We start from the raw sequence: 144,179 nt of genomic DNA, 5'->3' as shown, positions 1-144,179 counted from the left end.
CAGAATGTTTTTCCTAGAGCTATCTCATGCATACTGAAGTTCTTAGCTTCAGTTCAGAAGCGTATTTTGCTAAAGAATTCACATAAGCAAAAATTAAGCTCTAGGACCTGATCCTATAAATCTCATCAGTCAAAGGGAAGCATAAAAGCATAAAAGTTATGCTGCTGTGGAGATGAAAGCCAGATACTACATAGCAGGTCAAAGGCCAGACAAGACAGGCCAGATGCAGAAGAAAGTAAGTTCAGCTTCATAATCACATTTGTGGCGTTATGTTTTGAGGGTTTTTTTTTTTTAATACTATGTATATAAAATGCACTCAGAGTGCACCCTTTCCAGAAACTCAAACAGAGATTTATGTGTTTCAGCCGCTACTGATCTAGTGTGACTGGACCATTGTGAAATAAAAATGTTCAGGGTAATCCAACTGAACGCAATTTGTGTAACAAAAAAAAAAAATTAAAGTAATGTTTACATCTGAAAAAGTTTGCATAGTCAAGACTACTTGACCTGTTGTTAAACTTTATGCTTCAGTGCTTTGCTGGGAAACACTGTCAGCTTTTTAGGCTGAAAGGCTCGAGGTCAGACTGGAAAGCTCCTAACCCTTCTCTGATTTCCATGGGGAAGAGCAGAGCTGAGGATCAGACTTCAAGGTACAGGAATGCAAACACTTGGGACTGTGCACAGCTCAGAGGGCTGACTGAGCCTGCCTCACAGGGCTCTGTGCTTGGCACACGCTGGTTTGTGTGGCTCCATGCAGCACTGAATACTGCAACCCCTCCAGCAGTGTGATAACCAACCTGGGGAGAGCATGTTGAGCGATGTACCCACTTTCTGCACTGAGGTTTGGGGTTCACTTTGCAAGGCATCACGAGCTTTTGGCTTTCAAAGAATGATGTTCAGCAGAAGCTACTCCTTGATGAAAGGAGAAGGTCCCGAATATCTCCAGCCACTAGAAAGTTGGGAGGAATCTGCTTCAGGTAAGTGCTGGTGTGCAATGAAGGGGAACCAAGCAGTAGGAATATAGCATGCTGCTTCGTAATAATGCTGATTTTGCAGATGTATCTGCCAGAAATATCTGCTGTGCCTGGCTGGGTGTGCTCACGCCTGGCAGACGCGCATGCGTATGTCGCAATAATCAGAAGGAAATGTTACTCAGCTCCGTTTTCCTGAGGGTCCGTGGCACAGAGGTATCCATGCTGTCCCACGGAGAGAGGCTTCGACAGAGACAGCAAGGTACAGATGTGCTGTTGGGAGTTCACAAGGAGTTCTCACAGGCCAGTTGTACTTTATTTTTGAAGGTCTTACTGCACCTGGGGCACCTTTCCCGTGTGGAGCAGGGGTTCAACAGGCTCGTCCAACCTGTCGGGCACAAGGTTGATGCCCCCAGCTCCCAAGGGTGGTAGCTGGGCAGCCTGCCAGGGAGGTGGCACATGCCGGGCTGTGACAGCTTTCCCGGGGTTGCTGCTGAGCAAGGAGGGTCAGAGACCCAGGAAGTTGGGGATTTCATGGCTTGGCTTTAAGGTCTGTTGGAGTTAGTCGTACCGTAAGCCATGTTTATATTTCATTAATTCGTCTTTCCTCCTTGTGTGAGAGAAAAGGTAGCATGAGGTTGCTTTTTATGTTTAAAATTCCCTCTGTATCAAGTTATTCCTGTAGAGATATAAAAAAATTTACAGATGCACAAGATCCGATAGAGAAATCTTCAGCAAAAGGTGAAGGATACTACCTGTCCTGCCAGCAAAGTATTTCTGTCTGCTTTTTAAGTGTTTCACCTCCATTTATTTCTAGTTGGGGTTAGTTGGTGAGTGGAAAATCCCTGCAAGGAGCAGAAAGTGGAAAGTGAAAGCAAGGCATAACTGGACATTTTTGAAGGCTCATGTGATTAGGGCGGACTGGGAGCCCTGGATCTTGGCAGGGGAGCCAGCAGGGGTTAGCATCTGCCTGTGGAGTGGGGATAGAGTGAAGAGGGGGGGAGGCAGCAGTGGAGAAAAGCTGCTTGGAAATATCATCCCACCCCACTTGCTTACTTTCCTCTCCATTTCCTCCATCCCCCTCAAATCTCACACTTCAAATCCACAAACTTCAAATTCTTCAGCCAGTGCTAGCAGCAGCAGCATTGTGCTGTGCAGAGGGGAGAAAAGGGACGGCCACATCCAAAGAACCCTCCTGCTGGATCTCTTGAATCTCCTGCAGTGGGACTGATCTCCTACAATGGTTGAGAAGACGAGTTTGGAGCATTTTCTAGGAACAGACCTGGCTGCTGTTACTGAGCAGAAAGAGCGACCGTGGTCTGAAGGCAGCACTGGAACAAGTGACATCTGCAAAGGAGACTTGAGTCTTTCCTCGCTCTTTCTTCCGGCAGTCCAGGTACTGCCAAGCCTTTATTGTGTGGACCTTTGCACTGTAAATAGCTCTGTGAGGGAGCTCCTCCTATAACCATTTCCTCTCATTAGTCTGCTCCAAATACCCATGATCCCTGCCAAAGTATGAAGGACGTCAGAGCCGGATACAGGATCATTTCCAGTTTCTGTTTCCGTATTGTGTTCAAATTCTTCAGGCAGCTCAGAGCAGACCCTTGCCACAGACCCTTGCAAGCTCCACGGCTGGCAGGGGGCAGCTCTCAGCTATGGGTACGTGATCCAGGATAGTTAATGTTGCAGGGACAGTGAATTGGTGAAAAAAGTGTCTGGATCCAAAACTGGGACATTGAATGGAGGCTGAAGCACAGCAGCAAGCAAAGTAAAATCCTCCAAATTGGAATTATCGGTAGCTACCTGTTTCAGCTTCTTCTCTTTGTAGGTGCTGTGTCTCTAGGGTAGAGTGCAGAGCAGAGACTTTGCTGGTAAGTAATGATATCCCCCGCTCCAAGGAATTTGACCTTGTCTGGCTGTCAGACACCCAGCTAGCTCTCACTCCTCATCCTCAAAAGGACAGGAGAGAGAAAATAAGATGGAAAAGTTCATGAATTGAGATAAAGACAAGAAGATCACTCCCCATCTTCTCAGATTCAACTTCACTCCTTCGTTCCTGACTTTTCTACCTCCCCTTGCCCCTAACCCCCCCCCCCCCCACAATACAGCAGGGAAGGGAAATAGATGTTGTCCTCGGTAACTCAGTGAGAGTTGCCCTCTGCATCTCAATCATGCTCAAAAATTTCCCATGCTCCAGAATGGTTCGTTTCCCATGGGCTGCAGTCCTTCAGGATAAACCTGCTCTAGCAAGGGTTCCTCTCCATGGACTGCAGCTTCCTTGAGGGCCTGCCCATGTGCTGCATCATGGGGTTCTCCATGGGCTGCAGTGTGGATATCTGTTCCACCATGGTTGCGGGGAGACAGCCTGCCTCACCATGACCTTCTCTAAGGGCTGCAACGGAATCTCTCCTCCAGCACCTGGACCATCTCTTCCCCTCCTCCTTCACTGACCAGGGAGTCTACAGGGTTGTTTCTCTCACATTTTTCCTTACTCCTCACTGCTCAGCAGCTTTCTCAGAGGCACCACCAGCTTGGCTGATGAGCTCAGCTGTGTCCTGCAGTGGGTCTGTTGAGCTGGCTGTGTCCGGCATGGGGCACCCCAGGGGCTCTGCTCACAGGGGCCATCCCTTCAGCCCACCACTGCCAGGACCTGAGCACCTGCACCTGGTACAGTACCTGTGAGCAGCAGTTTTGTTTTCCTGAACACTGAAGGAGGGATAATGCTATCAGTGCCTTCTGAAAGCACTCTGACTTCTGCAGCTGATCACACGCTGCTCAGAAGCCAAATCTTATTCCTATTAGCCAGGTGGCATCACTGGCCTTCATGCAACAAGCTGAGTTTATTGTGTCAAGTGTATTTCCTTACAATGTGTACTTTAGAAAGATATATTTTAGAGAAAAAGAGTGACACAGGTCCAAGACAGAGAGGTCAGGGTTGTTTCTGTGGTGCTTACCTTGCCACTGTCATGGGTTTACTTGTTCTAAGAAAACCAAATGGGAATTTTTCTTTGCCCTGCTGCATGTGGGGGAAGGATATTGAATGGGGAGGACAACTCTCTGCCTTGGGTGATTATCTACACAAAGGAGCTGGCAGAACTACATTCCAGGCTAATGGCCCTTCCAAATCTGCAAGGAGGGGGAAGGAGTATTTTCTGCTCCTCTCCTTATAAACATGGAACATTTCACTTTTTGCCTTAAGGGAGGCAAGGGGTGTGTGTTGGAAAAGCTTTGAGGCCGTTTTTCTCTCAACCTGGTCATCTGGCTGCTCTCCTTGACTTGCCTGCGCGCTGCCCCTGCCTCCAGCCCGAATCTGCTCAGAATTCATCGGAGAGTTTGTGCTCGTTGGCGAAACGGAGGAGTCCCAGCAGCCAGCCACAGACAAAGTGAGTTTCGTGGGAAAGAAACCGCCCTTCTTTCCCCTTTTCCCCTTCCCCTCCTCGGTGGGGGGAGATGTCCATCTCGGCTCCTCCCATGATCCGGGGCCCCACGCCGTGGCCGCCAGAGCCCAACAGTGCCCCCTCCCAACCACCACAGAGCAACTGCAGGCTCTGCTCCTCCAGTGATCCAACAGCGCTCCTGCCAACCGGGATTAGGTTTGCGCTAGGGGACAGAGAAGTATCAGACTGTTTCCTTTTTGAAGGGGACTTTTGGGTACAGGATGTTGTTTTTGTGTTCTGTTACTGTTTTTTGCCAATATACATATATCCTTTAATAAAGGGTTGTTATTTCTTCCTTTTTCCGTGCTTCCTCGGTTGGAGCCTCTTAATTTCGGATTTACAATTGCTGAGAGAGAGGAGTTTGGTCTACCTCATAACTCGTCCTCCTTAGCAAAACACTCCAGTCTCTTTAAACTGAGACAGCCACATAAATGTATAAACAGCAGTACCTTGGTTCTGGGGCAAACCTGCACTTCCCAGCTGAAGGGGGTCTCCTTTTTCGAGAAGTGATTAGATTTCTGATCAGACCAGGGATATTGTATACTTTGACAGCTTTGGAAGATCCTACTTGAATCTGGATTTCTCTTTCAATGTAGGGCAGAGCAAGCAGCCAAGCACTGATCAGCTCTTCTGCACCTGTGTTTTCTCTGGATTCATCTGTCTGCTCCTGAAATGGAGTACTCCTGGTATTGGCTTGATGATTCTGAGCAGTGGATTGAGTATGGGAAAGAGGTGAGATCCATCTGCTGTTGATGCCAAAAGCTTTTGTTAAACCATCTTTGGACAGTTATTTAGGGCATGTTGTTCTACAGCTGGTGAGTTCTACACGCACTGCTGGGTGCCCTTGCAGTGCTGCTCCGATGCTCGGGTGGAATTGTCTTATTAATTGTCCCTCAAAGCAGGACTGGAACTTTGTGAAAGCTTTCAAAGGACTGGCTTTGAAAGCGTGTGCATTTTCCAGAGTTGACAGACATCTTTTGGCTGAAGCTGACCACACAGGCTGAAGGCTGCTTTGTTGCTGTTGTTACAAGCAGCTGTTCTCTGTGGGGTACCCCTCTGTCACTGCAGAACAAAATGCTTTAAACCTTAGGGACTTACTTCAGAGCAGCATCACATGATAGGGGCCTGGGGAAACACTGGTACTTCCCCACAGTGACTCCTAAACCAAAGAGTAGTTTCTAACAGGTATAATTTCTTTGTTCTTTCTACAGCATCCAGATCACTGCTCTGCTAGCATAACATCTGAATTTCTGGAGAATGAATATTTAGCTGACAAGAAAGCTGTTATTTTTTTCTCGGCTGGTTCTCAGCACTATAAGATAAACTTTGCAGGTGAAGTATATCCTCGTTTTAAGTCTGTTACACAGTGCAGCTGGCTCGAAGGTATTTTCTTCCATAAAGAGCTTTCACCCTATGTCTGCATCTCTTTGAACAGCTCTTTTTCCTCCTGCAAATGTTCTCCAATGCTACAGAGCTTGAGCAGTATGTACATTTCTCTGCAGTTCTGAGATGCCTTGCTCAAGCTTCTACACTTGGGCATCTGTCGTCAAAAAAGCATCTCTGACAATATTGTGTATTCAGAAGGGTCGAGAGTAAATGCTTCATGGCACCTGGCTTGTCCATTTGGGTTTATACAACCAAAGAGAAGGAACGAGAAACCAGAAAAAAAACCCAAACAAAAGACTTAAAGTCAAATGGTGAAGAAGTGAGACCGTAGTGGACATCTTGCAAGCTAATTATGGGGAGAGAAAGCACAGAGTGCAGCTAATGAAAATTTAGGGCTGGTTGCACAGAGAGAGAAACGGGAAAATGAGAAATGCTTTTCTGTTTCTAATTTATTTACCCATCTTAAAACTCCTGTTAGCTTTCCAAACTTTAAATCTATTTCCTGGCATGAATCAAAAGTGGTGTTTAAAGGAGGAAACAATGGATAATTAGCCATGTCACACAGCGTGTGCTCTGTGATATTGTTACAGGACCAAGAAGAGAGGGCAGACTTTCCTCTTAGCACCACATAACAACCCCATGCTGCCAGGAAAGCCAGGTTTATGGCCCCCATTGTATTGAAAACTCTTCCCTGCTGCAGGCCTGCCATCAGACCTAGTTTTCTCTGGCTGACAGCCTGGGTGCAAATACATATGCAGGTGCAGTTGGTGATTGGTTGCCTTTGAGTTTCACAACATGTGCTTGCTGATCTCCAAGTAGGAGCAGTGCAAGTGGGAACGGTAATGAAGTCTGGACTGGGGTGGGTGGGATAGAGAGAGCACCGCAATGCAATATTCAGGGCTACCTCCTCTTTTATTTTTACTTAACATAAAAGAGTGTGTCCCTGGACAATGAATTATCTAATTTTTGAGTTATTGTGTTTTTCTTTGAAGACATGGTCCAAACAAATTTGGTCTTTAAAACACAAAGAAAGGTTATTCGACTGCCAAAACATCTGTTACCTGAAGGTGGACAAGACAGAAGGTAATATACATTCATTATTTAACAATGTCTCTATAGGACAGCACCTTTCTGCTAAGAAGTTCCTCCTGCCTGTCTAAAATGCAATTTTAGATTTCTTAAATTCATTTTTTAGATGCCTCGTTTAATGGTAAATTTTGTGGCTACAGTATTTGTAAATTATGCAACACTTCTGTGAAGCACTCTGGAGAGATGTTTGGTGGCAGTGTCTGGCAGCTGTGAGAGACCACTAGAGTGGATTTGTTCTCTCTGTGAGAGGCAAGGCTGCATAAGGCTGACCCAACAGTGCCAGGAATTTTTATTCCTTGATTTATACCTCAAAGCTAATAAATAAACTGTGCAGAGATTAGGAGCAAGAGACTGCCAATCCCAAGAGCTATGGAGCATATGGATACCATTCCCTAGAAAGCTGAGGATATATTAAAACACAAATTCAGGCAAATCCCCCTAAATTAGATGAACTAGAGGCACTTACTTGAGATGCCCTATCTCATGGCTTTTTTTTGAAGGAAGTTCAGCTTAACAGAATTGGAGCACATCTGCTGTAAAGGTCAGTTGTGCTACTGATTTATTTTAAAAAGAGCTACCTTTGCTTCAGAAACTCACCGATAGAAAGTGCATATGAAACTGAGGGTTCAATTTAAGGGCTAGTTCAACCAAAGGGGGGTTAATTCAAAAAAAATCCAAACCAAACCAAACTAAACTGTAGATCCTGAATGGATGATGATGCTCCTATTGCCTGGGTTAAAACCTGGGTGCCAGGAGGGCATAGTGCTGGAAGTTGTTGAGCACTGACTGGTGCAGTAGTCCCTGTAGGGCACAGCTGTGCATCCACAGGCTCCAGGCTGGCTTGGTCCTGGGGACGGGTACCACTGGCCACCCATCTGGCCAGTGAATCAGAGAAGAGTGGCCACATGGAAGGAGAGGGCTCATGCTCTGGTTTCCTTGAGATGTTCAGGTAGCACACGTGGAGGGCTGTCTGGAGCAGTTGGATAAACCAGCGAGCTAGGAACGTGTTACTTCTCATTTGAAGCTCTTCTACCTGCCAAGGGATGCATCAGTGCCGTGAGGATGTGTGTGGAAATCTAAACCAGGGAAAGGGATAATAGTTATGAGAAAAGTAAAACAAAAATAAAAATCCAGGGATACCTGAAGGCTGCTGTAGAGCCCATGGTTGGATTCTTCAGAAGAGGGTTTTGGTTAGAAGTATCGACTGAATTGCTCCTCTTTCTCTTCTGCAGCCAGAACATGACTCTGTCTTGTTCTGTCTATCCTCCACAATGGGACCAGTCTGCACTACCTGACATTGGGTTCAAGGTAGGTCTTTCCAGCTCTCCAGTGGGTAGGATGAACTGTGTCCTGTACTGATTTTCCTGAGAACATGAGTCAAGGCAGTTGAGATGTTCCCAGCTTTTAAACGTGTCTTATAAAAATAAGCAACTATGATGTGAAACAAGACTGACAGTTTCACAGTCAGAATAGATGTGTGTTTCCTGGGAAGCTCTCTGAGAAACCCCTACAATACCATGCAGGATAAGAAAGGCACTTTTGGCCATTACTGGTCTGACCTGTCCTTTGCACTGTCCCAAGGCACCTCGTCCTCTGATAAACTGGAGGAATTGCATCTTAAGGGGGTATTGTAGTATCTCCCCTGTTGATTTGAGGCAAAATGTTATTTGCTGTGGTAAAACTACAGCTTAGCCCTGTAGGGAAGGAGCTAGGGTGTCAGATTAAGGTGAAACTTTCCACTCTTCTCCAGCCTTAATACTGCTGTGCATTTCAACTTTAGGTTACTCTGAACTCAAAATAATCTGGATGTGGAGGTGTGTCCACCAAAGGAAGCTCACATGGGATTGCATTGATTTCCCTCAGTTAGTGTCTGTGCTTCCTCATGGGGAGAGGATGGTTAACAGGAAAAACAGAAGGAGCTTGTGATTTTTATGTAGATGTGAGGAGGTTGATGAGTCCTTTGGGAGGACTGGGAGTTGTTACTGTCAGTAATACCCTATTTTTGGTGTTTTTAAAATTTTCAGTTGATACAGCTCAGCTTTGATTCCCACGAATATGGAAAAATCAAGAGGCTGTTTGAAAAGACGATGAAAGATTACTGCATCAACCAACTTCAGAGGATCCAGAACCCAACACTTTGGGAACTTTTTCAGTGGTTTGTATCTATTTTTTTTCATTTTCTTTATGGTATCAGAAGACCAGCATTTCCTAATCTATTGTCCTCCCTAGCCTACCTGGAGTTGCCAAATCCAGTGGCCCAGCAGAGGTGAGGCTACCATGTATCTGTGTGCCCAGGTCTGGTTGGTAGTGAGGTTCAGCACATGCTCCCAGTAGGTGCATGTGCATACACAGAAAACATATCAATACAAACAGAGAAACCAACACAGGCAGCACAGCACTTGGGCAATCATAAACAGCACCAATGGCCTCACTGCGTTCCCTTCCTCTGGCTGAATGGAAATGAGTGTCAAAATGAATGTCAATACAAAAGCCTGTTAATGCAACACATATACATTGATGGATCCCTCTAGGAGCTGGTCTTAGCATACCCATCTTCTGGCCCCTGGGTCCTCTTGTCTCCAGTTATGTTTTGCATAGACACATACACATGCAAATGGGTCTTGGTAGATTTCATGGTGTCTTCAGCGATTGGCCTGGACCTCCCAGTCCCACTCATAGGCAAGCTCAGACCTTCTGGTCTCTCCAGCATCTGGCCTAGACTTATGACTGCTCCAAAACCTGACTCCTGGGCCAGCTCCCCTCCTTACTGGCTGTCCAGCCTTACACTGGCTGGTGATCACACACTGGCACACGTGCCCTCGTTTGCTGTAGTTGCTGGGGCTGTAGATATATGGCTCCTGTGACCCAAGATCCTACTCCAGTTGCCACACTCAGACCCCCACGCATGTGCATGCCCACAGACTGGAGACTCCATCACCAAGGTAAGAGTTAGAAATTGGAGTTTAATGAGAAGATAGGGCAGACTGTACTGATCAGGCACTGGATGTGGCCAGACCAGCCTACTAACCAGGCAGTGACCTGTTTTTACACAACCAACCCTTTTTACCCCCTTATCCATCTATTTTCCTGTTTATCTTTCTCAGGCCATCCTGATCTCACCCTTCTCCCACCTACAGTTCCTCTGTTAAACATGGCATTGTAAGTCCTGTGCAATCCCTGAGTGCATTTTCCCTCTGTCCCATAACAAGTCCCATACTCTCATGGGCAGTACCCTCTTTATGTCTGTGAGCTGCTCTGGGCCTGTTCCATTGTTCACGGTGCCAGGTGTCTCCCTGATCCCTGGGGCTGAGGCTCCCCTGAGGCAGCCCTGGGAGGAGACAGGGGCTCCTCTCTGTGATTGGGGTTGCCTTTGCGTTCTTTTGTGTGTGTAGAAATGAGCCTTTTATCACATAACCTAATGGGGGGTGATGTGATTCTTACTAGTGTTATTCAAAAATTGAATTCTTTTCCTTCATCATAACTGAGTTCTGGTATTTCAAGTTTATTCCTTTGGTTTTAGTTTCTTCCACACAGGAGTTTAAAAAAAAAAAGGGAGGGACTTTTTTTGTGATAAAGGTGGGGCAGAGATTATACAATCTTCACCGTGGGTTCATACAGCTCAGTTTTATAATCATATTTATGCATTCAGGATTTATATAACATGGGAACTGACCAATTTCCAGTCAAGAGATGTTTGTCTCTTTACTCTCTCATGTGGTATGAAGTTGTGGGTGACACAGTCCATAGCGATGCTGAGAACTTTTTGTTTTGCTGGCACGAGCCAGCTGTGCAGCAGGGTACCAACAGAAGTGCAAAGCAGGCAGTAACCCCACTGAGAGTGGTTGGTGTCACTGTTCCTCCATGACCCAAAAGTAGGAGGAGTTGAGTTGGGAAGTTGTCCTCATGTGAACCAGGATAACAAGTCATTCTTTTTTTTCTTTTTTTTTTTTTGGTCTCTAGGCAAAAAGAGAAGATGAAGAAGGTCAATAAATCAAAAAGGGTGGATGAGCGGCTCCTATTCCATGGGACAAATCCATCCCACGTGTCTGCCATCTGTGAGCAGAACTTTGACTGGAGGCTCTGTGGGACTCATGGGACAATGTATGGAAAAGGTACAAGTGCAGAAGTGTGGGTGTAGGGGCTGTAGCAGCACGGACTGCAGACCCTGTCCAGGCTGGTATGTGGGTGTGATGTGACTGACTGCCCCTGACCCCTGCACTCCTGCCATTAGGGCACTCTCCCCTGCCTCCATCTGCATTGCTGCAGACAGCATCCGCAGCAATCCCATTCCAGGAGGGACCAAAACCACCTCTCTTTGCTTCAGGTACCTGCTGTTCTGCAAAGCTCTTGGGCAGGTGGGACTGGGAGGTTGATGGCAAAATATGACTAGAGTTTGTTGATGCTTTAAAATAAGCCAACGTGTGTTGCCATCTTGGCAAGAATGTGTGTAGGGCTACCTGGAGTTGTTGAATCGCTGGCTGCCAAAGTGCTGACCGCAGATGCTTGATCCTCAGCTGCTGTATTGTCTTACCTATGCCTTTTTCTGGTCCTTAGGAAGCTACTTTGCCCGAGATGCCAGCTATTCTCACCAGTACTGTTCCGCTCGCAGTGGTCGCTACACCATGTTTGTAGCTCAAGTTCTTGTTGGAGACTTTGTTCAGGGAAATGCTGAATACTGTCGCCCTCCAGCCCGAGCCAGCAATTCAAACAGACTTTATGACAGCTGTGTGGATGACCTGATAGACCCTTCCATCTTTGTCATCTTTGAGAAGCAACAAATTTACCCTGCCTATATCTTGGAGTACAGCATTGAGACCCAGTGTGTGGTCCTGTAATGAATGGTGGAATCTCCTTTGAATTCACGCTGAATAAATTACTCTTTATTAATTTTTTTTTTAATCTTTGTTCAACTTTAGTAGTAGCTTTGGAACACTTCATAATGTGGTTAACAAATATCATTCCCCTGATGGTTTGGGGGGATAGTTTTTTTGTTAGGGGCTATTCTTTTTCCAGCAGAAGGCGCTAAACTTCAGCATTCACTCTAGCCTGGAACGGGGATGAGCTTGCCTTGCATACCCTGATGCAGTGACACCTACTGCTGCTGAAAGCAGCACCACTGAGTGTACAATTGACTGATACGATCACTTAGGGTTGATTCCTGCCTATGACGGTACTGATGTGCCAAAGGGAGACTGGGCAAGGAATGTGGAAGAAGGATAAGTGAAAGTAGCTACATCATGGTGCACAAGAGAGGAATCATGGCCTATCTTCTCATCAAATGGTAGGAAGCTCCTGAATTCCGGAGGCTTTGCAATTAATGCTGGCAAAGAACTTTGTTTTGTTTCCTGGTCTCATTGCTGACATCTCTTCTCACCTTGTTCTGCTATGTCAAGTTCTACCGCCTCTGTGACATCCTGTCCTTCCTCTGTCCCCACTGAGTTTAGGTCAAGAAAAGCATATTGCAGCTGCTGAAGTTAAATCCCCACCATGCCATGACACCAACAGTGAGGAAGTCTGTGGTGAGCTGAATAAATGGCACACAGCAGTGTCCCACCAGGGCTGCAAAGCCACTGCCTGCAGCAGTGAGCAGTGAGACAAAGAGTCTGTGTGATGGTGGCCACTGGCATGGCCACCTCCTTTCCACCCTGCAGGCTGAAGCTGGTGATGGCTATTTTGTGTTGCCCTGCTGCTGCCTGGCACTCCTCCCAGTGATTGAGAGGTTTCCCAGTGGTGTGTGCTCCAACTGGGATGGATGTGGGGGAAGCTTGAATTGTGGTCATAGTACTTGAAACTTGGTGGATGGTGGGATAACATTTAGGATGACCAATAGCATGGGAACAAAAATTTGTGGTTTATTTTAAAACAGTCTTGATATATAAGCTGTTATAATTCATCAAAGGAGTCACAAGTGGTTCAGCTGTGCATGCCATATATGGAAGGAACCAAGAGGAGGGATATGTGTAAGGTCTCATCAGTTTTCCTAAAGCCTGTTGTTTTCAGGCACAACTAGTGCCCTTAGAAAATGTCAGAAAGACAGCTGAGTGCAATGAGTCCCTGGGCTGCCCTAATTCATGCACTTCCATGTCCCACTGCTTTTGTAGGAACCTAAAGGTTGTTCTTTTGCAAATTAATGATCTAATCTTGTCAGACACAGGTGAGCAGAGAACTTTCCATGCAGTCAGGAAGTAAAAATGAAAGTCACTTATATGGACTTTTTCCCTGAATATAAGACATTTTTTATTTAAAAAAAATAAGAAAAGCACATACCAGCTGCCACACACCTTTCTCAATAAGGAAAGTGGTGAACAGCTAGTTGCTCTCCTGTACTATCAATACTACTGCATTGGAAAACTGCCGTGATTTTGTAGAGCTGTTTGCCGTGGATTTGTCAGTTGTCCTAGATCTGCATCCTGTGCCTTGCCTGAACATGAACCTGAGCATTACTTATACAAACAATAACAGAAAGTCTGGTTTAAGATGATAATTTTATAGCTAGCTGGGATTACATGGAGATCTTTGTTTTACAGACTTGCTGCCTGGCTGTGGCACTCCGTGGTGCTGTGCATGGGCAGTCTTCACCCCTTGCTGCCTCTGAGTTGCAGGCTTGCAAGGACGAGAAGGGACTGAATAGTGACCGTTTTCAGCTGTCACCTTTATTTGGTCCTTGCAACATTGCATAGTTTTTCTCCATGGCTTCATCAGCTTATGGGGGGTTGCATGTGCAGCCTTTGAGCAGGACAAGGGCACGGAGATGGAGGGTTTTGGGAAGAGTTTTATTATTAAAGAATTATGAAAGCTTTTAGGGAAAATGCTCTGTGTATTGATGCCTTTGTACAAACCATCTTCTCCCATTCTTCTCCTCCATGCCAGAAGAAACCATCCATCAGGTGGGAAAAAGTTGTTTCCAGCAAGATGGGCTTCAGAGTATGATTGCCAAACTTGTTGGGGGCAGGAGAAAGTAAGGGAGAGCCTGCTGAGAAGCAGGCCAGCCACTGAAAAAGGGGGGAGTGTTGATCTGAGAAAGAAGAAACCAGACAGAGAACAGAGAACACGTGCAAACGTGCACAGTTTGGAAGAAAATGAGATTTTCCAGTAAGTCAAAACTATTTCTGACTGCAGTGAGAGTTTCTTGCAGCCTCCAGCTGCTTCCAGAATTAGGTGCTGGGTGTTATATTCAGAAGGTCAGACAGGGCCTGGTGTGAGCAGCTGTAACAGTGTGCTGGTGTGGGACTGCTATGGGCTCTGCAGGTGCTGCAGTACTGGATCTGACATGGAAGCTGTCCTTGAGGAGCCCATGCTCTTTCACAGTCACTCTCTGCAACACTCCCTTTGTCTCCCAAAGCAGCAGTCCTGCCTCCAGTGACAGGGAGAGTGGATGGGGAGGAGCAGATGCAGGGCATTCACCTGCTTGAAAACTGACCTAGTCAAAACCACCACAAAACACAAACCCAAAATACGGTGTTTGGCATGAGCAGTTTCCAGTTCTGCTTGTGTTGACACCAATAAGGAAGCGGGGCATGTTGCAGCATGAGTTTTGACTGGCATAAGATGAAATTGAACCTCTAGCCCAGCAGATTTGGGAGTCTAAAGCTAAAAGACTTGGGAATATTTCAGTTAGTGAGGCACTGAGAGCAGAAACTGCTAGTAAAAGTGAAAAGCAACTTTATCTGTGAATACTTCTTCATGGGAGTTTTGTTCAGTATTGTAAATTTGCTAAAACTTCTTCCCAACCTGAACCTCCTGCTACCTCTGGAGTGCCTGGGTGCCTTTGAGGTACTGAGCAGAAAGCATTCCTCACCAACCTTTTAGATGAGAATGCTTGCAAATCGTCATCTACATATGGAATAGTTGCCAGGCACTAAGTGTTGATCTGTGGACTTCTCATTCATTGTTTTTTTCCCTGAAAAAAATTGGAGATCTCTCTTCCCTTTGTTGAGAACAGGTTAACTCAGATACATGGCACTGACAGTTTCAGAGTCACCAAGACGGTGATGGAAAAAAGTCTGGCCTGAGGAATTCCGTGAGTAGCCAAACTGATTTCTATGGGGTTTGCTGCTTCTCCAGTCAGCCAGACCAGCACTGGATGGGCAGGTGTTGAGGTGGGCTTGTCCTGCAACAGCAGACTCTCTTTGTGATCTCTGAGAGACAGCTGCGGGCACCGGCAGCTTTTCCAGAAATTTCATTAGCAATTGCTTTTCAGGAACCAGCAACAATTCAGAAGGATCAATTGCTTTTTGTAACCGTATAAATAATGCATTTCTTCTATGTACTCAGATGTGTACTGTCTTTGTCTCTGCCTGCAAAGCTGTTAGCTCAAGTGATCTTTTCATCATAATGTATTTCTAATTGATTTTCTTGTGGTGCTCTTAGAGCTTCACAGCATCCCTAGCTTTAACACAGTTGATTACGTATTCATGCAAGTGTTCTAGGCTTTCTATTAAATAACACCTCAGCAAGTTTTCAGGCTTTCTTTTAATTTACTGGTGCCTAGTTTGACTTTCCAGCATTTGTAAGAAACCTTTTTAACAATTTTGAGAGAATTTATTACAGAATGGCTAAACTGCAGAAACCCAACGCTTGATTGAACATGCTGAATGAGATGTTATTTTCCAAAACACTTAAACTTTTAAAAATCAACCTGAGCCCCATAACCTGGCACAACCACTGTATGGGTACCAGGTGAAGAAAACACACATATTGTTCTTGGCATGACATGGTCAACAATTGCATTATTTAACAAGGCTGTTTCTAGTTCGAGGGAATAATTATCCCGAATCACTGTGTAGCTGTGGTAATGATGGGGGCTGAGGGTTTGGGAAAGGGCTTTAGGGGCCTGCAGGAGACAGATCTGTAGGAATCAGACTTACGTCTCAAGGAACAACTTTTTCTATTTGTTCCTGTTCTCTTGCAGTCCTGTTTCTTTTGATGAAGCCTGTTGTCTGGCATGTTGAGTGCTAGGCGCTATTTCCCAGAGCAACTCAAACTGTCTTTACAGAGTTACTTTTACATCTCGCTTACAAATAGGAGCAATAGGGAAGGCTGACCTGGTTCTTATCCATCTGTTCTTAATAAGCTTAGATTTTCCTTCCAGATGGTTTGCAGCAATATCAGAGGGCCTATTAATTGGTGTGCCAGTGCTCAACTTATGAATACTTGAGAAGTATCTACACACGATATCCCCACCACTGGAGGAAGCTCTGTCTTTACCCATCCCCAAAGAGAAGCTTTATTTCAATGTGTGTTCTCTGAATAATTTTTCTTTGTCTGTATCTTCAGCTTTGGTCTCCTTAACTCAACATGATTTTCTCTTTACTAAGTCCAAAGGAGATATTGGAAGTCCTACTGGTCTCCGCTTTAACACTTTGTTTTCACTCTTGCTTCTTGCAGGCTTTTTCTGACTGCATTTTGCAGATAGCCCCTTCCACCTTCCCATTGGTTTTTCTTTTGAAAATTCTTGTAAGTTTATGGGGATTTTTACTATGCTCTGCAGATCCATCTCAAGCTGTGATCCATTTTTCTGTCCATTTTTCTGAAGGCCAGCTGACCTTTATTTTGCCTCTCAGCTCAAGCAGGTTCTTCTAAGAGTCTTTTTCCATATTCTTTTTCCTCTTTTATCCTCACACAATCTGACCTCATTTTAGCAATTACACCACCTCTGTCTTCACATAACTTGACTGAATGTCCTCATATCTATCATAATGTCTTTTAAAAAAAACAACTCCCTTTTTGTTTTGCTTTATGGTGTTTTTTGTTTGTTGGTTTGGCTTATTTGTTGTTTTGTTTTTTTTCTTTTTCACTGAGCAAATCAAATTCTTTACTAACAGAATTCCCTCTCTTCGTTTCTTTAGTCAGAGATGTGATTAGTTTCACTGCATGAAACTGTAGGCTGCTAACTAACTAAACTTTGTGACAGTGCTACCAAAAATACATTTCTCCCATCAGGGCCTCCTCCAGCTGCTGCTATTTCTGTATAGTCTGAGTAACTCCATGATGTGTCCCGCTCACCGGATTTTCTTTTCTTTCCCAGATTGACTTTTGGATTGTTTTTCTTTCCCCCTCCCCCTCAACTTTTAGTTCTGCTTGCTCCAGTTAACATGTGGCACCTAGGCACTTTCCTGAGCTGAAATGTGATTAACAAGACTTACAAGTAATGCAAAAGCTTCATTACATATCTGGGAAAACAATTTGCAGGACTCCTGTCTATCCAAATGTTATAATGACATAAAAATTAACATAACCCTCTAATGCCTGTGAATTCAAGATCATTGTGGAAGTTGTTGTTCTCCAAGGGAAGCAGCTCCTTGCAGTGAGTAGTACAAGGGCCATGGACTCGGTAGCCAGGGGATCTAGTTCCACATCTGCAGAGGTTTTGTTGGGGAACCCAGGCAAATTCAGAAGTATTGACTTCTACAGGTGAAACATAGATAACAGCCAAATAATACTATTGTTATCTAAACAGGATCAGGCATCTGCTCAGTGTATATGGGCTGGCATACTCAGAGGGCAGAAAATTCCATGCCTGGGTTTGAGCACAGGCAAAAAGAAAATCCAAACCTTTTAGGATTTTTTTTCTTCCCTGAGGATTTGGAAACTGGACAACTTTCTGGGCTGTGAAATGATGACAACAGCCCAGGAATTCCTGCAGAGTTTGGGTTTCCCTGTCAAGATTACTGTTAAGCAACCTGCCAGAAGCTGACAATCTTTTTCTTCCTCTCTTTCCGTGTGCTGGCCTCCCCGTTGGGATGCCATTTGTTTTGCTCCTTGCATATCTCTTGCCTTGCCTCAATGTCTCACCAGGGTGCACGTACATTTTGATGTATTCAGCAGCCTCTCATAATTTTACTTGTATCACTCAGGACCATAAGAGGTTGAGGTCTGAATGTTTATCATTTTGACCAAACCAGAGCCTTTCAAAATTGCTTTAATTTATTTTAATTTTTTTTTAATACTGTGTGTGCATCTGTGAGGAGAGTGCTATTTTCTTTTGGAAATCCTAACAACTTCAGCAGAGTTGCCAGAAAGCTATCCCACAGGCTGATGAGGACCATTTTGAGAGTGGTGGTGATGTTCTCCAATCCTGTGTGAAAGGAGGAGAAGGCAGCAAGCACCACAGACTGCAGAGATGGATGGGACTTTGGGAATACACCACCCTACCGGCCCTCAACCATGCATTCTCTGATGAGGAGGCAGCAGTGTCCAGCAAACAGCTTCTGGTGGGAGGTGGGGTTTGGCTGGGGTGCACTGGGAAACTCCCAAGTCATAGGCCATTACCCCCGGCTAGCAGATAAAATGCTGTTCTGCAGGCCCTTTAAGCCAAAACTTTTTTGTTTTTCTGATGAATAATTCATCTTTTTCTAGTCTCCAAACCACTGTGCTGCTCCTTTAACCTCTACACAGGCAAAGAAGACAATTCAGGCTGACCAGAAAGGCAGTCTCCAGTTTCAAGACGTGTGTTCAGAGTCATTGCGATAGACCCTGAAAATGGAAATGACACAGGATAGAAGGGAGAAACAAACTAAGGGTACCCCAAAGAGAAGGTGACCCGAACTTCCACGCGTTGCTGCCGACGCCGACGGAGAAGGTGTCCCGGACGCGCTGCCAGGCAGCCCGGTTCCTGTCCCTAGGTGGCAGTGCCAGCCTGGCCTCGGGAGCCTGCGGGAGCCCAGGAGGAGCCAGTCCTGCTCTGGACTCCTCGGGCTGGGGCACGGCGTGGGGATGGTGGGAGAGATACGGGGGTCGTGGTGCGTGTGGGGCTGAGCGGGAGCGGGGGGGCACCGCACACGTCCAGCGCTGACCGTCAGCAGCCGCAGGATCTCCTGGGTCCTGTTCCTCGCGGGCGTCTGCACCACAGCCCGGTCAGTGCCCCCTCCCCAAAAAGTCACGGTTTAATCACGACTGCTCAGTACTACGTGCGGATTAGTGCAGGGTGGGACGCACCGCAGGCAGAGTTGGAGGAGGATGTAAGAGGCAGAGCACGCCGAAGGGTAGCTTTTGGGAAGTGCAAATGCTTTGGGGACTGCCAGAAACTCATCTGCCTCATTCATTCCCCGTGCTTATCAGTCTGCACTATCTGTCCGTCACTGACAGGATGGAAAGCTGCCGGTATCGGCTGGATGGGCACATGTGGATGATTCAATATGGGAAGCAGGTGAGCATCTCCCTTCTCATGCCAGCACCCCATGCCAGTCACTCCCTTCCTGCTCTTCTTACCCCAAAGTGTAGGAAAGACTGTAGCGTAGCAGGACAAGAGGTACATGAGAGCCCATACCCATCACTGGCTTACAGAGGCACCCAAAAACATCATGAGCTCAAGGAAGACCTGTAGCAATACTTTCCCAAAATACTTTCCCTGCCTCCAGTATTTTTTGGCTTGGGAATCTCCTGCATCGGAGTTTGTATCTATATATGTAATAATCCCGGATACATTCTTCTTTCAGTAATTATTCCATCGTTTTTTAAATTCATATAAAATTTTAGCTTCCACAATATCTTGTGGCAAACATTCTTGCAGCTAAATGGGATATTTTTTGATCGAGACTCTCCTTTACCTTGCTTTGAACTTAGCACTTGCTAGCTTTGTTTAATAAAAGGGATGCAAATATTCTCCCAGTGTTTTCTTCATCACCTTGCATATTTTTGTCATTTTTTTCTGATTTTCCTCAACGCTACCAGGGAACTCAGCTCTGAAAAGAGGCTGCCTTTAGAGATGGCTTTAGAGAGTTCTCTATATGTGAGAAGGGCTCACTTTCTGCAAACTTCTGCTGAAAAACAAATTCCAGAAAACCACCTGCTTTTCCCACCAAAGCCCCTGGGAGACATCTCCATCTATAAGCTGACTTGGAAACAATTCCAGAGCCTGAAATCACAGCTCCTTCTTCTGGGTAGCCTCTATTTCACCCTTTCAGGACAGTCAGAGGAGAGTGAAGGGCTTTTGGGAGCAAGGAGGGTGGCACAGTGCAAGGATGGTGAAGGGAGGTGACAGTCATAAGTGCTCAGACTGCACTGCAGCCACCAGCAGTCCTTGGTGGGGGACACAGAGAGAAGAGGTGGACACAAGAGAGCCCCTCCAATCTGCCGTGGTGCAGGAACTGGTAAAGGGGATGTAGTGATAGGACAAGGGGTGATGGCTTTGAAGTGAAAGAGGATACATTTAAATTAGGTATTAGGAAGAAATTCTTTAGTGGTGAGGGTGGTGAGGCACTGGAACAAGTTGCCCAGAGAAATTGTGGATGCCTCATGCCTGTGTTCAAGGCCATATTGAACAGAGCTTTCAGCAATCTGGTCTAGTTGAAGGTGTCCCTGCCCATGGCAGGTTGTTGAAATTAGATGATCTTTAAAGTCCCTTCCAACCCAAACCATTCTGTGATTTCATGATTCCATGAAAGACATCGGAGAGACCCTGATGTAGCTCAGAGATGAGTCCATGACCCGACTGGTTTAAATCACTGGCTTTTCCCCATAACTTGTATAGATGCTAAATCCAACCTGTCTGTGATACCACTGTGGCTCAAAGCCAATTGCTAACAAATATTTCTCTCCCTTGTCCAGAACAAGGTGCTACCCCTGTAACTTCTGCAGGTGCGGAGCCGTGGTTTCAGATTCATCTGTGCACTTCTGAATTTCAAGTTGGTTCACTGAAATATGTGAGAGATATCAAAGGTAAGAAAATCTGTGTGCTTACCTCTTGACATACTAACAGGGGAACTAACTGTCATGCAGCTTCTTTTGCAAAATGCCATTGAAAATCCCTTTCTGCTTGAATGTGAAAGCAATGAGGGAATATTTCATGGAGTACAAGCAACCCGTCAGCACAGGAAGAAGGGGAAGGAAGTGAAACGTAAAATAAAATGTAAGCAGTTTTTGCAAACTAATCAAAACAGGTGGCTGTGGTCTGAATAGAGACTTTTTAAGGTAGTGTCTGTGTCTCCCTGATATTACAGCATGCTGAGCTAAGGTTGTAAATATGGGAACCTCCTTTATGTATTTATAACTAGGAAATCAAGGGCTGAAATAAAGATACAAGTATGTTGAAGGGAATGATAGTGGTTAAGTCATCATAGATATGATGTCCCTCTTGTGCACACACAGAGTAGGTGGTTGTTGTGTACATTGTAATTTGACTTTTTATATGTATTCAGTTTACACTGCCACACAGTGAGCATGACGTGCTGATATCTCTGCTTTCCCTTGGCTGTGATTGTGCCATGCAGCTAAACCTTTTCCAAGCAGAAAAAAAAAAACAACAAAAAAACCAAACCAAAAAAACCCCCACAAACTGGTGTGACTATTGCCTTGGGAGGGAGGAACAGGGAAGCAAAAAGGTCAGGGGCATAATAGCTTAAACCAACTGTGGACTGTATTTGAGTTTCTATGGTATATATACTTCCTATGCAGAGCTTAAAAAGAAATGTGTACAGTGATGGTTGCTCATGATATATCACATTTGAAGGAGGCTGTAAGCTGTGGAAGGCAGCCTTGATTAAAATATTAAAAAGTGTTTATGTCATGCCTAGAGCAGGTAGTGTGCATCACCATATAGGATCTTCCAAAACTACTCCAAGGGAGCAAGAAGTTGGTATGATGTCCCTTTCTTATGTCTGGGGCTGGAAAAAGAGTGTGGCTTCTCTGGTGGCTTTCTTCAGCAGCTGAAAAAAGAGAGAAGTTTGTTCAATGTCTCTGCAGGGCAAGTGAGCTGTAAGCTGACCAGGAAATCAGTGCTCAGACCGTGCCCAAGCACTACCTGGGTAGTTTCTTCTGAGTTTTATCTTCTCATAGCTCTGCTCCATTACTGTGTTCTGATGAGTGTGTGGAGCTCTTATCCTTATGTCTTCCCCAGCAATAAAGCTGAGCCTGAGTCATCCAACATAATCTCGACGCATCACTGCATGGGAGCTGGTGATTCTGGCGCTCACCAGAGGGGCTGCCAGGCTCCTGAGGCCTCTGCAGGCAGCACACTGGGCTTCCCCAGCCTCTGAAGCATCATCCTCTGCTGAGCTGCTGGTGGGTGGGCAGAGCCAGCTGCCAGGTTGTGGGGAGAGGCAGGAATTATCCTGAGCATCTCCAGCAAGTAGAAAAAAGCGCCTGGGATGGGGGTTGAAGTACAAGGCACTATGTCACATCAGTGGAAAACAGAAAAGATGTAGTGCAAGGCAGAGTCTAGATCCCTGGAAAAGGACTACATGTTTCAGAGAGGCCTGTTTTTGTGATAGAGATCACACCACTATAAGTGGATCAAAATATTTGCTGGGTATCACCACCTGGAGTGAGGCACAGTTAAAAGAATGTCCACAAACCTCCACAAAACTTTCACAGGCAGCACTTCAAGTGCCTGTGTGTTTTCCCTCTGCTATCATCACAGGTTCTGAGGGGAGAAGGTCTCTTCTTTCAACACCACAAGAGGAGCTAAAGCTGGTTGGAAGCCCCGTCAGCAACCCTCAAAGACTCAATGACTTTGGAGACAGATTCTGTGTGAAAGGAAGAAAACATGAAGCTGGGATAATCAGCTCCTCAGTCAGTCACTACAGCATGAAAAGACTGCACAGATCCCTCCTTACTGATGGCAGAAGACCTGAAGCAGAAACACTGGGAAGCAGAGGAGGGGCAGGGTGTAGGAGCAGCACAAGCACTGTGTTGCACAATGACATCTGCTCTCTTTGGCAGCATTCCCAGAGAGCAAAAACCTCCTTTCTCATTCATAGTGCATTTATTTGTATTCTCTTTCAAAAAATGGTCCAGAGACATCTGAATCCTCAAACTGATAAAAATCTGCAGAATTTCTAGTGCTGCAATGAGTAGCAGTAGGAAACAGGACAAGGAAAGATATGGGATGTTATGCTAATTGTTTTCCTAACTGTGGAAATAATGTCTGTTTATTGACTCCTCTCCTGCTTCAGAATGACTCATTTATCTGCTGATGTAGACTTGGTGCAGGTAGGTTGGGCAGTGGGTTTGACAGCGTTAACAGGCTGTCATTGTGACAGGCGTGCTGGAAGGGGAGTGCACTGAGGAGAGATCCTCGTGGCCTGGAGACTGCCAGGGCAGCTTTCCACTTTCTGCTGAACAAAAGTTACATGGCTGGGGGTGTTCAAAGAAGTCTGATGGAGATGGAAAAACTCCACTGTAATGGAATTTATATTATCGTGTTTTATGTTCTTCTATTAAGGCTGATACTGGTGACAAGGTGAAATAGCAGGTCCAACTGAGGGATGCATAGTCATAGAACCTGGAGAAAACATAATTTTAGTTTGCCACACAGCCTGCTAGTGAGCTGGGAAAATCAGGGAATAAGGCTGACATCCTGGTTTTTTGGATGCTGTATTCTGGAGCAGGAGGAAGAGTGGGACTGGAAGAGCAGAGACATCAGTTCAGGGAAATTTGTGCAGTGTTGTTGGAACAGGGATGGGTAGAGTCTTATAGCAGTCAAGAGAAATAAAAGAGAAGAAAATGAATTGATCAGAAGAGGTCAATATGGCCTGCTGGTGGTAAGGAGAGGTAATGCAGAGATCATGCCTGTAGAGCTGTTGGCACTTACTTTAGGCAGGTCTAGGATATGATATTATTAGGCATGTTTATAAGCATGTAGCCAAGCAAGGAAGGAAAAGGTAAAAGGCTTGGTTGAAAGCCTAGTGTGATGCATCTTGCTGTAAAGCATCACTGTGACATACATGGACATTCTCTACTTGTAGCTTACATTAGTAAGAGAGAACAATTTATACAGAATATAAAGACAGAAGGTTTTCTGAGGCAGTCCCTGAAATATGACCAGGAGACTCTCTCGTGGAAATCCCTTGAGTTTGTTAATCTTGGTCAAACTTGTTTCAAACAGTCAATCAGATGTTGTTCACATACAACATTTCCTTCGGACTGGGGCCGTTCAGCACTGCCTGAAATACGATATGAGGTAAATATCTGTTCACACCTGCTCACTTCTTTGGGAAAAGTTGTAGTCTGTAACAGCTTGCATCAAATAATCTAAAATACATACCTGAGTCCAAGAACTAGTTTTGTTAGCTTGCAAATGCATCACTCCAAAATGTACAGCAACAAGAGAGACAAGGATGGTAGTTTAGAAGAGCTTTGTAGGGGACACAGTTTTGTCCATTTACACCATAGCACTGTATATTTAAATGGCCAGTGCACAGAAATGTTGGTTTATCAACTGTGCTTTTGGTTTGACCTAAATGACAGCTGATAATCTGATCTGGACATTGAGCCTCAGTGCTCACTATTCATGGGACTGTTTCTCCTTTAAAACACTGTCACGCTCTGGAATTTCAAATCAAAGCATGACCATCATCTCATTTAGTACTGCTATAATAAGGTTTAGGTCTTGTGTGTTTTTGAAACATCAGGCAGCGTGATTATAAATAAAGTTGCTTTGATGACTCACTACAGTAACACCAGGGCTTGTCTATAAAGATGAGTCAGAGTGTCAGAAAGTTAAGTGTGCACTTGATATAGAAAAACAATTTCACCTTCTCTTTTCCAACTGGGCACCTGTTCTGAACTCCCAGTGTCTTTGCACAGCTTTGCTTCAACTTGTTTAGGACTGCAGTGTGCTCTGGGCAGAAAAAATGTGCTCCATAGATTGCAATACCTCCTTTCCATTATGGACAAGCTCTCAGAGTAGGAGTTTAGAGCCCACTGGGACAAGAGTGAGAGAGAGAAAAGGAGCATTAACAGGGGAGAGAGGGCTCTGAAAAATCCTAGGCCACGATTGCACCCCTGGTGGGTGTTGGCTAGGCCCTCTGGGAGTGACCAGGGAGGTGTGACTGAAAGTGCTGTAACACATTTGTTTGTGTTGCGTTAACATTTTTCCAGCTAGTAGCAAATAGAGGGAAATTAAAAACCAGTAAAGGATTACAGCATCCTCAGGCTCTGGAGGACTCAGAGCCCAATGCTTTGGCAATTTTTCCAGTTGTTTGTGTCCACTTTACTTCATTCCCCCCGTGGCAGCGGAGCCATTCAGATAATGGCTGGGCCCCCCTCCCATTCTCGCAGCATGTGGGCGGTTCCCCCTTGGCAAAAGGCAAACCCTCTTCCATGTAGCCCCATATCCCAGGCACATTCCTCGGGAATGGACCAATCTGATCCTCTGATTTATGATGGAAAAATAACCAAATCAAAAAATGGGAGGGGAGATGACAAAAAGTTTGGGGCCTGTGGAATTAGACCCGGGTTTATAGAAAATTTATGTTTTTATTAGGAAAATCCAGCAGCTGAAGAGGTTTTTTTGTTATGATGATGGCTTTTATAAACCTGGGGTTTATATTCAGGGTGCATTCAAATTCTGTTTTGTAAGCCTGGCTTTACATAAGCCATTTTAAAAACTGTCAGATTCTATGACATTTTTAAGGAAAAAAACAGCAAACCCAGGCATTATAAGTTCAAGTTGTACATACCCTCCCTGTTGGTAGAACAACATGATTTGGAGAAATGTTTTCTTTACTGTTTGGCTTCTTGCAACTGCAATGTTCTCATTCAAAATGGAGAAGGCCAGAGTTTTATTTGTTTTTGAGAAATCTGAGAGGTTGATTAACCACAGCTGGAGGAGTGGGTGGACTGTTTCCCCAGGACATGGGAGACCTACATTTAATCCTATACTTGAACTGAATCTGAAGCTCCCTGTTTTGGGTACCTACCCCCTATCATTTCACAATTGGAGACAGGATAGGGTCACTTGAGCCCAAGTGTAGCAACCAGAGGTGCCAGTCCAGCTCTGAATTTTCCAAGGGAAAAACAGCACCAAAACTGAATGTTCCTGGAAAAAAAAAAGTGTGGTTCCAGTTGGCATGAGCATTTTCTGCAAATTCAGAAAAAACATTCAGTCAAAACTCTGGTGGATTGGCTCTTTGTTTTGTAGGTGTAATGTGTAGTTTTACACATTTTCTTGTGTCAAACTTGGCCATGACCGAACAGAGCATGAGAAAGTAGTAGACAGGTTTGATTTAAAGTGATAAGATAGACATAAGTGGTTAAATGAATTTTACCCCTCTGATAGAGAGTGGAACTGAAAATGTTTCAATACATCTAAGCAGGTGACTGCTTCAGTTCTTGTCTAAGAACAGATATACTGAATTTGTAGAAAATGTGGTCTGCTTGCTGGCCAGTGTCTTATCAGAAAAACTGTGGTCTGAGACCGAAGTTTAGAGTGCTATTTCTATTTAGACTTAGAGGTTAGGGCTGCAGAGGAGCATGAAAGAGCAATCTTTGGCCTATGGCCTATTGTCTTTATCCCTGTATGAGATGTCACTGTCAGCTTTTTGCTATATATCAGAAACTCAGTTTTCTTCTTTTAATTCTCTTCTTCCCCATTGAGACAATCTTGTATTTCTGAAATAGTTCCTGTTATGTTAGCAAAGTTTCTTTTAAATATATCTGAAGCACAGTGGAATTTTTTGGTTTTGTGAAGACACGGGGATTCCTCTTAGCTGCAGCTCCAAATTCCCTTGTTGCGTCTGCTGGTTTTGCAGGGAAGAAGGTCTAAGACATTTTCCTTAGAGTGGAGGTCAGGCAAAGAAAAAGCCGGAGTTGGGAAGACCACTTGTCACACATTAATTATCTTGGCCTTTCTGGTAGTGATATGAACAGGAAAAAAGAAAACTCTTGTTGGAGCCAGCTAAGGATTAAGCCACCCCTTCAGACATGCCATCAGTTCCAGCCATCTAGCTCAGTGTCAGGCCATGGTCTACTGAGATCAGATCTAGCACCACAGAAGAAAGAGACTGTTTTTCTTATTCCCCAAATACACCCTTTTTCTCTGTTAAGGGATTTTTCAAAGGCGATGCTGAACAGAGAGTGGCTGTGGGCACTGGCACACCTGCCTTCTTCTCATGACATACAGGAAACCACCACCAACCAGCTGACTTCTGGTGGAAGGTTTAACCTGACAAGTGAGAGGGGAAGGCTTGAGTCAATGTGTGCAACATGCATGTGTTTCATCACACACTGAGATATGGGTTGTATGGCCACACCATTTTTTTTGTTCCATGTACCATGTTATTTTGGATCTGGTGGAAAATTGGGTGGAGAAGGCAGCCAACCCATAAAGATAAGTGCTTGTGCATGGGTGTATATGCATATGCTAATCCTCTGATATGTTTTCCTGCAGGTAGAAAGAGCATATGGAAAAGAGAAGCCCAGGGCAGGAAATCAATGAGCAACTCCTGTTCCACTGTATGAATCCATCTCATATACCTGTTGTCTGTTAGCAGAATTTTGGCTGGAGGTTCTGTGAGACTCATGGGAGTGTATGGAAAATGTGTAAGGGTGTGGGCTGGACCTACATCAAAATTCTTGGGGGGTTTCAAGAATGCAGAGAAAATGCTGTGCTTTCTACTGTGTGGGTCTGATCCTAGCTCTTTGGACCTTTCACAACCAGTAAAGCAACAAAAGTCAGTGGTGAAAGCTGCTAGATCAGCCCCATCTGTTGATGGCTTAAAACAAACTCAAGCAGAAACACCTGGCAAGGATACATTTGGAGCTACCTGGATAAGAAAGAAAAGAAGGTGCTTGTTGAGGAGTTGGCTGCCAAAGTGCAGATAGCAGATTGTTGTTACTTTGGTTTATGCATTTTTTTACCCATGGCTTTTTCTGGTCCCTAGGAAGCTGCTTTGCCAGAGATGCCACTTATTCTCATCAATACCATCCACTCAGCACAGACCACCACAGCATGTTTGTCACTGAAGTTCTTGTTGGAGATTTTGTTTCAGGGAAACCACGAGTACTGTTGCTCTCCAACTAGACCTGGGATTTCAAACAGACTTTTGAACAGCTGTGTAGATAATGAAAAAATATCCTTTCATCTTTGTCATCTTTGAGAAACACCAGATTTACCTGGCATATATCTTGGAGGATACACATTCATTCTGATGAAGATGATGTTGGCGGTAGCAATATCTTGCCTGGAAACAACACTTTAAGGCTTGACTTTTTTGAGCTCTGTGTTGCATGTAAAAATCTCATGTCTGACATTCAGCTATACTGCAGCTGTTTCACTTACAGGAATGAAACTACAAGTACAGTAACTTGAGGAATGGCTGGGTCCTCCAAGAGTTGTTTTCCTCCCAAACTGGCTGGTAGCAGTTAAATCTTAATAAATAATATAAGCATAACAACATGGTGATGATTTGGGTACAAGTGCAATATAGATTTAAATGTGAATTGTGGTTAATTTCTAAAACTAATTGCTTCCATGTAAAGTATGGTACATAAGTAGATGTTTTTTAGGTCATGGGGAAATGAATACAGAAAATGGGGAAAATTGAGTATAAAAAGCATGTTTGAGGGGTGACTCTCTAGAGTTGTTTTTCCACAGAAAGAAGATCATCAGTGTCTTGTCAGTGTAAGAAAAGTAGACAATAGACTCTGAGCTGTTTTTGTCCTGTGGTTTGGCTGCTTTAAATTTTGTGGCAAGAAAAGGCTTTTAGATCATATCCTAAAGGACTGTTACATCATGTTCCCTAATTTCTCTGCTGGTCCCATTTGGTTATCTTGCAATAAGAATCATAAGGACTCCAATTCAGATGGAAAAAAAAAAAGGTTATTCCTGGATAACAAAGAGGCAAATGACTCATTGGTCTTCCTCAGTCTGTCTTGGCCACTGACTGTGTGCTGAAGCCAGAGCGATGGGACCCATCTCCATCTCTTCTGCAAGAGCGGGGAGATGCCTCAGGCTATACTGCAGTCCAGTCATACCACAAATCAAAACAACAGTAATTTCCTGCTCTTCTAGAAAGAGTAAAGTTGTTATTTTGAGCTGCCTGTGCCCTCCTGAACTGCAGGATGGGCTGGGATCTCGCTTTAAGCTTATGCAACCTTCCTATACTGTAAGATTATGTAACCTTCCTCCCAAAACTCGAAGTAGGAGTATGAAACCTTCCTTGGATTACACCAGGATATCGTAGTTGACTTTTCGTAGGTGTTGCCACACAGGTGTGCAGCAGCCTGCTGTGTGCTTGGCCCTCCCATGCTGTGGGCAGCTCTGGCGTGTTTGGATGTTAAACTGGATCGGGGAGGGGGGAGCAGAGTGGTGGTGCCTTTGCAGAGAGCTGTTGCTCAGTTTTTGCTTATGGTGAGGGAAGAGTAAGTAATGTAGAAATGAGGAGACAGCAAGCTCTCCTGTGCTTGCCTGAGGATTGGTTATGGACCAGCTGGAAGCAGCTCCCTTGAGTTCTGCCCTGGTGCCTGCCCTTACACTCAGCTGTCCTCCATGTGCAGCCCTGGCCCCTGTGGGTCTCGAAACACTTCAGCAGACCCATAAAGGGGCCAAGGGTGCAGGGCACCATGGCTACTTTCTGTCACATTCTCTCTTCTGGGGATGTTGTCTCCCGCTCTTGCCCAGAGCTGAGTTTGGGATCATAATGTTAGAAACACCTGAGTGCTGGCGGCCCCATCCTGGCTGTCCACTTGGAAACACCGTGAGGAGTTCTGCAGCCTCTGCCAGTGGGACACCCTGGGAATGTAGGATGATGATGTTAGAAAACATCCTGGGAACCCCCTAACTAATGCTGGAGATGGAGTTTGCTTTATTCCCTGATCACTGCCAGGACTTCTCACCCTGTTTTTCTGTGTCAAGTCGACCTGTCCCACTGGTGACACTCTATCTCAGACCAGAGCTTCCCTGGGCTTACCTCAAGAGAAGCAGGGATATTGCAGCTTCCAAAGTTAGATCTCCACCATGCCATGACACCAACAGTGAGGAAGTCTGTGGTGAGCTGAATAATGGCACATGACAGCATCCCATTGGGGCTGTAGAGCCAGTGGCTGCAGCAGTGAGGGGTGAGGTAAAGGGGGTTTGTGAGGGGTAGCCACTGGCACAGCCACCCCCTTCCCACCCTGCAGACTGAATCTGGCAGTGATTATTTGGAACTACCCTGTTGCTGCCTGGCACTTCTCTTGATGATTGAGAAGTTTTCCAGTGATGTGTGTTCTGACTGGGATGGATGAGAGATTGTTCTGAACTTTCAGCTTATTTAATATTTTCTGTAGGAAATCTCCAAAGTAAATTAGCCCCTGGACTGAACCTTTGCATTTGATTTAGTTCTACTGTCTTATCTTTTTGAGGGGTGTTGGGGGATTTGATCAGAAACTGAAGGTTTTCCTTAAGCAAACTAGAGCTCACCAGGAGCATTTTGGACAGAGGATGTGGGTCTCATTTATCACAGTTAAGCACAGGGCTTTTGAAAGCAGAAGGTAAAAGTACATTGGAAGGGGTGATATTTACTATACAATAACTCCAGTTGGTGATAAGGCTGTTCTTTTAACTGTCTCTCCAATAAACAGCATACCAAATCTAAATCTGTTCTTGCTCTAACCCACCTGTCTTGCTTGGTGGTGTTGGGCTTTGCTGGGAATGTAGGTGCTTTGCACTGCACGTTAATCAAATCTTGTATTCCTAATCCTGAAGTGTTCCTGTCTGTATGGATAGCAAACATTTCTATGCGTGACAGTCTGAGGACCCCATTTTACTGATTCTCTAGTTTCTGAATAAGGGCTGGAGGTGCAGATATGTGGGTGTCTGAGATGGACTCTTGCCATTACTGGGTACAAATATTTTATCTGCAATGCAGAATACCCCCAAGGGTTTTTAGTTAACTGCTTCCTGTGAATGACTGCACACACACACAGGAGTCTGCTGCTATGTTTTTTATGGAAGTCACATTTCAGACTCCCAGTTTAACAAAAACACCCTGCATTGACAGGCTTGTAACAGAGCAAACACTGTTAGTTAAATCACATGCTTGCTTCCTTCCTGCTCTGTTGTTAAACCTTGTAACTCAAAATCCAGTCATCTCATTTCAGGCTTTTCTGAAAGTGAGGAGGGAGATGAGTATACTTTAATTTTGCCAAATGCTATTGCATAAAGCATTTTGTGCTTTTCAATGTTTGAAGACTTCTTTGCTAATGAAGTGCTGGAAAGCTGAATGTAATATCTTGCAGTTTTGCTGTGCATCTTCCTCACTCTCCAGAAAGCTTTCATGCAAGGGGTACCACAGCACTGGAGGATACTGTCCCTCCACGTGGTCAAATCTGAAAGGGACTATTAAAAATGTATTGTTATATTTTGATTCAATAATTGTGTGATAAAGTTAAATAGTGACTTCTGTTCATTGAGGTGCAGGAGGAAGTGAAAGAGATGGACTTTGACTGGTACTGGGGAATACCTGCTGACCACGGATGGCACAGCTGGTTCCAATGTATTTACTGGAAGAGGGTTTGGTGTCTGACAAGTAGATAAGACGTTGTCTAACCACCTGGAAAGCCCCATGTAGCTTAAAATGATTACTTATTTACCTTGCCCACAAATAAACTCACTGTGTCACTATAATAGAGAGGTGACTGTGATAAATGTAACTATTTTCACTTTGTGGGATTTATAACCCTCATGGGAAATCATTACTTCTTGTTCCTGCAGGCCTAGATAAGTTTTCTGCAAGTCTAGATAAGGTTAATAGAAAATGCTCCAGTTTAGTATTAGGGCGTCATATAATTGTGTCACTTTTCTGGCACTAAGTATAGTTTGGGAGTTCAAAAAATACTTTAAAACAATTAAAATTTCCTTTAAAATAGTTCTGAGTAAAATAATAATAATAAAAGTAAAAATTGTACTTAAGGACCCAGAAAGCAAGGCAGAAAGAGAAATAAAACCAGTGGTCTTCCTGTGGATTTCAGAATTCCCTTTGCACTCTTTAAATTGTCTTTTTTTTTTTTTTTGAAAACACGTCTCAAGCCCAAAACCACACAATCAACAACTCCCCAGTCATCTTTTATAGTGAGGTGGCAGCCAGAGCAGGGTTAAGGTAGTTTAATGTTATCCCTTTCTAATTTAATTACTGTTTATTTTTAAATACTCTGTTGCTTAAAACAGAATTGCAGCTCCAGTCCATATTTTTCTCTCGGAGGGAGTTAACTTTTCAGGGTAAAATTAAGCTCCACTGCTTAAAAAAAATTAAGTTTTTATTTGAGTACTTCATATTACAACAGGAAGGAGCAACACTAAACCCCTCAAACCTCTGCCCTCTCAAAATTGCTAGCAGGTTAGAAAGCTGACTCAAATGTTGGGTTTCACCCAGAAAGCTGACTCAGGTGGAATCACCTGGCTGTAGGTCAAAGCCTTTGCCAGGATGCCACCTGCATGAACAGTACCAATTAGATGTTAGATCTTGTGTGAATTACTCAACTTCTCATTTGCTGTCTTTAAAATGTAGGTGTTGAGATGGCTATCACTGATACCGCTGGTGTGGAAAGATCTTTGAATATAAAGGCTAGATCTGCAAAACTGAAGTTTACAGCAGCAAATTTTAGATCTTCAACAACCCTCCCTAATTTTCAGAAAAACAGAAATCAAGTTTTTTAAATCCTAAGTTGAATAGTAAAGAGAAAGTTTTCTCAAACCAGCCAGAAACATTTATTTGTTCCTTGACACTTATTTACATCAGGTCCTCTCCAGACGATCTTGGAGACAGAGCTAGTAAATGCGAGCTGTACTCTGAGGTCTGAGGTGCATCAAACACGTTCATTAATATGTCATTGTGGCTGTTTTATACAAATTTGCTTTGCCATCAAATGACTGTTTCTCAAGTAGACATACTGTAATACAAGGACAAAACACTGCCTATTTCTCAGAAGGTGCCAGGTCTGTAAAGACAAGCACCTCAGATAAGTTAAGCAAGACAATCTAAATGTCAATATTTAGACTCTAGAAAATGTATCTCCATCAAATACGCCAGACTCCTTCAGAATATTGAATACACCAGAGCAATATTGCTCTGATCTGCACCTCTCAGTCTCTACTGTTGGTCAGGTTGGTTCATTGTTCAGAAATCTTTGAATATTCCATGAAGCAGAGGCTGAGATTCAACAGACCATCGCACAGGAAGGAGTACACTGTCTATATAAACCTCAAATACTTATAATATTTTATGGAGATATATTTTCTAGAGTCTAAATATTGACATTTAGATTATCTTGCTTAACTTAGAATAATATCTAATAAAATCTAATCATGCATAGTTTTCTTTGCTATGTACATAGTTTTCTTTCTTGTCTCACTGGTTCCAGTAAGCCTTTCTGTCCTTGTGTGAACATTCTCTGTACCCTGTTTCTTTCTTGCACAGGTTGTTGTCTTTACACAACTTTTACTACTCCATAGTTATTATCAGAAGAAAAGGGAAGGATATTTAAACACATGCTAAAAAAGTGCTGTGTTTTTTTTTTTCAAATGTCATTTGAACATATTGAAAAAATACAGCAATTTACTAAATTAACTATGAATTAATTAAAAACAATTTTTATTTGAATAAATTCTGGAACTTTAGTTTCAGAGTAGCATACATAAGTACATAAACATGTGAAATTCTTCAGCCCTGACCAGACAAAATACCTTCTGGCTGAAGAAATGGATCATTCAATTTTCAATTTCTTTCTCCATTCTTCTTATCAAGCATTTAACAACATGCAGACCTAAATAAATGACATAGACAAACATCTGTCCTTAAATAGCAACAATTCCACCTGTTCAATAAAATTGTTTTTCTTCCACCACACTGGACCTTGAGTTCACAACGCAAGGGCTGGGCGAGCAGATGACAGCACATAGAAAGATCCCCATTTATTGAGACTGGGGATTACCATCTGGTTTTCTCCTTCTGCTACAAATTGAGTCTTAATAGTAGAGGGGGATGGGTGGGTGTGTGCTCAAAACACAGAAAGAACACAACATCATTTCTCTACCTGAGTAGATCTTGCAACTATTTCTTAATTAGTATTTTAAAATACTCAATCCCTTTTAGGACGATGTATTTGCCTCTTAATTGCTCTTGTTTTGTAAAGTTGCGTGAGAACCAGTTCTGTGTCTTAGATCACACTCATCTGGATCTTATTTCCTAATGTTTCTGAGAAACAAATTAGTGAGTGCCTCCTTACTGAATGAATTAATGAGGATTCCCAGTTCATTATACAGTTATTGAGGTAATAGCTATGTTTGCTTTGGGTTTCTTAGTGTGGGCAAGGCTCCCAAAAGTGATACTACTGATCTGAGGAGTTCTGTGTGCCATTACAGTGATGCTCCTGCCACTTCACTTGCTATTTGTTTCAGCTTCTTAGCAGCTGTAACAATGGTCCATCAGATCCCAGGTATCTCGGAAGGATTTTGAAAACTCAGTAGTTTGTACCTGCTGGCCATACCAGAAACACTTTAGTACCTACTGGCCTTTCTAGGCCTTTAGAAATAAACAAAACGTTATCTTTGAGTTTCAAAAAGCTTAGCCTGTAGTGCACCTGTTCTATCTTTCAGAGGCATGTTTTGAATTTTAGCGTGTCAGCACAGTGCTATTCCTTTTATTTTAGCTCCTCTCTAATCTCTAGAATCGGGTACTTTCTTACCTCTCTCCCTCCTTGCCTCTCTTTCTTCCACTCACCATGTTTTTATTTTTTCTGTTTCCTGGCCCTTAAAAATATTAATTTTATTAGATTAATTCTAAAACTTTGTATACAGTGATAGGTACTCTTGAACAAACATATATAGATAAGCACACACTCAGTGTGAATGTTAGTATATGTTAATACAAACTTTTTTGCAAATGAAAACTGAGCATTTTTTATTTGCAGCTTTATTAGTCAAAAATACATTTGCTGTACACTGTTAGGGCTTTACATTTCTGTGAATGAACCTGAGATTACACGAGGACTTAGAATAAATCTTGCGATAAGGGCATAAGACAAAACAAAGAGGGTAACTTATGTTACTTATGTTTTAAATGTTACACGTTTAAAAGGAAAGCTCCCATCTGCAGGGGTCAGTCATCCATTAGCCTCTACTCAGATCCCCCTCCTAGGAAGCATGCCCAAAGTGCTTTCTGATGGATCACAGTGCTGTTCTCTCTGGCTGCAGGGAAGCAACTCCTCAGGCTTGGGGGCTGTTTTAATGAAACAGCTGAGGAGGGCAGGCAGAAAACACCTTCCACAGTTCTTCCTTCTCTAGAAGTCCTCTGCCACCTCCCTCCCCAGCCTCCCTGCAGCCATGGGTTTGCATCCTGGAAGCAGGAGAAGAGAGTACAGCAAGGGCCTGTCCTGTTGCAGTGTGTTTCACAGGAAAAGAAGAATGAGACAGACAACAATAATTGCAAAATATCCATGCTCTAAAATCAGGCAAACTGCCAGAGAGCTCTTATGAAAAAAAAAAAAAAAAGAAGCTAGAAATTCAACTCTCCCATGTAAACAGCTTCCTTTCAAAGTCAGAGTCCGGGGCATACAGGCACACATTCATATAAAGCTAGTCTTTTCTGCTGTTCCCCAGCAGTCTTTAGACATCAAATATGTACCACCCACCCAGTGTCAGTGTCAGCATTGTTTCTGTCAGCAGTGTCATAGTCTCTACCAAATAATGCAATTGGGCACTGTGATAGATCTGTTTGTTTTGAGTAATTAATTAATCTTCCCAGGGTCTGTCTTCCCATGCAGGAGGAAAGGAATTGTTATCAGAAGGTAGTGCCTGCCAGAACACAGGGCACCCTCTGACAAGCAGGACCTCGGCCCCACCAAACATCCCCACGCCCTCAGAACAGAAAACTCAATGTTCTGTATTCTTAAGGCTTGGAACAAGCAAATATTTCATCACAAGCTGTACATTTCTAAATTGATCTGTCTTGCACAACATCACTATGCATTCAGGCAGCTCACTCTAATTACCACTTTACAACATTTTGCATCTGCTTCTGTTAAATCACTGAAGTTCCTAGTATGTTTTCTTGAGTTGTTTTATTTTTAAACAAATTGTTTTTGTGACTGGCTGTCAACAACTGCACTGTTCATTTTACGCAGTTTGAATACACTAATTTTCTGCAGTGTGTCCTGATACTGCAGCTCAGCTTCAAACCTGAACCCACAGAATTCTTTTGATGGGCTGTTGATTAGGTTTGTGGGTCATCCCTAATTTCAGTTTTTTCCCCCAGACTCATAGAATTTGCTCTTGAATAAAAAATAATACAATTTATGCCCTGACAGAAGTATAACAATGGTTAGTGGGTCTTTTACAAGGTTTTCCCAGTGTGCCAAGGAGATCTCCAGCCTCAGCCAGAAGCAGGCTGGTGCATGTGGGTGAGATGTTTCACTCTTTGGAGTTAGCTGGTGTCACCCACCGCATCAAGGTGGGGGCCGGTCTTTTCTTCCAGGTAACAAACAACAGGACAAGAGCAAATGACCTTAACTTGCACCAGGGAAGGTTTAAATGGGATATCGGAAAAAATTTCTTCACTGAAAGGGTTGTCAAGCACTGGAACAGGCTGCCCAGGGAAGTGGTGGGGTGACCATCCCTGGAGGTATTTACAAGATATGCAGATGTGGCACTTAGGGACATGGTTTAATGGTGGACTTGGCAGTGCTGGGTTCATGGTTGGATTCAGTGATCTTAGAGATCCTTTCCAACCTTAATGATTCTATTGTAGATTCCATCCCATTTGGAGTAAAATAATGAAAGCTCAAAGAAAACACAGAATAAAAGTACGATACTTTAAAAAGTGGTATTGTAAGTTTATTTTTATAGTTCTAAATTAAATGCCTTTTCTATTACATATTTCAATCATTTTTAAAAATAAGTATCCAATGAAAAAACTGTCTAATATATCTCTGAAGAAATATCTGTTGAAAACAGTCTACTGCAAAGTTTCTGATGTTCATGTTCATAGATATCATCCTGGTTTCTTTCTTTCTGTGGTTCATCAGTGCATGTTGTTAAGTGTGAATTTGTTAAATTTAGTGGGTTCTTTCCTCTCTAGATTGTACCAATAGTAATTTCAGATGGCACTACATTGCCACAAACTTGGGCAGACTGGCATCCATTAACGGTGACATGCTGGGACTGGTTGAGGTGCTCAAATTGATGAGGACACCTGTATGGTCCTCCATTCTACTATTGGTGTTTAAGAACATTCAAGTCAACAATTAAGCAATTAGATACATGTCAGTATTTGCTTAGTCTTATCTTCCTGAAAAAAAATACCTAGGCAGTATCAGTTTGGACAAAACTCAGATATTAAATACTCCAAGTGAAAAAGTTGGAAATTTGTATATTTATTTATGCTGACATTCTCTCATGTTGTTCTGTGTGACAGTGTTATTGCTGACAGCAACAGCAGTTGTTCATCAGCAGCCAGCATCGTTACTGTGCTCTAAGCAGTAAGGCATAAGCAAACCACCAGTGATATATATTGCATTTAATAATTTTCAGCTGCAAGCAGGACTCAGACACCTTGATTTTAAGGTTTAGCTTTGGTAAAGTATTATTTTGAGACTGCTAAACAATAAAGTCATAAGTTGTCATATCGTGGTGGGATTCCACACTTTTCATGACTAGGTGGGTGACAAAGATTGCCCTGTCCCTGACAGGTGGTGTGTCCGGAAGGCTGCGATGGTGCGTGTCCCTTGGGCAGAGAGGGTTAAGCCATGGAGACTGCCACTTTAAACAAAGGCTTGATTCATGTCTTTTCTTCCTTGAAGGGAATGAGAGAAAGAAACGTAAGTAAAATACAGCAAAAGCTGTTGTGAAACAAACCCGTTGCTGTTCTCTGAAAAACAAGTATGTGAGGATTCATTTTTAGAGGCGCGCTGAAGCAGCGGGACACCAGGGGGTGGCCGCAGCCACTCTTCCTCCAGGGGCTGTCACTGCCTTGCCAATGCCAAGGACTAAAATTGTCCGGCTTCTTAGAAGAGGACGTGGTCCTGACTGTGTGCCACAAAAAATGTCTGCTGTGCAAAACCACAAGCTATTTCCCACTCCAAAGCAAAATCTTTAATAGTAGCTGTTCTTGCAGTAATTGGTGGATGACTGCTGTGCAAAGAGGACTCCTTTCTGTCAGCATATCGAGGCTTGCAGGGTCTGGGGGGTGTCTGCAATCTCAGACAGGTGTTTGTCTGTGAAAATGAACATTTATTTCATGGCCAACTGAAAGGTCAGTTTTCATCCAACAATTAAAAAGTCAAAAAAGCAAACGCATCTATGGAAAACAGCTGATAATAAGTTTCTGTGGCTCATAGCAGTGTTGACAAATTTTACCACAGACAATGAGTTTTTTGATTCTGGCAGCACTCCTTGACCATCAAGAAAGTAGCTATTACTGAAATTTTTGGCGTTGATTTATTAAGGGATTTTTATTTAGAATTTGGACATTCAGAAGCGTGGGACTGCACTTCTTGAAACTGGAGTGTATTGCTCTTACCTGCCTACATGGTTGTAAATACATGCATCTTAGCATACAGCTCCAACAGTTTCTTGCAACTGCACCAAAATGTGCTTCTAAATGAAAGTCTGGAAGTAATAATTAAAAATTTCAAATAGCCCTAGGTAAGATCATGAAAAATAATTTGGAACATAGAGAGCTGTGCACTTTATGTTTCATTGTATATACATATGCATGTATATATATATAGATATGTATCATTGAAAGCTGCTAAATGAAATCACACTTCATTAGGCAAGTTCTGTAGGAACACGGAGGAATATATGTCTTCATATTTTGAAAAAATGTGTTTATGATACTGCTACATCACAACTTTTAAAATTGCTTTTATTCTGAAACACATAAACTTTAAATGAGACTTTTCAAAACAGGATTCAACCTTTTCAATCCAATTGCAACATGTTTTATTTGAATACACATACTGAAACACAAAATGATGACAATAATTATTCCTGGAATGTATTAAAAAGTTGATCCGTATGCATAAATTGAATTATGGCTCTGGCAAAGGTGCAATATAAGCAAACAGACATAGTATAAACACTTAATACTCCTCTAGCATCTACTGCCAAGGTCCTCTAATGATTTTAAATCAGTTCAGACTGTTGCTGTGAGATAGCCTGCCTGTACTCGATTACATATGCACAAAAATAAGAAGATTAAAGAAAATGTCAAGAGGACAAAAGGGATTTCTTGAAAAAGTTAGTGAGGAAGGGCCAGGAGCAAACTTAGTGAAGATGGCACCAGCTGCAGTTTCAAGGACTGACTGTTCAAATTCCTTGAGCAACGCGGAGAAACCATAGGGGAACCCAGCTGCCAAGAAGTCTAAAGGCATTTCAACAGCACATTTGTGAGGAGTAATTTTGCAAAGACTTATAAACTGACCACACTAGGCAGGTTTTCCTGGGATTAGCAAAAGACATGGTCTTGCCATGAAAACTGCTGCTCTGCCAGACCTGATGTTCTGCTACAAAGCATAGTTTTCCTCATGGAATAGATGTTATAATGTTCCTTGGATATTAATGTTGTTAAATAACAACAATAACCACAAGGAAACAGCTCTCCAACATGGAAAGTTTCAATATTTGCACAGAACAAAGCTAGCTGCAGTGGAAATCAAGGTGTTAGAATGGCAGGGATGAAGCAACCCAGTAGTAGTCAGTGTCGTGTCCTCCACCCACTGCAGGGACATATCAGTGTGTATGTTTTGTTGCTATGCCAGCTACAAGTCAGTGCTGAAAACTCACTGCTCACCTACAACTGTGTGCTTCTAGTAAGTAAAGACAATTAAAAAAACTAATGGAAAGTTCTGTCATAAAGTGGGGTCACTTCTTTGACCCAGATGAATGCCATGGGGGTAGATGCATTCAAGACTGGGAGACACATCCATCTTGCAGTAATAAGGAACCACCAAAGCCAGTGAGAATAGCCTGGACTGCCAAAGCCTCCTTGCCCCTGTCAAAAAATTGTGTCATTTAAATGAATGTTGATCTTGTCGCAGGACTCAAGGACTTGATCAAAAAAAAGGGAGATTCCCCCAGACATTGAATTTAAATAACATGATGGTCAGTTTGTGAAGAACAAGACAAATGACCTAATACAAGTTTTTACCTTCAGTCTGTAGGAGGTTTACTCAGAACGCTGGCAGCAAATGTAGGATGCACTGTGATGTTCCTGACCTGGGGAAGAGGCTTCAGTTACATTTTTCCTATGTCTTTGGAGTCTTTCTCTCTAGGACATCCTCCACAAACCATGTCCAGAGTGCCAACTGCATGAAGAAGAAGAGGGATACTTGGAAACCATATACAGATGGACTGAACCAATGACGAAAAAGGGGAGAGAAAGGATAGACAGCCTGTAGGTGATAGAGTATGTGTTCTAAAAATCCAGACTGCCTTAAGCTAAAGTAAACAAAGCAAGCTGGGGAAAGTTACAATGGTTTAGATTTTCTAAGTGCAAAGATTTTTATTTTATTTTGAAACTATTTTCCCTTAAGGAATGTCCTTTCATTTTAATTTGCAAAAGGCTGACAACTCATTCTATGAAAACTGTTCCCTTTTGCTGGAAAGAATTAATCTTTTTTTTTTTTTTTGGCTAATCCAAAACGTTATTTTCCCCTCTCATATTCATCACCCACCTTTCAGTATAACTTCCTCACCATTTCAGTCCAATACTTGATGGGTATTTAGAACAAAATTTCTCAAATGGACAGATTTTCTCATAGTTGTTCTCTTAGTATTTTTGCCAAATAACCTGATCTGATCTGACATAGCAGTTTGTGTGCTTCAGGAATATAACTTTCTCAAGTGCTCAGATAACATGAAATGAAAACGGCGTCTAACTCAAGCTGCTCAGTGCCAAAACACAGTGCTGGAGGGAGAATAGGCAACTCATCGAGACCTATCCCCCTGTGCTATTAAGCTGTAGATGTTCAGTCTTGGTAGAGCATGCACAAAGCTCAAAAAGCTTCCCAAGGCCCTCAAGAAAACCTGGAGGTCTGTGGTAAAAGACCCAGCAACTTTCTATGTTATTTGATGAGAACAGGAGAGAGTGAGGGCACCCCGACCAGGACAGTTGAGTCCCTGTTGGGCAGAGCAAGAGGCAGAGACTGTGAAGGGCAGTAAGAGAAGATTTGGTTTAGACTTAGGTAAAATGCTTTGTACCAATAAAGACAATTCAACCCTGCTACAGTGAGGATCCCATTCAGTAAAATCCTTAAGAATATCTGTCAAAATGGTATAGTTGCTTCATCTGGAATTGGATGTTCTTCCGTGGTCCTGTCCAGATTCTTCTCTGCGTTTTTTCTGTAGTTAACAAAACATTATTAGCTTTTTTTTTCCTCTCCTGCTATGATTTGTCTACAGTATTTCTGAAACAATTTTCCACTATTTCCTCTGAAAAAGCATTCCCTGAATGTTTAAACTCTAAGCCTCTAACTGGAGGAATAAAATAACAGCTGGAACATCTCCTGAGATTGCATCCACAGGAACAGGAAACCCTTAGAAGTTACAGGGACCCTGGGCATCTCCTGAAACTATGGCTTTCAAAAAGTTTAGCTGGATCATACCTTCACACCTCATCTCTGTAACCATCCCAAATTAGCTTGGGGGCCACTTAGCCCGTTTCTGGGAGCACATCTGTCCTAGCCATGCTCAAACCTGTCCCACTATCCACAAACAGATTCTCCAAAATCTTGCATTGATTAGCAATTCTCATAAAGGTGGAAACTCTCTGTGATGCTTGATCCAGGAGTGTGTGTTTGCTGATGGGCATAAGGCCAGTGTATGGGGGCCCATGAGTGCCAGTGGCACAGAAGGGACTCTAAGAGGGTGTAGACATCCACGTGGTGCTGGAGGTCGGTGCAGGCAGAGCACAGACATCAGCTGCAGCCCAGAGAGAGGCCTTACAGTGTTTTGCTCTTCTGACACTAGCAAACTGAATCACTGAGGTGAAGTCTGAGATCCATTTGTGTATTTTTCTGGGAACAGGAAGAGGAGCAAGTAAATAAGACTGGATGTGTTATGGCTAGCTGTCTTTTGTCCTGTTTGATCACTTGAAAAGACAAATAACTGCTTACTTTAGGCTATTAGGCATGTTTGTTACACATAAAGATTCATGGACTTTCTTATGCTTTTTTTTTTTAAACTTGCTAGAATTATACTGAGTATTAATTAAAATTCTGTGACTGCTTGAATGAAAAAAGGGTTAGTATCAAAGCACTAGTTCTCTACACCATGCTAATATAATGCTTCCTTATAGTAAATGAAAACACACACTCACAGAAGAGAAATGTAGATAAATAAAGTGATAATCAATGGCAGATTTAAATATAGATACATGCATAAAGAAATAAAATCTCACAACTTTATTATAATTTATTGTCAAAGCAAAAATATTGCCAGAGGAGCAGTTTTTCATAGGAGGGAAAAATACTGTAGAGCTGTAACAACATATCATCAACCTTTACACCTTGTTCAGAAGAGGAAAATTTTATTAGATTACAAAAGGCCAAGTAATTTTATTCCATTAATAACTAGAAATGCAGAAAACAACAACTCACTGTGGGCAAATCCTGAGAACTGACTCATCTCAGAACTTGTTCAGAGAAACGATCTGAACTAATTTATTCACAGAAGGTTCATATTGAACATTGCACTCAGTAACTAGCAAAATACATTTTTAAATTATGATCACTTATGGCGTAGAAAAAGGAAACAGTTGCAAAAAGTAAAAAAAAAAAAAAGAGGTCATTTTGCACATAAATATCTTTTGTGCATCTCTCTGTCAGGACCTTTCAGCAAGGGGCAACTTGGTGGGGCAACTGATCCCAGCAGGCATGCAATCTTCGGGAAATTAGACCAGATGGGTGGAAAGTCCCATCTTAGTGCATCATAGTAGTTACAAATAGGCAAGAACAATTGCTTGTAGGATCCTGGGAGTGCTCTTTGGGTTTCCTGCTATAAACAAGAGGCGGTTAAAGACAAGCCATCTTTAAGCTTCATGATGAACTGAAGCACTGAACTGGGTTGCCCAGAAGGCTGCAAGAGTTCTCTGGCAGAGGCTGTCGAGATTTGTCTAAACCACGTAACCTGAAAAAGAGCTGTGGAAGCACAGGTTCAGCAGAGCTCCTGAAACCTCATGCAAGGATACTTCCCCTAAAAATGTCAAGGAGAGCAAACATTTTAAAGTCAAAAAAGGGTGTAAACCAAGGTCTTCTGTGCTCTTGCTTAATGCTCTGCTCTGTTTATTGACAGGAGAAGTGAGTTGGCTAAAAGGTGGTGGAAATTCCTTTTGTTCTTCTCACTGAGTTTCTGAAAGACCAAATACTTATTCTCTGGATTTTCAGAGGGAAAACCTTCGTGTTCTTCTTGAGAAGCAAGGTACATTGGAAATGGGAGCCTTCCTACAACTGGGACATTAGTGTTTAATTCACTCTGGAAATAGACTGAGGCTTACATGCCTCTGAACTTTATTCTGACACCCATACCCCTACAGGATCCCTCAGGTCCTGCTGCCCACCAAAGCCAAGAGAACCTTAGATTCACAAATCCTGTGGGACCAAAAGTCAGTGATGCAGTGTTTAGCACTACAGCATCCAAGGCCCTCACCCTGCAAATTGAGATAGTAACTGATCTTCTTCCACCTACTGCTCTCCTACAGTGGGTAGGATGGCTCATAAGATCATAGCTGAATGGCCCTGTGCAGAGCACAGATTTATGCCATGGACCCACATGTAGGAGAAATATAGAGTGTTAAAAGTTATTTATCTCAAGCTTCTCTTTATGCCTTTTCTTACCTGCCTGCTTTAATTTTCAAGATTTACAAAGACATCTCAGCCCCAGAGGTGGGGGGATGTGTGTGAGGTGTGCCTGTACTGTCCAATACTTATGGGCATGAATTCACCCACTGTCTCCTGGTTCTATGGGGGCACATCCAGGCTGCTGACCAGGCAATGGGGCTGACAAGGCTCATGAGCATGAGCTGCCCCCACCTGCATGAGAAGCAGAGCTGTGCTCAAGTTGCTTTCCTGCAAAGCTGCCTGGTGAGACAGTCGATGACCAAGACATGCTCACTGCTGTAGGCTTTGGCTTCCTTGACTCAGGAAATACAGGAAAGTCAAAGGGGGAGGGAGTTACTTCACCTTAATGCCTGCAAAGACAGTGATTAATTTATTTATTCTTCTATGATCACCCTAGCCAGATGACTAAGGCAGATCTGCAGACTGATGACCTAGAAAGAGTAGAGATAAATTTCATATGTAGGGAAAAGAAAAAATAAGTTAAAAGCCATATGCAGACTGTTTCTTTCCCAAGTTCAGTGGTTTTACCTCTCAGCCCAAGCTCTGGCCAACACCAGGAATATAGCACAGAGACTTGCTCAGGGGCTTTTTTTTTTTTTCCTACCTCTTCCCCCTCTCAGGGTGAGGTAATTGAGGTTATCTACACCTGTGACTTCTGAAATTAGCAGTGCATAAGCTCATTACAGCTTCTGGGTCTCTCAGGTGGGAGTGTTAGGGTGGCCTGTTTTTTTTTTCTTGCTGAAGTTCAAGTTGCTGAGATGGAGGTTGCTGGTTTTACTGCACCTTTTCTTTCCCTCAGGTAAGGCATTTGTCTTTGCAGTGGCATGGAAAGAATGGAAGAGTGTGTAAGTCTGCTTTGGTAGCTGAGGCTGCTGAGCTCCTGCTGGGGAGGCAGGAACCTGTGAGGTGGCTGCAGTGACTTCTGAGGAACTGAAGATAGGCTGGAGGGCTGTAGGGGGAAAAGTGTTTCTTGTTGTAGCTTCAGGCCTATTTGTGAAAAAACTTTCTGTGAACAGAAAGCATCAAGCTACAAAGCAAAGTGGGTTGAAACAATCTACTGTAGACTAACTGGTTAAACTGTGACTAATATCAACCCGGTGCTAAGCTAATGCAAATGACTTTAGTATTTTGTTCGATTTTTTTATTGATTTTTGACTGCAGTGATATTCCATGGGAGGCTCTCTGTGGTGCAACTGTTGTGTTTGGGCTGTTGGGCTGCTCTCAGCCTGTGATTCCTTGGTGCCAGTGAAGTGTCATACATAGGGCTCTAGCACACAGGTTCTCTGGGTGCCTATGGAACCTGATGTGCCTCATCCCAGCACCTGCTTGTGGAAACGTGTCAGGACTCTGCAGAGGGCAGGATTTCTGGTCTGCCTGTGTGTGCATACCCATGAGAGGCTGCAATCGTAAATACACTCAACCTCCTGGCTGAAAAGATCCAAATAGCTTTTCTAGCTTTTTATCAAATGCGTCTTGAAAGTATTAAGCCCCAAGCAACATGTGACCCTAGCACTAGACAAATCTCTTTAGAGTCCTCAGTCATATAATCCTGTGTGCAGCATGCAGCGTAAGGTGGGAAAGTTCTCCTCTTCCCGTCACATCCATTTCCAGATAGCTAGGTAGTATCTAACACGGAGGTATTGGGTGTTCAAACCGCAACACCCTTGTTTGACTCTTTAGTGACTGTAGCCATGAATTCACAAAAGTGGCCCTGCATAGTTAAAAAGTCACATCATGACCAATCTTATGCTCTTTAATTTCCTCATATTTTTTTTTGAGGAATATTTCCTAAAATATGTGACTGTTTCCTCATTCCTGTACCATGATATAGGCTGTAAATGTAGAGGCTAATGCCTCTATATTGTTTGCAATAGGAGAATATTGGCTTCTCTTCCTACCACACTAAACAAGCTAGTCTTCATAATCCATCATCTGGCTTCCTTGGCTAACCCACCACAATCTTTACTCCTTTCCAGTCTTGATTCTGCCAGAGACTGTGTTCTGTGGGGTACCTTAGGCCTTTATTCCACACAAAGTTCATAAACCTTACAGGGTCAAAATTACTGAAAGGCATATAACATGGTTTCCTCATGCTTTCTCTCTTCTAATTAGTTTTGGTTTGTAACTCTCATGGTCTTGCACAGCCTATCCACATTTACACCATAAATGCTACAGAAAAGACATACTTTACACCCAATACTTTATTTAAATGCTGAGTTTTACCAGAGCTGGGAAATAGCTTAGGTGAGTGACCTTTCCCTGGAGATGGGTCACATCAGGGCCTCTTTCCTCAATGAACAGGAGAAATCCAGAAGAATGAAGACAAGTGTCTGAGCAATCTTTGCAGGGAGTGACAGTGGAAATCAGTGCTAAGCAGTCAAGTTTGATTGAATTAGTTGTTCATGCATGTGGCAAAGTGAAAGTTTGGAGAGCAGAGAACAAGAATGGATGTATTTAGCTGTAAAAAGGATCAAGGAATAAGGTTTGGAGGAGGCAAAGGTAATCACACGAGGTCAATCACTAATGCCTGTGGAGTGCTGGAGCAATTTGGTGAGAAAGAGGTGCAAATCAATGTCTTAATTCAATTGTATCTGCAGTATCTCTGTGAAGCCTGCTGGGGTATGTGTTTGGTCAAGGGATGCTGTAGGGCTTGCTCTTACTATAGTAATAAATCCTAGAAATGCAGTGAAACTCACATTTACACATATTGTGATGGAAGGGGTATTCACATCATCCTTTCCAAGATGGAGAATCCTCTCTGATAATATAACTGGTGTTGTGTCCAAAAGAAAGAGCAAAGAGAGCAATTTGCATAGTACGAGGAGGGAAGGTTTTGATCCCTGTTCTGTAGAAGTGTTTTCCTGTCACCAGTGACCACAGCGAGGTCTGGACTGCAAGTACATTAAGTTTCTCAGCTACCAAGTACTTCCCCCTTTCACCCCAATGGGTCTATTATGCAAAGTTGAAAGGTTCAGTGGGGTGGATGGAGCCAGATGTCTTCCAGAAGACTGTATTGCTTGGTAACTGGATAAGGTGAGACATGCAGGTTTAAACCCCATAAACATTTGAACTTAACTTGTTGCATCACTTGGTGGTGCTCTAACTGCCAAGGAAAGGGAGCTATAATGTCCCCCACCCTCCAACCATGCTCTCCGAGAGTGTTTTTATGGCCTCAAAGTCTTGTACACCCAGAGACCAGTTCTGGGAACTCAGGAGCTTAAGCCAGGACAGATGTAGATTGCCAAGAAACTTCATGACTGCTGGTGTGCTCTAAATGCCACAAATAGAAAAAAATTAGTAGAAATCCTAAATCATGTGGATATTTCTAATGTCACCTCCTACATTCCTGCTTTGTTGTTTCTTCTACTCTATACTGGGAGGACTGTACCTCACAGAGGACCAGAGAGGTAGCATTGGCTTGTTGAATGTGGGTGTGGATTTCTGATCCATGATTTAGAAGAACCCTTTTGAATGTTGGAGATTTCTCTTTGAAGTTTATCAAGCACAGATCAATATAGTCAATGAAATGCAAAGGTGATCCCCTTATCATCCTGTAGAAAAGCCATGCAGGACTGCAGTCCCACCACCGTGGAAAAGCAGGGATTAAGTGTGCAAAATATGCTGCCAAACAGCTGGTTTGGGCTATTCTGGACTGTCTGTGTCCACCAGTGCTGAATATGTGGGATGATGGGGTCACCTTGCTGGGAAACCTCCTTATTTCACACATGGGTGACTCTGGGTGCCACCCTGTAGATGGAAGCTGAGCCACAGTGGCATGAGGAGCAAGTAGTTTTCCTAAGAGATCACAGAGTTCTCTTGGCAACCTTTCCCCAGCATCTGTCCTGGCTTGGGAGAGAAATGTTGATCAGGCTAACCGGGGGAACAGAACACTTGGAATGTTTCCTTGCACTGAGGGCATGTGGCCTGTGTTTTGTTCATCTGTTCCTTGTGTCAGCAGAGTCGGTCCTGATTTGTATGTGCTGAAATGTTAGCAGGATCCTTCCCAGAGTCCTCAGCACCATGCACTTGCAGGGACTTTTCCTTGTCATGAGTGAGGTTGCTCTGAGACATGTTCTAGGTCATTATGAGCTCCCATTTAGCCTTTAATTGAGTGTGCATTTGTTCTAGTGCAGCATTTTGCCTTTGCTATGTTCAATGACCTTGGATTGATCTGAGACCTCCATTCAGGTAGCTCTGCAGTGTACAGAGCAGAAACTGAGCAGCTTGATCCAGTGGTGCCCCTCTGTGTCCATGTGTAAGTGTTTATACACACATGCATCCTCTTTCTTTGCAGCTCCTTCTCTCCTTCTTTTTCCATTTGGTTCTGCTTTGCATTTTATTTGCAATGTGTTGTCCTGCTGTGAGTATTGCTCATACATGTTGAGTTAGGGTTCCCTGAGGAGTCTGACTGGCATTGGAAAATTAACTTTTTTTCGGGTTTTGCACTCTCAAAGCCCTTTCTTATAAGCTAGAGGTTTTGCTCTGGGGTAGTAGGATGTTGGGAAGAGCTGAAATATGGCATTGCTGAGAATCAATTAATGTAAAAACTGCACTAGTTCCTGACTGTGTGCTGATTGCTCCACCCCCAAAGGCAAATGTGTTTGCAGTTTAGGTCACAAGTGAAATAAGCATGTTCAATCTCATTCTAACATGTCACTCTCTTACAGACTTTCTTCTCCACCTCAGTGCTTACCTCTAGACTTGTGAATTGTGTCTTGTTGAGAGCTGTGCAAAATACGTTTTGAAACAGCAGATTCCTCCCTTCCCCTCCCCAAGGAAAATAAGGAAATTGTCTTGCAAATATCAAACCAGTTTATTTCAAAGTGTTTCAGTTTGGCAGATGGCAACAAGGAGACTGACGCTACTCGCAATAGAAAGGGGGTGTCTCATCTTAAATCTACAAATTGAACTTCTACAAAACAGATCTGAGTTTGTCCTCAGTGCTCACTGTAGAGATCTAAGAAATGTCTTGTGTATCCCAGGGACGTGATTTATTTTCCTCTTAGAGTCCCTACAATACTGGCTTTGCTTCCACACTTAAATGATTCACACTTTAAATTGAAGAAACAACTCTGGTTCTCGTTGTGAGATGATCTTAATTAGTTAAGGAAAGTAGCAGCCTCTCTGCTGTCAAATACCTTTGCACATCCCAAGGATACAGTAATGGTTAAATATCCTGCCAGTCTAGAGGTGAGTAGCTTTCAGACTTTATTGGATTCAAGAAAGGAATTAAGCGAAGAAGCCTCATCAGGTGAGGACCCTGCTGTGTGTAACCGCAGGCACTGCCTTTCGTGGACACCTATCTCTCCGAATACAAAACTCACTTTCTGTCCTCGTTATCATTACACTTTGACCAGGAGAAAAGATCTCATTTTGAAAGCAGAACACCCAGCAATTTGGCATCCAGGCCTGAATGGCAGGCAATGGATGAAAACTATAGGAGGCACTGTCTTCCTTTCCCCTGTGTTCTGTTCTGTCTACCCAAGATTGCATCCTAATTCTAGCTGATAGCTTGATATGGCCACTCCCCCTTTCCTCCGCAGGACACATTATACACTCTTGTAAAACCTCTTTGGTAGCTTTGTGGTACAAAAATATGTGACATAAATCCAAAGGGCATTCTTTAATGTAAGGCTGTAAAACGTATACAGTGCCTATCCCATTTTGCCTCTTATTATTTTCCTTAGTCCTCTTGTGGGCACCTGAACAGTATTAGGGAAAATTGAATGCATGTCCCTTCTGAGACAGGGTCCGGTTCCAGATACGTAGCCTTGTGGAAGACGAAGCTCTGCCTCCCTGTGGGGAAACAAATTCAGCTAACCACAAAGTGCAGGGTGGGAGTGATGTCAGCCTACACACCATAACTGTGTGGCAGTGCTTTCTTGTTGCTTCACTGACTGAACATGAGCGTGCACATGTCCAAGGAAAGGCCTGGGTGCTGCAGCTTCAAAGCACTGTGCTCTGCCCTGAGCTTGTGTAACAACAGGGAATGCCAGGTAAGCCCATGCTCTAACAAACAGCTGTGGCAACTGCTTTGCTGCTGTGGATGTGTGCGTGTCACCTGGTTTTCTGACTAGACCAGAGCAGCTGCTGGGCTACTAAAAGGATCTAAAACACTGCATCACTTCTTGTTCTCTTCGCTGAAAATTCACTTGTGCATAGCTGAAGCAAACATCTTTGGTCTGGATTTCACTTCATTTTCCAGCTATGGGAAGAGGCACAAATGATGGTTTACTTACTGTAGAAGTGAGTAGGTTTTCCCAGTGCCCAGTTGTCCTTGGATCTATTGTCGTGTGTGAGGGCTATCACAGCACCTGACCCTTCCAGCTGGAGTAGGGTTCTATGTGGCCATTCTAAGTGACGTGTTTCATACCAGGCAGCGAGTCCAGTAGGACTCTGAAATATGCTAGATGGAAGCAGATTTTACATGGGGCCATGGTCTGGGGTTTCTCTCTCTTTATGCAGCTGCTGGTGGAATGGGTTTCCCAGTTTCCCATTTGCAGGCCTGTTTATTTCCCCTGTCTAAACATTTTCTTTGCAGGGCAAGTTGGAGAACAATGGGGAGAAATGGTCTGAAACTGAGCAAAGCTGGGGGAGAAGTAGGCTATACATCTGAAGCAGTCTCATAACTGATGGAAGCATTTGCCTCTGGGAAGAGGTTGAATCTTTTTTCATCAGATAGAAATGAGGCAATGCAATGGAGGAGGAGAAGGATTCTATTAAAATTAGAGCGGGGAGGAATTTGGTGGTATGACCTGGGCTGGAAGAACTCTTACAATTTGTCCTGCCTTGTTTAATCAGTATAGATTGAAGATTTGATTATATGGTATTTCCTGTTAGAGGGGTTTCAGCATATCATCTTCCTTACTCACACTTACAAGGTCACCTGATTTATCAGAATCTCACGTGCTGCCTAACCTCTGGGAGAGGGCTGTCTGGAAAGAGCAGTGAGCTGTGAAGGGGCTGGTGTGAGCATTTAAGCTGAGCATTAGTTGACATTTGCAGTTGTAGACAGCAAGAGCTTTGCCAAACCTGGCCTGAACGTGGGCTGTGACTGGAGACTTGCACCTGGTCAAGTTACAGTGCAAAAATTTGTACAGTGCTACTGTTAAGCAGTTGAGCCCTGTGAGCTCTATTTAAGGCTTGTACTTATGAAGCAACTGGAATAACACATTAGGTATGGTGGTAACTGCTCCTCTCTGGCACTTGAATTTAGACTTGGATTGTTCAGACTTTTGACCAGGACGTCAGCTGTTCACAAAGGGGCAAAGCATGGCTTTTTATAGTGGTTCTGAGCCCCTCTGGGAGCAGAGCTCCACCTGACCTTAGGATTGTCCTTAGATCTACACCAGCAGATCTGTAATGTGTCTTCTTCCTCCTCAGCTATATCTCCCCCTCTTTTTTTTATATTTTCCCCTCTGGTCTAAGTGGGTAATGGAATAAAATGGGAATTGTCGTTGGGTAACCTCCAGCAACCAAAATGTTCCTTTTTTGGCATAGTTTTAGGGATTTACAAATGCTATGTGAAGGCCACCCCTGTTGAAGGAGCCAAACTTCTCTAGTGGTGCCCACTGAACTCATCCAGGGATGCATTTACACTAGACCCATTTGGGAGCCTTTCCTGTTTCTCCTGTGAAATGGTCATCCCTGTCCTTCTTTGTCTTGGTTCTGAGGAGCACACCATGACCAAACAGAAGTGTCTCCATGAACTGTACACTCTGGTATTTTCCTGTTTCAGTCAGGGATAATAAATAGCAATGGTAATAAATAAAAACAGATGCTATAGACTGAAGTTTATGTATGACACATTTTCCAATGGCAGTACTCACGTTCTAGTACATGAAGTACTCTCTCTCTCTCTGTGTATGTTTTAGTTTCTACTCCAATATCCCTCCAATGTACCCCTACTATGGCAGGAAACTGGGGTGCTTGGACACAGGAGGGAGGGAAAGTAGCCTTCTGGAGATGTGGGTATAGGCTGATGCACCTATAGGCTGCAAAACCTGTTGAGCAGTGGTCTAAAAAACAAATTCATGCTGAAGGAGTCAGTCTTGCTTACTCTGGTGTCCATCCTTCTGCCTCCATGTTTCAGAGAGCTGAGGACAGATTGAAGGAAATGTCCAGGTTTCAGCCTGGCTGTCTCTGTCTGACTTGTACCCATTTCTTGGACCTGCCAGTGTTCTGCTGTCTCCAGCATGGTAGAAAATTGTATTTTTTAGATAACATTTTCTCTTTCTTTGAAAATTGAGCTTCTTAATTCAGTATTGTCTTGGTCAGGATTTTATACAAAAGTCTATGTGAACTTTGAAGTGAATAGAAATTTTATTGGGTTAATATCAATTTGTGGAGCAGGAAAGAATTTTAAGGGATTTTTAATCTTGAGATGAGGATCTCACTAGTGCTAGCTCCAGGTTGCATATGCGATGCTGTGCAATACCATCCTTGAATAGCAAGTACAGTGTAAAATAAGTGTCATACACTTTTCCTGTGTTTCACTGAGGCCCTCATCTGACAAGTGTGTGTGGGGGGGAATTTGAACGTGCTTACAATGCTTTATAATGCTTTATTTACACGTGGAGCCAGCTGGGGTGTTCCTATGGAATGACGCTCATATATGCAGCTGAAGAATACTCTGGTTAGAGTGAAATGGGCTTCACTGCATGAAGCAGTGTACATGCCTATCTAATATCAATAAGCATATGTTCATATATACCAAATTCAGTTAGTTGCTCACTCTTGACTTTCTGTCACTTTAGCTGTACAAGAAAATGATGTTGGGTTGGACCAGGTTACCCCACTGCGGTCTCTTCCAACATTATCCATTCTGTGATTCTGATTCTCCTTCACACCAAGTGAAATGGAATGTCTTGTTTCAAATTGAGTGAAGAATGTGCTATTCAGTGAAAATGATTTGGCTTGAACTAATTAACCTGTTTTTGAGAAATCTTCAGTTTTACCAGCTGTCAGTTTTGAAGCTTCAGTTTTCAGAGTTAAAGCCTCCTAAGCCAAAACCAGAAATTCAGTGGATTAAATAAATAGATTTGGCCTTCACTAGCAATAAGAGACTGACAAGACAAGAAGTAGTAAATGTCATGTATTTAATGCTTATTTGAATAGTCTCACATGAAGTCAAAGCACCAAAAGTTGAAGCTTTCTCAGCGAAGCCTAACACCACTGACTGTCCAGACCCACCTTGTTTTCAGTATTCATCGTTGAAGGGATACTCTGGATGGTCACGCCACCTGTGGACAGGTCAGATTGAACAAGTGAGTTCCTTGGGTGAAGCAGGATATCACATCACTGATGCAGTTGTCCTATGCCTAACAAACCTCTTCCTTGCAATATATCTGTGACCTTCATGGAAGGCTCTTCTACTTATTCAGAAGCTGCCTGCTCTGGATAATCATCCCTGTAGAGTTGGAAGCAAACCTCCGCATTTAAGGAGGTGACAATGAAGCACCATTTTTTGGGCCTACCTTAGGGAGAGATGGGGGAAAAAACAACAAGAGTTTGGATGTCAGGTATTGTCATTATTTAACTCAAGTTGATAAAGTGTTTTAGGAAAGGGGGATGGCTTCACTATGTGTGCATTGTGGAAGGCAAAGACTTCTTTGTTCAGATGTCTAGAAAGACCCCTAGAAATAAGGGATAAGTGTGTACGTGTGAAGCAGAGGTCGAAACATCAGACTGTACTAGTTTGTCTTATTCCCTGAGCAGGTCTGGGTCTTGATGGTGCTTTCTACAAGTGACTGCCATATCCAGACTAGGTCTGGCTGTCCTCTAGCTCAGTCTACATGTAGATGCTCTGCCAGGTTAATAGCATCAGTGGCAGGGAATTTACAAAGAGGCTTTGGGGTGACCCAGTTCAGGAGACAAAGGGATGTTCATGGCTGCATATGACCGATGGTAGAGATGTTTCAGGCTTCACTTTAGAAACTACATGCTCAGGGAAGATGCACAATCCAAGATATTATTAAAGGCAAGAAGAAAATTCCCAAGGTCAACTTTTGGTGAAAAAATAACACTGCAAATGGGCAAACGCCCATTATTGGCAGACTTGAGAGAGGTAGTTGTTTTCTGTTGTGGGTTTTCTTATTTGTTTGAGAAGGTGATGCTAAGTCACAAGCCCTGGCTTGTCAAACACTTTCCATTAGCAAAATGAAAAATTTCTAAAGAGCATTCTCAGGTGTACCATGGCAGCTGGCTGCCTTGCCTTACAGCAGAGCACAACAAATACTGGCATTTATCCCAGCTGTGAATCGCTCCACTCTGGGAAGGATACATTTCACAACATTGAAGGTAACTAATTAGAAGGCATCAAACATTTTGAATTTGTTGTGTCAAAACATTTCATTCCAATATTCAGCCAAGCTCAAGTGTTAACGCATGAACAGATTGATTTGGTTGAAAAAAAACCAAAACAAAAAAAAACAAGCCACAACACTTAGGCTTGTTTGACTTCAGTATAATTTGATGATGTCTGAGTTGCCAGTGTCATAATCTCTACTTTCCATCTATGGAGGATGCTTGCTAATCAGATCTCACATGCTCAATAGTCTGAATCCTTTAAGTGAAAAGTATTCACTTGGAGGAGTCAGTGCAGCTTGGAATAACTGGAAAGGAAGAACAACTGTAACAGAGAATTGGGAGCACAAGATAAATCAAGTTAGATTAATGTAAAACTTGCCCTGCACAATACTTGTAGATTTCTCCAAATGGAGAAGAAAGAATTTCAGATTAAGATTTCCTGAATAGTCATATTTTTACAAAACTTCAATTTTCTTCTCATTTACTTAACTTGCTAGTTCATTCCACTGATTGCAATATCCTGTTTGTATGGGCTTGCTCATGCCATCAGAACAACAGATTTGCACATGGTACCCATATGATATTTGATAATTGGAAGAGCCAGAGAAAAGCTGGATTTTTCCATTCTTGCTGGCATTTGCATCACAGCAGTCATAGGTTTTGCACAAAGTTGACGAATTGAAAGTCTTTCTGTAACAGGGTTTGACTTTTTCAGATGCATATTGCTGGATGAAATAAGAAATGTCTTTAGACTGGTAACTTATCTGTTGCAATGTCAATTCCAGACACTCCAGTGTGACAACACAGGGTAGGCATACATATATATATATATATATATATATATATACACACATATATATATATATATATAGCTGCTCCTTACATGGCAACATCACTTTTCCGATAAGGTTTTTTTCATAGAGAAGATCAGACTGTACTGAAGCATTTTCCTCAAACATGGCACTCCTGTGAAAACTACAGCTGCCAATGTGCATCCTTTTCCTTATCCTCGGTGGCCTCCTGTGACCAAATTTAGTCTAATAAAGCAAAGCATTTAGTTTAGTAGTTTTTTGGATTGTTGGCTTAGAAAGTTGTTCTTCTGTGGGCATTTGCATCCTTTCCTGGAAAAGACTCTTGCATTTGCACCAAGATTACATTTCGTGTATATAATCACTAAAAGTTTAAATGATATTACAACTCAATTTAGGTATGTAAAAGCAAAAATTATTTTGAATACTAAAACACACATAAGAAACTCCTAGGCCATTTGTGAGGAGCCTTCTGGAACTAACTACTGCTAATTGATGGAAGGCTATTTTAAGTTTTAAGAAACTAAAGCTTCAGAGCACCTGAGCTTAAATGTGAAAGATTAACTCCATTATGATGCTTTTAACTTAGTGCATATTTTCCATCAGTCATGCAGCACAATAAGTGGTTTATTTGTTTCTTTGCAACATTTCCTCCTATCTTTTGAGCAATGGTCAACGTTTTAGAGTGCTATTGATGCTGTTATCCTGCTTTTCATTATTTTTGGTGCTTGAGCATGCTACAGTTTGGCAGGACACAGATAATCCAAGGTAACAAGAGAAATGCATGGAAATGAATCTCTAGCATTTGGCTACATATTGAGTGCCTTGAAAAGGGGAAAACAAGTTTGACCATAAACTGTAGGTGCTCTTGAGCTGAAGGAAAAACAAACTGCCTCATCCTCTGGAAGAGGGGATGCTGGGTCAGTCTGAGCCTTCTGGGATAATGCAGCCTTCAGGTGAAGCAAAACTACATTGGGTGGTAAGCTTTAGATGACCAGCAGCAAGAGATCAAGCCTTGTTAGTTCTCAGAGGAGATGGTTAGAAGTGGTTTAGTAGTCAAATGAGCTGTGTGTTTTTCTGTTTTCCTTAGAAGGTGGTACAACTCCCCATGACAACAAGGGAAATAGATTGCTGTAGAAGATAGCATCAGAGGAAAGGACAAAACAAAGTTTCTGACCACTTGTGGTCACCCAGATGTATCATCTTTTATAAGGAAGTGAGAAGGAGCAGAGCTCTCCCCGAATTAGCCCTGTTGTTTCATGTAGCAGTGTTCTTGATTCTTAGCCTCCTCTGTGGTAATTTAGGACAGGTTGCCTCTTGAAACACTAAGTTTGCAATCCATGAGGCCTTGTACTTGAACAGTAAAGTGGCTTGCAGAGCACTGGAAGTGAGGGTAAGACACAGCGGGGAAAGACAAGAAAGTGCCCTTATTTGAATTTCAGCTTAAATATCCACGCTGCTAGACAGGGATGATGATACACCTTATCACTGCCTGAAACTGTCATGACCACATGTAGCAGAAAGAGCTTAAGGAAATAGGGTAGGGATGGAATAGCCAGATACAGTCACTTTCTACTAGGTGGGCTTTTGGCACCTGAGCTGTAAGGAAGTATTTTACACTTCTTTTTGCAGTGGGTCCAGGAGCATATTCAGACTGCATTAAAGACCTCCCATACTTAAGCCTTACCTTTATTTTAAAGTTGTTTATACAAAAGTTAATATTAAAAGGAAGCTTTTTTTTTTTTAAATCCTCTGAAAAAACAGGAATGTTCTGTGAGGATCTAGAATTCCTCCTGTACTTACATTAACAGTTCCACGTAACGAACGTTTTTGTTCAGGGCTTCAATTTCTTTCATCTCTTTCTCAGTGAGGGAGAAGTCAAAGATCTAATGGAAGGAGATGTTTGGAATGAGTTCACGTTTCTTGTCATAATCAACCTTCACATGTTCCAGATTTCAAAAGTACAATCCGTCCTTCTCCCTGTACCTCTCCCACAAATCCACGCATTGGTTGCATTTATAGTAAAGTCTCGAGGACATGAATAAGCCCAGTCACATTTGCCTACACTCTTTTGCAAGAAGGGGAAGATAGTCTGGCAATGCTGAGCCACCAGCTTTGAAAGCAGTATGTTGCCAGGGAAAGTAGGGAGTAGTGTGGGTACTGAGTGCTGCAGGGGACACAAGAACAAATTCTTCATCTTTTTTGGATGTGGTGGGTTGTGAATCTTTCTGTCACACTTGTATGCAGCAATCCTTCCCTAACAAAGCTGTCCCATACCTGAAGACTGGTCAGAACAATCAGTCATTCCTAAGTACCTGCTACCTTGGACTACTGACGTACTGAATTAATTCATCTTGCTTGTGCTGCTCACTGCAGCAACTGGTGCTCTGGGATACATCACCAGCTGGAATTTTAGGTACTCCAGAGAGTTAAAAGACACCAAAAGTTCCTCTCTGCTTTGCTCTGTTATTGTCATATCATGTTATCTTTAAGTGAAGGGGACAAAAAGCATCAAATGTGGCAAAGCTTGATATTGGTTGTCTTGTGTACATCTACAGAAAGAAATGGAAAAATCGCCTTCTATAGGGGCAAAGCCAATGTAAGTGAATTCATCCATGTACCACTGGAGCATGAATTTACCTGAAAATTCTCTCTGATGCGTTGTGGATTGAAACTTTTTGGGATGACCACCACCCCTCGCTGGACATTGAAACGCAAAGCAACCTGTGCAGCAGTCTTGTTGTACTTTTTGCCAATGGCATTCAGCACAGGATCCTTCAGTAAAGGAGGGGAGGACACATTTACCCTGGAAGAAATTGGGGAAGAAAAAGAAACCAAAAAATCCCTCATCTTTAATATAAAATCATAGAGGCATCTACTTCTTTGTGAACAGAACACTGCACCTTTTGACAAGTAGTGTGAAAGATGAGAGAAAAGCTTTGCCACTTAGGTTGGCGGGCTGTCAAAGGCAACTTCCTATGTGACGTCCTAACGTTGACTTAGTTTCTACTTCCTCACCTAAGCCTCACACGTTCCCAGTTACAAACACTTGCTTTCTGTTAGAGGAGACCTAAGGCAACCTCCTATACAGACACCTGGCATTCTTTGATGACAGCATGCAGCAGGAGTGTGGCAAGTTTACATTCACAACTGTAATATTTAGACACTGAAGTTCAAAACTACTTTGTAAAAATGGGGACAAAGGTATTTTACACAGAGACCCAGCAGTGGAGAACTATATTATTCTTTTCCTGGATATTGTCCTTCTGTTAGAAAGTAACATGGAGACTTACCATGATTCATCCCTTGAGGTTCCCAATGGGCTGTACCCAACAATAACAATGTCATGTTGTCTGCAAAATTCTAAGAGTTTGGGTTGGGTGAAGTAGGGGTGGCATTCGACCTACAGGAGTAACAGAGAAAGAACAATTATCAACAGAACCAGATATAGAAGCAGATGGTATCTCAATATTTGTAGAGCTACAGACCAGCTGATGCTTTCAGGAAAGGATATGTGTAAGTTAGGGAAACTTAATCTGTGGTTACTGTTCTAATTGTACATTGCTGGGTGATGGATTTTTTTCTTTTTTTTGTGGACAGCAGATCAACATCTGTGACTATAATTTGGCTGCAGGGAACTCCCATTGCCTCCCAGTGAAAAGGTGGAAATAAGTGGGGGTGATGGAGGTGAGAGAAGCTCACTAGAATAAACAGACTGAGAAGGCAGTCCATCTCATGTGGGTCAGTTCTCTGTTTCTCTGCCTCTGGCATTCAGGATGACTAATCTGACGTTGTTTTTAGGGAAGTGTTGGCACAAGCTGTCCCAGATAGAAAGGTGAGGGGGGCATACGCAAAAGATGAGATTATGACCTTGTTGTGAGCTCTACCCTCCCACATTGCAAATACGGTTCCCTTACAGGCAGGGGTTTTCTGGCTGTGATCTCAGATTCTGGGAGAAGGATGTCTACAAGGTGACAGAGCAACCACTGTTTGCAGGGCAGTCTGAAGCTATCTGGCACATCTATGCTTGCTGGCTAGCTGCCCTAAGCTGGGCTTAATCTTTTGCCCAGTTTCCCTCGACCCCAGGAAGCAGCAGCAATGCTCAGTGCAGTCTTAGGGCACGCCAGAAACAGCAATTGCATTTTGCACCCGCTAGGCATGTTAATACCAGTGAAGGGTGCTGGAATTTCCTCCTCTCACAGGCTGCCTTTCCCGCCAGGACAAATACAGAAATGAAGGCTGTGGCCAGCCTCCCTGCCCTGCTCCATGGCAATTCCAGCCCTCCAGGTCAGGCACTGAGAATGGGAATTTGGTCCTGGTTGGTTGCTGGCCCTTCCTCTGATACTGCTAATGTGGATATTTGTTTGTGCCAGATGAGTCAGAAGAGCTTCCCAGTGATTTCTAGGAAATGCAGTGACCTGCCAAATGCTAGAGCCAAAGGTATTGGGCATTCAGATGGGTCGCTGCCACTTATCGCCTTCTCAGAGCCCTACTGCTGTAATTTAACTCAGACGTGCCTGTCATCTTCATGGGCTTGCTCAGCTCGGGTCGGTCACTTAATGGGGTCTCCTGTAATTGATTTTTTTCTCTAACTCTTAAGAATGTCTTATAGGAAAGGCAAAAGAGAGCAAGTGCAGAAAGTTTAGGAGTCGATTCTAATGGCTTTTAAATTTGAGAAGCTTAGAGTAACTCAGGGTCCCTGATAATGTTGGATTGTTGTCAGCTGAGGTAGACACGGCTTCATTGAGGAATGGTTAGCTCTGATTGGTTTATTGTGGGAATTTTTGGATGTGAAGTAAGGTACATGGCAAAGATTTAAGATCTGCATTGACTCAGTGTTCAACCTTGTTACGGAGCTTTGGCACAGAGGCACCGGTTTTATAGTCCTGGAGCAGAAACTGAGGAAAGCGATTGCTCCGGCACATTCAAATATAGATCTTTAGCCTAGATAGGAAGAGTGATATTTTCCAGCTAGAAATGGAAGTGTGACAGTTTGGAGGGCAGTGTCTGTGGCAAAGTATACATCACCTTTCTGTACATGGCGGCTTAGGCTATGTGTGTGCCTCTGCATTCCCTAAAGGGTAGTGGCACTGTAGCAGGCACTGCTCTTGGCTTGCAGTCTTACCTGGTTGCTGACAGGTTTGTACTTAAGTCCTGGCTTGTTCATGATCATCTCCAGTTGCCTGCGGTTGAAATTGGATACTCCAATAGACTTTGCCAAACCTGCATCCTTACATGCCTCCATAGCCTGCAAAGAAAGCAAAGACAAGAGGAGCCCCACATGTTGACTTGATTTTTCGTAGCACGCATTTTAGAGAGAGATGGAGGATAGGCCATTCTTGAGACTGCAGAAAACCCTTTGCTGCAGCAGAAGTAACAGCTCTATTAGCATGAGGGCTGGCGTTGTCCAGGCAGCCCAAACTCCTGTGGCAACATCCAACACTACTGTGTTGATCTGCTTTCTAGACCAAATCTTAATGTTTTATACCTCCTGTGAGGATAGAATCTGTCTGGAGATCAGAAAGATTAACCCGAGATATAGATACTTTAATGCCAGGCATGTGCTTTCAAAGAGTTTTGCTTAATTTATGCTGCTTTAGCAGTGCCTCAAAGCTGGAGAAGGAAGAGTGAACAAAACATATTGCTTTCCTGATAAGTCCTTTTGATTGCAATACTCTTTTTCATACGAAGTGCCTATCTGGTGAAATCCCCTAAATATCTGGCAAGGCAAATTACAAAACCTTAACAGAAAACATTAGTACAGTATAAAGTAGAAAAAAAAAAAAGAAGGGTTGGGGGAGGGAGGCATTCTAGGTATTTTGCATTTAGACAAATCCTAGTAGCTGAGAAACCCTTATGAATACTGGATATGAGTAGGTGCCATGGTCTTCATTGGCTTCATCTGCTGGGTTGTTAAAGAAAAAGGGGGTCCTTTCATATGGTCTTCCCATTTGCTCCCAGAAACTCTGCACACAAACAATTTAGTGACTGTTTGAGGCAGAGCAGACCCCACCGTGCAGCTGGATGCCCCTCCTACTGGTTTTGTTATTCCTTTCTGTCTCACAGGAGCTGAAAGCAGGGAGGTAAGAGGCACTGTGTGTTTGATGACCTCCAGTTGGCCTCATATGCTTTATATCACTTGGTGACAAGTCAGCAAATATAGTCATCTGGAGCCATTTTTGCCTGCTAGCACCATACTGAGAGAGTGAAATTATCTGGATTCAGTTGAGCCATTTTTATTTAGATTGATGTTGCTATTTGCAGGCACTCACCACCACCTTTTTTTCTCCAGGCTTGTTAGCTGAAGAGAGTGGCCTGCTATAGCATAACCATTACAATAAGCACCAGCTCAAAGATAAAAACGTAACAGTGCTGTGAGAGCTGCTGCTTTCAACATTTGAGCAACCAGCCTGTGAAAAAGAGAGGGATGAACTGCATCAGTCAAAGACAAGAGTAACATAAGCAGCTAACTTGAAAGTCCCTGTTCCCCCTGAAACTCAGTCTGGATGGCTCAGCTGCCAAGGGAAAGCTCGGTCCCACTCCAGGCCTTCTCCCACTGAACTTTCACTCAGAGTTTCACCATTCTCCATCTCTTTCTGCTGTACCTTGAGTAGAGCTAAAATGGCTCGTGACTATCCAGATCTAGACAGTACAAGCTGAAGTGGACCATTTAGTAGCACCTATTACTTAGTGTGAACTGGGCTGAATTAGCGATGATTTTTCATTGGACCTGTTGCAGAAGGAGATCTGAAGAGCTCTGGCTATGAACTAAAGAACGTCCATGTTCTTGAGAGACAGAAATGCAAGGAGATTGCTAATCATGCTTTCTGCCTCACCCAAAATCCTGAGACCAAGTGACAGCAGGCTTAAGGAAACATTTGCCTACAGGTCTAGAACACATCACAAACAAATTTAGGATGCAATCTTTCAGGCAAATGCTACTTCCCTCCAAGTTTTCTAACTAGAAAAATCTTGTGTTCCCATCTGATAAGTAAATTTAGAAGTGAGTGAACTTGTTCTAATGGCAAGTGATGGCAAGGTCTTGGGCTTTGGTGGGTTTTTTTGAGAAGGGAAGGGGTTGGTTCTTTGGGTTTTGTTTTGTTTTGTTTTTTTTTTTCTTTTTTGGTTTGAGTTTTTTTTTATGTTGAGCTTCAGGGTAAATTCTGTTTTTTCTTGAAGGTGAAAAGTTTTTGTTTTTTTTAAGAGGATCCAGTCTTTTCTTATGGCTCCAACTTTCTTCTTCTATAAAGATCTGATAAAGGGGAAGGATTGGTAAAAACCTAATGATAAAAGCCTCAAGAAACGAATGTAGAGTGCACTCTATGAAAGAAGGAATGTGAATGTTGGATTTTTCAACAATGTTCTGTTTTGTTATAAAAGTAATTAAGTGATAGAAAGAAGCAGCATCCTTAGGGACAGAAGTCAAATTCATACATAGGAGCTAATAGAATCTGATCCATTTGCCCTGGCAGTATGCTTCAACTATGTTTATGAAAACCACAGGTAAAATTGAGAATGAGGATCTGGGTTTTAAAGCATATATGGATGGATGTTGTGTTTGCTTACCTCCCAAGTGGCACATAAGTCTGTCTCATGGTAGATAAATTTTCCATTTTCATCTTTTGGGTAGAGTGCATCTCCAGGCTGAAAAGTAAACCCACACTTCTGTGCTTTAAAGAAAACTTTTTCACCCCTAAGTGCAAAGATTTTTCCACAGACTCTCTTTCTACTAGCAAACAACAGCAACAAAAAATATTGAAAAGCTTTCTGAAACACCCTGAGTTCAACAGGTCATTCATGCTGGGCTTACCACATCCTTGACTGGTGGATTACCCTTGGACACACTCCTGAACTGTCACATGAGCATACACTCAGCAGTTCCCGAATGGCCTTGTTTTTCAGTAAACTTTTGACCTTTATGTTGGGGCATCCAGAGGACTAGTCTCCTTCCAAAGGGCTGGGTTAGAGTACCAACTTGTATTCTCTTCTACTTCCCTCTTTTCTTCCTAGCCCTTCCCCTGATCCTACTTGTGTCCTAGGCACTGAGAAAGAGTGTCAGCTCAGTCCAGTTCCCAACAGCTGGATGGACCAAGAGCTACTAGGAGTAAAGGGTTACATGCATAGCTAACCTCTTAAGTGCATTATCCCCTTTTTTGGGGCACTAGAAACTCTTTCTTCTGATCTCTATACCCTATAGATTTCAGAGATGAGTTATGAGCTGTTACCTCATGAGCACAGCTTTCTCTTATTTGCTGGTCATTTCACTGCTGTTACAGGCAATGCATTAACACCTCTCTCCCTATTGTCTGATCACAATTTCACTCTTTTTTTTTTAACAACAACTCTTCACTGATGTTTGACATCTGATCTGACGTCAAACCGCTACATTTCAAAGGGCTGGGTACAAGATGTTGACATGGTAACTCCTTGGGAACATGCAGCTGTGACTAATGTGATCAGTAACTGGCACCTCCCAATTCAGTCAAGTTCAAATTCAAGGCATTTAATGGGAAAAGTGAGCATAAGGAAAACACAGACTCGGATTTCAGAGGGCCAAGGTCTAAGTTACAGGCATAAGGCTCTATCTTCCAAATGTGCTTGTTTTCCCAGAATTCAACAAAGACAACTTGTTGCTTTTGTTGCTGTGTCTTGCTAGAAAAAGGAATATCTTGACTAGAAGGAAGTAGGTGGCTGTTGGGTACCTTTTTTTTCTATTAGAAGGCAAAATTTGCCATCATAACGTGAGGTGGAGAAGCCCTTTTTACACCTCCCCCTGCCCCCCACCATGGTATTTTGGAACAAACCATTCATCCCCATGATACCCCTGCACATTCTCCAAGGACTGCAAGTTCAACATACGGAAACTGTACTTCTTAAAGTTCAGGGGATGAATCTGAATTCAGGACCATTTTACTCTGTTCCACTTCTAATTAATTCATTTTTATTTAACATTTTTTATAGTAGTCAATAGACAGCAACTACATTAGCTAATTTATCATCCTCTTATTTTTCTCTATCACTTGGGTTCTAACAAATGAACCAAGTCAGGATGAGTGGTGCTTGAAGATGAACTTCTCTTGACTGAGATAAGTGGTGTCAACTATTGTGAATTTCTAGGGGGATCAATAGGTCTTCCTACAGCCATAGAACTGTGCAAGGTTCTGAAGTACAGTTGCCTCTGCTCAATGGTCTCCAGGCAATACTTTCTCTGCCAAGCTACCTTTTTATTCAAGGGAATTCCTGAATGGAAGGACTGTCTGTAGATAGACAAAGTGCTGAGAGAAAGACAGTGATTTAACAGTGACAGGGTGGTGGTTATGGGGTCTTTGAAAAGGTCTTTCAGAAGTTGGTCACCTTTCTTAGCTCTGGGTTCTCATGAACTACACCATACCAGTCATTTCCACTAATGTTGTCTTCTCTTGCAGTTCTCTTGGAGGTAGCCTCACATTTTACACTGAATGTAAGGTGGCTTCCTAAGATGCTGCCCCATGAGCACTGAAGTAAGTGTGGCAACACTGTACAGTCACTACCACTATGCAGGGATCACATCTTATCATGTCATGTTCAAAGTCTGGAGGCACTCCAAAAGATACCAGACAACCTACTTGCCTATTTAAAACACAGCAGTTTTAACCACCGAGAGGAAAAGCCCTGCTCCCATTATAAAAATTTTCTCACCAACACAGATGCAGGAAGACAGGTCTGCACATCCCATTGCTTTCATAAAATGGTCTTTGACAAGCAGGCTTTCTCAAGAGAGCAATTTCAACAACTTGTGAATGCCTATTCTATAAGCAGAAGGCAATAAGTAGTCAAATAGTGAGGCCACTGGTCTCTCTTGGGTTATTCTTTCAAAATGACAAGATATTTAGATGAGACTTTTTCAGCGTAAGGCTAAAATATCTGCTTTTCTGCCAGATCATGGAATAATTCAGCTGGGAGGGATTTGCAGATCATTTAATGCACAGGTATCTGCTTACTAATAAATCAGTCATCTGAGTAGAGTCTCCTTACAAAATCTGCTAGTGGGTATGGGCTCCCCAAGCAGAGGGCACGTGGTGGCCAGCAGGAGCCCTGTTCCTGCTGGCCATCTACCTTGCTTGATTAGAGGGGCTGAACAGCACTGTTGGGGTCTAAAGGCAGTAAGGACAAAAAGTCCTAAATGGGGAATCTACGTGAGGAAAAAATACAGGGAGGTGCAGGCTAATGTTGGTAGGTCAGTGAACAGTGTCACCCCAGGCACTGGCAATTCTTGAGCCACTGAAAAAACGCTGGCATGGTGGGGCTTTCCTTCTCTGAGTGGTGCTCTCTGAAACCAGATTGCTCTTACTCTGCCTGAAAGTCCCTATGACAACTTGCACCAGTGGCTGGGCTCTGCAGGGGCATGTTTCTTACTGTTTTCAGAGCAGGATTGTAAATTCTGTCTCAAGTACTTCACTGGTTCCAAGCAGAGACTGCTTTTGCTAGAAGGCTTTGGGAGAGACAGGAAAGCACCAATGTTTGCAGACTAGAGGAGAGCAGGAGTTTCTTAGCATCACACCTGCATACTCCTCACCAAAGGCAAGCATCACACCCAGGATGGGTGTATTTGTGAGAGAGGGAGCAAAGGAAGGAAACCTGCCACCATTGTAAAAGGATTGGTTTTTTTCTTTTTGTATTTGACACAAAAAAATGTATATTTTTCAGACAGAAAGTGACTTCTTTTTTTCTCTCCTCTCATGGGGGACATGAATGAATCTCTAGGTCTGCTACTTCTTTAACAATTCAAGACTGTTGATACAAGCCTCAGGGAGTCAGATGTACATTACTTTAAAGCCAGCTGTCTATATCTTTATATTGTGAGACAATGACCTTCACTATGTGGGAGAATGAACTACTAGAGAATACAAACACAGGCAAAAGGAAACAGGAAATTGCTAGTGGTGGGAAATTTTAAAAAATGTACCCAAAAGGATTCCATACGTGTGACTGTATAAATAAAATTTTAATATTAGAGTCTGGTTACTCCTATACAGGTCTTAATAGGGTATGGCTTCCTCAGGGGAAAAAGTACTGCAGATCTAAGGTGATAGCCTCGTTGATAAATTTCCTCCTATCTGATACTTCTGGTAGTTTGGAGTCTGTAGCAAAATATGATTTTAATAATCAGAGAACTACCTTCCTTGCAAAAAGAGGCCAGTTTAAAGCTTAAACATCTCTCAGAAACAATTAGCCAGCTAATTGCCTGACCTTATTCTCTCTAAGAAGAGGGATTTAATTGGTTCAAAACCACTTAAATGTTTTGAATATCATACTTCTCGTTTCAGTATTATTTCGTTTGCCTTTATATCATGTAGTTGTAGAGGAAAATTGTAAAGCAAGTTACAAAGAGCTGTGAAACCAGAGAGTTTGTGGATTTACAAGAGCTGGTTGCAAGGCAAGAGGCACAAAACTCTGATGTGAGCTCCTTGCCTCCAAAGGTTTTACCTACAAGTTGCCCATAGCCAGCAGTATGAAGCAATATCAGACTTTAATTTTTGAGAGTGAGAGATGGACAACCCATATTTGGGACCAACTTGGTCTAGTGAAGCTGTCCGAGAGGAGCACTGCAGTTACAGAGATTAAGATCATAATATGATTTGCCCAGTGGCTTTAATTTGGGACAGAGTAAAGAAACCAACTTGGTGGGTTTTTTTCCCCTTTCCTGCTCCAAACTTTGCCCCTTGTGTATTGCTGCTTTGTATAACTTCTTTCCCTCCAGTGACTCGCTCCTCATGGCTGAGAGAGGATTCGGACACATACACTGTTCCAGCTACAGTATTTCTTCAGCATAGGAAGTGATCTAATCCCAGTTAGGAGACCTGTCCTTCCACTAGAAAGACTCTATGCAACAGCTGTCATTTACTGTTCTCACACCACCTATGAGCCTCTCTTTGTGTGGGTAGTGCCCAGAAATACATGGATGCAGTATACACGAAACATTATCTGGTCAAAGTGCTATTGTCAACATAGGCTGGAAGCTGCAAGGAACATGTGAGATGGAGACCCTGGCAGGAGCCAAGTTCATGCACTTTTTTTCAAGCAATTTTTCTTTTTACCTTGAAAGCCATTGGCAGCTCAATAATGTAGAGGTCAACGTAGTCCAGCTGCAGGATCTTCAGTGTCTTCTCCAATGTTGGACGCACTAGCTCTGGTGGGTGGCAGGTGTTCCACAGCTGCAGAGGCAAGCACAGGCTCTTTTCTGGGTGCCAGCAGGAACAATGAGCCAGCTGAAGCCCCCCAACACACACTCAATCCTTTACTGCTCAATCCCTCTTGTCCTCCTGACAGAGCCCGTTATTCACAGTGCGAAGACATTGTGGTTTACATCACTGCAAGACAAAGGTGAGGGGCCATACCCTGTCCTCTGTCAGAGCCAGGTGCAGAGGTCAAGACAGGAATTCTTGCCCAGGACTCATGTAGAGTTGACTCAGTAAAGCCATTACATATTTGTTTATTACAACACAAGTTCTTCTGAGCTTAGTATATTACAAACTCTTGCTCAATGAAGGAAGAATCCTTTTGTTTTCCAAGCACATGCTTTCACTAGAAAACTTAGTTCCCACAAGGAATCTGTGGTCAGTTTTATGCTTGAAGGCAGAAGTTCAGATCACGTGAGCTAGCTATTGAACAGCCAAGCATCCAGCACAAAGAGAATCTCTTGGTTCTCTCCTGTGGTTTTGGAGCCCGAGTGACTGCCTGACCTAGTGAAGTTTTTGTTTACTCCCCAGTCCTCACCAAAAGATGTATTTGTGTTTAGTCCTTGCAATGCAGGTGTGACTAGTTAGAGCAGTCTAAACCTCTTTAATCCTACTGCTTCCTTTTTTGGGTTATGGATTGTGCTTAGTTGGTTACTGTTCAGTACTACCTCTAACTGAACTCTGCTGATGCAAATCTCTTGCAAGAGTAAAACCATAGCATGGTGATTAGTAACCAAGAGCCCTCTGTAAACTGATTGTTGCAGTCAAATTCCGCAAAACTCAAAATTAACACACAATAGAAGGTTTAAAGTGCCATTTGAATGCACAAAATAAGATGGACTATTTTAATTTCTTTTTTTTTTTCAACGCACAAAACTGATATGTGGAGTCATGTTGAAGTTTTTGTCACTTTCGTTTGCTGGAACAACCTGCTGTTTGGTGGTGTGGTCATTGTCTAGTCAGTTCAGCCTCCAAATCTGGCAGCCACTGAATGCCAAGTTATAGAATGAATTTGTTCCTAAGACACAAAACACTTGAATTGCCATTTTTGGGAGAAGATGTTGATTATAGGTCCCAAAGGGTATAGCCTGGGTAAGTTTTAAGGTATTTAAGATGCTTGGCTTTGTTTTGTTTTGTTTTGTTTTGTTTTGTTTCCAACTGAGTTATAGTTATTCCCTGGGAAAACCACCTGCTAGTTCTGCCAGCAGAGGCAAGAACACATTATCTTGAAGTTAAGTTGTACTGAAAGCAGCACATCTGACCCTGCCCGAAGCTGACAAACCAGAACAAGGTTTGGCACCTGGGAAGTCATACTAGGCCTTCCCCCCCACCCCTTCTGCAAGGTGTGAAGAGTTTACAGTCAGTAGACAGTGGAAAGAGGCTGAGGTGTACTACAGTAATGGGACCGAGGTCCTGTTCTCAAGTTTTAAGTTGTGCCACTGGATTTCCTGAAAGATTTTGGTCTATGTGTTTTTTAAGCATTTTACATGTAAAATGAGCTTAACTTGTATTTAAGTAAGGAATTGTACACCCTTCATGTTCAGTTTGTTTTGTTACTGTGGTTTAGAAATTTTATAACTTGAGGTATATGCTAGTTTAGAAGCGGTTTTTCCGAGTGCCCTTTCTAGCTCAGTGCTATTGAGCTCAGCACTTGCCAGTGAATATACTTCCCTTTAAAAAACTGCAGAGTTCTAAAGAAACAGCCTTTAAAAACAGCAAACATTTGTACTATGTCAGTACATCGATGCCATGGAAACTTGAGAGTTTCATAACTGTTTTCATGATTTGTACAAGTTATTGTATTATCTACCTAAGTAGAACCCGTGTAGATGTTAGAGCAGTAGTCAAAGCTGCCAGCTGGCTTGGGCATTTTAGGACACCATATTTCCTGGAAATGTTACTTCTAGTTTAATGAAAGAAATATCCTGGGATGAAAGAGGAGACCAGAAAGGTCTTGCTGTATAAGCCAAGTGAGATGCTGGCAGTTGATATAAAACCTCTAAAATTTCTGGATGCTGAGCTGCTCTGCCTGATCAGCCAGCCAGAAGTGAGAGCCAAGTGCAAGTGCTGATGATTTCAACTGGCAGATGCAGCCCGATCACACCAGGTCGCTGTTCCAGTAACACTGCCACTCAGCGGGGCTGCTCTTGTTAGTCCCTGCTGACACATCAGCCTTCCATCTGCGTCATCTTTGCTTAAGGAAAGGTCTGCACGAGGGGCTTGAGTCTGAAGGGTCTTGGGAACTTCCAGTACTTGTGATGTCAAAAAGGCAGAAAAAAACCCCAACTTCTGTTGTGCTGCCTGCTTCCAAGAATGCAACAGCTCGTGTCAGTCACTTAGCAATCAATACCTGATTGGTAAGTATCATGTATCTACTGGTGGCTTGATATTTGCCAGTAGTTTGTAAGACACATAAGTTTGTGAGGTACATAAAACTAAAGATACATAAACCCATAAGGCAAGGGACATCCATTCCCACTCTTTCTGGGAAGTTCAGGGCTCCTGTGAAAGTGTTCAGTGAAACCTGTGAAAATCCTGGATTATGATGGATTGAATAGGTTGAAGAATATTTTCCACTTCTGCCTTTGAACTCTAAATTTAAAGACTACAGAATCACCACAATGAACTATCATACTGAGCACCTGAAATTTTGTCAAGCACGAACAGGACACAACAATAAGGTAAATCCATGTGTGTCCCATCTCACAGAGACAAGACAGGCTGGGACCACAGGCATTGATTGTTGTGGTACTCTGTGTTGCAGCCCTATGGCTTACAGGAATTGCAGTTTTGCAGGTAACTCAATGTTTAAGTAGTGATTATCAACTAGAAGAATAATCTAGTGATTAGATCAGACAACTGAAAGGCTTAATAATATAGTAAGTTTGGAAATTTTACTGGGAGGTGTGCTTTTACAGACTCTAAAGGTTGATGTGGGAAAATAAACTGCAGGGGAAGAAGTTGAAAAAGTTAAAATACTCAGATTTGTTGGGACATCTGATTCTAACCTTTTGACATGACTTGGTGGTTTTGATTTGAAATATTACTGATAATTTACTGTAATGAAACTATTAAACAGTCAAAACCAAATATTTTCACTGATCCAAATCAACCTATTTGACATATGAGAGACTGACAAACTTCCCTGATAAAGGCAGAAAATTTGAGGACATGAAGTTTTTCTCAGGGTGGCAAGGTTGCTACCAGCAGAATCAGGCAGGAAACTTGGAAAAGAGTTGCATATTTTACAGATTGGAAATTGCTGTACTTGGAAATTGGTCTGTAGCTGCTGAAAATCCACTTGGTCTGTAAACTACCCAATACAAAGCTTAGTTTCCCAGATCATAGAACTTAACTAAATTGCTCACAGTGTTTTATCTCATGGGATCTTTCACTCTAGGAACGGTGTTTATTTGCAAGTCTGTTGAGTAACTTTTGTGGATTACGTCTTATTTGGGAAAGGAGAAAGGGAAAATATTAGGCTAATATGTTCAAAGAAGCACTGCAGAAAGGGCAATTTGAGGCCATAAGCTCCCTTAAAAACTGGATGGGAACCATCAACCCTTATTCTACAATGTGCAATGAGCTTTCTTGTACCGGGGATATAGTCATTGAAGTTGTAACAGCTTTTGTCAGACGCCTCATTGGACAAGGGATTTGATTCTTCTAGGAGAGAGTCAAATTTTACAGCTAAGACTGTAAAGTATTAACTAGTTCATGCATTACTCCAGCCTCGTTGCTCTAGAGCAGGAGTGTAATGACATCTTCTCTCCAAATAAGTTGATTCATCATCGTAGAACTTTTTAATGACAGGTGATACAGTAACAAGGGTGTAGCTTGATGACTAATTTTCTGGCAGTTATACCAATGTAAGCACTTGCTGTTCTCCCATACTTAGACACTGGCATGCACATGCTTGCTCCCACCCCTTTCATTGTGCAACCTCATGGCAAACCTGTACAGGGAATCACTCTGACAGAAAATAACTCATTTGTAGGATCATTGTCCAGATCAGGCTCAGTGTATGGCTATAAAAATATGCATGACAGCACAGTGTGTGGTACAGTAACAGTTTAGGCAACACAGCCGAGTGTAGCAATGGTCTTAACTTGCAGGTACCTACAATATTAAACAGAATGGATGTTACATGGTTCCCATTGCTATCAGAGATTTAAACAGAGAACAACAGTGATTCCTGTGCCTAACAGAAAAGCTAGTGTTCATAAAGATCTGAGGCATTATGGTAATGCTAGGAAAGAAAAATAAAGGATGTTGGATCTGGAAGGAAACATGCCAGATGTTGACCACCGGCATTCTTAAGAAAGACCATTCACGGAAATCCTGGATTTAGTGTAAATAATCTGAGCACAGCTTCTCACCTTGCCACAGTAAAAAATGTCTTCTCGCTTGATCTTTCCTTCAGCAATCTTCTCCCGGATGGCTTGTCCCACTTCATGCTCATTGAAGTAGACAAAGGCACCGTCGATATGGCGGTAGCCAGCATCAATGGCAATCTTCACTGCCTCCAGACAGGAACCCTTGGGGGTCTGATGGGAGAAGAATAAACATAGCTTCAGCCTCCTGCTCACTTCTCCTTCAATGCTATAGAGTCACTGAGATATGCACAAGATTCATGCTGAAATTCATCCAGTCTGACCATCCCCTATGTACCCAGATACGTGTGTTTCAATTTCTAAATAAAAAAGTGCTGTGCGCTTTTCCTCAAAACTGTTGTGAATGTGGAATTGGACTGGAAAAAGCAGCAAAGCAAAAAATTTCCTGTGCTGTGAAAGAGAGAGTACTAGAATCCTCAGAAAGTAGAATTGAATGTATTTTATATAAAAATTATTTCAGAAATTCTTATCTAGAGAGCAAGGACTTTCCTACAACAGCCGTTTGATAAAATTCCTTACTCAAATAGAAGATGACTTTCTGGTTGAGCAGAGTTGGTCAACCACCTGCTGATCAGAGGCTGTTTGAATACCTTAGACCTCTCAGCAGTGCAGAAATTTGGATTTGACTTCTTTGTCCTCAAATCAACTTACCATTGGTGGTAGCACAATCCTGAGGGTGATAGCTCAGGACCGTCTACTGATATTCCCAGTTCTGGACAGTTCCTTTATTGTGTAGTTAAGAACCAGTAGTTGTCTTAATATACCTTCATATGCATTTTATTGCTTCAGTTTAAAATGAGCCCAAGAAACCTCCTAAAAAGTCCAAGTGACATTTTTGTACTGTGTACTGCATTTGTATTTACTCATCATTGCCAAAATTCAGAATAAGCTTGTTTTTTCATAACAGTCATATTTTCCATTAGCCACTGTGGCAAGCAAAATTACACATAGGCTAAACCAAGCAAAAAAGCATAAAACTGGTTACTGAAATTATTTGTTCTGGACACTGGAATTGTACTGAAAACATCTTTTTATTCCTACACTTTGTATAATGAGAGAGCAGCTCTAAGGTGGTCAAGGGCTCTCAGCAACATGCAGAAAGACTATTCTCCCACCATTTTCGTGGGCATTGCTCTCTTGTGACAGGGATATCCGATCCACTTTAAGAAAAAGAGAAATAGGGGTAGTCAACTTGCTCTGCTGTGTTGTTGTCTGACAGCAACAAATGCCAAGAGTTGAATTTTGCTACCTGCAAGTGCAGGGCCAAAACCACACGCCTTCTCCTATGAAGAAAACAGATGTCAGAGACATCTGGAAATGAGAAGGTACGAAGAGAACGTCAAATTTGTTGGTTTTGCTGATGCCAAGGGAAGACGAGAAGAAGGGCTGGCAATAAGTGTTGCTAGGAAGGACCACTTTTCACCACAGCAATAGCTCTCCCTCCTCTCTGTCCTTTTACAGCTGCCACTGGCTTGGCTGTCCAGGCGTTTGCCATGAAATAAACAGCTGTTCTTCCATCACCTGATGAATTAGGTGTGAAACTCATAGCTGCTATAGGATGCATCAGTGATCAAGGACATTGGTCTTCTCTTCCATGTTCATGTGAGAAAGGTCTATGAAGGATTGCTGCAGGCACATGAGGGTCAACTTCTGTCTTTCAGTCTTAGAGCTGTGGGCTGGTGACAGACTATTCTAGGATAATAGGACTATATCCCAGCCTGCTTCCTCTGCTCTTCAGTGTCCTATCCCAACTGACTGCTGTTGGACACAAATGGACCAGCTTCTGTTTGGGCTTGTGGGGACTTTCTGCTCCAGCACGCAGTGCCTACAGGTTACTTAAAATGCAAAGCCGTTCACGCTTGCCTTGATTTATGACGTACATGAGTGAGGGCTCAGAGGTAAAAATGCCACAATTTGGCACTCTACAGTATTTACAGCAGTGATGATGCAATGCTGTTTGCTTAATTGAGAGAGACAACGAAACACTTGTTTCAGTGCTTTGCTGCTTTTATTGTGGGAGCCTCCCAAAAGCACGCTCGGCCCCTGCCAGGGCTCTTTCCTAGTTGTTAGTAGGATGTAATGAAGACCATGGCAGCCAACAGCCTTTCAGGACGAGTCAATGGCTAGTTTTCACTTGGGGCACGTTGGGCAGCATTACTGAAGTGTGAGGCATGGAGTAGTGACAACCTCCAACATGTTTGCTGCTTTGTCCCTGCCTGAACCTGCAAGGAAGGATTTGAGAAAGGCATCAGGAAGAAAGCTCTAACATGAGCCTGCTGCTACTGATGACAGTAACCTCAGACCTCTGCCTCAGCAATGAGCCGCACAAGGCTGTAGCCGCAGTTGCAAAGCTCAAACTGATTAGCACAGAACAACGGGACTCAGCTTAAAGGTCTGGTGAGCTCAAGTTTAAGTGATGATTAGTTATCTGAAAGAGAAATATATTTCCAAATTGCAGTCAGTGTTTCCTCTCTGAAACCTGATTTTTGAAACTATGTGACTTTTAGATTGCTTCAGCCTGTTTGACTTTTACCATTCAAGTGCATGAAAGCAGAACATTTAGAGGAAAGTGATGCATTAACCTTAATTCAGATTTTAAGAATTTTATTTTTTTTTTTACTTTTCCCATTTGTTGAAGAGCCTGAAAATGGAGTGTGAACCTGGTACCAGAATTTTCTCTCTTCTTTTTGCACGCTTGAGAGATTGCATGAACACAGCTCCCTGTTGTTTCCTGAACTGTAAACCAAACTCCATCAAGTAAGGAACCACTGATTATTGAGTTGCATCTTTTCTTAGACACCAGGGCCACTTTGGTCAGTAAGAAAAGCAGAAGGAATAGGTGGGGAAAGGTAGAGTCTCACATATAAGGGAACAGCACAATTGCAAACTTGGGGGAAGAGTAGAATAGAGAAAAATGAGAAAGCTTGCAATTACTGCAACTGCTTTTGGCTGAAGCAGTTGACTCATGTTAAAACTGAACTTCTATGTATTTCTTAATTTTTGCATGGGACTTACATCTGTACAAACAATCTTGTGAAAGACTCCTCCATCTCAAGGACTAATCTTATTCTTCAGGGGCTTGGAGAGGCTTTTTTTGGATCAGGCCTTGATTACCAATGGCCAGAGATGGGTTTACATTAAATATAAATATTTTCATTGCACTAGTTCATTTAATCTGATGTGGTGTATTAGTTCTGACAGATTCTGGTCTAAGGTGCTTCATATAAAAATGCAAAGCAACCTAGGGAACAGTTTTTGGAAAATTCTGCCTCTATTGAACCATCCCAGCTGAAGGTCTGAGACATCTGAGAGTCTGGAAACTTTATACCATATGTTAACTTTCATTCTAATGGAGAAACTATAATTTCTAGGATTTCATGTGTTTAATCCTTCCAAATCCTGCACTAATAGGCTGTGGTAAACTGTGCTGATGATTTGCACAGGCTAGTCATGTTGTGGTATTGCCACTTTTTAGAAGTGTTGCCTTAAATGTCATATCTTGTTCCCTTGTTTCCTGACAGACTATACTAAAGCTGGATGACTCAGATCACCACTGCTCATACATCTTTCTATCAGAGAAGGTACAAACCTGTATCTTTCCCCTCTACCTTGCTGCTCAGCCTGAGGTGTTTTAATCTCTTCTGTCTTTCATGGAATTAAAGTCTTTAGTAGTGACCAGATCAGAGATTAACAACTGAAACCCAACTTTTATTGAAGTGTAGATAGAAGTTTATGATATGACTATGTTGTATAAGGACCGGCACCACTCCAACCACAGCACCTGGTAGAGCAGTATCTCCCAGGCTATTTGGCCATGGAGCAGCCACCTTTACTTGGAATCTCAGACCTCTTCCTCCTCCTTGCTGCAGGTTACACTCACTAGGGTATGCTATCCAAAATGCAGTTGCCTATGCCATCTACCCATTCCAGGTAGGCCTTTATTCTTGTGCCATTCCCAAATAAGCAGGGCTCACGTATAGAGAAGTAGAAATACCAGATGACTTACTGAAATGTCTCCATGCCGTAAACCCTTTGTGCTTTGTCAGTAGTAATTCAGGACTCTTTGGTTTTGGCTTTAAGACAATCTTTGCTTTTTATTACTTTTTATTTACGTGTAGATAAGAGGTATGCTTGCTCCTTAGCTATAATTAATATTTCAGCTTCTAATCATACAACTATGCCACTTTGATCAAGGACTTGTTTTAGAACTGGAATTTTATAACCACGTGTACACTGTAAGTCAGATATTTATCTTCAGTGTTCTTGCAGTCAGTCACTGATTTGTGCCAAAAAAGGTACTACATTTATCGCATGTTTTATGATAAAAGAAAAACTTCTTGATTGACTAGAACTATTTGCTCAATCACTAATAAATTTCTTCAATAGCATCTATGTTATTTTTAAGATCATAAAGTTTAAGGAAACAATACACACAGTTATTCCCTCTCTCAATCAATAGCTTGTAAACCTGCTGATTTACCACCACACATGGCAGATTAAACCAGTATCAGTTTCCTTCAGGTTCCATGGTAAATAAATGGAACAGAAGGGATGGGGGAGCAGACTCAGATATGCACCTTCACTGGAAGAAATGAAGCAGCAATTTGGCCCCTTCTCCATAGATGAAGTAGCCAACTGGACAGTTACCACATTCTGTGAGTCTGAAAAAGCAATGTGCTTCATCAGTCCTGTCTGTCTGAAAGGGTCTGCTCTCTTTTTCCTCTGAGACCATAAACTTTCTTATTTTTTAATGTTTATTCCAGACACCTTCCATCACATCCCATTTTGTCAAAAACTATTTTCCCTACCGTAGCAAATGAACAGTTGCAGTTTTGTTCGTGATTGCATATGACCAAGCCACAGGAGAATATTTTTGTGCAGGCATACCCGTGAATTTTTCTCTTCCCTCTCAAGTAGAACAGTATTTGCTCAGCAGTGTTAGTGGTTTTCCAAATTATTACTGCTATTTAAGTGTCACGGTTCAACTGCCCTCCAATTCTTTTGCTTTTTCTACAGCATCTTTTTCTGGTCAGCAATTTCCATTGGCTTTCCAGCTGATTAAGAGGGTTATCTCCAAAGACAAAGCTAACAGCACACATTGGTGGTAGATTCTAATCTTGCAAAACCACGCCACTGCTTTTATGTCTTAACATCACTATTGTAATTTATTCTTTGTTAGTCCACACAGTAAAGGAAAACAGTCTGACTCAGGCTCCCAGATTCTGCTCTGCCTTGTTTCACACATGCAGCTTCATGGAGTTGCACCAGTGTCAGCAGCACATGAGAGCTGAGGAAGCAACACTTCAGGGAAGTGCTTTAGGGGAAGTGCCCTTTACCTTAGTCCCGAGCATCTCACCTGGTTAGTGCAATGTTATCCAGTACCTCAGCTGGAAATAATGATCCTGGGAAGAAAAGCTTGAGGTGTTAGGAGACGCAGGGCCATGTCCTGGAAAAAATCTGAGCTTAACTGTAGCAGAATTACACAAGAGACCCAAACCGTGGGCCAAGCGCTCCAGTCCTAACCTATAATTTAAGATGTGGAGCCACTGTTTGGGAATCTTAGTCAGCTAAATACAGGAAGGAGAAAGTAGGTACATTCCTGGGCTCAGAGCCTCCTTCACCAGAGCTCGGCACTCACACACAAATTCTTATGCAAGTTTCTAGAAGCCCAATTGCTTATTTCCATTTGCCTGTTTTCCGGACAAACTGGCAAGAAGGATTGGCTGAAGATGTCAGGAACAGAGCATAGAAAGCATGTGTACTGAAGGCACTGCAGGAAAGCACAGGTTGAGTTTACAAAGCCAGAGGATATGAGCCACACAAGGGTACATTCTTAGAATTGTTTAACCTTGTAAAAGAGAAGCTGTACTGTACACCTCTTTCTTGGAAAATGCAACCGCCAGCACATCCCTCTCTCTCAAACACAGGAAAATCTGGCTTTCATCCTCCGGAAGCATTGGCAGCCACCATCCAGGAAGCACAACCTAGCAAAGGGTTCTCTGCAAAAGCAGGTAGAGTTGGGAATGGAGGCAGAGAACAGAGCTGAGAGCCACAAGCTGCTACGCTGGCCCAGAAGTTTGCTTTATGTCGTGCAGTGTGTTGCCTTGGAAGGTGGAGGACAACAAATACGGATTCCTAGAGAAGATGGGGGGAATGGTGACACTTGTGGCCTTGCGTCACACTGTGAATGAGCATGAACAAGGGATGCCTTTCTCCTCTAACCTGATGCTCTGTCAGTGGCCTAAAGCATGATGTTTGTCCGTACAACAGAAATTAGATTGCATAACTGCAGATTTAGCATTTCTAGAATTCCTCTGACATTGTTATTCTAGCATTTAGCTGAAGCTGTCTTTAGGAAAGCTTTATTATTGTAGCTGGCAGAAGTTGTTGGAGTTATTTTTATCGCTTGATTGCAGAATCCTCAGTTTTAGGATCGCTGCAACTTTTCACTTGATGCAAATTCAGTTTATGCAAACTGAAGCTAAAGAGCTGCCTTTCCTCTCTGCTGGCAGCTAGAGGATTAAAGCAAACCAAGCAAATGATGTGCACATGGATTCCCATGCTTGCAGTGCTAGTGGAGTGGATCGAGAAAGTTTCCTGAAGAGCTGGAGGACACAATAGCCTGCTGGCTAGCCCTGGAAAGCATGGATCTAACTGGAAGGGTGGATGTTATCAAAACACCCTTCAGACAAGAAATGCAATCACAGGCATGTGTGAAGTACAAGGGGAAGGCAAAGCACCAGCTTGTGCAATAAAAGAGAAGAAAAGGTTGCCAGTAGTTCTTCTGCTTCGTTCCCTAGAGTTAAAGGGGAGAGGTTTCTGGCGCCAGTTCGAAGAAGTGTTTGCAAAGGCAAATGTAAAACTTGGGGAATTCCACCACCTAGTTAGCTGAACCAAAAAAAGTCAGCTTTGATGAAGCCTAGAGAGGCATCTTCTGCTCAATGTTTTCAAGTTTTGACAAATCTGGCCTCTTAGGTCAACCGAAGAGACAACCCAGATGTTAGCTTCCCACATGAGCTGCAAGAACATGCTTATGCTGTTCTTTGGAGGACTGTGGGGAATCAGGGACACATGGGAGTGTAGAGCCATATTTAACGTATGGAGTCAGTCTGGGACATTTTAAAAATGGAGCTTTGCCTGGAAAATTGGGCTTTAAATGTGCTTGCCAAAAAGCGTATCTTTCAGTTGCGGTAATTCTGATTACTCACTCATAGGGGTTCAGCATTTCCCCTCTTCAATAATGCCAGTGATTCCCTGTCCCATCTTCTGTAAAACAATCTTAACTTTTATTTAGATAGGAGGGATTTCCCTGTGGCTCTTCAGCAGGGTTAAAAAACCCAGTATGTTTAGAAAGGCAGAGGAAAAGACAAGAAAAAATTACTATTTTTTGGTGTCAGTATTTGGCCTTAGTATCATTGCATTGGTAAAAGCTAGCTTTGTAGTTTTTGGAAGAAGGGTGTGTTGAAACAGCCATAGTCACTGCAGTACACAGCTATGGAATGGAAAAGGTCTGTTCTCTGTTTGGTTACTTTTCAAACAAGAATCCTTGTGACTGGGTTTGAGTAATGCTACTGTCCTAAAAGCTTATCTGGATTAACCCTCTATTAATTTTGGATCTGGACTGATTAAACACAACTCTACCTTATGTCATAGCCAGACATGTACCTTGGTGAGTGATGCCAGCACCTGATATCCACCATCCAAGAGCTGTACTGACCCCCAGACAAAGTTGTCATCTTGTAAATGTCACACTGCTCTGAGAATGTTTTCCTCTGGAGCTCTCTTGCAGTGTCCAAGTCTGCATGTCTTGGTACCATGTCTTTGGGAGCCAAATGACGCGGTGCCAGGTGAGCTGTAGGAGCCAGGCCACCTGCTTGGATTAAGCAGGCATCACTGCACAAGGACAGGCAATTATCTGGCTGTCAGAGGTTTCATTAGTAGAAGTCTTCTGCTCTGCAGGGGTGTATGTCTCTTGGTCCTGGAGTAGTCTGAAAGTGTTTTCATGCAGCAGCTGAGATATCAGCATAGGTTGGAGGTACTATCTTTCTAAGAAGAAGGTTTTTTTGGAAGGCTTATAATTTAAGGCATTCTCAGGTGGTAGGGGCAGGGGGGAAGGAAAGAAGTCATTCTAAGCACAATCTATTCCTCAGAGCAAAATGGAAAATCCCCCATTTTCTAGGACTAGCAATTTTGTGGCCATTTTGCTCAGAAGTCCTCCATAGGTTAGTGAACTATGTAGCTAGAAAGCTAGTCTTTCATTCATACTCATCTACAATGCTGGGCCCATCCTCATTAGGAATTTTACATGTTGACCACTTCAGTAAGTGCAATTTTTAGTCTGCCACACATGATTAGACATTAATTGTGTTCACAGCTGGAAACAGAAGCCATTGGCACAGAGATTAGTAATACTGTGAATTTGCTTTCTATTAAGCTTCAGGTTTCATAGAAATGAAGAACCACAGAGATTTCGGCAGAGAATATATGCGGAGGTAAATGAGCATTTTGCAAATCCAGCAGTGTCTTAAAGCCATGGGTTTTGTGCAAATCAAAGTAATAAGAACAAAGCTTGTGTCCTCAAGAATGTTGGGGACAAGAATCTTTTCTCCAAATTGACAGAAAGCGGTAAGTCATTTTGCCAAATCCAACTTTAAAATTTGAAATTAATGGTTAAAGTATAGTTCTTACACAAAAGCTAGAAGTTCAAGAGTCTGCCATGTTTCAGAACAAAAGCATCTACCTTTTCTAATTACCTGATTTTTCTTAGGGTTTTTTTTGTCTTAATTTTCCTTTCTTAATGAGATAAAGATGCAACCTTGCATTTATGAAAGCCAAAAATGTTCCATTGTATAACACAAGATTACAGAGAGGTAGCAAGGATTGAGGCATCAAGAGGTGGTTGCACACGGGGGAGGAGGGGTCAATGCTAAACACCAAGAAGGCAAAGTGTTGAAGACACAGAAATGGAGAAAGGCTGCTCCAGTGGCAGAACAGAAAAGTTGTATAGCAGAGGAGAAAAGGAGAATGCAAGATAAATGAGCTCTGCTTTTCAGAGGCAGTAAACATGCCATTAAAGCATACATGAAAGGGAACTTTTAAATGTGTCATGCAACACTGAGTTTTTAGAGAAAGACATTTGTGAAATCAGAACTTGTCAGAGACCCTTTAGATTATTCTTCTAGTCTATACCCTCACCTCTTTGCTATAAAAAAAATCCAATCTGTGAAAGCACTATCTTATATGTGGAAGGATTTATCTTATTTCCTGGCATATTTGCCATCTCTGTAGCAAACAGCAGGGATGGATTAAGGCAATACTACAGCCCAGAGTCACTACAGTGTCTTAAATCCTCACACAGGCTCCTGCCCAAGAGCCATATTGTTCTGCTGCCTGCTAGAAGCTGATGCCTGCCACTCCACCTCCTCAAGCCATCTGGGGATCAAATACCTAGGCATCCTGCCTTTATCTGTTCTTGGCAATTGCGTCTTGCCAGTAACTGACTTAGTAGAGGAATAAGGAATAAAAACTGAGAGATTAATCAATGAGGGCATCACTCAACACCAGGATGCCAGCCACTGAAGGAAAGGCATGCCATCTGCAGCCTGTGCAAGCAGAATCACCCGAGTATGGCTTAAATCCTTCAAACATGAAACTAACTGAGTCACGACTTTGTGAGTAATCTGGTTACAGATATTTGGGTTCAGGACAAATATTGTTCAATGTGAAGGCTAGGCTGAGTTTACTAACAGGCAGGCAAGGAGCCCTCTGGGACACATAGCAGATCAGACAGTTGTCTTCCTGGGATGCTGTAATGTATCTCCTTCCCTTCTGCCCTTGACTCAAGTGCGCAAATCTCCATTTGGAAGCACGGTTTTAGGATATCCTCAGACACCAAGGGAACATAAGGCTACCCTCTGAAACATCTCAGAAATCCCAGCCCTGAAAGACCGCGTGTTGCTACGTGTCGGGTAGCTGTGGCTCTGCTGCTCCAAAGCCCTCCCTGAAGACAAGAAGAACTAGTACTGCATGAGGTAATACTGCAACTTAAAAACCAAATGGCTTGAGAAAGCCAGTGGTGGTTACTGAAAGGGACTCTAAAGTGCACAATGTCCTTTGGAAATGCTGGTCAGGGGATATGGCCCAACAACTTAAAAAAAAATTACTTTGTTTTGGGAACTTTATTCTCTTCTTAAGTTCAGGGCATAAGTACGAGGTTCCATAGCCAAATATCCCAGCTGACTCCCACAGATCTGTTCAATTTGGGTTCTCAATACTTTTTTAAGGGGAGAAAAAGGCAAAATATTTCCCTGGCCTACTTCTGTGATGATTTTATGTAGGTTCATAGAGATCATTTCAGTAGAGAGTCAACTTCCGACTCGGTACTTGCTGAGTTCAAACACATATTCATGTGTAATCATTCACATTAAATGGATTGATGTATTTTCTTTACATATTTGTTTTACTAGCATGTCATGGGAAATAAGCTAAGGCTGTAAGAACACTTGGATATTAGGGCAGTCCCTGCTCTTACCACTGCCTCTCTCATCTCTTTCAAGAAAAAATCTAGAAGTGGGAGGTTTACCTCAGGAGGAAGACAGTTAGTTGTCTGAGTTAGAGGAGAAATTTATAGAGAAAAGATCAAGAAGTAGAAGCCTTTAGGATCAACACTGTCTGCAGAGATCTCAGATGTCACTTCTCCCTGGTACTCTCAATACATGCTCTATTCTGTAGCTTTGGGTCAGGCCAGGTGACTTTCTTTACAGGTCTCTTGAAATCATTGCTGTCTCCAGCCGATCAAGTTTCAGAAGCTAATGATAACCAGGAGGAAAATGGGGAATTAAATTGTGTGTAATGCCTCCCTTGCTGCAGCTGAGAGATCCAGATCGCATCATGGGGACAAATCACTTATTATCTCTTTTGACTTAACAGTAGCCTACAGCAGCTCTGAAGGCAGGCAGCCTGCAGCAGGGTGCAGCCAGCACCATTAAGAGTGATTGAAATAGTTTGTGCATGCACATCCTTGTGTGAGGAACTTTTTGGCATAAATGATCCTATGAGAGCACTAGAAGTTGTTAGACCTGTACAAGGAAAAGTTACTCTGTTCAGCTTCTATCTTGGGTGTAAAAAGTAATTCAGGGTGCCAAAAGAGTGTTTTTACTTATGCAAGACAGATTTTTTTACTTGGTCACTCAGACTGGATACAGGAGCCCTGGATGAACTTTTCCTCTCTCCCTGATTCAAACCAGCAATTTCTTCTTAAACAAAACCCAGACTGTCTGGGCACTCACAAGGGTTACTTTGTGGTAGTTAAAGATTTGGGGAAATGGGTCTCTCTCCCTCCTGGCTGGAGGCCATACCAAGTTCTTCAGCATCCAGAGCTGTGGGGCCGGTGGGCAGTGTGCTTTCCCATGGGGAGGGTGCTCCTCCTGCTCCAGCCTGTGCATGTTTCTTCTTGCCTCTCTCTAGCTATCACATACCCCACGATCATGTTATTTTCCTGAGCTGTGTGATATGAATTTAATCCCCAGAGGCTGAGAGGAGGACTGAATCTGGTTTCCCACCACCCATGTGGATTTCCTTACCAGCGGGCTATTCAGGGAAAGGCAACTGCTACCTCCAACTGCTTTAATAATTCTTTGATTCCTCAGCTTGTACTGCCAGTGCCCAAAATGAAATGCTTTGCCATTTGTTTTGCCTGAAACTATTCCACAAAACTGCTTCCAATTTATGAATGGATTTGGCTACCTCAGAACCTCATTTTTAGCTAAGTTGCAACTTGCCAAAAGCCCTCACCCAGTGCTATTCTCGAGCGCTTTGCCCAATCTTATGTTTCAGAAGCAGCGCCTGTGTACAATGTGGTTGCTACAACCTTCCCTCCAAGCCCTGTCCTCCCTCAGTCAAAACAGGAAGGTAGGAGAGAGCTGCAGCCAAGGCCCCTTGACCTTCCAGGGAAACAGTAAGTATTTATGTGGAGACACCGGACTGATGATCTTAGCTGTGTTGACAGGGATGAGTTATAAAGTGAAGCAGGCATAAGTACAGTTTTAATGAGGCATAGGATTTCCAGGATTTAGGAGTGTTTTTAGCACCTTTACCCTCTAAGCCTCCTCATCCCCACATGCCATCAGCTTCCAGATGGGTACCAGTACCACTTGACAGGCACAGCTGGGAACTAAGCATCAATGCTGGGAGGTGGTGGGAGCCCAGGGTGGGCTGATCTGGTTCTGCTGTAGCACAGGGCGATGCCGCAGGCTCATCAAGGGGGCTGTCCTCCTCTACAACTCTCCCCTGTGGGGCTGCCCTCTCCCTCCTCCCCCATCTACTTAATACCCTGGAGAATTGGGTCAACAGCTTGGGGGCCCTCAGGGAGGGAGAGCTGGATACGGTGCATCTGCTGGAGCCTTGGCAGAGCCACTCCTCCACACGCGGGGTTTTGCCAGAAGGATCCACAGAGCCAGACAAAGGTAGAATTGGCCTCTAATTTTAAATGTCTGGAGTGCCTTGATAGTCCTGATTCACTGTTCCCACTGTGGTTCCCATCCAGACCCATGAGGAGAAGGGATATTTGGGAAAGGAAAGAGAGAATAGGGGAAGGAGTCAGTGACTGAGATTTCCAGTTTTTCACTTCAGTCCCTCCTGGCTAGGATGAATAGCCTAGTTTATATAGTCAAGAATCTAATACAACTCACACATCTTCTTCCACATGTGAAGGAGAATGCAAATCCAACTTGAAGGCACTGAAATCTGCACCAAAAAGAAAACTAAGCTTTATAGTTATACAATTATTACATTCCTTTAAAAATAAGTATAGGGAACACCAATTAAAGCTGCCAAAAAAAAAAAAATTAGGTTCTTTTCTTGATAAACAACCCAAATTTATGACTAATTCCATGACCCAGTGAAGACTCTTTTCTTTTGTTAGCAGATGAGCTGATAGCCAATGGATTCATTGTACTTTCTTGCTGTGGTAAAGCGAAAAGAAACCCCCAACATTGCACTTTTCAGTCTCAAAGAATTAGCTGAATTGTCATCCTGACCTCCATTAAATCAGAAGAAAAGCTGTTACATCTAGAGGGAAAGAGCATTCAATTAAAATGAATCGGATTATCAAACAGACTTTTCCACAGTGGTCCAGCTCTGCTCCAGTTGACTGATGTACTACACTGAGTCAGTAAACTCGTACAGGGGACCAAATTTCAGTCAATAGGTTTATTTTTTTTGTTCAGTGTTTCACAATCAGAGAAGCATGACTTATCTCCCAAAGTCGTCTTTGGGAGAACAATTAAGTTATTTAAGATGAGCAAGGCAAGCTGCTGACACATTTCAGTTTTGAAGGCACTGCTCTTCAGTTTATCCAGACAAAGCCTGAAACGTGAAAGCTGGCCTCCTGCCTTTGTTTTCTTGTAACCGACTGCCGAAGAAGCAGATTTCCCTGCTCCATGGCTAACTAGATCTGCCTGGTTTGCTTAACCAGCGAGCACATTCCTGCACTTCAGGAAGAACACTCCGGACTCATTACGAGCTACTGGGCTACAGCACGACATTGAGAAAACAGATTTGTTTTGGACAAGCTGCTCTGATGTGGAGGTGCCAGGGTGAATAACCTTTGGAAAAAAAAAAAAAAGAAAAACAACAAAAAAACCAAAAACCTGCCTCCAGGAACAAGATGAATAATCTGACAAATGAATAGCTCTGTATTTTATATCAAAGCACAAAATGACTAGAAGTTGTGGAGATCTGACTCATGAGCAGAAATAGAGTGCTGGGGACGGCTTGAGCCGTTGCTACCACCAGCTGCCTGCCCCCACCGCTGGAGAATGGGTGGCTCAGATGCTGCTTCTTAAGCAATTCAGCCACAAAAGGCTACAGTTCAGCATTTTCAAGGAAACGTGTCAGCGCTAGTTTGTAGCAGCACTTGTTAAGATAAACCTTGAAACGGTCCCGAGTTGCCACAAAGCCTTTCAGCTTTTGAGGCAGGAGGAACTGGACAGACACTTTGCCAGGCATCCCGGTGGAAGTCGCACCAGGCATAAATCAGTACTCAGCAAAGCAGCTTGTCCCAGCTAAGTGGCACTCCGCTGCCACGGCAAGGTGTTGATAGAAGCCTCCTCCCTGCCCCCTTTCCCAACCCTCTTATCAGTAAAGCAGCCTTTTTGAGATGGGCAAATTTTAAGCCCGTGACCTATTTAAACGTCCGGTCCCATCACCGGCCAGCAGCGCAATTCTGCAACAACTCCCGTAGCACTTCGCTACTGCATTTCCCCAGCTGCTCTCTGTGACAAGTTCCCCGACTCAAATAGAAGCCCTAATCCTAGTGTAAAGCTCCAGCCTTGCACCTTCAGATAAACATACATTGTTTCACCTGGTCTTCTGCGAAAATGAGACTGTGATGAGGGCCTTATCAGTGCTGCTTTCTCTACCTCTTCTCAGCTCCTCCTCCCACCCATAACTTTCTAACGTGTTTATCATGCAGAAAGAGAAAGACAGCTCAGAAAATCAAACTCCTACAAACGCGGGGGGAGGGAGAACGGGTGGTTGGTATGTGCACCCATCCCCACTGAGGGTACAGTTACACAGCAGCTTCAATTGCTCTAAATTGGAGTTGCCGTAGCAATGCCTGCCCTGCCTGCATCATCCTGTCCTCCCCACCTTCTGTCAGCAGAAAACAAAGGAGGTACATGTGAAAAGCAAAAAGTCGCTACCTGTGGCTGATTCTTCTGAAAACCAGCCCTACCTAAAAATTATTCATCTTGGTTGGTTGAGCTCCATACAAAGGCCACTTTGAACCAAACCCAGGATGAAGGAAACATCAGGATTTTGCAGGATGGGGGTAAAAGAAGCAGAACTGTTGCTCTGTTGATTCTAGGACAGCTGAATTTCTGTAGAATGAATTCTTAGCAGGGTTATAGCAGTGCCGAGAAGCTGTCTCCAAAAGCGGAATTGCCATCCACCTCCCCTCTCAGCTCCGGCAGGTTACTTGCCGCTCTGGGCTCCCTGCCTGAGCCTTGGCTAATGCCGTAGCATCGGACCACGGCTTGTCCGGGCTGCAGGTGGGAAGTGCATCAAGGCAGGAGCCCTGCTGCTGGCAGCTGCATGTTTCTCAACTTAAAACTACCATAAAATTGCAACTCGAGGGTTAGGGGCAGAATACAAAAGTATGGAAAGAAATGCTTCAAGTTGACTCAGAGCTATTTTGTCTCTGAATTATGCAACGTTCTGCTTTGCTACATTAAAACTCCTGTTAGAGACCTTTAATTTTGTTTCGCTAACCATTATTCAAAGAATGCTCCAGCTGAAAATATCTCCAGAAAGCCTAGTGATGTGGGGGATGATGACCAGCCTCTGAAGTTGTGAATTCCAACTGATTCTCCCCATGTGAACCAGCACTGTTGTCCTGGGGATTTCTTGCGCTCTGTCCGCATCACTCATGCAACAGTGTTTTTTGAAAATCTTCAACACCGTTATTTATACACCATAGTACATCTAGCGGTTGGTAAATGGTTTTAATCAAGAGTTTTCTTTAAAAAGGTAATTGTAAATACCTGTGGTATATGGAGTCATACACACAATATTGCATCTCAACTGATACTATTACACAAGCGGGGTCTGGCCACGATGCCCCTTTTCCACCCCTTCAAACAAATATCGGGCAGTTTAGGGGAGCTTTATAAGGCAGCGGCTAGCGAATTGCGTTTGCGCTCCCAGGTGCGCAGAGGGAAGAAGCATCAGGTGTGCTTCCATAGCCTCCACACAGTCGACCAGCTACGGTTAGACGGGATGCCTGCCCAGGACACGCAAAACCGAAGGATGCAGAATATTTGAAAGTGGTTTGGCCGCTGGCAGTCAGCTGTGGGAGCCGCAGGAATCAGAATGCAGGAATTTGGGTCTTTGTTTCAGGAACATTCCTTGGAAAGTGTCGAGGCCAGCTGCAAGACGGTCCGAAATCCCTCATCTTATCTACGGTCGGCGCAGGGAGCTACCCGGGGGACCCGGTGGTACCGTCCCTCCTGGCTCCGGGAGACCGGGGCTCCCGGCCGGCTTGCCGGGGAGCCGGCGCTCGCTGGGGGTCACATCCCTTCCTAACCTAGGGGTTGCTCTACACCGCCCCGACCCCAGGTACCCCAGGACCGATGCGGGGCGGTGGGCGGCAGGGGCAGCTGCACAACACCGCAGGCTGGGCGGGATTTTTTAATTTCTTCCGATCTTTTCCTCATCTGCGCGCCGCGCACTGCCCGCTCTGCTCACGGGAGAGCTGGGGCTTTAACTTTGCACGGGGAAAGGAGCAAAAAGAGAAGCAGCCGGGACGGGAGGAAAGGAGGAAGGTAGCCCCGATTCGGGGGTCCGCAGTGAGGGCGGCCGCCACCTGCCCCCGCCAGCGGCGCGGGGCGTCCCGGCGCCCCCGGACTTACTTTCTGGGGGTCGGCGTAGGTGCCCAGCCCCAAGAGCGGGATGCTGTTCCCGTCGCTCAGCGGGATGCGGTGGCTCTCGGCTGTAAGGTTCATCGTGCCTGCAGGTAGGGCCGCCCCGGACCTGGGGCTGACTCCGCAGGGGGGCGGGAGCCGCCGCTTCACAGCCAACCGCGGCCCCTGCGCTCCGGCACCCACCGACGGCTGGACGGAGCGGACCGGCGGCGGCTCTGCAGGGGCCGAGGTACGGACTGCCCGCTCCCTCCGCCGGGGAGCGCCTTTTTGGGGGGCTGAGCCACGTGTGCCCGCGGCTGCCCTCCACCGCACCCCGCCGCGCACCGCCCCGCGCCCCGCCCCGCCCCGGCCACCGCGGCCCCGCGCACCGCCCCGCGCCGGGACGGCCCCAGCGCGACCCCCGAGGTCAGGCACGGGCTGAGTGCGGGATAAAGGCTGCTCCGTGTGAACCTCAAGGCGGGCCGGTGGGCGATCTGCACCCTGAGGGGCTTGCGGTGGTGCTGCTGCCCATTACCAGGGACCCCCCCGGCCCACCGTGCCTGGAGCTACCGGCAGCAGGGCACCAACTTCACACGGTTTGGGGTGTTCAGTCTTGGAACTTTCCCCACAGAGGTGTAAAACCTGGGACAGTTTCCACCCCTCCTTTCCAGTGGCTAAAACCCACTGCTGTAGAGGCAAGGAGAGAATGAAGGAAATTCCAGATTGGTGAGTAGTTCCTCTGCCTTAGTGTGAGTCCCAGATTATGGCGAATGGGCTCAAGTTCCTCACTATCAGGTTCTACTCCACTGTAGAAAAAATGTATATATTTCCAAACGCTGATAGCCCAGAAAGGGACAATGTCCTTTATGAAATTCAACACATGGCTTTTACTCTTTTCTGATCCTCATAAAACACTCAGGGCCATCCATGCTTTTACACCACTCTGCAAGATGTACCCTGTCCTAACTCACCTGCTTTGTGCCCTGTATCTATGCTGAGTTCTCCCCATTTGATTTTGAATGTATGGTCTTCTATGTCTTCCCAGATCAACCTGAAATTAAGCCCTTAGAGAGCCTTATTTCTTAGCCACAACGATGTGGCTTAGCCTGGCAGATTATTTTATCTCTTCTAATACCCCACTTGGCTTTCTGTGCATGGTAATAGTTCAGCGGGTTATGCAATTCCAAGAGGGGTTAATGGATTCATCGTGATAAGTTATCTTTGCAAGATTCTTGAAATCAACAGGTGTACGCTAGTTTGCATTTAGGGAAAGGGTTAGTGGCTGCTAGAGCTGGGAACCTGACTTGGAAAATACCCTACAAAGAGACCCTTTTAGTGTTACTGGTTAGATAGGGTATCCAGTGAAGATGGAAAAATTGCCACTTTCATGGGTAGGAATGTGTCAAGAAGCTCAGGACTAAGTGCAAGCCAACTTGATCCCAGCCCAAAAATTTCTAGGTAACTAGGATGCCCTGCAGGACAAAGGTAGAGTGTTGTAAAATGCTCCTTGGAAGGTGGACTGAGTGCGACTGAGGCTTTCCTGACAGCCTGTGCTTTCCCTGAACAACACAATGCAAAGAGCTATCTGTAAGGTGAGTAGGTTCCATCTCAAGGAGGGGAAGCTGGGGCAAACTGCAGCCTGGCTGTAGTTACTGTGGGCACACTCATCCTGCTAGACCCTGTCTGCAAGCTGTGGGTACCTGCAGGTGTGACATGGAGGAAGGAAACCCGATGACCACCTCCATGCCTCCTTGTTCCTATGTAACTGATTGCTATTTTCTTGCTACAGGAGAAGCTCCCATCTCCTCTCCCCATGCCAACCATGTTTAAACATACTCTGTGTTTGTTGGAGGACAAGTTGATTCTAGCTGTATGTCTGAGCTACAGCCCTCGTTCTAGTGTGTTTCCAGCAGAGGAGCAAAAGCCTGGAGAGAGGTGAAACTTGGGTAAGTAGAGAAGAGTCTGATGTGGCAGAGGGCATTCAGAGACCTCCTTATTTCCAGTCCTGTATTAGCATTCCATGAAGAGGCTCTGCTGCCCAGTGGCTGATTCCTACCCCTTAGCTTCCATGTTCCAAGTCCACCCCAGAACCCACTTTTCCATAATTCCTCTCAATCCTGCACCTTGTGGGGAGTTTTAAGGCACAGTTTGCTCATTTGCTTTGGGATCAGAACACATCCAGTTTGCTCACGTGCTCTGGGAACAGAGTGATGTGTGTGCCCTAAGCTGTGTGTGATCCTGAGCTAAGCAAAGAACGACTGCCTCGGTGGTGCCTGTCCTGGGCAAACAAGCAAGTGAGCCTCTCTGGCAGGAGTACACTAGTCTGATACATGATAGCCTTCAACAGCAACTGTGAAAAAAGGATTGATGGACCTGCCGTAATTCAGAGAACAGGGAGCTTGAACAGGAAAAGGACTTGTGTTTCTAGGAACAGGCAGGCAAAGCGGTCTGTCACCCACGAGGCAAGACAGGCACCCTTCTCTGCTACAGCACGCGTCAGGGTGCGGATAACAAACAACCTTGGGGTAACAGGCAAAAGTCACCTTACTTGTAGCTTCACTGCTAGACCAGTCCTTATAAAATTCAGCCAATGTGTTTGTCAGAGAAATTGAAGAGAGGCAGAGGGTTTTACAAGTCCTTCCCCACTCCCCTGCACCTTAACTGACAGCAAATAGTGTGAAGACTTTTTACACACGAGACTTTTTAAGTCCCATAGCACCTCTGGCTCTCTACCCTGCTGTTCTAACGCATTTGCAGATTTTATATTAAACCCCAGAAAACAGATAGGAAAATGCATTTTTTCCCGTTTACATCTGAGTTACTAACTCAAAAGAGCTTTATTTCACAGAAGCTAGAAATACTAGCAGGTTTTGAGCTGACAATAAGTATCCTTTAAAGAACAAAGGAAGCCAAATAATGCAGCCCAGAACCTGTCACATACACTTCTTGTTAGTAACAATTTCTGTTAGCTGTTCAGGGGAGTGCATGCAGCTCTCAGCTTCAGAGCTTAAATGACTTAGCCAGATTTTTTACGAGGACATGGTATCTAGCAATTCCAACTGCAAAACAATGCAAGTTTCTAGAGGCAAAGCATTGGCTGCTGGTTGTGTCGATCAGTAACTATTCAGGAGCTTTTATAAAATGCAGATGTGATCTCAGTTCTTTCTCTAGGAAATAAAAACAATGAAGTCTCAGCCTGATCTTATTAGCAAGTAGTGAATGTTGCCATCCTATCAACACAAGTTTGCCTTCTCTAACAAAGCTCGTAAAGCACACAAGAACACCTTCAAAAGCAACTAAGGGAGGTTTGTGATTCCTGTATTGATGATGCAGAGTTTTATAGTTACATTAGTCCTCTCAGACAAGTAAAGAGAAGCAGCATCTTACGCTTGCACGTGTTTTGTTCCCTGTCCCCTGTATCCAGACACAAATAATATAGATTGAAAATATAGAAGGTTAGATCTAAGTTTTTGCAGGAAAAGTGGGTCAGATATCTGAGGATTCTTACTTTATAAACTTGCAGAAATCCCAGGTAAAGAAAGTACTTAACGGCCTCCTTACCTGAACAAAACTTGTCAGCGATCTTTTCAGGTAAAGAGGTGACCCTTTTACTCATTTTATCTCAAATTGCTGAGTATCCTGGGAACATGGGAAAATGTGCAAAGCCTTTAAATATAGACTCCCTAGTTCTTGGAAGGGGAAGGAGCCATGGACTGAGGACTGGCCTTGCCATCTTCTAGGTTTCATATTTTCTTGGACATTTGTAGGTTTTCTTTTTTTTTTTTTTTTGAACTTTTGGTTTGTACAAGGGAATATGTTAAAAATAGTATTCTGAATTTTCTCAATCTGGGTGTGTTTACACATTGTAGATTAGATTAGAGAGATTCTAGAGGTGGCTGACCTGTAGCGCCTAAAAATTTGCTTTTATAAAAAGGAAAATTGGAAGTACTTTTATAATACATGTATTTATTAGATAAAAAGTGCATGTTGCTACAGTTTCTATTTTCTCTATACGTCGTGCTCCACTCTGTGCAATTATCTGCTAGAATGCATACTCTGCATGTGTTTTTAGTTAAAATTTCTTAAAACACGGTCTTAAAGTCTGCATATTTTCAGCCTAGTCCTTTAATAACTCACATAAAATAGCATGTGTCTGTCCTGCACGTGGAATATCTGCTTGCATATTTTCAACTATTTAGCTTAGAGATTTTGGTAGCATGTGTTAAGACTAATATTTCTTTTGTATTTTTGCCATTAAATATGATAAACTAACACATAAGGAAAACCTCTAGTTTCACTTTTAAGCTCTAAGAAATAAGGTCTATGTAGTGCTTTAGTAGGTGGCTATACATGAAGTGAAGTTGCTTGTTTTCTTCTTGCTACGTTTTCCAGTGTGGTAACAAATTATGTAAGCTGAACTGGACAACACTTCTACTAGTTGTTGTAGCATCTTCTTGTTCTATATTCACATCATCACATGTGTCACAGTATAGTTCTTAAGGACACCCAGTGAGATGAGGATTACATCCCACCTTAATCTTGCATTGCCTGCAGGATTCCTTCTTTTAGTGACCAAGGAATTTTTCATATGGAAGCGTTCGTGATCTTTTTGATCATGTTTGTTGCATGAGGGTGATCACCGTCATGACAACAGCCTGGGCTTTGGGAGAAGTGTGATATAATAGGCATTCTTAGCAGTTTCTGTGCAAAGACCTTTCTTCCCTAGCTCCCATGGTGCATGTAAGATACTTGGCAAACAATGAAACACTTAAATAACGTGTTCTTCTTTTATTTTGATTATTTTTTATGTCTGCTAAGGACTTGTTCTTGGTGAGTTCTTCTTTGAAAGACCAAAGTTTGCTTTCATACTTTCAAGACTTACGGCTTAGCAGTGACTGGAGTATAATATATTTATGCTTTTAGTGAAACTCTTCACTGCAAGTCCCACAATGACCTCCAAAGACCTCATCTGGCCCAACTTTTCCAGAACTGGTACAACGCTTCTGCTGGATCCCTAAGGAGAGTATGAGGACAGGGAGAAAATTGTGCCTACCACCTGTGTCTGTAGAGAGATTTTGGAAAATACTTGATGACTGGATCACTTATCCCTTCTGCTTCCTATAAATGTTCTGTGGCTCCAGCTGTGATAAAAGGGAAATTCCTGTGTATCCTTGACACTATTCCATTCTTCTAGTAACACTGAAAAAGTGAAGCCACTGCAGGCCTTTGATCACTCCTGGGGTACAAGAGGAATGCTAGCAGCTGCTCCAGATTATTGTGCCACCGCTCCAGTGACTGTGGAAATGTGCTCGCACTGCATCAAGGCACAGGGACTTCCCCACAGGCCAGTCTGGCAGTGGCCATCCTGGTCTGTTCTTCTTCCCATGACACCTTGGAACAGGTGCAGAGCGCCAGGCTGTGGCATCAGCTGGAATGAACACGGCGACAGCCCTGGTGCTGGGTGCCGTGGGGTGCCACAGTGGGTGGCTGTGCAAATAGCAAGAGTCTGCTCAGCACTTTAATCCCCCTCTTGTTTGGACAGTAGTAGCTGAATGCATTTGTGGAGGATGCTGTACCAGAAGCAGCAGCCACATGGGAGAGCTCCCACATCTGATGGGGAGTAGAGGAAGCAAAACTTCACAACACGAGAGTCAAAAGTAGCCAGGCTGTTTATACACCACTACACATTTCCTATGGCACAGCAGAAGGGCAGCCAGCACTAGCAGTACAGCCCGTAAAATGTGCCCTTTTTCCTGTTGGGGTCCTCTTCTGTGACTGGATGTGGCACTTAGTGCCATGGTCTAAAAACAGCGGTGGTAGTGGATCAAGGGTTGGACTTGATGATCTCAGAGGTCTTTTCCAACCCAGCTGATTCTATGATTCTATGATTCAGGAGCTGAGTTGATCCATTACCCTCCAGGGAGTGTTACTTACGACCTGAAAAGCCCCATGGAGGACCAGGAGCTCCTTTGGAGGATCAGGAACTGTGGGGAGAGCAAAAGAGATACTCAATTTGAAAAAGTAATCCTTTGGAAAGGTAATCCTCTGGAAAGGTAATCTTCCATTTCTTTACGGGTGTCATTTACATAGGCACTGTCTCATGAGCCTGCTGTCCTTTGGGCACTGTCTTCATGCTCCAGTTTGGTGTCACCAGGGCTTACAACAAACCAAGCTAGAAGCCAGCTTATTTGTCCCCATCATGGTCTGTTTACTGATGTTATCTCTTTCTTCTAGCTATAGTATCTCAGTTTCTGCTCCAGACTGTCTTTTGCTATGGCACATGCCCGACCTGGGAGCTGGTGAGCACTGCCTCTCAGACCCCGGGGCAAAGGTCAGTAGCTGCATAGTGGCCTCTGGATTCCTCAGATACCGACCCTCGTCATGTGGGGAGGCATTAACCTTTGGCCCTGAGTAAGTGTCCTCATATCTCACCTCAGTTAGTCTGTCCTGCTGTTTAATCCTGTTCAGTATAAAGCCCTTTCCTTTGGCATCCTGCAAATCTAAGACCTGTCTTGATGTTTTCCAGCATGCCATCCTCTGGTGCTGTTGGGAAATACCCTGTGTGTTGCACCCAAGGCTGAGTAAGTAGTGGCAGAAGGGGCAGCCTGAGAAGATGTGATCATACATTCACAGCCTCTTATACCTCCAGAGAAAGCAATGGTGGTGGCTCCCTCTGTGTAACATTTCTTCCTCACCCAGAAGAGGGATAGATGCCATGGGAGGTTACTGCCTGTATCATGCAATTAAGGTGCTTTGAGAATTTGAGGTTTGGGGTTTTTAACTCATGATTCAGGGGGAGGGACTCATTGAGAGTCCTTTAATTCAAATCAAGCTCTTGGGACAGATCTTAACGTGTTCCAAAAATGTGAGATTTCCCTTGTCTCCTTTTAATGCAGAGCTTGGTCAGGGGTTCACCTCAGTACATGACTCCTATTCCAGCCAACTCCCGTGTTTACATCATGCGTAACTTCACACGGCTCCCTTGGGTCCATCCCAGGGCTGTACAGAAGTTCTTAGTTCAGCTCTGCTGAATGATCATTTTACTTCCTTGCATTGGATAAACAGCTGTTTTCCATGTTACTTTCTTTAGGAGCCTCACTGGCATGTTGTTTCTTTCCTTGCTTCCAGTAACAAGCAGACATATCTGACTAATAGCAACAGGGCTGCACCAGCACCTTCTTGCAGTCGGGACTGCACAAAAATCGCACATTTTTCCTCAGCGCACCACATGGCAAATAGCCACAAGAAAACATAGCAGGGAACAAGCACTTGCAATTTCTTTTCCTTATCTTTTACTCTTCAAAAGGGTGAAAGCAACACAGGCTTGGAGATGAGGGTCCCATAGTGGCCTGTCCCCGTTGGTCACTGCACTTCCAGCCTCGAGTCTCTACTGGGGAAGCTCTTCCTTTGAAGTACATCTCACTTGGGTGGGAGCCAACATCACGAGCAGGAAACTAATAGCTTGTAAAGAGAATCCCACAGGTAAAGTCTAACAGCCTGCTGGTTTCTTTGCTTGCAGGTATTTCCTGTGGATGCTTTAAAAACAGATGGTATTTTGGGTTTTGCTGGTGCCGCCTGCTAGTGGGCAGTGGTCTGTGTCAGAACAAACAGGGATTTAGAAGACTAGACTTTAAAGCATCCCATTGATGCTTTACCCTACCTGCACACTTTTCAAGGTGTGCCAGAATACTTCAAAAGGACAGATAAGCTCATCTTTGCTTGAGTTAGTCCTTGTCCTGGAGCTGTCATGCCAGAAGGGGACCATCACGGCAGCCCAGGAGGAGGGCAGTGCTGGTGGGAGCAGAATGGTGCTGCCAAAGAAGGTGAAACCCCACCTGAATGCTTGTGCTTTATGAACAGAGGTTTTACCGGAGCTAGTGGGATTTACAGCTGCGTTCAACACTTCATTCCATGTTTAGTACCAAGGTGCTGCATGCAGACCACAATGATGGTTTTTTACTTTCAGTACACTCTCAGTTTGCAATGGCCATTCTGTTTGTCCGCAACCTAGGTTAAAAAAAAAAAATTCATCTTCTGCTTTTCTTTTCCCACATTGCCATTGAATTTTTGATATTCACATGTACATTAGCGAATGGAGAAATCTCCTGATGTATTGTGAAACCCACTTATCACATTCTGCCAAGCTCTACGAGCCTATCGCTTGTCTTCCATACCACCTTGCCTGCTGGAACTTCATTGGCAGCCTTATTTAAGCTTATGCCCAAATAGCTACCTTTTATAAAAGTCCTGACCTTCTACCCTACCACTTTTCCAAGCCTTGTGTCATCTTGTGCAGTGAGGCAGCACGGTGTTAAACCTGCTCTCTCTGGGGCATTGTGTGGCATCTCTGCAAATCAAATGGTAGTGATACAATTTGGGATTAGGAAACAGAAATAAATGAACTATTCCTTGTTTGCATAAGACTGGAAAAACAGCTAGGGCAGAGCTGGGGCTAGAACCCAGAATAAGTCATGGGGCTGCCTGTCATAACAAGAAAGGGGAGCTTGCAGCAACTTCTTTTTTTGAGACGATCTGCTAAATCTCCTGTAATTGCTTTAGTAAACACTATAGACTGGAAAAAAAACAAAAGGTTCTCTTCCAGCTTTCATAGGTTACTTGGTATCTCCCATAGCCATATGGGATTAATGGTTGCTGTAGGGTAGGATTGTATCATAAAATTTTATTAAATGTTTTAAAGCCAATTAAAGAGACATTGCCAATTTGAGCTTTCTAAAATTTTGCAAAGTAAATTTTTTCCATTGTTGTCACAGTGCCTTTGAAGTGCTAGATCCTGAAATTTTTAATCATTTAAAAAATAAATAGCTATATATTCTCTGCAGACCTGACACTGTGACAGCAATTCAACTAGTTATGCACAGAACTGTTGTAGGTAGACAACAAATAAAATTCTCCAAAGTGGAAATTGACTTTTCCTATCTCCCTTCATTTACAGAAGAATTTTAAATCTTACTTGTAGGTTCATTAAATGACATTTTTGACAGGAGGGTTTGGGTTCTCCTACCAATTTGATATGTCTTTCAGATAAGCCTTCCTTAAAGATTTTGAGTCTCCAAACTGAGAAATGAGAAAATCCATTTGTGAGTATAATAATGATTATTAGAAATTCCATGTGTCTGAATTTTTTACTTTCCTGAAAAAACAAGCTTCCATTTCAGGTATATAGTTCCACTTATTGTAGGCACAGGTATAAAATGTCTTTCTAATCCATGGAGAGCATGCAGCCTATATTTCAAGGAACAAGCAGGCCTATGACAGGAAAAGGATCTGCAGGGCTCAGTGTCTAGGGTAGAAAAGAAAGGGCTGGATGTAGATGTAGTCAGTTTGTTTTCATAGGTAATGATGTATTTGCAGTAGTGTGAGAATACTCATCTCTTGATGCAGCCCAGGACATGGCTGGCTTTCTGGGCCACAAGCCCACATTGTCAGGTCATGTTCAGTCTTTCATCCTCCACTACCCTGAAGTCCTTGTCAGGGCTACTCTCGATCCCTTGATCCCCCAGCCTTTATTGATACTAGGGGTAATTCCTTTTGAAGTTGTTACTATGATTAGAACTGCAGGATCCTTGATCTTTACACATGAGCCTGTCAGGGCACCTCTTGGGCTGCTATAGCATCCTCTGATGGACAAAAACACCTCCTCGGTACCTGTAGTGCCTTGAGTGTGGTCCACCTCTGTCATGAAAGGGCAGCAGAGGCTGGGGTAGCAATACCTTACCCCTCCTGCCCAATCTATTTACAGGGTTCTATTGGTGCACATCCTCAGCTCTGCATGTTGCAGAGGGCAGACACGTCCCTGCAACGTGCCTGGTGATTTCTTGCACGCTCGCAGGGCTGATGCGTACTTCGGGGAGTCCATCGAGGCTGGAGGTGAGTGAGCCTTTGCACTCAGTCACTGCCTGGTCTCACAGCTCATTGTTCACCCGCAGCTGGGACCAACAGACTTTTTTTGTCTCTGTTTTGTATAAATCCTCGTCGCTGTAGCACTTCATCTGATATGACTAACACGCATGGTTTTTCTCTGCTTTCTCCCCTGAGGAAGGTGGGGGGAGAGTAGTGTAGGCAGTGCAGTATTTCTGCTTCAGTCTGGTTATTTCAGAAACAAACTTAAAAACATATGTTCATTTCAGTTTGTTTATGTGACAGAGACAAGGTCGAAGAGATATGCCTGGAAAGTGGAGCTGAAACCTCCTAAGAGCTGGACTAGGTTGAGGGATCCTGTTACATGGAGTTTATTGCAGGCTGGTATTTAAGTTCACTATAGCCTGCCCCGTCGTTGTATTTTTAAAGGTCCCTTTCTTTTAGAAATATCTTCATTTTGTCTCCTCCTGTTTTTGTATTTTCCATTTGTTTTTTTCTTTCAGGACAATTTAATTTTTTGAAATACTCTCTGTTTTGCAGAAATCATCATGTATAATATAGGAACACATTTGTACAAATATTTATATCCCGAATTTTCTCCCTGTCTAGATCCTCATTGTGTTGCATGTTGTGTCCTTGCTCCAAAATTCCTATCTAAATTTCCACTACTGGTGAGGCAGTCTGTACCCTTGAAATATATGCATCTTAATAAGGCAACAGTTGGGGTTGGCAGGAAATGGTGATGGAAGATTTCCTCATGAAAAAGTGAGGATTGACACGTCTGGTTTTCATTCTTCATCAAAGCAAAAGGAGAGTTTTATAAATGATGTTGTGAAGAAACCTGAGGAGGGGAGATTTTAGGAGATGAAACCCTGCCTGCTGGGGAGGGAGGTAAAGGGGCAACTGGCTTCAAGCCACAGATCAGTTGGACCTGGATGTAGACCTGAAGCCCCTGCCTCTTCGAGCTTGCTGGATGGGGCTGCTCCCCTCTTGACCAATTTTTAAAGACGTAGAAAGTGAGAAGAAAAGTGAAAAAACAAATGGCAATTAACTTAATCATGAGAGGAGAGCACCTGAGTGTGATGCAGGAGACAGAAGTTCAAGCCTTTGCTGAAATCTGTCACAACAAGGAATTAAACTTTCTCCTTCATGTTCTCCTCTGGCACTGTAATCCCTGTGGTTGCAGAAGCTCATCCTGCTTCTCACTGGCCAGGTTTTCCTGGGGCTGGGAACTTGCAGCCACTCAAGCACTTCTTCTGGGAACAAGTTGCCATAAAGTGCTTCCCAACACTTCCAGGACTGCAAAAGTGATTTGATGAAGACAGCTGTCATTTGGTTATACCCGTATGCAACATCTTCTGATCTTTTGCATAAATACACTTAGAAGCTTGAACTAAAAGGCAGAAAAAGGTAAATGGAGATTTTTGGAGGGATTTTGGTAAAGTCTTGCACTTCGTTGCTGTGGTGATGCTATGGAAATGTGATTTGTGGGGCCAAGGGGAGTCTAAGTTGGACACCTTTGTGAAAAAAAACCTGAGATTTTTGGTAAGAGCACATGGTTTTGAGCACTCCTTCTTAATCTTGCACCTTGGAGATGTGGTTAAATGGAACAGGATCAGTGTATAAACCATGATAAGCCTCCATTAACTGGAAATGGGAAAACACCTACTGAACCAGTTTTGAAATGTCTGGATGCAAGTAAAAGGGATCAGAGGTCTGTTGCTCAGAGAATGTATTTGACACAGTGGACTAATAAATTTTCTCAGATTTTCTTTAAAAAGTTAGTTAAATGAAAGGTCAGTCCCGTTTGTAAACAAAGCTGTCTGAATTTATTGTAAAGTAAAAGCATCAGGGGCTTTTGCAGTGCTTTCCGCTGTGGCTGAATGCCAGTACAGTTGCTTTTTAGAAAGCTTAGTGTGTATGATTCTTTTTTATTAGAAAATAAATGGAAAAGACGTGCCAATCAGTACCTTCAAAAGATCCTTGCTGCAATATCAGTGTTAGAGCTGTGCAACAGCCTCCTAATGAAATGGGAAAGCAGACAAATTGTTTTCAGGCACTTTGGTAGAAAACTGAAGCTCTGGATAACTTAGTGGAAGGTTTATGAACCTTCTGGGGAGTCTCCTGTATGTTTACCCAACCTATACTGATTTTTTGCTGCTTTTTTGAAACCAGCTGAAAAACAGTAGTTTGAGGAGTCAAACCAAACAGAAAACAGGAGAAAGGGACACTCTGAGGATGGGAAATCTTGTACAGACACCTGCAAAAATCAAGCAGCTGTTTGTCATGTTGCACTGGCAGGAATGCTGTGCCGAGCAAGAGTAGTGGTTGCCTCATGAGCTTTTGGGTGATGACATCCTACTCTCTCTCCGCCTACCCTGTGGCTGATGTTGGCAGTGCTGCCTAGTTCTGTTCACATTATCTGTCCAAACTAGAGATCTGTCTGGCACGTGAGCCCCCTGCAACACAGTGGGAAAGAACAGCTCTGCGTAGGGACCCAGGCTGCGTGAGCTGGGCAGCTGCAGCAGTGGGATTACCTCTCCAGCTATCCCTAATCGTTTTGCCATGGTAGTGCCAAGTTTAGAGTAGGCTAACATTCTGCTTTTTGGGCAGGACCTGTAGCAGTGGTCTCATCATTTAAGGCTAGTGTGGATATCTCTGTGTCTGGAGTGCTTCGTATCCCATGCCTGTGCCTCCTTTGCTTTTTATATAATGTGGCTTGCACATGGTGTCGTTTTACTAGAACAACGCTTCTTAGGCACTGCTGTAACCAGAGATACCCTGACCTTACTATCACATGCTGCCTATTTCTTGTGCCAAAACAAAAAGGTGAGAAAATAGATATAAAGGGATAGAGCAATTGCCATGTATGTATTTGCCTGTAAATAATCTAGTGGCAATGTTTCTGTTTGGGATTTCTGCTTCATTTCTGCTTGGCAACTGGCTTTGGAGAGGCTCAGGGGGTTTTATTTGCTTTTTCGAGGGAGAGAGAATAAAGATAAGGGGAGATTGACTGAGGCTGTCGTGAGACCAGTGAAGCTGCAGCACATAGGCTGGGAGCATGGCTCACTCTTCACGTGTGCTTAGGGAGGCAGCCAGGTTCCCAGACAGGATGGACAGCTAGCTGGGAAGGAAAGGATAGCACAAAAATATTCTATGGTCACATGGCCAGGTTTTCTTTGGGCTGGCCTTCACCCCCTGTCCCCATCACCTTTCCTGGGCAAGACTCTCTCTTGAGGCTTGTGCAAAAAAAAAAACTACACCCTTTTAATTAAAGCTGTGTATTTAAGCAGATTTCCAGTAAACTACTGCAAGTGCCTGGACTCTTATTTCAGCATGAAGGTGTGTTTTGTGGTTTTTTTTGTTGTTGCTGTGTGGGTTTGGGGTTTTGTTTGTTTATTGTTTGTTTGGTTTTGTTTTTTTTTTAAATGATTGACCTTTGAGTTATTTTAGCTTAGGAAAAACAATTAAGAGCAGACTGCAATTAATGCACCATTTTCAGACCTCCTCAAAAAAAAAAAAAAGAGTCACCTGAGATTGAATGAAAATCACTGGAACGTTAGCTTGTATGGGAGAGTGCCTTCTCATGTGTCCCACTAGATGAGAAGGCCTCATCACAGCCCAAAAGCTCTTCTGGAATACCCGGCTGAAGGAACACAGCTTTTGTAATGGCCACCTCTTGGCTCTAAGAGAGTTATTTCTCTGAGCAGCAGAGCCCTTTTCTGTACCACTCTGCCTTTGAACCAAAGAGCATGGGACCTAAATGATGCTGTGTGACTTCCCGAGTTTTGTGATATGCACGGATGGTTTGGCCAGCATTGTTCATGCCAAGCGTTCAGATAGGCGGAGGGACTTTGCATGCGGCGTGTCCCCTCCGAATTGTCCCACAGCGGCCCGTCCCAGCGGACCACCTCGATGGCTGAATGAACAGCAGCTGTTCATTAACACGGAACAGAGATCCGGCGCTGGCCATAGGAAGTGAAAGCCCTAGAGCACACTGCAGTAGCCTTGTTCTCCCTTTACAAAGCTGCTCTCTGTTAAACTGTGGTATCGACCCTCATTGGCGTACAAATGCCCTTCGTTAGGGTTTGCACGCTGCGTTATACGAGTCCGCAGTTAAAAAGCAAATGAACAAAATCTGCTTGTGGTAATTTACTGTAATGGCACTGGAAGGCAGTTTAATTAGGGAAAAAAATGTTTGGGGCAATTGTGCTTAAATGTAGTGCTGGAAAGACAGGGACACTTGGGCGCTGAGGTGGTGACTTCACTGGTGACTGGGGAGGAGATGGATTATTTGCAAAATCTCAGCCTGACATGGTTCTCCCAGAACAGCCTGCTCCTAAGACACAGATCCTTATATGTTTAATAAGGTGTTAAGAGCAGAACTTGAAATGTTCGTTCACATTCCTCTGTTCTGGATCATTTCAGTGACCACCTGGTGCCCCTTTCTTCTTTTTCTTTCTTTTAAAGATGCTTTTGCATCCTGTGTATTACTTTCTGTTTACCCTTTGGGCCCCAGCTTGGCAGAGTGCCATGGAATGTGTTTGGTGTCCTGTCCTTTCCTAACTCAGCGAAACACTGAAGACAGTGCGTAAGGATAAGCTGTCGTGTTTCCGCTCCCACCTCACTGGGAGAGCCTCACCCTACCAGCTGCTAGAGTAGCCTTTGCTTGGAAGGTGGGAGAAGGATGTTAAAGTCTATACAAACAGTACTTTTATTCCCAGGGAGATTTTTAACATTTATTTTGGTGGCTTGGTCAGATTTGCATACTTGAATAGTGATAGCAGCCTGGTATCAAAGTGGTAGGAGGAAGTTCTTTTCAAACAGAAAAATAATTGCTTTCATAGGTCCAAGAAAGTTTACTCTCAGACATTAGGAGCTGAAAGACTTTCCAGCTGAGGTGCTATTTTCCCTGTGTTAGTGCTACAATTGTGAATGTAGCTGTGATTTGCAAATTCAGTTAATTTGCTTAGCTGGAAGCAAAGCAATAACTCTACCCTTTCTGAAAGGACCAGAGTGAAAGTCTGTATTTTAGCCTTAAGAAGAGGTAGCAGGTTTGGGGAGTGTCATTAGAAAGTGGAACTCATGAAATTACACTGAACAACGCATTGCTTATCTTTTTAGTGTGTCTGTGTGTGTGGATGTGATTGAGAGAGGGAGAGAAAGGATGAATCTGACACAAACTGTATTAAGTTTAGGAGTGAATGCAGAGGAGACCGTAGTTTCAGACTGATTTAGGAGTGCATTTCAGTCTGTTGAAGGAACCTGGTGTAAATGGCTGTGGGCTGCTGCCATGCTGAGGGCCCATCTGGCCATCAAATCTGCATCACCTCCAAGGGGCACAGGCTAAGGCACCTGAGTCTGCTTCCATCAGCCACACCGCATGTCCCACCCAGCTTCTGCCAGGAGAGGTATTCTGGTGAGGGGGCAGAGCTGGGGTGATCCCCATGTCCTGAGTGGGCCCTGTTGTGGTGGTATGATACTGCTCTATAAATTATCTAAAAAGATAAACCAGCTGAACTGTTTTAAGTTTAGTTTGTTTAAGCCTTTAGAGTGGCGTGAGCACACTGGATCTTTTAGTTGTCCTTCTATGGATATCTTTTGCTTTGTCATGGTGATGACGTGCTTATTTGATTTATTTAACCCCAATGTATTTTGGCTAACATTATGTTGTCCTCTGCTCCAGGAGGCCTCTTTGATTCAGGTGCCACCACAGCTTCTGCCACCACAGCTTCTCTAGGAAGCAAGCCAGGATTTTTCTGGTAATCAGAGTGCATTGCATTTGTTCACTGTTGTTCCTCTTCCCTTATCTCTGTTTGTATTACATTACCATTCAGGGCGTTCCCGCACTCGTCCCGTGTTTGTATGGTGCCCAAAAGATGGCACCTCTGTGAGCCTGTGATCTGTGTGGGTGACAAAAAGTACCAGAGAGAGTAGCTAGGGATTGCTATAAAGATCTCAATGCTGTATTTTTCTCTCCTAAACGAAATTTCTGCTGTAGGTCTTCCTACACGCGGAAGTGAGGAATCTGTGTGAAAGTGTCTTCGCTCCATGCGTGTTTATTGTCAAAGTCCTTCAGGTTTTGTTTGACTATTTTGATGTGTCCAGTTTCTTATCTGATGCTTTCTGGTTACCTTTCAAATTCAGGGACAAAGTCCAAGGAAAGATTGGCATATACTTACGGAGGGCGGAGTTGGCAAAGAAATGGTTTAGCTCTGCCTCCTTTTTGATTGGAAAGTTGTCCCTGTAAAATAACCCCAGCTGGTGTCTGCAAGAGAGATAGTTTCTGCATCTTCTGTAACTGCTACTATCACAGTACCCAGAGGAGCATATCTCATTTTAAATTAGAGGAAAAGACTGTTTGCACTGTGTTACTGTGGTACCAGAGAGGTGATGGGGCTGGGGACATGTTCAAAAGGAGAATCAACTTCAGGCAAATGTCTCTTGGGGTTGCTTTCATGACCTGTCCTCAAGGATGTCCAGTGTTCAAGGTCCTACACCATTCCCAAGTGCTCTGCTCCACTATTTCATCATTCCTACTGCTGGAAAACAGGCCTTTACACCTCACCTGAATCTCCCTTCCTGCAATTTAAATACTTACTTCTTGCCCTAACCCCCCAAAAACTCCAATGTGTGTACATTATGTATGCTCTGCCTGCTTTAACATAGAATGTTTGAATTTCTGAGAGAACACAGAAGAAAGCCAACTTACATCTCAGAAGACAACTTAGGGGCCTTTCTGGCTGAGCAGGGTCTTGACTGGAAGACAGAAAACTCTGCTCTTAACATTCCAGTACAGATTTAAATCACCTACGTGTGTCCTGACTGATAGTATTTAATGAGTGGCAAGGCTTGGATACTGTGAAAGGAGTATGAGAAGGTGTGTTACAAAGAGATTGTGTTTTCTTGGTATGCATTTGCGATCTGCCATCCTCAGGAGTAGGAGCAGCAGTGATTCTGAAACCTCATTCTGATTAGAGTGACAATTACAGGTGTGTAGCAGAGTCAACAGTGAAATACCTGAGCGCAGCAAGACAGCAGGAGATCTTGTGGTGATTATTAGTGGAATATTTGCAACTATGTCCAAGCAATTTACTTGATGAATTATTCACAATACTCCCAGTTGGCAGAGAGATTATTGAATTTATATTAACGAGGAGCAAAAATTATTAGGGACGAGGTTAGTGATTGTGGCTTTAACTGGGGACCAAAAAGAAAATCCTCCCTTGGGTCATTGACTCTATTCTCTTGACACTCTGATCGAGCGGAACTTAACTCTCAACTGGTCCTTCTATCCCTGCTTGAAATGCCTGAAGTGATGATGATCTCATTCTTTTGAGCTATGACATAAGGTGCAAGTGTCAGTCTCGGCAGGTGACCACATCTCTCAGAGAAGTTTCCTTGAGAACTTTTTCAAGCAGCTAAACAACCCACTTCAAGTGGCTGCACAACAGATGATTTTTCCATGTTTCACCAAAGCTGCAGGAAAAGCAGTGTTTTTTAACAGTGTTCCACAGCCATTGTTTTGATTTTGGAAAATGCATTAACAACAACAACAACAATAACAACAAAAATCATTCTAGTGAGCTGAATAAAGCTGAACTGGCAAATCGCAGATACCCAGAAGGAACAGTGTCTTGTTTATAAGGAAAGAGTGTGGTTACTGTGGTCAGACAGCTGGGCTACAGGCCAGGTCATGCCTCCTAAACATATTTTATCTAACCTCATGTCACAGGCAGGATGTGGGGAATGTAAGATCTTCTCTTCTGAAAGGTAAGGGCCATTCACAGAGAGCATAGACTGGCTCCCTTGACAGCTGCTTTGCCTTACACCCGCTGAACCTCTGCTTCTTCATTAGGGTATCAGAGGAAATTTCTAGACCTGTTGGGATCAGAATTGGTGCAGATCCACCTCAGTGGCTTTCCCCAGGCAGTCAGAAAGGCAAAGACAGGCTGCAACCAGGCCTGAATGGACCCGTTCTTCTCAGCCAACCGCTAACACTTAAGGTATGTTTCTGCTTGGCAAGCACGGGGTGTGACAGTAGCACATAAATCATGGGTGCAGCTAACGTGGTCTAAAAACTGTGAGGTGGTAGGTAGAGTCCCTGGAGGGTCCTTGCTCCTTCCGTGGCTGCTGGTGTTGCACAGGGTGGCTGGAAGAAGCCATCAGGGCTACAGAAGCACCTCGGCTTGGTTGGCTAGAGCTAAGGGGACGTCTAGTGGTGACATTTTAAAATCCAGATTTCCCTTTAACTAGAGGCATCTAGTTTTTCCACTGTTGCTGCAGCTTCCTTGAAAGTGATGGGCAGAGACAGCAGTGAGATTAAAGGTGTCTTGTGTCAAATTTCCCTTGTGAAAGAAACCGGAAAATTGAATTACTGGATACAGGCAAAGCTCAGCTCTTAGTCTCTGTGCTGCAAATCCTGTGATGGTGGTGGGGCTTCCAAATGCAGAATGGGCATAACTGGTGTAGAACTGATGCTGTCTTCCTGAAATAGCCTGATGGGTTTTATATTACCTCTGTCTCTGCAAGTGGAGACCCCAGACCATAATAAAAAATAATTTAAACTTTGTAATTTGATTTTTTAATGTGAATTTACAGAATATGTAAGACATTCATGACTTAGACAATGGAGTGAGACCCTGCTGTATGACACAGACCTTCAAAAGTCAGTTGCTGATTTCTCAATACAGTGCACTGATTTTCGCAGTCATATTTCATCTCCCCTTGGAAAATAACTGGGGACTTAGCGTGGGGTAAAACTAAAAGAGACAACACTGTATCTCCTTTATAGATATCCATGCAAGGCAATGCAGTAAATATATACTGAAGGCAGATTAAAAGAGGTTCACTAATATGATCCTATTTTCTTTTAGGATTTACAAAAAATTTCCTTGCCATTATGTAGTTGGTGGTAAGCTTGCTCTGAGGGAATGTGCTCACAGAAGGACAACTGCTTGGCAAAATTACCTTTGAGGCTGTGCCAATAACAGCTAGAGGAACTCAGGTGCAGCTCCAAAAAGGCTGCTCCTCCCTTATGAGGGCCATTGCAACAGGCAGACATGGTAATGTAGTGCTAAACTGCCTTCTCTTTCTCCCTAGTCTGAGAAATGTGTCTCAGTGTAAAGGAACGAATTACTTATTTTTCAGGCCATTAAACCAAATGCAATGTATACATGCCCCCCACAATGTGCTCTGGCATTGCTGCTGCTGCAATCACAGCAGGAAAGGATTTTGCTGCTGCTGTTGTCATGTTTTTCTTGTGGCACATTTTTAGACAAAGCTGTCTCTTGTTTTTGGATTTTTTTTAATGCACTGGGAAACTTCTGCTCTCGCTCCTTCACCAATTTACTTTTCCAAATCCCAGAATTAATTTTTCTGAATGTTTCTTTGTTATTTCTCAATAAGTCTTCTTTTTTTTTTCCTTTCTCTTTCTCATATCATGAGGTCTTTTTCCCCTCCTCAAACCAGTGACCAAAAGAAAGACCTTGAGTAACAATCTCTCACCCTTAACCATCTAATTTTTTTAGCCCAGGCTTTTCTCCACCATTCTGTCTTTTGTGTGTTGAAAGCCAGTTATTACCTTGATTACAGAGCATCCCTTCATGATGAAATAGCTCTGGTGCTGAGCAGGAGCACAGGCAAAGCTCAGACACCTACCCTTTCTTCAGACAAGCTTTCACGCTCCTGTGCTTAGAGACTGATAAAATTCCCCATGTTATGTACTGAAGTACTGATGCACTAGTTTCCTTTTCCATGGATTCACAATGAAATGTGGTAGACTTGTTCTGTTTTATTTTCTTTTTTAAAGTTCCTGCCCAGATGTTTCCAATTGATTACCTTTTCTTTAAATTTAACTTGTTTCTATTTAATTCTTACATATTCTAACATTTTTGCCAAGACATGTACTACTGAAGTCCAAGAGGAGAAGGGCTGCGTGTGGAGGCAATATTTTTTTCCCAGTGAGATTCTCCCTGCCTCTGCTACACAAGTGTAAGTAGTTTTAACTGTCTTATTTTACTTTAATTTTTTTTTTGATTGAGGAGCAGGTAAGGTAGCTGTAAAAAAACAGGATCTGAGTTTTCCTTTTGCTATGCTCTGACTTTTTCCAAGGCTTGTGAAGTATTGAAGGGGTCTGGGATGGGAAAAATTAACAAATGCCTCTTCCTTTGTATCAGCATGTTTTGTAAGGGCTGCCTTTCCGTTGTGATGTCCCCTCTTTTGGCCTTGTTTTGCTCATCTACACCAACTACCACTACTTTGGGCTGTGCTGCAAGCAGCAAACCACTGAAGGAGAGGAGGGTCCCTCTTATTTGGAAGAAAGCTTCCCTTTTCTAGATATTCTTGGAGTGAGTTTGGAATTATCTTGTTGCTTTTGTGAAGAATTTTGTCATTTGTTACTTTGTGATGTGGCAAATCGATTTGAATTTCCCAGCTCTTCTGTAGCACGTCACTCTGTGTTCCACCTGTCTTGCCAGACAGATTAGATTTGCACTTGTAGAGTCTAAGCAAGCATGGTGTTTGTACCAATGATGGAAATATTTTCTTCTTCCTAGTGACATGACTGGGCAGACTGTGTATGAAGAGTGTATGTGCTCAGGTACAGGCAATGTGTGTGTCTCAGGACTGTGTTTACAAGTGATGCTCAGAAGACCAGTCCCTGGGCTTGCACTCTGCTGCTGCTGCTGCATCCCTGGCTGGTGCTGCCCGTCCCTTCTCCCGTGGAACAACAGTGCCAACTGCTGGCTGCCGAGCCTCGCCTGCCAGGAACCGGCTGTGCCTGTTGGTGGAACTGATCCTCTAAGCTTAGTTTTAGGGTCACCGCTACCTAAAACAAAGCATCCCTTTCCTGATGGTTTGGGTACTTCACAGAAATATCTCGGTTTGGTGGTCCTTGTTTCCACACCAAAGTAATATTCTACTGAGCTCAGGTGAGCCTGGGCCGATTAACTTTCCTTGTAAAATTTCTCACATTCATTTCGAAACTAATTGTTAATGATGTTTTAAAACTCTGTGTCTCTCCTCATCTCCCAGGGCTGGCTGCTCACAGAGAGGAGAAGGTTTCTGCTCTGAGCAGTGGAAGGGCCATGAAAGGTGTTGTGTGCTCCCTGGAAGATTTTAATCATGGAGTTGTGGTAGCAACTTGCCATCTACAAATTTGAGATACACATGTGTGTTATAGCCACAATGAACTCTGTGGAAAATGAGATGGTGGTTTATGTATTTCCGCACAGGGTACTACACAGTGGTTTTGTTCGGGGAAAAAAGGGAAAGAAAACGGGGAGGGTAAGAAAAAGAAGATAATATGCAGGTGTACATATAAGTGTCATTTTGTTTGAATTTCAGTGAAATGCTTTAATAGAAAAAGTAGTTTGTTTGAATTGTTGTTATTTGTTTTGGTTTTTTTCACCAAGAAGAATATCAAATGGGAAAGACAGGCCTGTTTCTTTAAATGTTTCCCATGAAAAAGTATTCACATTATTTTTTTGCTCTATAAAGCTCTGTATGTTCCCTGCCTCCTTTCCTTTTCAGCCTGTGGTCTTATTCTGGGGGGGTTACGGTGTTTGCAGGAGGTGGTAGTAGAGAGGACACATGTATGTGGAGTAGGAAATGGGAAGGAAAAAAGTATTAAAAAAGAAATTTAGAGAGCTTTGCAGAGAAAGGGGAAAGATGGTGAATGGATAAGCAATAAACCTGGGAGAGATGATCAGGGGAAGTTTTCAGAGAAAAAAAAGGGTAGGGACAGGAAAAGACAGGCAGCCAAACAAACTGAAAGTGAGTTTAATGAGTCAGTGTTTCTGTGTGTTTCTGGCATCTCCCGTAGGGCCATTTTTTACTTGCTCTCAGCCACAAATGTTCTTCATAATTTTTGGAACAGAACGCAAGAGGAAAACTAATAAATCAGCTATTCTTAAACATATGTGACAAGCCCAGGCTGAGGCGCAGGTGAACCACAGCCATGTGAGGTCTCTTAAACCGAAGTTGGAGAACTTTGGCCACCACCACAGGTTTAGCACTGCATCCAGCCCTCTGTTACTCTTTCACTCATGTGGTGTTGTATTCCCCCTCCAGCCCCAATGTCTTCACAGGGAAATCTAAATGAGGCAGAAAGGAGAAAAAAATAAAACTAAAACACCCAAAAAACCAACAGTATTTTGATGCTACCTTGAAAGACAGGAACATCAAAACTCCTCCTGTGGAACTGAAACCTTAGGTTTTGGGGAGTTTATTTTCAAGTAAAGCTTATAAATACTATGAAAAAAGTAGCCCTCAGGCAGTCTGTCATTGTAGCCCCAACTGGGAGCCCCAAGCTGGCTCTGGGTGCTGTTGGGGATGGGAGGGCCACCACACTCCACTCAGCAGCGGAGGAATTGTGCGCAAGTGCAGTTCTGCCTATGTAGAGAGTTCCATGCCAGTCAGGTGTTATGCTAAATGTCAGGAGTGGGAAATTGGAGCAATTAGGGGACAATCTCAGTCAGTTTTTCAAGCCATGCAACAAAATATTTCTTGTGAAAGAAATTGACATTCTGTGAAACTGATTTCTTAAGTATCATAAATCACAGGTTTTGGGTTAGAAAGGACCTTAAAGATCACCTAATTCCAACCCCCCTGCCTCTACCCCCCCCCCCGGGTAGAGACACCTTCCAGTAGACCAGGTTACTCAGAGCCCCATCCAACATAAACACTTCCAGGAATGGAGCATCCACAACTTCCCTGGGCAATCTGTTCCAGTGCCTCAGCACCCTCATGTTAAAGAATTTCTCCCTTATACCTAACCTAAAGCCACCCTCTTTCAGTATGTACTGCTCTGTTTCTAATGACAGTGTGTTGAATTTTTATTAGTGATGTGAATAATTAAGCTGGATGTCATGCCATTATTTATTATTTCTTTTAATTAAACAAAACAAAAATTTTGCCTGGACATGTGGTTACAATTTTCAAGAGTCTTGTTCTAATCACACACTGATTTATTTTACTTTCACATGGACAGGCATTCCTCCAAAACTGTATGTGTCTCCGAATAAAGGGAGCGGGCTACATGCTTTCCTATCCATGGCAGGCCTTTGTCACTGAGATAGTCAGCCTCTTACTGAAAATATATTTATATGTATAACATATTATTGTATTATTAAGGAAACTTAATGGTGGAGCAGAACTGAGCAGACTCAACGGAGAGAGAGTGCACACAAAGGTAGGATGAGAGGATGGAGAAGGCAGGGAGCTGTTACTCCCTGTACCAGCCATAGGTTTTCCCTGCGGTGGGGAGGGATGCCATGGGGACAGGTGAGGTGGCTGTGTCTGCTGTCCCTGCAGCCTGAGCAGTGGTGCTGGGAGCTGCAATGCCGCTAGATGTCCCTTGTCACCCGAGTGAGGTAGGCGGCTCATCTCCACCCTTGAGCTTCAGGCATATAAGATGTAGTGTTATAAAGAAGCCTGTGTTTTAAGTATTAAATATGGAGAAAAGTTGTGTCTGTGAAAAAAAAACAGTCTTGTATCAGCCTGTGAGGTAATGTCGTGGGTAGCAAGGAAAAGGGTACTTCTTTATCCACTTTATATTTAGTTTTTGTTGGAACATACTCCACCACAGGGAGGATTTCATTTTGAAGGGGTATTTACACCAGGGCAATTCAATATTTCCTGGCAGAAAAGAAATCATGCTAGGAAATGCTGGTTTGGTGAGCCTAACACTGTGATTTCAGCTAACTTTTCCCTGCTGACACAGGCTTGTCTGGTGCAAGATGGGATCCTGGTATCCTGCATCAGCTGAGCTGGTGGAGGGGTTTGGGGGAAAAGGACCTACGGGCTTTCCTTGCACCTGCTTAATGATTTTGCCATTTTAGGCATGTTTATGCTGAAAAAGGCCAGGAAAAAAGGTCACTTCTGCGAAGAACTCAGCCCCTCCACCTCACTGGTGCAGCCGTAGCCCCAAAGGCTCAATGTGCCCCTACAGAGCGGGGAAAAGGCTGGTGGAAGAGGGAACAGCTGCTGAGGGAGGTGGACTGGTGTGGGCATATGGCATGGAGCAGGCAGAGCTAAGGGCAAGAGGCTGCAAGCTCTTGGAGGCAGTGTCTAAAGGGAGCACAAGGAAACCTCCCAAACCTGCTTCCACCCGGCCTTCCAAAACCTTTCCTTACGCTTCCCAACCCTTGTGTCACTCAGCGTACACAGATGCATGTGGAGCCCATGCTGCTCAGCCACATGGCTTGTGTTTGCCTCGTGGCTTGATCCTCTCTCCAGCCAGCTGTGCCGGTGCTGCCGTGCCAGTGGTGCTCTTGCCCCTCCAGACCAGTGTGACAGCGGGGTTTGAAGGGCAGCGTCCAAAAGCAGGAGTGTGCCAGCCTCTCAGCAGTCCTGTAAGAGTTAATGCCTCCCTGTGCCCATGTTTTCACCACAGTGGAAGCTGTGTTTCCATATGTCCCTAGCTTCCATAGCTGGCACCTTGTCGTGGGCATCTGTGCCACTCCGCATGCCTGTGCCCTTGCAAAGACTCACCTGAACTTGTGCTGAGCAAATCCTCCCGCTCCTGGTCTCCTGCAGTGCCCCATGTGCCCTTTGCACATACCATGGCTGCACAGTGGGGTGTGCATGCCCCTAAACTGCCCTGAAAGCAACCACATGGCTCACCTGACCAGCCAATGCCTACAATGTTATGGAATTTTCTCCAATGTAAGTAATAACTGATTGACTGTCACCTGTTTCTCAGAATGAGCTGCTGCGGTGCGTGACTGCACAAACCAAGCTGTTGTGTATTCAGAGTCATATCTGCCTGCCTGGATGACGGAAATGCTGCTTTCTACTTCATTTAAACCTGCGGGAGCCCATAGGGCGCATCCTCCTCGTGCACCAAGGTGTCCATGCGTGCCACTTCTCAATCAGGGACTTCTTCACCAAGTAACATCTGAGCAAATCTCTTAATAACAGAGGGACTACACACAGATTATTGTGATCATAATTTCACCAACATAGCCTTTATTACTAATGGTGATGTTGGAGATGGAAAACCCAGCTCGATTCTCAGATCCCTGCTGGAAAGTAATAAAACAAAGAGGAAAAAAATCTGTGCATGTATTTGCTACCAAACCTTTGAAAAACACAAAAGTGGAACCCTGCCAATGCTATTGCTGGCAATTTTTCAGAATGGAGCCTCATTCTGAGGTAGGATTAGAAGTGGAAGTGCATTTTGTGTCTCTAACATTAATGTCATGTTGTTGTGTACAAATGGAGGGCTTACAGTCATTTGGTATTTGTTGGTTTCTATTTTATTTATTGTGTGCCACTCTTAACACCTTCTGAGTATTTTTGAACATCTTTTGATAACAGAATAATTAGAAAATAACTTCATGGGTCATAAAAAAAATGGTGCCTATTTTGTTAAGGCAAAGAACTGACAAAATAAGTACTTTAGTGGAAGTGGTCTGATAAAAATGGAGCCGTGTTTCATTTTGCTTTGTTGAGAACACAGATGAAGGCAGGCTGGCTTTTACATAGTCTTTTGTTCATCCCTGGGCAATGGCAGAACTCGCAGCTAAATTGTGGTGTCAGAAAATTCTCTGACGGTAGCTGAGAATGGTATAATATCGTGTACACTCATAGCAACAACAACAAAAAATTCCTAACCCATAGCTTGGATTTTGAATATCAGAATGAGCCTGCAGTACTAAGAAATGAGCCTGCAGTACTAAGAATACAGAAAAAAACTACTAAAATTTTTCAAATCTAAGAAGAGTTACTTGATATAACCAGTAGCACAAAAAAAACCAAAAAAGGAATGTAAATGTAATTTTAAATTATTTATTTCATTCTCTCTCTTTTTTCATGTTAATATATCCTTGGATCCTAGTTTGCAATGACATGCTAATTACGAATGTAAGAAAACCTAACTTTTTATTGTGCTAATTAACCTGTATGTCACATAGGCATTTGGGGAGAATTTCCCATGCTTTCTAGTGTGAATGGAAGGAAAGAGCAGCGGTGCTCACTTAAAACTGAATTTTTTTTTCTAGTACCTTGCAAAAAGGCATCATTGTATTTTGATTAATCCATGCTTGGTCCACCTCGGATGTTTCCATGGAAACAGAATTTTTTTCCTTGATGGAAACTGTTAAGCTCAGGAAAGCTCCTCGTTGCACAAAACCATCAAGCTCCTAAAGAACCACTTGTTGGAAATTTAATGTGCATAAACAAAACTCCCAAATTCCTCCTTAGTATTATTGTTGTCAATGCTAATAGAGAACTGTTTTCTTAATGACACACAGTGGTGCCTTTTCACTCCACAAGAAAATAGAATAACAGTAGTATTCTTTCCATTGCAAGAGAGTACTTTTCCTGGTCCAGAAACAATTAGCCTGCAAACCTTCCAAAATTAAATTTTAAGAGTTCTGATGTGTGTATATTACTTATTTCTGGATCCAAATAATTTGGCTTAATGGCTGTTAAATCATAATTGATTTTATAATGAAGATTACTCTTGTGTGCCTCAATTTGGGTTATGGAGTTTTGTTGGGGTTTTTGTTTCATTTGGTTTTTGTTTGGATTGGGTTTGGATTTTTTCCTCCCAAAAAGCATATACTCTCTTAATGGATGCTATTGTGATATTCGGAATACCATTTGAAAATTAACCAACAGAGGGAGCATTTTTGTGTTATTATTAATTTAACCAAGTAGTTGGAAACCTGATCATCATTTCTCCTGTTATTTTTGGACAACATATTTATTGCGCAAAATTAGAGGATTTCTTGACCATTAAAATGTCTTGGTTCAGAGTGTTTTAGTTTTAAAAAAGTCCAGTCTTAACTTCTGCTGACAATGCAAGTAGCTATTTTAAATTGTTCGGTTTATTGCTTGTAAATCTAGAAGTTTTAGACCACAGAGTATTTATTACTTTGATTAATAGGTAATTGCTGGTTAAAAATACATTGAGGAAAACAGTTCAAACTCCTCTAATTTATATTTGCCTTTTATTACAGTGGCATTTAGGAGTACTACCCAGACTCCAAGATCCCATCATACAAGAGCCCATAAAAACACAGAATGTAAGTAGTTTTGTTACAGTAATGCTAGTGGTTGTGTGAGGGCAGAGAGAGAAAAAATCTATTGATTTGTTCACCTTTTTTTTTGTTTGTTTCATCTTTGTTCATCATGGTAGGGAATCTGCCAAATGGAAAAAGGAAAATCACTTTGAGAGCTACCACACTTTTTAAACTTCTTCGAGACATACCAAAAACAGCAATTACATATCAACTAGAGGAAAAAAAAGCAGAAGACTAGGTATTTCTTGCTACCTCTTTCATGTGTTCACTATTAGAATGTGAATAATAATAATGATGATGATGGTGATACGTTCACTATTAGAATGTGGATGATGATGATGATGATGATGATGATGATGATGATGATAATAATAATAATAATGTTTTGCACCCTGTGTTCTACCCTAATCTTTGCTCTTGAGATTTTGGGCTACTGTTATTTTTAACTACTGTAACTACACTCAGAAATACTTCTCTATTGTCAGCATGAGATGTGAAGTGATTGCTGTTCTTTGCAGTGCCTCAACAGGTCGGAATCAGGTACCCAACTGAATGACATGGGAGGCTAAGTTGTGCATGATCTTAAGTTGTGCCAGGGGAGGTTTAGGTTAGATATTAGAAAGAATTTCTTTACAGAGAGGGTAATCAGACATTGGAATGGGCTGCCCAGGGAAGTGGTGGATTCTCCGTCCCTGGAGGTTTCTAAGATGAGACTGGATGTGGCACTTAGCGCCATGGTCTAGCAACCGCAGTGGTAGTGGATCAAGGGTTGGACTTGATGATCTCAGAGGTCCCTTCCAACACAGCTGAATCTATGATTCTATGATTCTATGCAACACTTTAGAATTATTAAATAAGTAGAAGACACCAGGACCTGGCTGCAACAACCTAAGTGAGACCTGATGAAGGTTCAGGGCTGAGCATCCCTCTTGGCTGGGAAATGTGACAATGCCCAAAATGGTCATGTAGTCAGGGCCTGGTGGTGACATACCACAAGCTTGACTTTGCAGAACTGTGCTGCCCAAAGACCAGGATTTCTTTGAGGATAGTGTTTCTCCTTTATAGGTGGGGCTGCTTTAATGAGCATTCATTTCAAACCTCAAGAGAATCATGCATGAGATACTTTGAGGTAGCAAGGTCTTCTAGTTACTGAGATTTTTTTCCCTTGATATTGCTTTCCCTGTTGATTAAATTGGGATGGAACTCTTTGGATTACCATTTGTCTAACGCCCAAGAATGAGCAACCCCAGGAACCTGCAGCATCTAGGCCTCTTGGAACAGGAAGACACAGTATTAGTGGCATTAACAGTGCCTTAAAATTAAGTGTAGAACAGTACAGTCTGCAGCACTGCCATGTGCAGGAGAGGGAGAACCCTATTTATACGCCAGCAGGCTATTCTGGGAGTGCTAACACTGGGAGTGAGCAGCTGTGAGAAAAACAGAGAATAAGTGACAGTACACTCTGAAATGGAAATCATAGCAAAGCGCCATATGTGTTGACTGACTAGTACCGCCAGCGCCCTCGTTTCGGTGCTCTGAAGTGATAGCTTACAACTTGCTGGATGAATTTTCACAAAACTGCTGTTCCACACAGTAATCTCCAGAATTGCAGCTGTTCTGACTTGTATACAGCACATGGGATAACAGTGGTCAGCAAAATTCAGTCTTGAACGCTGCTGGAAGACCAGGCAGGAACTGAAATATTTGCCTTCCCCATTGCAGACCTCAATAACACATGTACATATCATCCCCTGGGAATGCAGTTTCCTGATCACGAGGTTCTTCTATGAGCAACAACGCAGATGGATTCCTGCTTGCAGTACTCATGCATTGTAATGTTTACATTTACCTCCTAAAGCTTTCATACAAATATGAGAACAGAATATTAATTCCCTTGACAAGGCTGCTTTTTCACACAGTTGGGTTGTTTATTTGCCTACCATGGTTACTATCAATAGTTTCCTTTCAGTTTTGTTCTTGGGCTCTTTAAAGATTTGAGAAGTTCCTGTGGGCTGTGTTTGCCTGTGCAATGGAGTAACTCCTGCCAAGCATGTGTATGCAGCCAAGGGCAAGCCAGGACTTGTGATAGTGGGGATCTGAGGTGGGCTTCCTAAAATATGTGAAAAGCCAGACTATTAAAAGCAGTCAGGGCTCTGTTATGGCCTCATCTCTCAAATCACTCTGCACTTAACATGGTAAAGCCTTGAAAATCCAATGGTTCTTGAACACTTTGGCTCCATCACAGGTGTTAAGCCTTTCACAAGTGTTAAGCCCTTCTCAGCATGGCAGCTCCAGGCACCAGTTTGGAGTCACTGCAACTGCAGCCATGTGTCCATCCTGGAAGGGCGTCCCAGATCCAGAGGTCTGTGCCGCAGCTGTGGCCCCACTTCTGTGCCCTCCTTCTTCCTCACCCTTCAAATCCTGGGGGAAGTCCGTCCTCAGATCAGGGATTGCTTTGAGAATGTCTCAGTTCTCCATCTTTGCTGCATGTGCACTGCTCTGCCAGCACGCCTGCTGGTGTCTCAAAAATGCCACCATGCTTTCTGATATTTCCCGTGGGGGAAACACACTGTTCCCTTCCCAAAAAGCCTGGGAGGACGTGGACACACTCACTACCTGCATGCTCAAGACCCTGGAGTGACCTAGGCCAGGTATTTGACAGCTTCAGTGTCAGTGTTTTTTCAGTGTTCTCCACCTACAATCTTCTTTACTTTTCATTTTCTATCTGAGGTTCATGTACTTCTGCATAACAGTAAATTGTGCACCTAATGACAGAGGTTTACCCAGTAACTCTTGTGTTTAATTAACCCTGGCAATTTTGCAGTCTATTAGCTTCTCAAAAAATATATGCGTTTGTCTTGTGGGAAACACCAGGTAGATGCCAGATGAACTAATTCTGCCAATTTATTCTTCTGGATTATTTGGAAGAAAGAAACAAACAACTTTGTAGTTTGGTACCAGAATAAATTAGGCGTCAGAAGCAACTAAATCCTATTTTCAAAACTGAGATGTTTAGAGATATCCAACTCTGTGTGTCTTACTGAAAATCCTGAGGATGCAAGTACATAGTAAAATATCTAACAAATCTGAGAACCTAATGGTGCTGGGAGCAAGCCAAGAGATTTCCAATTCCATAATGACTGTAGACATCCAAATCTCACTGATTGTCGAGTTTATGTGCCTTACCATGGCTGTTTAAAGGTCATGCTGAAAGATTAAACACAAGGGGTTTCTTGCTGGTATTGATGAACAGGAGTAATTTGCTGTCATGATGCAGCAGCAGCTGTGCATGGGAAGATTGTCAGTGGGAAGGTGCTCTGGATTAAGTTAAGCACAGGGTTTGGGGCCACAATTTTGGAAGACTCTGCAGCCATTGCTTTCATCTTAATTGGCTTCTTATTTGGGATTGTCCTCTTCCAGATGGTAAACTCCGAGATGAAAACTCCAAGGTGAAAACTAGGGCACTGAAGTAGCTCCTGACCAAAATTCCTCTCATGACTCAGATTCCTCTCACCTCGCCGTGGGCGAAGAGCACTGATGCAAGAACAGCGGTTCCCACAAAGAACCAGAGTTCAGAGAGCAGAATTATAGGCACATGCACATAGCTGTGTGGTTAATCGTGAACGAGTGGAGCGTGTTTTGAAAATGTTGCATAATGTAATTACTCATTTCTGTGCTGCAAATTCCTTGGGGAAATTACTGTTGTTTGAATGTACACGTTAGACATATGGCCATTGTATTAATGTTCTGTTCAGGAAAAAAATACGTTGGTCAATAATTTGACCTAAGTTCACGGTTCTCTTATGGGTCATCAAATTAGTCAGAACAGTATTTGCTGAACTTTAAAGCATAGTTATGTTGAGGCCCATGGGATTTGAAGGTTCTGAGTCAAGGAAACAAGCTCCATAATGTTTTTTATTGACACCAGTTAAATATTCTTTCCTGGCGCATTCAAATGCAGATAATACTTTTGTGTGCCTCCAACTCAAGAAACCCAAAGAATAATTAATTTTTGAAATAATAATAATAATGACCAGTCTTCGCGAACGAAGATTTTGGGAAAGGTCTTTTACCTTTCCAGCCTGCACAATGGATTTTTTAGGTGAGACACAGCCTGCGCTGAACTGAGCCCACCCTTTAATCCTAAGGTTCATCTGCCGGGGCCAAGCAAGCTTGGACAATGGTAGTGAGGTCCTCAGGACGTAGGTTTGTTTAGAGTGACCTTCTCATAGATGGATGGCCTCACAGGGCTAATGAGCTCCATCTGCCCGGGGGACTGGGGAATCGAACCTGGGTCGCAGCAGTGAGAGTCCTGCATGCTAACCACTAGGCCACCAGGGGTCCCAATTTTTGAAATATTCACTCTTTAAAAACTATTTGCTTTAAAGTGCTGTGAGCTGAGTACAAAAATGGCTTCAAATCAGAATAACTGAGGCCAGGAGTAACCTTTGGAATTATTATTCTTCAAAAGCTGTTGCCATGCCAGGGCAAGGGAAATAGCTGAGAGAGCTTTTGGTAATGGTGTTTGAAAATACAGTATGTATGAAGAAAAGAGAAATTGAAACCTAAAAACAAAAACAAACAATAAAAGGAAAGGAAATTCTAAACATAAAATACCAAGTGGTCTTTGATCTGCTTCATTCCAAGCTTTCTTAAAAGTTGGCCTATTCCACTTTCAGTTCAGATTTTTTGACCTTGTTTTGCCAAATGAGTTTGAATGTAAGTGTAGGTGCCTGGGAAGGTTACAGAAGTTCATAGGTCCCAACCCTTGAGGCATGTCCCTTAGCTGTCTTGTACTCAGTTACTTCTACAGAGCTTTGCAGGCAGTATAAGCCATGGCTGTGTAATCAGGGTCTTTCAAACCCTCAAGAACAACCTGTGGAAATGCCTAACGAGCATTAATGGGCCTAACAACCCCATTGGCCAGTCTCACCTGGACCCTCCAACCACACCATGGGCAGGGGGTTTATTTCACTTCAGCCTGGAGATGCTGGTTCTCTCTTAAGTTTCTGTGGGGCTGTGGTCTCCTGTTCTCCCTCCTAGGTGGCTCCTGGCTCATCCTTTGCTATGCTGTAGACTGTCAATGGACACCACTACCAGTCCTCCATGTTCAGCACTGTAAGTCTCCGTCTCTTAGTGAGGACCTTAATGGTGGGATGTGATCTTCTTCTCCTGTTTCATCCCTGTTGTGAGAAAGCTGGGCTTGTGTCTCTCCAGTGGTAAGAGGCTGATTCCCAAGCCAGTTTCCACCAGGACGATGATTTGGCTGTTGTTGCCTGCTATTACTTAGCATGTAGGTCAGTAACCATTTTTATATCCTGCGCCTGAAAAATTTTTAAGGCAATGTTGTAAGCTTCAACCCATATTGTTCTTATGCTCATTCTTGTTTATCATAACTCGTGTGTTTTGCTGTATATTGTTGTTGTTTGCTGCTTCCTTTGTTGACATGAAAATTTTCATCCAGTTGTGATGGGTATTAACTAAGTTAGCTCTTTACCATCTAAAAAACCTTAAATTGAGGGTTCTAATTCATTTTAACTAAAGCTTATTTGATCTTTTGTAGCTCTAAAATTGCAGACTTCAAAACCAAATTCTGTGTTTAACTCCAGTTTCAAAAAATATTCTGTAATTTAACTCAAATTCCAGGTTTTATTTTGCTGGAAAATATTACTGTGTGCCTATAATGGGAGTTTTTTATCTCAACAGTCACAAGACACATGAGAATAAATAGTTTTTCATGCCAAACATTCCTGTTTACACTTAAGAAACCCCAAACAAACAAAAAAAATACAAACCAAAAAATCAAAACAATCACCTTTTTTATAGAAGGCCACAGCAAAATAAAGGAGGGATTGCCAGAGGTTCTTGGCAGGACCAAGCAAACCTACGTAGCTTGTGTAACTTCCTCGACTGAAGGTACAATGCTTAGGAAGATGGTTTTGTTGGCTTGACATATGTCCACAAAGTATTCTGCAAACTTGGGCTTGTTCAGCACTCCAGAAGGGAGCCAGCTCTGGAGTGAGATTGCTGTAGTCTGTTGGATGTGGTACTTGCTGGAGATGTGAAGCTCTGTCTCGGGCCTTAACTGGTGAACACAAATGTTCTTTTTGTGTAGTTTTGTTTTGGGGGAAAATGGATCAGTTCTGTGGAGATTTGGTGAAAGAAACCTTCCTGGCAAAAGGTGTAAATCTGCTTCATGATTTGCCCCCGTGTCTTGTGGGGCTGTTGTGTCCAAGCCACGTAGAGTGTGCGCTTCACAGCTGCCCAACGAACTGGGGCTGAATATTTTTGTGTGTGCATCAGCCTTAGCCTGCAATGCACTTGGTGACCCTCGAGATGATGTGTATGGTAGCTCTTGTTGGTATTGCGAGGGAAAGGGGTGTGCTGAGGCTGATGGGGTACTCTCAGAGTGGGGGAGAGGAAAGTACACCCGAAAGCTGGTGTAGGATGAGCTCACCGCAGAAACTCAAGGACTGTGCAGATAATTTAGCTGCTAACAGTGACAAAAGTGTGATTGCATGTGGACTGTGATGTTTCAAGGGCACATGGTTTTCCCTCTTCCTCTATGGTTCATCATAGGTTTGGCAAGCAGCAGACCTCCCAGCTGGAGGCTATTTTCCAATCCCACTTTGAGTATCTCCTCTAAGGAGCAGGAGTCCTAGGGCAATTCACATTAAAGGTCACTAAGTTTTTGTTCCATAGGAATTTACCTTTATGGTCCTGCTCTCTGGAACTGCTGAAGTAGAGAAAAAGCGTGGAAAACTCTCTCCAAATCTCTGATTCTTACATCCAGTATCTACCAACTTTGCTCATAAGTGACAAATGGTTTGTTTTCTTGAACCAAAGGAGCCCTTTGTAAATGATGCAGCTTTCATAAGAGTTAAAAATATTGTTGCCTTTTTGGTTGTGGTTTGTTTTTTTTTTTTTTTTCCCAAGTACAGTTAATTGAATTTCTCATATTAGCTTTATGCTCTTTCTGGCATTGATAGAACATTGCTGAGCTATTAGAACACGTGACCAAAGCCCAGTCACGGCCTGGCTGGTACTGATCTTGTTGGCCAGCAGCACCAGCGCAAGCAGCCCTGTTGCTCCACCTGTGTTCTGTCCCTTGTCTGTTTGGGAATTCTGGCCAGTGCAGGACATGAGGTGGAAGAAAAGCACTGGAATTGCTGAGGAACGGTGTGTGCAGGGGGAATAAGTGTGCTGGGAACTGCTGAATCTGATATTGCCACTGAAAAGGAAAGTAATGATCAAGCTACAGCCTTAACTCATGCATGCAAAGAGGGCTTAGCTTTAGTGGTGCAGTAGTCAGAATCATTTATCCTACAACATGGAAACAGAACTAATGCTCTTGCCTCTGTTAACACAAAGAGATGCAGAAATGCTCCCACTGCTGAAGCCTGGGTGAATTATTATGCTGGCTGATGAAGAGGTTTGTACTCCAATTCCAGTGGTAAGCCACTGAGAAAATAAGTTTAGTTTCATCCTAGACCGATTTATTTCCACCACACTTGGACTGAATCACTTTTGGGGACACTTAAGAATATTTGTGCTCTATAAAATGGCACAAGTAATAGATTTTATAAAGGTATAATACATTGGTTTGAGGCTTTCAGTGACTCACATGCCTTATGACTGTCTTCTACATAAAACATTCATAAAATAAAATCTGGTGTAATTCACTTCCCAGATCTTACTGATAGTGTGAAACCACAGACATCCAAAATGCAAAATATTTATGTCAAGCAAAATTCCCACTTTGTCCTGTGATTTAGATCTCCATTCTTTCTAACTATAATTATTATCCATCGCTCTGAGTTATTGCTTGTTAATGATGTGTTTGTTTCTTTGATTAAAGAGTTTAATGTCAATAAATTTTCCAGTCACTGTTTATCTCAGACTTCTTAATCACCGCAACTGTCACCACAATGTCTAGTCAAATAAATCCCATTTTGACCTTATTTTTTTTTTCCCTGAGGGAATGCATTCTCAACTAAACAGCACTTTTAATATGTTGGACAATATTAACGTGGCTTATCATTCTCCCTAGCATAAAATAGCTTCTAGCACTCCTCAGATAACCAGTTCAGCATCTTTTTTTCCTTAAGCCTAAAGCAGAGCTCTCAGCACCAGTTTGTTCTTGATAATGTCACTGGACATGAGGCTAAAGGCAGGGAAGTTGGGCATTTGTCAGTGTAGTGTGCAAGTCTCCCAAAACAAAGATTCTGCAACTTGAAAGCAGCTCTCCTACACCTCTCAAATGCAGATCTGTCCTGTAACTGCAGGGATGACCCTCTGAAAAATGTCACAGTTATCTGCTTTTCCCCTTGAGCTTGTCTACAGGCAAAAATAGTGCTGCTTAAAATCTCCTGCTATCCAGCAAGGTGTGTACGTGATCGTCATTTTCTATTCCTGCACATAACTATTAAGGGCATCAACAGGAATTTTTTTCCTAGTAAGCATAGGGGAAAATGCTTGGTGGCACTTCTGGGTTCCTCATTGAGCACTTGTAGCAATGTCTCCATGTCCAACATGGGGTATAATCTGGGTAGTCAGCAGCTTCATGACTCGGACCAGTACAGAGAGAAAGGGTGGTTTTTTAGGCACATGGAAAGCTGATTTAACTTGAAACTTGCTTGGGTATTTGTAGCAGCCAGTTCAACACAATCTGTAAAATTTACTGAAGGAGACAGGTTGATATCTGGGATGCTGGTGGTAATGTCCCCAATTTCTGTGGTTAAATTGCTTTCAGAGCCTGACTTGCTAGCGTAAGAGTAACTTGGACAGGTCCAAGTGAAGGGCAGGCAGGACCAGTGATATCTACTGTCTTATGTAACATGGTAAAAATTATTTTCCACAACTCATTTCTGAAACTTGCTTTAAACGTACTCATTCCTAGGTTAACTGTGTACTGCAGTGTGCACCTGCTGATGATTGATGGAAAAAGATGGGGTATATTAAACTCTTACCAGGTACATTTTGTCTATAGGTCTGCTCAGTCAATATATAAGCATGAAGAGGGCCTATGTTCCTTACAAAAGGGTATCTGGACCTTAAGTTCCTACCAGAACTGGCCAGCGTTTGATAATCTGTAATTCAGAAATCAAATTGTATATGCATTTAATACATAGCAAAGCACTGGGTAATTTACTTTTTGCTACATTTTTTTCTGCTCTATATAGGAATCATCTTTGCAAGAATGGTCTTAGAGGGCTTGTTTCTCACTTCCCCAGTTATCGGTGGATGGCGTGACAGGTATGAAGGGGTGCAGCTGTGCAGCTCCCTGCTAGGAGGGGCCAGGGACTTCTGTACTTTAACACAGAGGCAAGAGTATCTTCAGTTGTCATTTCCAGGCAGCAAGTTCTTCTCCCCGTGCGGTTTTCCATATCATGTGCTGATGGGTCTGTTATTGAGTGAGCATTTACCTCTAAATATGAATATGAGAGGTCTCTCTACTCTTTCTCTATTGTTTCCATGCATCTATTTTTTCTATTTTTTTTTTATATTTTACTTTTTCATGAAAGTATTGTGCAGGAAGCAACATCTGCACATTTCTGTCCTGTCTCCTCAGCATTTGCCACCTCTAGTGTCCTGTCCTCTCCAGATCCCATCCTGTCTCTGGAAAGTTGTCTCCAACACAGCTCCCCACTCCTCCTTGTCATGGTTACTTTTTATTCTTACGTCAACCCAAACTTAATTTCAGCTGACTTGGGTTAGATATCTTTTGTGGGAAGTTAAACTTAAAAAAAAAAAAATACAAAATTGTCACTCACTGTTTGACAAAAGCTCAATAAATCATGTCAGTTTTCCTCTGCCTCCAGTTCAAATAATTCAGCCTTTGTTTACCGTCCTTACCCAAGAAAATACTGCTATCCTGGGTGTCTTCTCCTTAAAAGACACACAGAGGACTGTTGTTTTGGTTTGAGTTTTCTGTGGTTCATTTAGTTGGTTTATGTTGGGTGTTTGGGTTTGGGTTTTTGTTATTGCTGTTGTTGGTTTTGTGGATTTTTTTTTCATTACACCTTAAATATTGTTATTTATTGATTAAAAGGGGGTCAGTTTTTTAAAAATCAGAATAGAGCTAACAACTGTTAGAATTGCACAGGTGCAGCTCTTACCATATGGATGCTCTGGTCCATGCTCACCAGAGCCACAGAAATCTGCCTAAGTCTGTTCATCTTATGCTAAATGTGAATGTTGGATGATCAACAAGGCTGGTGTTACATCAGAAATGGAAGTACTTTGAGGCTATGCAATAGCAAACTGTTTGTGTGTGAGAGGGAGGACAAGCACTAACCAGATAACATGAGCCACCACTAGAATTTTTTCTTCTTTGTCCAAGTCTTCATTACCCACCATAAAAATTTTTAATAACTGATCTGTAGGAGAGGTTTCTACTTTTCTATAACTTTGTAGGTAGAATTCACTTATTTCGTATGCATTAGTTGACCTGGCAGGAATGGACATGTTTATATTTCACAATTATCAGGACTGTTGTAGTTGGTGATGGTTAAGTCATTTGCCAGTTGTCCAACTTCCCTTTGGCATTGCTTTCCAGCTGTGCATTCCAAGTCCATTGGATTCGCATTTCAGGTTCAGCTCTAAATTCTTGCTTGGTATTTTGCAGAAACTCAGACTGGATTAAAAACTTTCTATGGCAGCTAATAACCGAGCTCTTTGGAAGATCTGATAATGGCATTCATTGCTCTCAATTTTACTTTTCCAGGAATCCAAGATGGAGTCTGAATTCCTGAGATTTCTGAAAGATCTGCTAAAAGCTCCCTTGTTTATTCCCTTGGGAAAGATTTGCTGATAATTTCATTCCCTTTGCTGAAGCTTCACAACTTCCAGTTACTCTTTCCCTGTAGAAGTTGTAGTAGCATTGCAGAACAAAACCTTGGACAAGCCAAATGCTGGTCTGCACAAATCAATTCCAAGGCAATCAGTTACTTTGTCAACATGAGTAAATCTTCTCTGGGTTTACCTTCCAACTTTTTGGATACACTGCAAGATATATGATTGCTGAACCTATTGCTAGGGGTTCCTATATCCAGCTGTCTGATAGGAAAGAGGCTGCCAAAGCTCCATGCCCACAGGTCCAACTAGCCGTGGAGCTGAGCATGTATTCCCACTAGATGTGTGCACAAACTTGTGTACACACAGAAAGACTCACAGGTGAACACAGGCAGAAACATCATTGCTCATGCAAAGGCAAACAACACCGACAGACTCATACTGTTCCTATTTCTGGCTGATCAGGTTGAAGGTCTGTCAGTGGGAAATACAAATATGCAATGTGGGTCCATCCAGGTCATGATCTTAGACACTCATTCTACTCTGCAAATGGTCTTGGATCATATAATCTCCAGCTGCCTCGTGCATGGAAGTGCATATGTTATCGCACATAGATGTGCACATACATTGAAAGGCATCATTCAGTTCACCCAATGGTCTCTCCAGCATTAGCTCTGGGTATCCTGCTCCTACTGTTTTTGCCTCAGAAGCACATCTGTGTGCATCCTGGCTCCCAGACCACTTATCTTCCTCAGTGGCTGTCTGGCTTGATACTCACTAGTGGTCACGCACTGACACGTGCAGCCTCGCTTGCTGCAGTTGCCTGTGCAATTGTGATGAAGACGGTGGTGATCTGATGTTAGACAAGATGCCAGCCCTGCTAACATGTGACTGGTCTTCTTTTTCCCTCTAATCCTTCTAGTATACCGACCAAGTTTTTCTACAAAACGTCTTGCATCCTCCCTTCTTCCCACCTACAGTTCCTCTGTTCTGTTGTATGTCTTGTGCAATCCTGGAATGCTCTTCCTCTGTCCCATGATAGGTCTCATACTCCTGTAGGTGATACCCTGCCCCTGTGGATGAGGATCCCTTGAAGCAGCCCTGAGAGGGCACAGAGCTGGGGCTCTTCTCTCTGTTATCAGGTGATTGAGGTTTCCTCTGTGTTCTTTTTGTGTTCGTGGAAATGAGCCTCTTATCACATAGCCTAACACGTACCACAGCTCGAAGACTTTATTAATGGTTGTGACTTCCTGGATGCATGGATGCATCCTTGGAGGCACTGAGTTGCACAGTAACTTCATAGCAATTAGTATGTTTCTGATGACAACAGTATCTGAATTCACCCTAACTGTACTTTTTTTCTGTCGTACAGCAATTTTAGATTATTTGAGAAGCTCAGTTTCCTCAACTGGGTGCTTGGTTGACTCAAAGCAGAGAGATTCGCCTGTAATACTGCAAACTCTGTGGCATAATGTAGTCTTAGCCTTCTTTTGCTGTCATAAATGGTTGTCTGTGGATAACAAATGAAAACTTGCTGAAAGGTAACGTACACATATGGGTAAATGTTGGGATTTTTTCTGCGAAAATTTTGAATGGTGAATCTTCCCTTTCTGGCTGAGGTGCTGCACCTTATGCTTATTCGTGTAATTAGCAAACATAACAGAAAAGTTCAGTAGTAATTAGGTAAGTAAAGAAGCAGTTGTTTGCAGGGTTGCAATTAAAGCCAAACTTCATTTGATTTCACGTCCTGCTTCCCAACTTCATGGAGAAGAAGCCTGAAGGAAAGGCTTCCCATCTTCTGAGAATAGGTCAGCCATCTGGTAGAGCCACAATCCCTTTACTGGCAAAACCAGAGGTTTTGCTGTCCGTCTTCAGCACTGTAGGACTTGGTACTACCCCTCTGCATGTGGCATCTTTTACTTACCCAGTATTTCGTGAATCCTTTGGATTTTTTTTTTAAGGTACTTGTTTTTCTCCCAACAAAAGATATATTCTGCCTCGTAATATAACATCATTATCACACTTGGAGCATGGTGACTTCTTGGAAATTTCTCTCTTGTTCTTTGTCAGGGTCGTTGGTGTCCTGTTCTTTCAAAACAGTGTCATCAGAAGTATGAGGTTTTTGCATATGCTGCAGAGTTTCTGGTGGTATTGATCTGTGATGTTTTGTCCTATTCTGATTTTGGCAATAACTGACTGAGATCACAAACCTGAGCTTGTAGATGGAGAACATTCGTTCAATTTATATCCTTAGGTGACACTAGACCGGCACAAGGATTTTCTGAAGAGATGTGACTCATGGCCCTTCCATTATTGTTAGGAAAGGCATTGACTTGTTTGTTCCACTCTCCAAAGCTTCACAGATATTATCTAAGCTTTAAGTTTGAAATAAGTTTGTACATTATTCTGAAATAATTATCTTTGCTGATCAGAGATCAGAAGTGCCAGCAGGTATGCAAGCCAAACTGATATTGTGACATATTTCATTTCAGTAACCTTTTTTTTGAGAAAAGCAGCTCTATCTAACTATACTAATAAATCTCTCTGCCTTAATTCTTTTTCACTTTAGAGGATGCTACCATGAACTAAATGTAAAAATAACCATCCTAGGTGCTGTGTGAATGAGAAATTTTTCTGTTTTTTTCTGTATTATACCTTTCAAAACTTCTAGCAGTAGGCATGAGAAGCGTGATTAAGGCTTTTTCCTTCTTGGGAAATAAATAATGTTTAAAATCAGCATGCAGAACAGCTGGAGTGGGTAGTGTCTCAGGGAAGGTTTCTACAGCTCTGACTTCCCATAATTAATTTCTTCAATCTAATAATTATTAGGTATGTTTTGCAGTCTTTCTTTAAAGCCTGGGAACGCTCTTTGTATTTATGAATAATTTCAGTTTTCTAGGCTCACATTTGAAAAGCCTACAAAAAATGCTTGTTTAACCAGCTGAATTGTTCAGTTGGTATTCTTAGTAAGCTCAGTACACCTGAAAAATCTCTTTTCATTTAAGCTGTTTCCTACACTGCCCAGTTCCCAATCCAAGACCAATGGTACAGAATATACAGGAAATAAGTCACAAGAAATCCTGCAAGGACACTTGAATTTGATTCCGAAAAGGCATTTTGATGGCGGAGGATAGGTCACCACACTGCATGCCACAGACACCTTTAACACTCATACATTTGAAAGATAAGTATCTACAAATCTGTAGCAATCCTGCAGTGGAAATGTGGACTACTCATGGGTAATAAAGTAGAAATACTTATTATATTGAGTACCATGATCCTGGACTTTACGACTTCTATTGAAAAACAGTGGCTTCTGCAATTACTTCTATTGATGAAGGTGTAATTGACTTTTTTTTTATTTATGAGAAAATAAGGACTAGAGAGCATATCTTCATGCAGGAGGTTGTAAAGTGGGTGACAGCCCTCATCCCTATGCTGATAGATTGATATTCATCCTATAATTCTGGTAGGGCAGCTATCTTTGATAGTGACCAGAGACAACTCCGATACTGCAAAGGTGGAGCTGCTACTGGAGACGGTGGTTGGCTTGTTTCTCCCTTTCTTTGGTACCTTGTTCTCACAAGTTAAATCTTGTGTCAGAGTCACCTCTTTGAGAAGAGAGACAAGGACACTCAGCATGACACTAATCAGAGAATTTATTTTCTCACACTATCTATATGCAGAGAGGTGCCACAGCCCAAAGCGTGAAGGAGCTTTATAATGGAGTGAGATGTGTGACTGATCTAGTACCAACGTCTCCTTAGACAAATATCCTATTGTGTTATTGTCTGTATGTGGTGTTCTCAGCCAGTGAGTCTGTTTAGGTTGGGTCTTCAAGTCATGTTGGCCCTGAGGTTTTAAGTTCATAGCACTGGGTAGTGTTCGTTTTAAGCAAGTCATACAGCATAATTGCCTTGCAATGTGACTCTGAAGAGTAATGTATTTCTTGCTCTTTACCCCCTAAATGGCCATTTCCAAGGTTTGTTGTACTACATTCATTGCTAACACTCATTCGTACTTTGGAGTAACTGCACTGCTACTCTTATTTTCAACTATGAATCATGCCCAGAGCATCTGCCTTTGGAAGGAATCAGCAGAGGACCTCTTGTCATGCACAGTCTTGTCTTGGCAGAGTCAAGAATCTGGTGTCTTAATTTCTGCTCAAAAAATTTTTTCTAAATAAAGGTTGTTGAGAGAAGTTGTCAACAAAGAAAGAAAAGAAATAATTTATTTTCACATGTGTGTAAGCTGCTCTGTGAGCATGCAGAGGTTTAGCCATTACTGCTGGCAACTTGACCCCCTTTCCAGAGAGTCAACGTTGTGGTTTGTAGTAGGTCATGTGAGAAATTTCTGTCTTAGTCCAGACTTGCAGGACACTTTCCACATCTGTGGTCTCAAGCTGGTGCAAACAAGATAATAAAATTGAGGAGAGGTGAATCTCCTCAGTGGGTAGCCCTCTACACGCAGAGACATCAAATGAGTCAGTAGAGTGCTAAAAATAGCCAGTGGTGGAAGATCTGGAAAAGTAGGTCACAATGCTCACATATAAAAATTACGGATGCTGCTGACAAGGATCAAGGGAAAACTTCACAGGTGGTAAGGTATGAGGAACAAGTGTGTAGCAGAAACTATAGCATTTTATCCAATAATTCTTGTGTGTAGAGAAGATGAGTCACGTGTGGACTTAAACTTAAGCATGTTCTGAAGTATATTTTTAAAAGAAATTTTGCTTCTTATCAGTGCTGTGGTTTTTCCTCTCTCCTCTTTTCCTGGAGCAGAAAGAGGGAGAGATTAGACTGAACCTCTTGGTAATTCTTAATTATTTAGCACAGTTAGAGGAATGAGAGGCAACAAAGAGAAGTGAAATTTCTGTTGAAGTGAACTGTTCAGCTCACAGTCTCTCTTACTTGCCTTGTGCTTAGCTTTACTTTGATAGTATGTTGTCTAGATTTGTATCTTGTGGCATTGGGATGGCCTTTTTGGGGAAAATGTATTAACAGAGATAAGGTAAAAACAAAAAAAAAATCACTTTAAAGAGATCTCCTTTGATTAAACTCCCTTCTTTCAAAAGGATGATCAATTGAAAAGCAAATAAATTTAGTGCTGTGATGTAAATATAGTCATTTCCTGTGTCTGCTCTTGGTCTTCATCACTGCCTATGACAAGAGAAGCTCAAATAGAATAAATAATAGTTGGATGATATGCAATATAAAGAACATTTTGCATGTAACATAACTATATGAATAAATCCATCAGAAAGCAACAACAGAAAGTAAACACACATACTCAGATTTATCATACTCTTTTCCTAAAAGAAACATGTTCCAATGAATAATTGAAAACTGGTTCTTTGGGATTTGTCCACAAAAAGGAGACAACACTTCAGAAGCATTCAGTAGTCATTTATTTAATAACAAAACCAATTCAAGGTAAGATTCAGGAAAATTTTTCACAGGTAATGAAGTATGCAAACTCTAAATAACTTGGGAACAAGGAGTTCAGGCCTGTATTTGCTTAGTTTCATAATGTGTATAATGCCATTGAGGTCATCCCCTTTAATAAAACCACTGAGGAGTATCTAAAATGAAAAGAAAAGCAGCATAAGTTCATAAAAATAGAGGAAATGAACAGGTGAAGAAAGAATACAAGTTTGTCAAGTTGAGCAGGGGGAAAATCAACCTATAATTAATGTGAATGAGCTAATGCATAAAGCAGAAATATTGCTTAGAAAAAAGTACTAAAAAGCTTAACACAATAATATGACATATCTGAACACCTGGAATTGTTGATGGACACAAAAAATTTTTTTGTATAAATTAACACAGTTCAGGAGAAATTAGCACAAGGTAAAACTACTTCCAGAAACATCTGAGGATATATTTCACAGAAAGGAAAAAGTACTGTGTGAATCCTGTTTAGACACCATTAGTATACGACTATATGTGCATATTTAAAATGAAAATACCTGTGTGCTCATCATCATATTCTCTTTCTGGGAGCACATGAAGTACCTTTGAGCTTTTTTTTTGCTTATTTTTATGGTTGTTCTAAGCCAACAACAATTGAATTTCACAAGAGATGTGAATATATTGTTTCATCGCAGAATTAATTTGGATGAACAAGCATTTTTCCATACCCTTGTATGTTAATTTTATTCAAACATCTCTGATTTACTTCAGGTGTTTTCTTTCATCAGTTCCTCAGTATTCAGAGGTATATCTGTCAATGGTTTACAATCTTTTAATCACTTTTTGGATAGAAACTATATAGCAGTGAAATCAAACTTAGCGGATAGAGTTTAGGTTTGTGCACCTAGTACGTAGTGTGATAAACTGAGATGGTTAATTGTGGCTGCAGAATACTGTTTTATTTACTGTTAGAGATGACATCTCTGAGAAGAAGTCAATAGCAAGTTTGAAATGAGAATTACACTCAAGGTCTATGTTATATACTGTCAATATAACTCAAGGTTTAAATTAGCATGTTTTCTCTTTTCTAGTACTTAGCTCACACTTTTACTTACCAGCTTGGATTTCTTAGATGTTATTTTGAGAAAAGAGTAAATTATATAAAAAGAGAAGAGGAAATAAGCTATGTCTGATTGCTCAACTTTTAGTTGTTTACAACTAAAGAAGTTTACAACTGGTAAAGAACAGCATGTCTCACTCTTTTGCATTGGGCATTTTTCTGTTTGGTTGTGTGTTTTTGTCACATATTACGGATCCCAATCTAGAGAATTCAAAGGGTCTGCACATTTTACAGGGTCTTAAACTGTAATGATAAATCAGTGCAAGGAGAAGTGTGTCAACCACAAAGTTAATACTTGTCAGGGATCTTGAATGTATTTTATTTTAGAAGTGACAGGAATGCCATAGCTTGAAAGACTTCTGTATGGCAAAGAGTCATTCCCTATATGTGTTGATAATCAAATTCTAGTCCCAACGCTACCTACAACACAGGACAAAAACAAAACTTTTTTTTTTTTTCTTTCTTCAGACCAAACCTAAAGCATTAAATTCAACATGAAAAGAATATCCTTGCAAAATGAACAGCAACAACAATGAAAACAATGTGTAGTAAGAAATTAATCACTGAGAGGTTTTCCTCAAGCTCTGTGACAAAGAATAACTGCCTAAAATTTCCATTGTTTTATAGAACCTTAATGATTGAAAAGTGAGTATAGGGGATTTAGTGAGATTCAGGATAGCAATAGATATTTTTTGAGGTTTAAAATGTTCAGTGAAAAGCAGTATGTAAAGCTTTATTCATTATGTTAAAAAGTGACTTCACTTGGCATTATCTACTTAGAGCAACCTTCCTACAATGCCTTAAGCCATAATAGTTAGATAATTCTGCAGTTCTTACAGAAGTGGGAATGTGTTTTAACACTAAAAAAAAATTATATTTTAGTACTGGAAATATTTTTAAGTGTAATCTGTTACATTAATGGAAATAATTTAGTAATTTGGTGTAGAAAAAGATCTGGGATACACTTTCCAGTGCTTGAGGTTAGACTAGATCAAATTTATTTGAAACAAAAATCATTTAATAGTATATATGAAAAGTGAATTTAAAAACTCATAATGAAATTAACTTTGAGAGTTTTGAATGTGGAAAGCAAGGTCAGACAAGAAGTAACGGTGATTGTTGGATGTTATGAGCGGAGTTGAGAATAAAAAGTGGTACTGGAACACCTGCATTAATTCAATAATTTTGTTAGCAGTTTATTTTTAATTAATGCAACCAGGGTGTGGAGACATGTAGCAAATATTAATGACCTGGGAAGGGTCAGGGCCAGTGGCTCATGGCCACGGTGACTACGCTAAGTCAGGTGTCCAGGCAGGTGGTTGTGCTGAAGCATCCCATGGGTGAGGTGAGAGATGCCTGGGCAGGCAAGGCTCTGAGCTGGGCAGGAGGCTTTCCACAGCACAGGTGCAGTTTAGACAAGGACCAAGGCGTAGGAATAAAAGTCCATACTGAGGTTTCTCACAGCTTCTCAAAATTTAGCTGTTTCCACCCAGTCTGATTCAAGACTACAGGTGCCTTTTATCAGAGCTTACCTAGAGGAAGAGGCAACAGGGCCTGCTGGTGGGCCAAGGGCCACCCTAGACCAAATGGGGATGTCTGGGTATGGAATCATCCAGAAAAAAACAAATGCGAGGGTGTACAGGAAGTGTGCTGATTACAACCTGCTAATGTAGGTGTTAAGATCCCAGTCCACCTACATTCCCTTTCTCAGGGCATTCCAACAAAGAAAACAAAGGTCAGCCAAAATAAGCAGCCATTTAGAGATATAATGGGAAGGTAACAGGACTGGAGATAAGACAGCCCTATAAGGAGAAGAAGGAGCAGTGTGGAAATCCTAATGACTAGCAGAGGTGAGATAGGGTGAAAAGAGAGAGAATCACAGTTGCTGTTCCTGAAGGGTACATACATGCAAAAATAACTTGAGAAGAGCCCTGAAGAGGTGGTGAGGATTTGTTAACTGTACACCTTCTCCTCCTCCACAGCAAGTAATCATGGCCAGGTGTCTTGAAGACCTGTGAGCCTGATGGTCAAAGGCATCAGGCCTGTGCATCTTAGTCCTTGTAGGTATGAGTGTCAGTGGGTGAAATCTGTTCGGCTTTGAAATGGACGCCTTGCCCTATGCCTCCTCCAATACAGTCTTGAAATGAGATTTACTACATTGACAATATTGTGTTGCAGCATTAATTGTGTTCCTTCAGCTATGTGATGAGAGGTGAAGATTGCAGAGCTTTCAGGCAGAATAGGTGCTCTGTGCTTGTGTTGTGATTTAACTCCAGTCAGCAGCTAAGCCCCATGCATCCACTCACTCACTCCCCACCACAGTGGGATGGGAGAGCAAATCAGAAGAGTAAAAGTGAGAACTCACAGGCTGAGATAAAGATCGTTTAATAGGTAAAGCAAAAGCCATGCATGCAAGCAAAGCAAAACAAGGAATTCATTCACCACTTCCCATAGGCAGGCAGGTGTTCAACCACTCCTAGGAAAGTGGGGCTCCAGCATGCGTAAAGGTGACTTGGGAAGACAAATGCCATAACTCCGAATGTTCCCCCCATCCATTTTCTTCCCCCAGCTTTATATGCTGAGCATGATGCCATATGGTGTAGAATATCTCTTTGGTCATTTGGGGTTACCTGTCCCAGCTGTGCTCCCTCCCAGCTTTTTGTGCACCTGGTGGGGTACTGTGAGAAGCAGAAAAGGCCTTGGTGCTTTGTAAGTGCTGCTCAGTAATCATAGAATCATTTAGGTTGGAAATACATCTAAGATTATTAAGTCCAACCCTTATCGTAACACTGCCAAGTGCACCACTAAACCATATCCCTAAGTGCCATGTCTACACATCTTTTAAATGTCTCCCAGGATGGTGACTCACCACTTCCCTGGGCAGCCTGTTCCAATGTTCCACAACCCCTTCAGTGAAGAAATTTTTTTCTAATATCCAATCTAAACCTCTCCTGGTGCAACCTGAGGCCATTTCCCCTTTCCTCTCACCTGTTACTTGGTAGAAGAGACTGACCCCCACCTCACTACAATCTCATTTCAAGTAGTTGTGGAGAGTGACAAATAGCTAAAACATCCCTGTATTTTCAACACTGTTTTCAGCAACAAATCTAAACATGACTCCCTACAAACTACTATGAAGAAAATTAACTTTATTTCAGACAAAAACAGGAGAGTGTGAAAGCATAGCCACAGCAGATTTAGAAAAATCTGCAATTAGTTTTCACTCTGGCATGGCTAAGCCATAAAAGCAGAGAGGACAACAGAGATTTCAGCCTGTGTTAGTCACCTGAGATACATTACCTATTTTCAACAGTCGTGCAAGTGATGAATTGATCATTGAAAGGTTCATCTTCAAAATGTTTGGAACAGTGATAGAAGAATTAATATCAGGAGCTTCTTCCAAGGTAGTATTTTTTTCATTCCCAAGAAAATATATCAAAACCATCAATCCATCTGAGCAGGAAAATTACATATAAAAGAAAAAAAACAAGCTGACAGATTCAAGCAAACTAGAAGTTAAACAACCCTACCCAAGTCTTGATCCTGATTCAGAACCTATACGCTTTCTCCCATTCATGTAGTTCTAGGATATCCATGGGGATACAAAGCAATTTCTTTAGCTGAGCTCTTCATAGAATCTTGATGAAACAGCCAGATTTTAATCAAACTTGCTTAGGAAAGAATATTTCTTAAGAAACTCAGAGAGCTTTCACCCTTGTCTAAGCTCTGCAAATTTCAGGAACTGATCACGCTGTCCTATTTAAGTGGGAAGAATTTGAACAAGCCCTATGAGTTACTCAGATGCCGTAGGACAGCCCCATGTTCTGAACAAAGAAGCATTTATCCCACTAGTGAGTGGGATGTGCTGTTTCTCTACAAAGCAAGGAAAATTGGGACAAAAACCTTTGCAACATAAACCTTCACCCTTTGTGATGATGGGATTCAGATTCTATATGAGATATATTCAATAACCTAAGCAAATGCCAGACAGATTAGATAAATATTCTTCTTCAATTAATGAAAGGGGTGCTGCAATAAAGAACATAAAGAAAGCAACATATTCATTGGTGCTAAACCTGGAAACGTACTTTTGTAGAAGTATAATTTTGTCACACCCTTGGAGAAAAATGTCTGTGAATCTCCAATTCCACTTTGGTGCAGAATTTCCTTATCTTCTTGGCATACTTTAAGGCCAGATGCAATGGCAAAATTTTATGATGAAGTAAGTTAATTATCTTGAAATAGTAGTGTGTAATGTCACGATATTATGGTAGGAGTGTGATGCAGTGTTGTGTTTTATTGCTGTTTGTCATCACATTAAATTGGCTTAGTTGGGAATTGCAGTAAGGACATTAGCATTCACAACCATTACTGCCTTGAACACTGTCCAGCCTTTTCACTTCACTCTCTCTCTCCCCACTCGTTCAGTAATTCTGCTTTATGCCTTTTTTGAATGCCAAATAGATTCTATCAGATTTTCTCCCTTCTCCTGACTGCCTTTGCTGGGAACTTCTGTAGAGAGGAAAGCTGCCTTTAAGTTCTTAATCTTATTTCAGCCCTGTGATTATGGATGACCAGTTGTTTTTTGCACCTTTGAGTTTTTTTCATTTTCTATATTGGTAAGCTGTGAAAGCCTTTATAAATTACAAAAGTTGCACAGCTTTAAGCACTTCAATTTTCATTTTTTTATGTGTCAGAGAATCTGGGGACTCCAAGCACGCAACTATACAAAGTACGATTTAGGACAGGTCAGACAGAAGATTTATTAACTATGACCATAGTGAGAGCACCTGCTCCTCTGTTCCCCTGCTCCCCTCCAAGTGATTGCAGAAAGCCAATTAAAACCAATTTTTTGTTCCAGAAACACACAAAAGAGATGAGGAAGTCAGTGCAGTGTTAGCAAAGCCAGGTATCCATCCCTCCCAGCGATGGGCTCCTTAAGTATCTTGCTAACTGCTACAATTCTAAGGAATCAATAGGACAATAGGGAGAGGTGGCTTTTGATGGAGCCTATAGGAGTGGCACACCCAATATCATAGGTCAGAAATGTGGAATTGGAAACAATCACAGACTGTCAGCTTTTGTCAAAAGGAACATTCTTTTAGTAAAGATGACTTAGACCTCTCAACCTTAAATATTAAAAACTTTGTTCCCACACATGCATGTGCTAGTAGAGATTAGAAAAACTGGGGATTTCAACACCTCTAGAATTGGACTAACAAACAAAAATAAAATGTTTTGGTTGGGAAATTTTTAAATAAAATGTTTCTTCCTTTCTGATTTTTTTTTTTTTTAGTAAATACATCAAATTTGTTTTTCATTTTAAGCATAAATTTTAACCTCATTTTCCAAGTGTAGTGAAATAGAATGCCTAGAAAGTTCACACTGAAGTTGGTAGAGGTCTAAAATGGGCTTAGTGAAAGCTGAGTGAACCCTGAGTTGCACAGAGACTTGTGGAGGGGACCTTCTGGTTTCACACAGCCCCGCCTTCCACTAATGGCATGGTGGGATGGGTCAGGTTGTCATGGTCTCATCCAGTTGAGTTTTGAGCTCAAAGACATAGACTTTGCAGCTTCTCTGACTGTCTTTGCCAACAACTGACCACATCTAATGGGGAAAGGTTTTTGTTAAGATCCGGCTGGAATTTCTCGTTACAACTTGTCTGTTGCCTGTTGCACAATTTTGCCTCTTGTGCTTTTGCTGTGTACGTACCTCAAGTTTCTCTGTCTGCTCTGCAAAATATCATTAGATTGTTGAAAACAGCTATAAGATCTCCCCTCAGTGTTTTCCTCCTCTTATGGCTGAACAAGACCAGTTCCTCAGACTCTTCTTATTCTTGTGTGAGCCAGGCCTGCGTTACTGGCCCTCTACTGGTCCCATTCCCGTTTGTCAATGTCTGTATTCTACTAGAGATTCCAAAACTAGACGTGGTATTCCACATGTGGTCTCACGAGTGCCAAATTAGAAGGGAAGAGGATAAATTTTGCTTCAGCTGCTGGCTAGACTCTTGTTAATACAGCTTGGTACCTGTTTATTCATCTCCATCTCATGGACTCACAGCTAAACCACAATGGCCATATGTGTTAGAGATGACAGATAAAGATGGTTACCAACTGCTCAGGGTGATTTAAGCCTGTCAGTGCCATTGGGGACCTGAGAGTTGGACCGTCCTACATTATTTTAAAGTAAACATGGTGAAGATTCACCATCAGTCTAGACTCACCTTTAGCTACCAAAATTTAAGGTATCCTTTCTGGATGTCCCAAACAGGTGGATTGAATCATCCTTTGAAATGCTTATGCCTGCCTGCAGATATCGGGGAGAGACAGACACTAAGTTCAGGTTCAGCATGTAGGCAGCTAAATTCAGATGAGATGACAGTTCAGATGGGATCATACCATCAGATGGTACTCTTGCACCCTTGGAGTAGAAAACAAATGTTTACGCTGAGTTTCACTTCAATTTAGAAATTTCTTCCTCAGCTTCAAGCCTCAAGGTCTTATCTTCGAACTACCTGGATGCAAACCATGGTTGCTTCTTGCTCGTGTTAGGGCACAGTAGAATATTTTTGGTTCACTGATGTGGTTGCCTGTGCTCCGGATAGGCTTGTAAAAGTCTCAGAAGTTACTCTACAGGGGTTTTCTAGCTAAATCTGTGTAAAACACGGCTTGCTAGCACACCAAAGAAAGCTCCGTCTTGAATGAGATTTTGAAACCATTTAGTAAAGATAATAGGAGTGTGCTTATGGTGCTGGAGGCTCTAAACAGATGCTATCCAACATCCACCTAACCTGTCTGGTGTATGGTTTGAAACGAACTGATGAAAGAAAAACTCAGTAAAAAGACTTGCTAAGAAGGGCTAGATGACAGGGTTGGGGGAGAAGGAATTTAATCTTCTAAGGACACACCAAAATGTAAAGGTGTTGGATTCTTCCTCTCCCCCTCTTCCCCCTTCCTGCCCAGATAATACCTATTTGGGAAACTTTCAAATTGACTTTTTCATGTGGCAAATTTTTTTGTCATACAAAATTCCTTGTCTACTCTACATATAAAAGAGGTAGATTAATGGCCCGTGAATAGAGCTTCTATACCAAGGCAGTTGTAAATCTCTGATGCATCTGAATATGCTAAACTATCAGTCTGTGCTTAGCAGTAGAAGCAGCTAAGCCTCTTTTTCTGTAGCACAAAACACAACTGGAGCCACCTGGTAAGACCATGAGATGCAAATGGAGAGTGTGGTAATGACTGAGTTTCCTGGGTTTCATGTTCAAACAGGAAGAAGGCTGGAGAGAGAGGAGCTGGGGAGAAACCACAAGTTTCATTTTTCTCGGGAAATTATATGATAAAAAAAATAAATCCATTTTGGAGTAGAAGGTAGGCTCTTTGTTTGCTTTAGAGAAGGTATGTTGTCGTGGCTGATTGCAAAAATATATTTTTGATGCCTTCTTTGGCATTTCTGAAAGTAGGGCTGCTGTAAATATGTATTTGTTCAATCTAGTTTGTGCCTCAAATATTGTTCAGAGAAGAGAAGAAATACTGGGTTTGCTTTTCAGAGGAGCTAGGCAAATCCAGGTGTCTCTGAGTTTAGCTGAAATTGTGGGTATTGAACACTTGAAAAATCAGGGCTGTGACAGTCATACATTGTGTGCATGAACTGGAAGGTCAAAACAATCTTCAGCTTGAAGTGATGCATCAGTCAGATTATGGAGAAAGAAAAGGGCTCTCTTTCCTCAGATGTCTTCAAGGCTTTGTCTGTAAAGGTCTTCTCTATTACTTTGGAATTCAAAATCTCAGGTTTGATTAGCAGTTTTATCTATTGTATCTCAGCTGTTGATTTTTTTACTGTAAAACACCTCTTTCTGTTTTCATGAAGTGCTGAGAACATCATTTAATTAGCAGAACAGGGATTGCTCTTGAAGCAGTAGTACCCAAGACTCTTGAGTGACCACCTGTCAGCTTTGTGAGAGAGACTGTGCTTTATTCCGTTAACAGTTATTATGGAAACTGGGAAGAAAGGGAATGGGAATGACATAATGGTTAACATCTTTGGAGAGAGCATTGATGGGGATGAGTGTTTTCCTTAAATTTAGGGAGGAAGGAGGGCCACTGACACAAACTCATTCTAAGACTGTAGGATGCTGGCAGTCCTTACCAAGGAAAGCCTCTCCTAGTCCAGGCTGGGGAAGGACATTACAGTGCAAACACTGAGTGCCTGCCATCGGCCCTGACCCCTCTGGTTTCCAGAAGACCACAGCTTTTTCCTTCTGGAAGCCCTGGGAACAGCATCACAGCAGCCAGCACAGAGTTTTAAGGCTTAGTACACCAAGTTGCTTTCTAACTCTTCTGAAATCACACTTAACAGTAAAGATGAAAGCAAATGTAAATGAGAATTTGTTTACATAGCACAAATGTTGGCAACGGCAATTACAACGAATTTAGAGACAGAACTAAGGAGAAAATGTCCTTTTATCCACCCATACTTTAATGAAATCAAAGAGGTCTTTCTCTGTGCAGTGAAAAGTGTTTAACCAAATTCGTTGCCTGGGATCCTTTCTGGATATAATGTTTACACCTAATTTATTCTCTGTGGTTCCATTTAAATGTAGTTTAATCAAAATGTTGATTTAAATCTTTTCCCAAGGGTTTGCCTCCCATCTGCCACCCCAGTTTCAGAAATACTTAGTTTCACGTAGCCATACCCGAAAAACATATCTAGTGCTTAGGTGATAAACAGTCTCTGCTAGCAGACCTTCTTCACTGTAAAGAAACCCCAGATTTACTCTACGCAAAACACTCTTGTTGGTTTGGTACAGTCCCATTCATGGCTCAAGGCTAAAAGCTTTTCTCACATGCTGAAACTTATATTTGCATACATGTTAAAGTTTGCCTCTAACTCTGCAACCCTGTTTCAAATAAACTGATACGCAAAGTTATATGTGCATGCAACACATTTAGTGCTTGCTTTTGACTGGCATAGCTGCCAGTAGGAAATATGTTGGTGTGATAACATATTAGTGCCCAGCTCTTGGGATAGCTGTCATGATTTAATAAATATTCCAGTTTAAGTAAAACATTATAGCAAGCATGGTGTCTCCCTGCAGCTATCAGAAAGTGTTGGATACAGAGTGATTTAGTGAGTTTGGTTTGGGAGGTTTTTGGTGTGTTTTGGTTTTTTATTATTTTTTCTGATTACACAACCTGCATTGAAACGAACTCATTGCTAGTTGAAGGTTAATCTGTTCTTGATACTGTTTATTTGCTTTGGAAGCTCAATCATAATATTTTATTTGCAGACTTATCTCCATAGCAGCTAATTGTGTTTTAATAATAATAATACTAGTAATTGAAACAGAGATAGGGAAACTATACTGTGTACCAGACATGTTGATAAAATTGTTTCCAAATAAAATGTCTTTCAAATCTTTTTGAAGAAGCAATGGGTGATCTTAAGGCAATGATTGCATATGGGGATGGGAGGTTTTCTAGAGTCTTCCTGTACAACAGAATGTGTTTAGATATTAGTACAAAATTTAAGTTACGCAGTGACTGATCCAAAACTCATTGAAAACATTGATTTTGTAGTCTTGGGATCAAGACCTTGTTTAAGAAATTTCTGAACCCACTGTCAAGCAATCATTCAGATTTTACATCTTTCATAAGAGAACAATTCAATTGGAAAGAAAATAATTAGATTTAAATCTGCTGTTGTGATGAGGAACAGGAAATTAAAGATTAAGGATTGTGTTTGACTGCGGAATTCATTCAGTAGTCCTATAAACTCACTGAGGAACAGATTTCTTTTACACACTGAATAATCAGGCTTTAATAATTTAAAGAACTTATTCCTAGAGCCTACAAATCCAAAGTCTTGTGTATTTTCTTTACAGATGAGGAGGGCAGAGCTAACCAGGATTGGATTTTTACATGTAAATCCCAGGGATTACAAGAACCCTTCCTGACTCTGTGCCATCACTCTTCCAAGTAAAGCCTACAAAAGTGGGGCAGGAGACCTAGAAAACATTTCAACGCTTACTTGAAATTTTTTTCCTACTTATGACTTGGTTGTGGGTTAGAGGTGGGGAATGAAAGTCTTCTGGGGCCCAAGGAGAGGAAAAGATGAAATTCTTGAGAACACAGACATGCCAGAGAGGTTATGTTAAATCTGCCCCTGAGCTTGCAGGTCTTGTCTGCTCAAGAAGGCTGCTGCTCTTGTGCAGCCCCCTCTCCCTTGAGATCCTCAGCAGTTTTTCTTAGCAACAATAGGGCAAAGCATGAGAGACTGCTGGTAATACACCAACATGTGCTCGCAATGTGAAAGACCTGCTCTGCTTCCCATTGTGGAGTCACTATTGGCAGGGCTGTGCTGGTACTGAAATCCCTAAAATTCTGTGGTGAGAGAGATTAAAACAAACAAAAAAATCCCCCAAACCAAAATAAACAAAAACCCCCACAACAACAACAAAAACCCCAGGTGAATTTGTGGTATTTGATGCAATTGTTGTAGCAATAAATACCTGCATAAGTGACTCTGGTTTTGAGAAAGCGCGCAGGATCAGTCTTTTTTGAGAAAGCGCGCAGGATCAGTCTTGAGGAGAAAAGACAATGCAGAAAGAACCGAGCCATGCAGAATTTACCATCTAAGGAGTCTTTCTGCTGTGTCTTTTGCAACCGGACTTGCCTTTCTCGTATTGGCCTTTTTAGCCACCAACGCGCTTGAAAGAAACGTGGGTAGAGCCCTTCCCAAATCTTCGTTCGCGAAGCCTAGCCATGATGATGAAGTGACTATGGACAATAAGATCCTACAATAAACATTTACTCCATATAGAAAACCCTCTTTCCATAGGTCACCCCAAAAAGTCCTATGGACCTGTCATGCCATGGCAAGGTCAAAGACTTGACTGAGGGACAGCACATGGCTTCTTTTCCAGGCTGCTGCTTTAACATACAGGAGAGGGAACCTGTCCAGAGATTAGGTTGCCAGCCTTGAACTTGGAAAATTGGATTCAGTTTTCTCTTCTGCAGTTGGCTACTTCTAAGACCTCAGGGAAATAATTTTGTGTCAGATTCTTCAAGTTATAACACCTATTTGTCTTCCATGGAAATTGGTTAAGGTTAGATGCTAACTATCTTGACATTCTCTGAAGTGCATTTGAACTTGTACCCAAAATATGGAGATGGGATGATTCATATACTTGATAAATGTACTAAAAATTGTGAAGCTGTTATACCTAATAGGTTTGGAAGTCATACTCTTACTGCAGATAGAACTGTATAGTTCTACATCCACCTTTGCATCTTGTTTAAAAGGATATTTTTTGCTGTAAAGATGAGCTTCTTGAAATATTGAGATCAGTGGTAAATTTTATCATTGTCTTCCATGGATCCACTGACTCTTAAAGGGATTTTATTCTTATTTATATTTTTTTCCCCATAATAATTGAAATAATACGTACATCACTAGACCTGTAAATTAGCTGTACAAAAGAAACATTTGGCATCAGTCAAGGCAATGAGTTTGTCTAGATGGAAAAATACTGTACGTTGCAGATGGTGCACAAGAACCCAAAGGCTACATTTTTCTCTAGAGCTTGAGAGATTTATATTCAATCATCCTCTCAGGACTAGGCACAGACTAGCCAGGATAAAGTGATGTTCTTAATGCACTTCTCAGAAGGGCTTTAGTTGCTTTAGCTCTTTGAGCAAGTTCATTCAGGGTCCCTGTGTAGCCTGATATTGTGCCATGAAAATGTACCCTGAGACACTGGACAGAGTTCAGAGGTGTAAATAAAGATTGCACATGGTCACAAGCTAATCACTTTCCACTTAGAGTTTTACTGAGGGAGGGTTTCTGCCCCTGAAACACCTTACAAGTTGTTGGCTGTTTTAGTCCTTTCATTTGACCTCTGCTGTTTGCTGCCTTCTCCTTCTGTGGTTGTCCTCTTCTACCTGTCAGATGTTAATTTTCTGGCACAAACCTGCATTGTTTCCTTTTCATTTCACAGTGCACAAGTACTACAGGGAACTTCATTAGTAGGAGAATTTACCACCCTGCGCAAAATGCTTCTTATTGTTTACTTGCTGCTGGAGAATCAGTAAAGGAAAATTGGTATCGGATTTTTTTTCCCTGCTCTTTTTTTTACTTTTTTCTACTGAATTTATTTATAAAAAATAAATAAATACATTGGTTGATTCATACTTCTTTCACCCAAGATGCATTGACTTACATTAATGCGTTTGTCAGAATAGAATTAAATGCCTTGGTCACGATGAACCAAGAGAATTCTCAACCTCGCTTTCCGTGAATTTTAAGAAAGGAATATTTATTTTTCTTGCGTACCTTCAGTCTAGGAAAGAACTGAAATTGTTCCTCTGCATTGTGCTGAATCAATCACAGGAAATA

At 42.6% G+C, this 144,179-nt stretch overlaps 2 protein-coding genes and 2 long non-coding RNA genes across 9 annotated transcripts in view; 2 read left to right on the top strand and 2 right to left on the bottom strand.

Moving 5' to 3' along the window:
* LOC113966178 (poly [ADP-ribose] polymerase 12-like) overlaps positions 1-11,779 on the top strand; it is a 12,426-nt gene extending 647 nt beyond the window's left edge. Inside the window, exons 1-12 of one of the 5 annotated variants that reach the window (XM_027680534.1) lie at positions 1-977; positions 1,057-1,233; positions 2,194-2,630; positions 2,800-2,842; positions 4,171-4,354; positions 5,005-5,140; positions 5,620-5,740; positions 6,787-6,877; positions 8,116-8,191; positions 8,908-9,038; positions 10,844-10,995; positions 11,438-11,779. The exon at positions 1-977 is cut by the window's left edge and continues 647 nt beyond it. In XM_027680534.1, the coding sequence (XP_027536335.1) occupies positions 5,081-5,140; positions 5,620-5,740; positions 6,787-6,877; positions 8,116-8,191; positions 8,908-9,038; positions 10,844-10,995; positions 11,438-11,718 (912 nt within the window). In that variant the 5' untranslated portion in view covers positions 1-977; positions 1,057-1,233; positions 2,194-2,630; ... (1 more) ...; positions 4,171-4,354; positions 5,005-5,080 and the 3' untranslated portion in view covers positions 11,719-11,779. The other 4 variants (XM_027680532.1, XM_027680533.1, XM_027680536.1 and 1 more) reach the window with 4 other exon arrangements.
* A 14,894-nt stretch (positions 11,780-26,673) lies between these two features.
* On the bottom strand, positions 26,674-42,767 carry LOC113966173. The gene is made up of 4 exons (XR_003533733.1): positions 41,980-42,767; positions 32,060-32,063; positions 30,621-30,631; positions 26,674-26,684 (listed from the first exon to the last, which is right to left on the bottom strand). It is a non-coding gene; the product is annotated as an uncharacterized LOC113966173 (long non-coding RNA).
* Positions 42,768-52,498: 9,731 nt separating this feature from the next.
* Positions 52,499-87,806, bottom strand: AKR1D1 (aldo-keto reductase family 1 member D1). The gene is made up of 9 exons (XM_027680523.1): positions 87,556-87,806; positions 71,132-71,299; positions 66,612-66,728; positions 62,101-62,178; positions 59,660-59,782; positions 57,828-57,937; positions 57,175-57,340; positions 56,338-56,420; positions 52,499-52,659 (listed from the first exon to the last, which is right to left on the bottom strand). The coding sequence occupies exons 1-9, from the start codon at positions 87,646-87,648 to the stop codon at positions 52,617-52,619; spliced, it is 981 nt and encodes a 326-aa protein (XP_027536324.1). The 5' UTR covers positions 87,649-87,806; the 3' UTR covers positions 52,499-52,616.
* A 1,532-nt stretch (positions 87,807-89,338) lies between these two features.
* Positions 89,339-110,103, top strand: LOC113966171. 2 transcript variants are annotated; one of them, XR_003533731.1, is made up of 7 exons: positions 89,339-89,492; positions 93,440-93,583; positions 93,781-93,957; positions 94,853-95,028; positions 105,284-105,431; positions 106,302-106,490; positions 107,327-110,103. It is a non-coding gene; the product is annotated as an uncharacterized LOC113966171 (long non-coding RNA). The 2 variants fall into 2 exon arrangements; XR_003533729.1 differs by having other exon boundaries at positions 106,302-110,103.
* The last annotated feature ends 34,076 nt before the right edge of the window (positions 110,104-144,179 follow it).

The sequence above is a fragment of the Neopelma chrysocephalum genome, unplaced genomic scaffold, assembly GCF_003984885.1.
Source record: "Neopelma chrysocephalum unplaced genomic scaffold, ASM398488v2 Primary Assembly neopelma1_59, whole genome shotgun sequence".
Lineage (NCBI taxonomy): Eukaryota > Metazoa > Chordata > Aves > Passeriformes > Pipridae > Neopelma > Neopelma chrysocephalum.
This window is presented reverse-complemented; position numbering and strand designations above follow the sequence as displayed.

Coding starts and splice junctions, on each gene's coding strand:
- AKR1D1 (XM_027680523.1), bottom strand. CDS start 87,648: ATGAACCTTACAGCCGAGAGCCACCGCATCCCGCTGAGCGACGGGAAC. Junction 59,783..62,100: donor ACTTATGTGCCACTTGGGAG/GTAAGCAAACAC, acceptor CTTTCTTTGCAG/GCTATGGAGGCATGTAAGGA. Junction 57,341..57,827: donor ACCTCAAGGGATGAATCATG/GTAAGTCTCCAT, acceptor AATTTCTTCCAG/GGTAAATGTGTCCTCCCCTC.